Below are 144179 nucleotides of genomic sequence, written 5' to 3' on the forward strand. Positions count from 1 at the left end.
TACATGTAAATGCGCAAAAAAACTACCAAATTACATTCTATTGAATTTTGAATAGGTATTGTTAGTGTTCGACCACTATCAGCGAAAGGTTTAAAACGAAGATAATAATTCAGAATCTGAGTTACAAAAGGGCTCTTATTGGATATTATTCGGAAAACATCCTTGACGGCTAGTTGAAGCCGAATGAGGCAGCAACAGCTGTCCTCCGAACTGTACTCGATAATTTCAATTAATTATTTCCGCAACTTACATAGAGAACATTTTATTGAGCAGCTTTTAAACTGTATTGCACTTTAGTAAATTTCAGTTTTTTTAAATTTAAACTTAAGCATAATATTTTATCTTCATTTCAATTCTTGTTCAGTGAAATTAAAAACAATATGTAATTTCGTTCGACTAGTTAATATTTGATGTTGTTTTCAAACTAGTGATAACAGAATTTTTATTAGGAAATTATTGAAATGGGCTGTTTTAAACAATTCTTCATTGTTTTAATACCACTGCTATCTTTCTTATTTGTTTTGTAGTAAATTTGTTTCATTTAATTGTCGCAAATGCATTAAGCAAGTTATGTAATTAATTTCTTTTACTAATATTTTAAGCTAGACAATCTTTGCTCAAAGATATGATATGAGGCAGAAGTGTTTTGTATGAAGTTCAGTGAGTCGTTTAATCAAAGAACGTAATCGGCCATTCGGCGATAAACTTTCAAGCTGTGTGAGGTGTGTGCGTGTGCTGTCTGTGGCCTAGATAGGAATGTTAATGTGTATAAATTATTTTACATATTTGTTGTGATTACCATTTTTATACGCATTTTATGCGATATGCTAACATAACTTATGAAGCAAGTATTTGAACTTTTTAATTAACGTGACGTATGCTCTGCATTTTGTTGTGTACTTGTTTAAAGGGTCCGAAGTCTGGCCCAGTTTTCGTATGGTAACAATTCACTAAACACTGTCCAGTCTTTGTTCGCATTTTAAATTATTAAGAATGCCAAGAGGAACAAGTGAGCATTTAAAATTCTACGAGCTGTGTTGCCTGTTTTGTTGTCCTCCATGTCCAACACATATTGCTGCAAAATTAGCTTTCGTACCTCCGGAACCTACATATTCATTAAGACCGGATGAATCTGGATCTAATTATTCTCTTTATCTAAACAGTCGTGCCGAGTGGCAGTTTAGTGATGACGAGCTCAAGCTTATGGAAGTGTTTTACACTAGGACTTCTAAAGGCAACCAGATTGCATGTATGTTTGCAAAATGTTCACCAATCGCAAAACATACTATACTCTTTAGCCACGGGAATGCCGTCGATTTAGGCCACATGAGCAGCTTCTATGTTGGCCTAGGATCCCGTATTAACTGCAATATTTTCAGTTACGATTATTCTGGATATGGACAGAGTGAGGGTAAGCCATCGGAAAAAAATTTGTATGCTGATGTGGATGCAGCCTGGCATGCATTACAAACACGTTACGGTATAAGACCAGAAAATATAGTTTTGTATGGGCAAAGTATCGGTACTGTACCAACGATTGACCTGGCATCTAAGTACGAAGTTGGGGGTGTTATTCTTCATTCTCCTTTAACATCAGGAATGAGGGTTGCCTTTCCAAATACTAAACGTACCTGGTTTTTTGATTCCTTTCCTAGGTAAGATTGCAAATGCTTAAAATTTACGTTATCGTTTCCTCAGTGTGCATTCAGTATCAAATAATGAATATGGTAGTTTGAGAATTTTGTCATATTCTTATATTGAAAATATCCAATATGTTATGCATCTAATATATTATACTGATAATGAAGTAAATTCAAAATCATCTGACATTTAGTTTTTACGTACAACAGTTGTTCCATGACATCTATTAAACTAATTTGCATAGATTAACTATGAAATATTAGTATATACATATTAGTTGTGGTATGGTTGGTTCTCTTAGAATTATTCCAGTTGTTAAATTTAATGTGAATAATTAATATTTGATCTTATTCTATGAATTTTTCAAAAGGTAGTTATGTTTAAATTTCAGTCATATTTAGGCAGGGCTAGTTTTGGAGCCCATCAACACCTGCAGTCATGGAGCCGTTGTAATGCGTAAATATATATAAAAACAGGGTAAACTTCTCACTGAAACAATATTTTTATACTTAAATTTTTGAAATCTTATATGTACTAAATTGAAATAATAGGATTACTGATAATAAATTATGAGACATTCTGATCATGCCTTAATATAATTTTAAATTGGTATTCACTCGAGGGTCCTGAAATTCCTTAAAATTGTCCTGTAGTTAGGTCTATGTGATAAAATCATTGTACAAATCAGTATTTTGTGAAATGAGTAAATGTCTTAAGTTTACAGTTATAAATGCAATTTTCATCAATTTTTAGACTTTTGATTGACATGCATATTAAAAATTAATTATATTTTGAATTGTGAAGCCTTTAATTTTAAATTATAGGTATATATTATTTGACATATGTATTATTCATAGTTTATGTTCCAAATCGTGATGCTCTTAGAAAGTGTGAACTAATGTTGATTTCTGGAATTGATATATTTTCCATTCCATGACATAAATTTTTCTAGCAAAAGTTGTTGAATACAAAAGTTGTTGTTTATAGAAACTTCATTATTTGTTCAGAAAGCACAGGACTCTAGTCCAGGCACCCATTGAAACGAACGTGTCGTTCACGGATGATAAATGCAACTGAGAAGCATGTGGATAGTTGAAACACACTTTAGAAAATTTGGTTAGTTGAACCTTTTGCCTAAACATTCACATGATTGTAAAAATATCAGTCCTACACCTTGACCGAAAATGTCCAGAATTATATCAGAAGACTCTTCATATGTGGTGGCCTGCATTGTATGTAGGTGTATTTCTCTATTCTAAAAATATTATAAATCTGCGATTTCATAATGGTGGCCTTTGGCTACAGGCAACCCGTGAAGGAATTTTACACAGCCTATGAAAACATTTCCTTAAATAAATTTACATTGTTATGACAATTTAAAGACAAATTCAAGTCCAGTTTTGCATTACTCTCATTAACATTGAATACAAACGATAGTAACACACAGAAAATCTACTAATAGGACCAATTAATTTACAGTGGAAATAATGCCTTACAGTGGATATACAGTACAAAGTCTTTAATCCGGACTCGTCGGGACTTCTGCGATTCCGGATTAGGGTTTTTTACGGATTATAGATCATCAATTTAAATCTGGTAAAATGGCATGCAGAAATCATAAAATTAAAAATACGAAACCGTAATTTAGGAAATAAAGAGTAATTATGATCTAAAGGGTATCAAAATTTACAAAAAAAAGCTTAATATTTATTTGTTTACTTTATTAAACATTTCTTTCAATGTAAGTTGTTTAAGTTGCTTCGTTTTATGTGCTAATACGTTCTCTTTAATTCTATAAACAGACATAATTTCTTGTTCAGTTACAAAGTTCCGCTGTTCAAGTCCTGTAATTGCTGTGCCGAGAATACTGACTAACTTGTCAATAAAATTTTTTTCGTTTTCACTAACCTCTCTGTCACTTCATGCCTTTATCCATTTTTTGCAGCAATTCCACTTTTTGTTTGGTGGATATCGAAACATGGTTTTGCTTTGTAGATCCTTTGGCAGCTTCAGAATCGGAAATTCTTTTTGACGTAATCGAAAGTTCAAGCTTACTTTTTATAAAATTGCTCTAACAGTCTGCAAAAAATAATAAGCCAGATCCAATTAGAAGATTAAAGAACAACGTAATCTGCAACATTAACTGAAATAGATAATTAGATAATTTTAGCCTAGCTTATACCGTCCGTTATACATTAAATGCACATACGTAAACATATTATGCACATGCGTAAAGGTATTGTGTGCATATGTAAATGCAGAAAGTTTGTAGCTTTGAGGTCCGGAAGGAAATAAGAACTCGTTCTAGAGGACCATCGTAGGCTTGGTAAAGGAAGCGACAAATCTGTTGGTTGCTTTTTGCAGTGATTGGTACGCTGGGGTTCTCACTGATCACCACTACTAGGCTGATTGTGGGAATTTAGATCCTCTTACGAGAGTACCTCTGACAGCCATGATCCTGTCTAAACTCTGGATTTTAATTCTGAGACATTGCTGCTGATATTTTTTTGAATGCCAGAAGTGCCAGGTGAATATGGAATTGATGGTTCTATGAGGTCCATATTGAATTCCAAGCTGGATTTCAGCAACACTGGTCCACTAAATGTCCAAAAGGACTGCAAGATCATACAGCCGTGTCACATACCTTGATGCAGGAACTTGGCTCATGTGTAGGACGGCAAATGTCCTTACGGACACTGTGATGACATCCGCAGCACCATGGATTGCTGTCAGTATGGTGACCATTGTGGCAGCTTCACTTGATGTTGTAACAGAGGTAGCCCTACAGTAGTAAGACTAGTGATGACACTGGACACGGGAGTGGTGCTACATTGTCTTTTCACAAATCCCAGTTCTGCATATATCATCTTGATGAACATATATAAAGGCACTGAGATGAAAAGAGTGAACAGAGTTTGCGTCATGTGGGCCCAGCATCTGATCTGCTTTTATGGGGTGACATTTGTTACACTCTTGATTGCATAGTGATAATGTGGATTGCCACACTTATGTTTTTGATGTTTTAAGGCTTGTGACTGTATCCTATCTTCGAGGTGTGTTAATATCCATTTTGTTTTTATAATAGGGAAAAAAGGATTATAAGGAAATTTAAGATAATTTTGGGGCTTTTTAATATTTATGATTCTATTCCCATATTATTTTACTTTGAATTTTCATGATATATAGGGTGTTTCAGCAAATTGGTTACGCACTTTAAAGAAAGGCAGAGTGCCTAGACGATGCAAAAACACATAAGAATGCATGGTCAGAAATGCTTTCCTGGGAGAGTAATGACGACATAAACAGTAAGGAAATAATATTTATTATGCTTAGTGCAGCAGAAACCACGAAATAAGAACAAAAACAAACGATCGTCATCAAAGAAGGTGTTTGAAATTACGATCCAGTGATGTAGGAATCGTGCATCTTGTAACTTCCATGCGAGATGCGGATTTTCCAAGCACTGAAGATGTGAGGCTTGTATCACGGCCTGGGTTCATAGTTTCAGACACCTTCTTTAATGATGATCGTTGTCTGTTTTAATTCTTATTTGTTGGTTTCTGTTTTACTAAATGTAATAAAACATGTCTTGTCACATTGTTGGTGTCCTTCTTTTTTTTTTTTTTTTTGTTTTTTGTCGTTACTACTGTGCCATGAAAGCGTTTCTGACCATACACTGCTATGTGATTTTCCATCATCTAGGTGTACTCAATCTCTCCTGAAAGTTTGTTACTGATTTGCTGAAACACCGTATCACCTCATACCTTAACAACCATGAGGTGGGTTCGTCGATTTCTCATATACTCGTCGTAGTAGGAAAATAATCATCTTCTGTACTGAAATTTTATCCAGTAATTTATTACGCATAATGGTACACAATACACAATAAAACGAATACACTATTATCCATTCAGAAACCTATTTACAATATAAAGTGCACAAAACATGTTTAAGTTATCTCTTTCCACACAGCATGGCTGACGGTCCAACCGCCAAAAGTTCCAAGTCCCGTATTCACCCCACCAGCCTGCCTCAACCGGTTTTTCTGGGGTAGCTACGTCACTTTCCTTAACAGTCTTTCACCATCGCGGATAAAAAGTTCTGGTAAAGTCTTTCGCCAGGGGAAGGAATTTTGCATACCGTGTATATTCATTTTGTTAATTCATGCTGTTCGTATTGTGTCTAATCTGCATACATAAAGGAATAAGCTGTTTCTTTATAATCAGAATTAAGCTTAGGTTGTACAATTTTAAGAATAAGCAGTCAGAAAAGTTTTGCTACTTTTCTGTTAATGGGATGCCACTTAAGGCCAGTCGTAAACATGGCCAGAAAATCTAAGCAGGATCAGAAGTAATCTCCGAGTATATCAGGTGATTTGTATTCATAGCCAAAGGGAAATATTTTGTGGGTCAACTCCTCAGACCGCCCCTTCTTAGTGTATTGCTTCTCAAAATTTGGGCTCAAATTTAAGCTAGGTTTGATAGGTTCAGCAATAACCCAGTCACCTGTGATAGTACAGAGATGTCGGCGTAGCTTTTATCTGTTCTTATAGATAGCCACCCAGCTATTTTTAGTGATTAGTGACGTTGTTTGGTGCACCGATGATGACGATGTTTGGTCACTCAAAATTCAGTGCTTAAATTGCACCGGAGCCAGGCTCCCATACTTGTCAGATTTTAAGATAAATTACAATTGTAGCCGGAGCATACTGGAGCCCTAAATATGATGAGCTTCATTACTTCTTTTTAAAAAACTAAACCACAATAAAAGGAAAAATCTTTAGAATTCGCAACGTTTTATTTTAACAATAAGACATTGAAATATTTTGTTTCCCTAAGATACAAACTCATGAGAACATAAGACATTCAGGATAAGTTCCCTCACTCACATGTGGAAATCTCCGTTTAAGAAGCACAATAAATTTACGAGAGCTTGTTTAGAAACGCATAAATTTCTTGTTATGCCATCGTATCGAGTGTTTTGTTATCGATGGTTACATTTAGTTATCCTCACAGGAAGGGAAATTTATGTTCTTAACTGTATGTTAAGTGACAGCGAGCATAATAGAGTGAAATGCTGAGATTAACTGCTCAAGCACATTCTATTCTATTGTGTTCCCACAGTATCCACTAATGGGGCTGTAACCAAACATGGGGGGTGGAAAGTGTCACCAGTAACTTTACATTCGTTCTTAGGAGTCAGATCTAGGAAAGGTTCCACCTAAATGAACGAGAACTAGCACAATAGAAATTAATTCTGCATTACAGAAACTTTTGTATTTAATAAACTGTATACCTGTTTCTAGTACTGAGTGCGAAAGAGAATTTTCCACAATGAACTTAATTTGCAAGCTGTGACACACATCTCTATGTTAAAACTCTTTCTATTTTAATGTTCATTAGACTTGTCAGCTCTTCACTCAAAAACTTTCAGCCAGTAACTTATGTACACGTTTGTTAATTTGCAACAAGTCATCATAGTGCAGTGAGCAGTCGGTCAAAACAGAGAAAAGAACAAATAAAAGATCGGGATTTGACTGCATTGTGGAAAATATTTCAGTGACCTTCTTCATAAACGGTTAGCACGAATGTGATTGATAAACAGTATTAGAAAAATGAATTTCCAGCAATTTAAAACTTATTAACAACTTATAACATCAAACTAGTTTACTTGAAAAATCTGAATTCTGACTCTATTAAAAATTTGTTTTTAATACTATTATCTGTTGTTAACTGATATAAAATAGCTCTGTTTGCATGTTGTGTTTATGTTTCATATTTCTAGAATTTATTATTAACAGTTCAGGAAAAATTGCTGAGTTTGTAATATGTGTGAAGAAATACGTTGCATTAATATTCACATAATGTATATAAAAATTTATTGCTTTTTGTATTTCTGTGTTTTAACTAATTTCTATAATACATGTGAGTATAATTTCTCATACATTTTCCAAACACTTCGAAAAATATGAAACTAAAGAATGTCATTTATGTTAATTTATTTCAACAGTTACACACACGATGTCATTTAACCTTATGATTTATGCGCTGGAAAGAAGAGCAGTTTAAGCATTTTTCCTATACAGTGGAATATAAGAATTGTTCCGATAAAGTTCCGATATGCACAAATTCAAAATTCAAGTTGTTTTTCTAGAAGTAATTATTGTCTGATATATTTTCTAACAAATGATGCAAGTGTTAAATTTTCGAATTTTTTCCCCCGTTAAAAATAGTTTTAAATAATAATTTCATTGAATAACAATTTCATTGATGATATTGAACATCAGCAATTTAAAACTTACAATTTATTTTAACAAACTTGGAATCAATTTATCAGAAAAATGAATTTTTATATTTTGATAATTTGGTAGTTTCTTCCATGTATTTTTATTTTGTTTTTATATGTGTTATATTTATGTATCATTTTTCTGGTATTCATAATTAAAAGTTTAGAAGCTTAAGTACTTTTGCTTGGCTAAGAAACTAGTACAGAGCATTAAAATTAAAACTCGCATTGTGCATAAAATTTTGTAATTTTTTAAATTTCTGCGTATTTTAAACCTTTTAAGCGATGTGAAAAACAGAACTGCAGTACCATAAGTAACATTAAATCAATAATCATAAAATTGAAGTCAACAAAACTTAAAACTCCAAATTAACCGAGATATATTTTTACGAATCCTAGTGTGAAGATATATGCATTTTTGTGCTTGATATACAGTCTAGCTATTAAATTATATGAAAAACCTGCCTCGGACAATTTCTTTTCTAGTAAATTAAAAATCTAATTGGGACTTATTTATGTGAAATATATTAGTTTAAATGTCATCGAAATAAAATTTCTTAAAGAACTTCCAAGAGAATTTCGTGCAAAAATAAGATAAATATTTAAGCATTATTTTATCTTTAGCAACAGTTTTTAATAAAAAGCTTAAATTTCAGGTTGGTTTGGTTTATGTGATTACGGCAAAGCTTTGAGAGCTCTCTGCCTAAGGGGAGGGATGCCTTCGTGGAGGACTAAAAGAAACTGGTTTTTAAACACATGTAACATATGGGGAAACTACGAAAATGCCCATACAGCTAGCCTGTTTGTGGGATTCGAACCTCTTATCGAACTACCAGTATTCAGTGATTTTACCGCTCAGCCGCTGGTGGGCTGTGCTTAAATTTCAGGAATACATATTAATTTTCAGTATTTTTTCCGTAATTTGGAGCATAAGCTTTGAAAATAATTATATAAGAATTTAATGGTCTTTAATACAAATTAAACTTTTTTGCATAAAATTTAATGCTCAGAATATAGCTGGTGTGAAGGTAAATAAAAGTTAAAATTTTGTTTAAAAATGCAACTTAGTTCTTGTGTTTCTGTAGGCTATAAATATTTTTATTCAGATGTGAAGATCAATATTCATTAACTGAATTAAAAGCATGTACCACAATTAGGGAAAAAGCGAAATTTGTTATTTTCAGTATTTACTCATCTTTTATCCTTCGTAACCTACCGTATTATTAATTTTCTTATATCACATTTGTTTCACTACTTATTTAAATTTTATAATATATTTATTACTTATTTAATTAATTATTTATCTACTTATAATTTATTTAATAGCAATTAATAATGTTCTTTATATTTTATTTAACTTCAATTTCTAGTAATTTAGTGTTTTAATTATTATAATTTTTGTTCATACCAATTTTTATGCATTTTTACGATTTAACGTAGGACTCCGGCACTTCTGAATTTAAAAGTTAAGCCTCTCTCAAAAGACATGCAAAGCTGATAGCCTCCTCGAGCAGTTTGTGATAAAAGACCCTCAGACTGCCCCTGGGATATTCTCTTTCAAAACTGGGGCAGATACTTCACATCTAGCTGGCTTTGGCAGTACCTCAGTCCCATTTGGTGCTACAGAGGTGCTGGCCTAGCTTCAATCTGTGTAATTTTTGTTATGCATACAGCTTGGTAACTCACCTGCATCAAAAATACATAAACACAATATCACAACAGGTACCACATATGGCAAATGGTGCCTGTTAATAGAAAAGTAATAAAATGGGTACTTTTATTTTATGAGCTTTTGATTGTTGTCATGTTTAATTTTTACTTAAAGAAACCCAAACATTTTGATATTAATTGAAAACTTTTTATTTTAGCATAGAAAAAGTACCGAAAGTGACTTCTCCAGTTTTAGTCATTCATGGTACCAATGATGAAATCATCGATTTCTCACATGGTCAGGCTATTTATGAGCGCTGTCCTAGAGCTGTCGAACCATTGTGGGTGGAGGGTGCTGGCCACAATGACATTGAACTGTATGGACAATATGTCGAGAGACTTCGTAAATTCATCAATGAGGAACTTTCCAACTAGGACTGCATTAAATACTGTTATCTCCCAGCTGTCATCAGTATCACGAACAGCATATCAGGTTATCATGACAAAGTATGTACTGTTAAACGGAGATAAAAAAAAAGAGATATAGTCTTTTTTAATGTACATTTATTTTTCATTTTCTCTGTAAAACAGTACAAAGTCTGATGAAAATTTGAGCTGTGATTGTTTTATTCTGGTGTATTAAACACTTATATCAACTGTAATTAAGTTATGTGTAGCAAATGTGTTTTAAACAAGTTGTTGCACAATGGAGTAATTCTTGTATTTATCAATAGAAAATATAATATTGTAAAATCAAATAATTTTTATAGCTCATATTAATGAGTTATAATTTTTTAAGTAGTTTAATATTAATTTTTTTGTCTGTAATACATGATAGACATTATGGCAGAAAGATATTTTAAGCCTGTGAAGTCAGAAAAGATGTTAACCTTTAAACATGTGAACAAAATAATAAGCAATTAAACTGATTTTCAAATATTAATCACAATTAGTGGCCAAAATAACAAATAAATAAAAATGCTCTAGTGTTTAGAAGGCATATTTTAATTTATACCTTTTTGTAATTTTAATTGATGCATTTTTTAATCATTCGTTCTTATAACATTAATTTATATTCATTTATTTAAATGTGCTTGTAGGGGAAGAAATTGAATTTAGATGAATTAGGTTTTCAAACTTTTTCACGCTGGTTCCATAAGTTTATTTTGTACTTCTTGAATCCCATTTAATACAGTGTTACTGGGGGGGGGGGAGATTTTAATGTCATATTATTATTTAACTATTTTGATGATGGTATTAAAGTTGTTTAACTGAGAATATCTATTTGTACATCAACATAACATATTGAAATCAGAATATTTACAGCACTTCTTAAAATCATGATGTTTAAATTTAAAATTAACATGTAGTTACCACTATAGTCTTGTGGATTACCATTATTATGTTAATTTATAATGCTAAATAAATAAAATTTTCTTTCCTCCTAAAAAAAGTTTAAAAGGTTAATCTGTTCTGTCTATTTAATTTGATGGACTTAATGAAGCAGTGACAGTTTGTCATGGTCTGGGTTGAAGTTACTGAGTAACAGATTTAAATGGCCTTAAGAGTATTAAAAGAAATTTGAGAAACTCCAGTTGTTTCAACTTACTTGAAGTAATCAGATTTATAAAAAGACACATTTGGGTATAATAAAATCTGCTATTATTTTAGATTACAGTTTTGTCCATTGGTATGATAAAACAAGCATATTTGTTTACAAATTTGCTGCTTCTGACTTAATGTTGATAGTTTTTTTCCTCACTAGGGGTTGCTGCCTGTTGCAGAAGTTTATTGATTGTGTTTTATTTTTCTTATGAATATTTTCACATAAAATTTGACTTAAGTTTTGCTAACATGTAATTTGTAACATAGTATTGCTATTTTTTCTCCTTCTTCTGTAAGATAGTCAGTCGTATGGTGTGTATATTCTCTTTTTTTTTTTTCATAGTTCACTTAGCCTCTAAAGATTAGCCCATCATTGCATCATAGCTTGACTATACGGAAAGCTTGGGAAATGTCAAATTCTGCATGTGTAAAAATTCTGGATACTTAACCATATAAAAAATTTAATTCACTTTAGAAAAGTCAAATGAGTAGGAAAAATTATAAAAGTCAATCATCGTTTTTACATCAAATGATCTACTTGAATATGAAAAGTATATAAGATTTAGTTAGGATGGAATTTCAGACATAAAAAGCTGATGTATTTTGCAGGTTTTAAACATAAAAGTGAAACACCTAACCCATTTATGAAATCCTGCCAAACATGAAAGTTGACAGAGATTTTCTGGCAGAAGTTTAAATAAACAGATTATTATTTAGTAAGTTAATAAATGTACACAAATTATAGACATAAAACAGAAAAAACTTAAATCGCGTATCGTAATTTTCCACGTTATGTTGCTACTTTTTATCCACTTTCATAGTTTTGCATCATGGCCTTCTTTTTTATGCCTAGAAACTTTGAAAATGCTCCGCAATGCTTTTTTTAAAATGCGAGAAAAAATTGAGCTTATATCCCTCCTTAGAAAAATGAAACATGTGTCATGATATTATATTTATCCATTATTGGTGCTAAAATTTGGTGACAATGTGTTCATGTTAGTAGTATTGTAAGCTCTCTAGTGACATTACAAATTTCCCAATTACTAAATTTTTAGGCTGAAATTTTTTTTTAAATTCTAAAATATTGTAGTTGCTTGAGCTTTCTGGTTAGTTAAATGCCAGGTAGTCATGCTTTTACTTTACTTCATATATTAGAAACCACTTATTTAAACAGATTAAATCTAATTGCTGTATAAATGAATCGCCAGATTCAGAAGTGTATCAATCCAAAATAGTCTGAAAGAAGTTCAGGTTCAATTGCTGATGCTTAAAAATCAAACATGCTGATTGTTTTTTAAAAGACAAAGTTGAGTTTTAGAAAAAAATCTTATATTCTGTCTAAATGTATGAAAACTAATAACGGCTGGCAGGAAAACAGTGAGAAACCTGTATATCAAACTTAAGTGCACATTATCTAATAGTTTATTTTAGTGCATAAATAACTTTCTGCCTATTATGAGGGGAGAACTGAATCTTTTTTGTTGTATAAAAATGAATGACATCTCTAAATCTTTGGCAGTTTTATTGATAATATTCTTTCAAATATTTAAAGCAATTGCTAAGATTTAACACATTTTTTATACATTAAAAAAATATACTTTTTTAGATGTTCCTATATTTTGAATTATTAGTTCCTATATTGGTAATTATATATGCCATGTAATATGATTTACTTATTTCTCTAATTAGGTTGTGAATGTTTATTAAAATATATTTAAGTAATATTTTAATGTTTTATGCTGAAGAATAAGTGTAATGGAGAATTAAATTACTATAGATTAAGTTATTGTAATTTTTATCAAATTCTAGATGATTGCAAAGTACTTAAATAGGCTGCAGAATGAAATTGTATCTATCATTATTTGCAATAACATAATGAGCTTCAGTATTGTATACATCATGCCATTTTTAATGAAGTATTCTTTATATATTTAAAAGTTCTTATGAAGCATGAGAATTTATTTCTCAGCATAATAGTATGATTTTTTTAAAAATTTTAGTATGAAATATTTTATGTTTTATCACATACTTTTCATTTATATTACAAAATCACTGTCAAATATAATAAATTCATTTCTTTGAAATGAGTCATGATTGAAATGAATTCATGATTGGAATTTAATATCAATGATTTAAAAAACACAACAATGGCTAATTAATTGTGGTTGAAAAATCAAATTAGTTCAAACAAGATATAATTTATTCCCTATTTTTTATTATGTTTGTAATTGATTTTGCCTTTTTCTAATAAATATCGTTGCGATTTCGGAACCTTAAATTACAAAACATTTGCATACCAAAGTGATATTTTGTACTGATAAGCAGTTGGAAATGTACTTATTTTTTAGAGAATTCTGCTTATTAATCAATGAAAGATGGATTTTGTTTCTTATTGTGCAAGAATCTGAAAAAAATAATTTGAATGTTAATGAATTTTTCTGCATTATTTTATCAGGAGCTAAGATGATATAAACATTTAAATAAACGTTTTTACAAACTATTTAATTGAGATAAGCATTATCATTTATATGTATACTGATGTAGTTAGAATTGCATTTCATGAGTTGTCATTTTGAACTTGTAGATGTAACATCCACTTCTTTATTTATAATTACTTCCCACAGCTTTACAGTATAAAACTTAGACCTGTGTTGTAATTGAATACGTTCTTGTTGATCATGTATTATCTATTAATGATCTTCAAATATTATTTAACAAGGTGTGAGAATTCTATAAAAATTACTGGTGCTTACTTATTATCCTGTCAACCGTGAAAATTGGCTACCATCAAACCATGACAGCTAGCGAAGATTCCAGGAAAGTTAGACGAGTTACTTTTGAAAATTCCTCAGCCACACTTCTGTCCTCAACTGTTACAGTTCTACATTTGTCAGGCTCTGTATAATCTGCCACTGAACCACTGCTGCAGAAGTGTTTGATCATTTTCATTTTTGCACTTTGGAAAAAGGCTTTCATGGGTTTCTACTATTTTACTGGAAGTGGTGTTAAGAATGTGATGAATACAAATTTCTGCAGGTGATTGTTCCAATATATTGCCTTTTTTATACAGCAGTTATGTTTCACATTCAATAGGTTGTGAATGTTAATTATCTCCATCTGTAAATGAACCTAAGTGCAACACAAATGGGATTCTACAGCCCTCGATCTAACTTTTTTGTACTAAATGAAAAAAAAAAAAAAAAAATTGCTGCAGTGATAAGTAATTTATATCCTTGCTCATAAAAAAGAAAGATGGCTACTTATCAAGAATCAACCAACTGATTCAGTTAAGTTCAGATGCTGATGTCACGCTTATCCATAATTGGCACTAAATCCTACTGCTTGGTGAAATTTTCTTGAGTGATGGATAATACGTAACTGTCATGACTTTTTTATTTGATATGTTATGAAAATTCCATAAAAATTATTTCTGCCATTTTTAAATATAAATAGAAATACTGCTGTTCTGTATATGTATTGGAATGGGAGAGTACTATATTTATGTAATTTATTATTTGTACATGTTTGAATTATTTGCTGAAGATTATTTTTTAGTTTTGATTTTTAATTTTAATTTCATTCATAAATGCAATTTTTGTATATAAATATATGTATATGAGTACGTGAGAAATCCTAATGATGCTTTGAATTCTTTAGTGTATGTAGTTGTCAATTAAATTTTTATAATTTTCTGATGGGGCGAAATAAGGTAATTATGAATAAGAATTATTTTGCCAAACTGAATATGCATGAAAAGGCTAATTAATGAATACAAATTATTGCAGAACGTGAATGTGCATGAGCATTTTTTATTTCAATTTATTTTTAGCGTGCTTAAATATTCTGTATCATTATTTACCTGCATTTTCAGTTTCTTATTTTTGACTTTGTTTTTAAAAGTTATGCTTTTGAAGATTTTAAAATGAAATGCCCTTGGCTCCAAAATGTATACTGATTACAAATGCACTTAATTTTCTTCAAATATTATTAAAGGAGTTAATACTGTAATAATTACATGGTTACTTCAAGGAGTTAATACTGTAATAATTACATGGTTACTTCATGTCATAAATAAGGAGATATTTTTTGAGAAAAAGTTATGTATACAATTTGTCATCTTATGCTAATTTTATTCAAAATTTAAATTGCTGGAACTTAATAAACTTTAATTCTCTTTTTCTTAGTCTAAAGCATCTTTGAGAATTATGAATTTTTTTTTTCTTCTAAATTTTCTGTTTTCAGTTTTCAGTTCTAGTATAAGTATTTGATCAAGGAGATCAGAAAAATTTTTATCTTCATAAAGTTGAATTATTAATTTTTCTAAAATGGGAGTGGCATTAGTTAATTTCTAATGCAATGATTGCAGAATACGTTACATTAGAAATTAAATTAATACCACTATTTAGTTAATTAGAAATATTAGTCAATTTCTGATAATTAACTGCTTGAGTTATGTGGAATAAGACCAGTTCCAATATTTTATGTATTTCAAATTATGAGAAATGTGTAAAGGAATTATATAAAGTGTACGTAAATGTTAGCTTTACAAACTTCACATTAAGAAATATGTCATTGATTTTATGTAAATGCTGAATTGCTTATGTTAGTTTATGACCAATGAAAACACAAAAGGAATTTTGTAGACATTTAAAGAGAAAATTCTGAGAAAATTTTATTTTAAATTGTAAAGTATTATGAACATAATTGTAGCCTTTTTGTTTTGTTAATGCCCTTGAATTTCTAATTCTAGTATCATATTGAGATAAGTGCTATTTACTGGTGATCTGTAGACCTAGAGAAATTGCGATATGAATATATTGATATATTACATTTTTTATTGTAAATACTAATTATTCTATTTTTAAATTTCTAACTGCTTCCTATTTGTCTATATTTTAAAAGCAGGATTGCAGTAGATTATCATATCTTTTAGAGTAGGTGCCGCTTAATGTGATCACGTTTGTCCATGGCTATTTTGATAACAATAACCAAATGATAGCATTAGAGAATGAGAAAGAATATCCTTAGCAACAAAAGAATTTCATTTAATTCAAGAACAAGAAACACATAAATAAGTACTTTCACAGAATTTTAACTGGTAATTCTGCAGAATTTTTTTGTTCCTGAAGAAAAGAGACTTGTGTCTGATCACCTTTCAAAACTGATAAGAGTTATTCAAAATCTAAGACAAACTAAGGCTGTTTTTTTGCCTAATTTTCTAAGCCAAACTAAGACTGCTGTTATGCCTAATTTTAAATAATTTACTAAAATAATAATAAAAAAAAATGTTGTATGGCGATATAATCCCATACTTGGCGATATTTTTCTTACATTTTTTTTTTTTTTTTATAATCTTTTTTGACTTTACTTTGTGACTTTACCTCAGTAAACATACTGTCTCCAATAGTATTAACCGAACTGTTGATCATAATAAGCGATGTAGTATTTATTTTTCTTGCTTTTGTATACAAACAGGCAGAATTTCGGCCATTCGATAACAATATCCTAATAACATTAACCGCGACTACATTAAGCAGCGTCTACTGTATGTTTTTGTAAAACTAATGATTGCAGGGGAAAGAAAAATGCTTTTATGCATAAATGTTTTTGCTTTAAAAAGGGAAGAGTTGTTTAAAAGTACTGTTTTTGTATTCAATTTAAGTGATGTAATAGCAAATATGAATAGAAGTGATACTTCCGTAAATGGCCTTCTTTTTTACGATGGAAACTAGAGTCAACAGTGTTTAATAATGGAGGCTTTGGGTGTATCTAAATTTAGAGTTAATGGTACTTACGTATTATTCCATTGGCTGTGAAAGTTGGTGGAAATCTCGCCAAAGTTGCACCAGCCTTTCATGCGGAATTTTGAGCCGGACTTCTATTTGCAAGTCTTAACAATAAAACGTCGTCAGTCTACCTGTACAATCCACGAAGTAGCCCCTACTCTAGAAGTATTTGACCCACTTCGTAAAAAAACTTTTCGTTGATGTCTATTTTCTTAGGGCGTCCGATTTTAACTCAAGCTGTGTTTAGAAATGCTGTAAATATAAACTACATGCAAGTGATTATCGTCCTTATCTGTCTGTACCTTCAACAGATTTTAATTCCTTTAGCTAGCTGTAAATGAACTGGAATTTGGTGATTTTACAATTATGTCTCATTTCAGGTTTTCGCAGTTGAGGCTTTTTTAAAAATCGTGCTATTTCAGCCTCTCTTGATAGGATAGGTAAGAACTATTCCCATTTCACCTTTTAATTCAATGTCGGTGTAAAATCCGAAAGCGTGATAACGTGACTGTATGTTTACGCTTTATACGTATTTCACATTCATATGAAAGCATGATTGTAACATAACTTTGCAATGATGTTTCATTGTATCTTAATTATGTTTCAGCCTTTAAATTTAGTTTAGGCAGGGCTAGATAAACTTTTAGTAACAGTGGTGATTACAGCTAATACATAAAACAAGATGTTCTTAAAAGTTGATGACATTTTAGTATTATTATTATCTTAAAATAGGATCATGTCGACTACTGGTTGGACGAATCGAAGAATAATCGCGGCTACCATATTTGAGACTTGAAACTGAAACATTGAAAGAGAAAAATGGCAAAAATTTGAGGATTTGGCTGCTATATTAAAAATAAAAAAAATTCTGTAAAAGTCGTCAATAATACTGCTATCATAGTTTTAAATCAAATAAATTTCTTATTTTACTGATTTTTAAGAATGTGACTTTCGTCATAAAATATTAAGCCATATGTAGAAAAAGTATGTTTTTTACAATCATTTGTGATCAGAGTTACTGCATTTTATTAAAGCAAAGAATATGTCCTCTTTTCCGGCTGAAATAATAATTCCTTATGCACATTAAGAAGCCATGTTTTTTCAGTTTTCTTTGTTTTGCTCACAATTTATTCCGCAATAACTTAAAATGCGCGAATTGTCCCCCCTCCTCGAACGTCTTTGCATCAGCTATAATGAAAGGTTAAAAATAGGAAGAGATATGAATTTTGATTTTCTCATCCAGAACAACTGCACAAATGGAAACAGGCTGAAATAGCATGATTTTTGTTGCCACCTCCGGAAAACCCATGGTTTTTTTTTTTTTTTTTTTTTTTTGTTCAAATTGCAAGAAAAATACAACAATGACATTTAATTTGTAGCTTTGTTCATTAAAACAAAAGATGGCTTATCGAGGTTGCATCAAACGAAAGCGCAGATGTTCTGAGTGTGTTGTGACATTACGCTTATCCATAACTGGTACTAAATTGCATTGCTTGGCGATAGTTTCACTGTCAACGGGTAATACGTAAGTACGGAGTTATTTCCTCCATATATTACCTATTTTAAGTCTCATAAAATGAGAAATGTTCTTCCTTTATATAATTGTAAAAAGGATAACTGTGTGTTGTAATTTAATGTGGATAAAATTTTAATAGCTTGTGTGTTATATATTGATTTTGGAAAAAAAACAAATTCTAGTGGTATTATGAGTGTGTTTTGTACCAGCTGAAATAGATGTCTTCTTTAATTTTATTTTGTTTTTGAAGCAAAATTTTTTGTGGGATCAAATGAAAATATTTGCTTTTGTAGATTTTTTTTAAGCAAGGTATTTTACTGCATAAATTTTGTGTCTTTATTATATTTCTTTTTTTGTACTTAAATTGTGGTGATATTTATTCATATGATTTGCATTTTGGATTTCATTAAAATCATTAGGAAACGTAGTATTTTAATGCTTTTTTAAGATTTAGAACTATTGAGGTAGTTTATTTTGTACAAATAATTTTAATTTTTAAGTACATTTCATTCCTTAGTTTTATTATTCCTCTTATTATTAAGGAAAATAAATTCAAACTTAATGCATAATTGTAAGCTAATCTTACATTTTAATTTTGGAGTGAAATAAGTGGCAGTCAAATGAGTTTTATTTTATTCAATTTTTCTGCCATCTGTTGGTAGCCATTGGCAGAATCTTCTTAACGCATGGGTCCGCTAGACATTTGCCTGGGGCTCTAATGCGGTAAGACTGCATTTGCCACTGGGTACCCACAGAGTTCAATTGGAATTTCTAGATCAGTGATTCCCAACATTTTTCTTGCATCCACCCCTCTTAAAGGAATGGCTTTTTATATCAACCACTTCACATTTCTCTCTGTTGATATACAGTATACAATATAATCATAATGCAAATAACTATACATAAATAATTGAAGATAAGAATTAGATTAAGAATATGAATAAAAGTTTTGTAAAAATGGTTTATTAGATTTTTATTTAATTATTTTTTCTATCTTTATTAATTTTATAGCTATAAACAAGTTTCAGAAGCAAAATCATACATTCTAATTGCAGAAGAACTCGATTTTAAGGAATGCGATAGTGGCCCTTTGATGTATTGATGCAATTTTAAAAGTATTTGCCATAAAATTGCTCTTATTTCTTAAATTGCCTCGTTGAACAATTTTTATTCAATCTGTTTCTTGTTTTCTTCAAGAATTATTGACTTCACTAAAGCGTGCTTCAACTAAATAAGAAAAGACAAAAGTCAATAATATTTGGTAACAACTTTTATTATGAGATATTTCACTCGAATGACTTTTAAATTTCAAAACTTAGCATACACGTGTGTTTTGAAAAAGACTTGAGCTCGAACATCCTCTTTCAGTACAATCACATCTTCTTGCATTATAACATCAATAGAAAATTCAGCAGTTCTGTGAGCCATGCTGGCACATTTAAATTTTCGGTGTCGTAGAAGAGAACATTGAGATCTTTCAAATTTTGCATGCTGTTTCTGATATAAAAATATATCTTCTGAAGTTTTGTGGTCTTTCTTTCTTTCTTCTTTTTAGCCCAAGGGGCATTAGCCCAGAAAGGCTATTAATTTATGTTTTGCATTTTGCGTTGATTCACTATAAAAGGTGAATCACTTCTTAAATTGTTGCCACCAAATATTAAAGAAATTAAATAATGAAAAATCTGCATAAATGTAGGCATGTTTCTCGTATTGTGATAAAACAATGGTACCTAGAGCCATCAAGTTTTGAATAATGTATGTCACCACCCAAATATGGGAATCTGGAACCTGGAATTTCTTTTGTTATCTATTTCTTATTTTGTAAAGCATTTTTGAGTTTTTGATTAAGAAACTCAACGATTTCAAAGCGAGCAATGGCAACATTGTACGGGGGGGGGACATTTTTATTTCCAGCACGCAAGATTTGTGTATTGGAAATTCTAAAGATATGCTCTTTTAAATATTTTGTGATATTGCTGTTGAATTGAATTTTATGGTTTAAGTGCAAAGAACATGATATTTAATAAAGAAAGTTAACACAAAACGTGAAAAATGCGCCTTTGGACGTAATATAAAGTTTGAAAGCTTTCAGATTTTTTTGGTTGTTGTTATTGTGGTTTCTCGTATTCCTGAGTTTTACTTTTTTAAATTGTACTCTTCACAAGATTTATATATTTTTAAAAAGAACTATCACTTTTAAAAATAAATTTAGTTTTTTTGTGTATTTCCTCTTATATTTATTTTATATGATTTCTTCTTTGTTATATGATAAAGCTCGGTGGTCTTCAAACTTCGTCGACTCGTGGAACTCTTGGTGCTTTTTATGGGGAAGCCCACACCACTCTTAGAAAAATACTCTTTAAAAGAATGTTCAAAATAGATCAATATGTTGTAGGGTCCTTATGTAAAGACTATTTAAGAAAAGTACTTTTTATCATAAAATTAATATAATTTATTCCTTAACCGTTTGATCTTGGCGAAGCACTATCACGCTTCACTTCTCGTATGCCAAAAATACGGCACAGCGCGATGGCGCTTCTCTTGTTTTGTATTGAGAATGCGAAGACGCTGCTGTTGGTTAGTATACTTTACGCAATTATTGAGAGCAGTTGTAGTGATATCAGTAGCAGTTGTTTTATAGGAATTGGAAATTGTTTTAATTTTTTATTAAGTGTTATACCGATAATTACGAAATAACCCATGTCAAGTTGTGATTCATTTGAAAGTGACTATGTTATGAGAAGTGATAATGAAGAGTATAGTAATGACCGTGAAAGTGATAGTGGAAGTGACATCATCATTCGTTCTAAGAGATTACGAGTTATTAGCGATAGCAGTGATGATGATGAAGTAACTGCAAGTACCTTCGATGACGATATTATTGATGAGTATGTGAAACCAACTGAATATTTCAATAATTTTTTCAATTTTCAATAATTTTTTTCAAGTGAACTAACCAACAGCAGCATCTTCGCATTCTCGATACAAAACAAGAGACGTGCTGTCGCGCTGCGCCGTATTTTTGGCATGCGACAAGTGAAGCGCGCACCGGACTTAAACAGTTAATAGCCTTAACTCGTGCTCCAAGTCTTACCTGTCCGTGCATTATATTTAGTGACTGCGGTGTGCTTGCATCTTCTTTTACACAAACTATGGAAGTCTACCTCTATTGATGTTATCTGCAGTCGCATTTCGAATTCTGCATTTAATTTGTTTCTATAATTTGCCTTTATTGCCTATATACGTTGCTCTGAATGGCATTAAAATGTTTATAGCTGTGTGAGAAACTGCTGGGTATTCTACAAGAATCTGCGACCAAGAATGTCACTGCTGACTCTCCTGTTATGGGTAATGCCAGCTCACATTCCTAAACTTCTGATTAATTTTTAAAGGTAACTAAATGTCTCTTTGTATTTTTTAGCTAATAAGCATTTAGTCTACTAGTTTTGCTTTTTTTGTAATTTTCTTTTTTTTAGTTTGACTCTGAGAACACTGAGGTTTGATTCGTGGAACCCGGGGACGCATTTTGAAAACCATTAATATAGCTTTATATCAATAAACAATTAATTATCAGTTTTACAATATTAATATTTCTTCTTTTGTACTCAATGGGATCTTCATCATTGCTTGTGCATATATACCTATCGAACCTTTTATCATCCTTAACCCCTTTTAAAATTTCATTGACCCTCAAGAAGGTCAACACCGTCTGTGTTGGGAACCCCTGGTCTAGATTAACAGCAGTGTAAAACTTTTTAAGCAAAACTCAGTAAGATAATAACTAAATTTCATTTACTGTTTAGTATTTTATAAAATTTAGAAATTGTTTTAAACACGTTAGCCATACTTCAGTTTTAAAGCTACAGTATAAATTTATTTAAGTTAGTAGGTGCTGAAGGAGGGAAACCTTCATATCATGATTTAGGTCTTGTTTCTTATTATACAATGCACTGGTTCCTAATACTGTTAAGAACTTCTTGCTGTCCTATAGAACTTTAAGGATTCAAAAATGTATTGAATAAAATTGATCATTTGTTAAAAAAATATGTAAATGTTGATTTTTGAGGTATTTCTTGACAAATATTTTGAAAATTCTGACAGGTGGAATCGATTTGCTTATACTTTAAGCACAAGAAGAAGCTTGTGTTTGGTGTAGATTTAAAAATGTTTATTGATTTCAATGGCAAACAAGCACAAGTCCATCTTCATCAGACGCAAAAAAATTCTGCAAAGATGATTTTCGATGCTTGCGTATTTATTCAGTAGCTCTACTACATCTGTAGTACTTTTCTGTAACCTCGGTATCTCTGCTTTGGGCCTTGTGAGGGTTTTTTTTTATGAAGTACATCTCAGAACACGCAACCTCAGATCGAGAACTATTTAAGGACATTATCCTCCTGTTATTCGCTTACAGCGGCCAAGCGGTAAAGTCGCTGAACACTGGTAGCTCGGTTCGAGGTTCGAATCCTGCGAATCGTCTGGCTGCATGGGCGTTTTCGTAGTTTTCCCCATGTGTAACGTGTACACGAGCCAGTTTCCCTTAGAAAGTCCTCCATGAAGGCATCCCTCCCCTTAGGCAGATAGCCCTAGTGTGCTTTGCCATAATTAAATTCACCACACAACACCATACCACCAAAATTCGAAAAATATATTTATTTAAATTTACGAGTATTAGTGCTTTTTTGTAAATTAAACAAAAAAAGGATAGAAAATATTGATACATGCTAAAACTAGAATAAAAATAGTTTTTTATATTCATACACTGAAACTAAATCCTTAACAGTTAAATAAAAGGCTGACGGCATTCCTTCCCTGAAACTATAAAATCGCTGAACCCCCCTCTCCTGGGGCTGAGAAATCTTGGTTTAAAGTTTAACTTAAAAGTGAGATTTTTAATGCCAAATAAGGAGTATAGTAAATATTCAATCACAGTCACTCTGCGCAAAGTTCAATAGTAAATAACAGTAATTCCTGTAAAAGCTGAATGTGCAGTGCAATAAAATAGAATAGTGTATACAATGCCGAGAAAAATTTGAAAATGCACTATTTTTCAGAGATTATTTCGCTTAGTTATCTATGATCTTGTAATTAAGTTACCAGTCAGGAGGTGGATGCATGGTACTCCGATTCAAAGTACCATGCGTCCATCTTCTAGAAATATATGTACAGAAGAAAAATAGCCCTGGCAGGATAATGCAAAGAAGGGAAGAGCCACGGCCATATTCACACCCAAAAGAAGGGTAGAGCAAAGCGAAATCATGCGTAGTGCTATCTGTCTAAGGAAACAGTAAAGAAACATGGAAAATTAAGATATTTAAATTTAAAAAAACATTAGGAGAACTGGATTGGAATTAGTGTCATTGACTTAGATTGAAATTAATATCATTAATTAAAAAACGAAGATAAATGTTTGTGTTTTTATTTTTGGTATGAAATATGGTCGTAGCTCCTTTCTTTGCAGAATTCTTTCGCTGCTGACAAATAGGGAACTGTGCCTATCCGTCCTCGAAACCTATAGAAACTCATTTTAATTTACGCCAAACACAAGCTTAGTCTGTTGCTTAATTTTAAGTTTTACTTTGGTGTATTCTTGATGACTTTTTTTTTTTTTTTTTTGTTTGTTTGTTTGTTTGTTCAGTTGTTACAAATTAACTTTGTTTCTGGTTTATTAATTTCTTTTTACAGAGTAATAATAACTATTAGAATAGCTTATTTTGTGTGAAAAAAATTAAGGTATTTTGTGAAAAATTGAGCTTTTATTGTGGTATAACAGTAATTCGTCTTTCATAGGGTTTACATTCTATATAATTCATTATTATACAAATGCTTGGTTTTTTTTAATCAAATTTTTTATTTTTTTTTGGTGCTTAGTTTATTTCTTTTATTTATGCAATTTTAAAATTTGCAAAATTCCTTTACTCTCAAAGGAACTAATTTATGTAGTCATTATTGAATTATGCATTCAATAATGTCTGTTTTTTGCTTAAAAATGTTATGCAGACTTCTTTTGAAATTACCTTAAAAATACTTTAAAAAATATATTCTATTCTAAATACTTTAAAATGATATCATAGTTTTTAAGGAACGTACGAGGAGCCAGTTAACATCATTCTCAGGTACATTAAGTGGATTTTTATTAATGAGGAACATGGATTAAAATCTTCTGACTATTAGCATTCTTTTTAAACTAAATTGAAGTTTTTTCTTCTTTTCTTGGATAGATAAACATATTCTTTTTTGAAAATTATTTGTTTTGGATGGCATTACGAGCTTAAATGCTAAAAATATGGCAATCATTTTACAATAATTAGAAACTGTTTCTAGTGTTGAAACTATTTTAGTATCATAATTTTTTGTTTTTATGTCTTTCAGCAAATGTTTGTATTTTGAGTTATATGTAATTGAAAAAACAAGCAGTTATTCCTAGTGAAATCTGAGTATTTTGTAATACGATGCCCTTGTTCCATTTCATTTTATTGTGTATATATTTTGTTTTCCGAAGTGATGAATGGAAAATTATAGATGATAATTATTTTACTATGGAAAAAATATAATTTATTTAAGAAGTGCGTTGAATACTTCTTTTTAAAAATATCCTCTTATAATATATCGAAATTTTGTTTTAAAAAATAAATAACCTTATCAGGACTGGTATTCATTCCTCTTTACTTGCCTTGGAAACATGAACTGTCCTGACTCGAAACAGGGAGCTTACTAAAGCTATGTTCAATAAATTGTGAAGTAGACAATACACACAGGAAGGGTATACGAAACCCTTTATTTTTCTATCTTTACAGAGATTTCCGGACTTCGGAATACAGAGACCAACCACTTGTGGTCTGAACGTAAGAATATAAAAATATTAACTAAAACTCTAACTAAACTAACTTTGGATTAATATACAAGTGCCTACTTTAAGACTGGCCGTTAATTAACAAAAAGCCGTATGTAGTACAGAGAGCTGCTAAAACTGCGATACGTTTAAAATTATCAAGAGGATTAAACCTCTGGCCTTGAAGGCAACCAGCAAACGAGTAAAACTACTATGGCAAGCGGCCTGCTTCTAATAACTCCTTCCTCTCTCTTGCTTAGCAAAAAGCCACAACTTAAGTACTTGGCGTTAGCAAGACAAATTTGCATAAATAAGTTAAAGCTTTTAATTCTGTCCGGAAGTAGAAAATAAGAAGTGATATAGTAAAGATTTAAAATAAAATAAACGTTAGTAAAACTTAGGATCCTTACATACTTCCCGCCAGAGTTAATTAGTTTGAAACTGAGGTTTAAAACGACCTTGTTGAAAACTTTTAGCTCTAGAATCTAACGCGAGGCCAATCTTTTACAAACATTTCTCACTAGAAACTAGAAATTAAAAAAGTCGTTTTTACATTATCAACTCCATGGACAAGATTTTTCATCTGTACTGCATCTAAACAGGAGTTTCTTAGTTGAAATCTGGTTCCTTCCAGAGATCTAGAAAGAAAACTAGTTTAATGAAATGTTACACAATTAAATGGCAAGTAATATGAATAATATTTCTCTTTTAACATTCTTATTTCATTCATGACGTTATTTAATTATCTCCCCGTGCTCTCTGACATGTGTTGTAAAGGAAAACACCAAACACGAGCGTGTCTATGTACAAGTGTTCAACACTACCGCCTGCAATCAAAACACTAACGTGTTAAAATTCAACATAACAAGACCTCAGAACACACCTTATACAGTAGACGCTCGTTTTTACGAACTCGTAGGGACTACGAAAACAGTTCGTTAAATCGAGAGTTCGTAATTTAGAAAGGCATCGGAAATTGTTAGTATTTCACATTTTAATGTTTTCGAGACAGGTTAGCGATACTATTCCATGCTTTTATTTATGTATTAGGAATTATTTTTAATAGTATTACTACTTAATAAATGATATCCATTCTATTAAACAAACAAGAAATATAAAATATTTGTAAAACGTACCTTTATTAAGTCATTGAGCAACAAAATAATCACTTATCTTTGTCTGTTTTAAAACAACAAATTGTACAATGCAAGACTCCATCTTCTCTATATTTGTTAGCATTTCACAATTATCACTGGCCTCAAAAAATCATCTAAGTTCTGACAAGTATTCAGCAGCTTGTTTTAAAGTCGGTCTTGGTGTTACTTCATTTTCTTCTTCTGGATCTGAAAGTCTCTCATTCTCGTTGATTATGCTACTAATAATATCGTGATCCGATATTTCCTCCGTGCAGATGACATTAGAATCCACATTTAAAAAAATCCTCGAATGAAAGTTCTGGCAACTGTGGATTTCTACGGCGAAGTTCATGCATGAGAACCTCATCTTCGTCGTGAGATCTATTGTTACGGATTTCTTCAGTTACGTCTGTTTCTTTAATAAAACCTGCATCTCGAAAGGCTTTAGAAATTGTTTCATCTAAAACATCATTCCATGCACTGATTAATAAATGCATTGCACCAAGAATATCAATCTGATAAGGTTGTTCCCTTTCCAAGCCAAGGATTACTCTTTGCAAGAGCACTGTCTTATATTTTCGTTTGAAACTATTGATTATCCCCTGATCCATTGGCTGTAAAACTGCAGTTGCATTTGGTGGGAGATATTCCACACGGATTGCCTGAAGCCCAGTGACTTCCATGTGTGCAGTACAGTTGTCCACAATTAGGAGAACTTTGCGCTTCTCTGCTGAAAAACGGTTATCTAAATCTCTCAACCATTTTTCGTAGATGTTGCCAGTCATCCAGGCCTTATTATTAGCATAATATGCAGCAGGAATCTTCTGAACATTTTGGAAACACCTTGGTTTCAGATATTTTCCAATAAAGAGCAGAGGCAATTTTTGTGACCCAGTCATGTTGGCTGCAATCAAAACTGTAAGTCTCTCTTTAGCTTTATTACCTCCAACACATTTATCTCCTTTGTAAGCTAATGTTCTTTCTGGCAAAATCTTAAAAAACAAAGCCGTTTCGTCCGCATTAAAAACGTCATCTGCAGCGTATTCAGAAAGAAACAATTTCAACTTTTCTTCTTTCCATTCATTTGCTGATGACGTGTCTACTGCTGCACTTTCACCACACACTTTCCGGAAACTCAAACCATTCCGAAATTTAAATTTCTGTAACCAACCATCCAATGCTGTAAAATCTTTGATGTTTAATTTGGAAGCAATCCATCAATTGGAATGTTTAAGCTTCTCATCTTTCGAACCAAACAAGCAAATCCCTTTCCAAATTTGGGTGTTTTGATTCTCGAAAATATTTTCGAGAGGAGGGTCCACATTCATCGTTTCCGTTTTTAGCTCCAAAGATCTTCTCTCTTGCCTTTAAAATCGTCGAAAAACTATTTTTAGGAATTCCATATTTCTGAGCAATTTGTGTCTTGCTTAATATTTTTTCGTCAACTTCTTTTAAAATCTTCTTTATTTCAACCGCTAAACAAATTCGTTTCTTCATTTGCGATATAGCTCGAAGAATCTTACTTAACAAAAACTGGCCCAATCTCCCTCTCGACTAACGAGACTTCACTGATTGAGTTGTCCAGATCAAATGACTATGACATTACAAAAAGCAACAACTCTCTTTTAGAAGCAACCCAAACCCCTTTAACACGAATGGTCTCACCCCCACCCAACAACATCAGGCCGATGCTCTTCTGAGAGCCTCCCACAACAAACAACAATAAATTTGTCCTAATTCCCCCTCTTCTCCGCTCCCTCCTTCCTTACTGTACTTCTTCGAATGTTTCGTACTTGCTGCCTCAAAATTGTTGGAGATTTTATTTGACCTTCACACTTCGTCCCAATGAAACACGCAGAAGTATGAAAACTGAGTTCGCAAAAAAGAGATTTTCCTGATTTGTAGTTCGTAAATAAGAGCGCAAAATTACATTACATCTATGGGAGTGTATTCGGGACCATTCGCTAGTTCGTCAAATCGAGAGTGTTCGTAAAAAAGAGGTTCGTAAAAACGAACGTCTGTATTCATCTCTAAACCCTGAGGTACTATTCTGAAAAGTGGTTAACTCTGAAGTGTAGCGTCAGAGAGCCTAACTACATTCAACCTTTAACACATATTCACAATAATTTGTTCTTTTTACAGTCACACGAATAAGTTAAAGCTTTTAATTCTGGCCGAAAGTTGAAAATAAGAAGTGATAGTAAAGATTTAAAATAAAATAAACGTTAGTAAAACTTAGGATCCTTACAACCTTTCATTATATTGCATTGGTATTTTATTGAAAAATGTTCATAGTATACGTATTTCTTCTGATATAAGTTTTAAAAATATTTTTTTGGAAAGCTAATTTATGGTAGCATCCTGTAATCTATGATTTATTATGAAAGCAGGTGCATATAATTGCAGTGCATGATTTTTTTTTTAATTTGGTTAATAATATTGAGCATTGTCTCTTTACAGAGCATAAAAAAATATATATTCCAAATTTTATCTTCTGTTTTTCTACTCGAACTGATAGTATTGCAAAAAACTATGGGTACCACTCCTAGACGGTAGATAGGATCTTAGAAAATACCGCGTTGTGTGAAAGAGTGTAGTACGAAACCAAAAACCGATACAAAATAGAGGGATGCGTGCCGAAACCTTTTTAAAAGAAAATAATTTTTTAATGATTCTTACTTTTGCTTTGTTTAATTTTAGACTTTTTGCAACGTCAAATGCTTTTTCTCGTTCTAACACTTTCATATTTTATATTTTCATCTGTGAAGAAATACATTTTCTTTTAAAAGTTGTCTTTTTACTTTCCAAATATAGTTTGGAACCAAAATATAATTTCGCAATAATTAGTCTTAAAGGCGACAAAGCTAATTTGTAACACATATCCAAAAACATTTTTTTTTCAAAAACGCTTTTTCGAAACTCACAGTTTCGAATTTATGCAATCTACCAACTGCATACTTGAAGCCAAGATAAGATACTGTATAAATGATGAAGCCAGGTCTTAAATTTCTAAAATTAGAAGTGCCGAGCCCTATGGAAGACCGTCAGCATAGAGGAACAAGAGTAAATAAATAAATAAAATGACTATTAAACTCATTAATGATTTTAAAATTAAGTAGTTAATTAATTAAAATCAATTAATTAGTGCTTACAAATTGTTATTTAATGAATATTTATTATATAATTAATTAATTATAATTTAATTGATAATTATTAGATAATTATTGTTTATTGAAATAAATAAAGATTGAAGTAATTAAATAATTAAAATTGATTAAAAGAGATAAATTGAACTTTAATAAGCGATTTTTAATATAATTTTATTGTTAAAATAAAATTTTCGAGATAAAATTTCTATGTAAATTGTTATTCAATTGCATTAAAGAAGTGCCGCAGCCTTCTTATACAGGCCTGCGTTGCGTTCCGGCTAGAATTATGATTTATTACAAAAACTAAGAAGCACCGGAGCCAAGATCCGGTGGGCTCCGGCCCAGTTTAAGCTCTGATCGTAGGGGGAGGAGTTCTTTTATCATCACAAAAATTAAATATACTTAAAGTATAGCTGATGAAAATTCCAGGGCGAAAGAGAATGAGGGTATGAGTGGGTGGAAACAAAAAATGAGGGAAATCTTGGTGAGAGAGAACGTTCTCTTTGACCGCGGCTCTCTGCTGATATAATTATAGCCATCAAGCAGATATGTGTCAGGGGTAAAATGAGTTCTGAATCTGACTCCTAATGATGAATATAAAGTTGCTGGTTACGCTTTCCCCCCCATTAATGGATACTGTGAGAAGACGATGTATAGGACGTGCTTGAGCAGTTTATCTCAGTGAACACTCTTATTGTACTCGCTGTCACTCAACGCACATTTAAGAACAAAATTTTCTTTCCTGCGAAGATAACTAACTAAGCATCGATAACAATACATTAGATACGATGGCATTGGCAAAATATTACGCGTTCCTAAACAAACTCCCCCAAATTTATTGCCCTTCTTAAAGGGAAAGGTTTCCGCATATGAGTGAAGGGACTTTACTTGAACGTCTCATGTTCTCATGAGTTCGTATTTCTAGAGAAATAGAGTATTGCAAAGTCTGCTTATTGTTAAACTAAAACGGTAGGAATTCTAAATTTCCCCCCCTCTAAATTGTGGTTCAGTTTTATAAAAAGTACCGGAGCTCATCTTATTTAGGACTCTGGTGCGCTCCGGCTAGAATCGTAATTTATCATAAAAATTGAGAAGTACCGGACCTGGACTCTTCTGGGCTCCGGCGCAATTTAAGCACTGGATGAAGCACGGCCTCACTTTCTAAAGAATTTGGATGCGCGAGAAAGAATGCGGGTATTCCCAGAATTTTATTTTTTGTATATAAATAAATAGGTTGTTATTGTGTACTACATATTTATGGCATATTACATAACTTAATTTTGTAACTTTTTCCAATAAAAATCGTGTGAAATATGTACATACATAAAATGTTATAGGAGGTTTTATGCACGTTCATTAATGTACTAGAATGGTACCATGTTGTTGTGCTGTACAGAGTTTCCTTAATTTTCTTTTCATGTAAGAATCAAACCGTGTTATAAGAGGGGTACCTGTACTGTAAATCTTGCATTTATAAGTATCTGGCGCTATTTGGGTAGGTGAATAATCTTGTTTATAAACTACATGATTTTGAGTCCCCCTATAATTTCATTAAAATTTTATTGCTGTCTGCATTTTTTCAACAGCAGAAAATTACACGAACAAAAACTTGGTGTTGTCCTCATAATTTTATAGAAGAATGGTTGCCATAGCCTCAAGCAGGTCGAACCTCTACTTTCCACCCCAAATTTGAGGGGAAACACCCCCGGAGTCCCACTCTTTCCCCTACCACCGAACCAGATGAGAAAACTTTCAGCTCGCCATATATTTCGAGTGCCCCATGCCGTAAAGACAGTATACATTTACAGACATCCATGCCTTCTCCGGGATTCGTACCCGGGCCCTTCGCTACCGCAGTAAGCTTCCCTAACCACTATACTGTCCGGGCGGCAACAAACAAAAATTGGTCTCTCCATCTAAAGCTAATATTTCTATTGTTGCACAGAAACAACAATTACGCCATGAACGTATCTAAAGCAATTTTATCTTTATTTTTACCACTGACATGCACTAATAATATACTATTAAAAGAGTTTCCCAATATAAGCGTCGTATTCAATTTTGCCAATAAAATAATTTAGTTCTAGGAATTGGAATATTTCGACGATTGATTTAAAAGGTGGATATTGGTAGATAGAGATGCACCTGAGGACCTATAAAAGACGGCATATACTATTCGACAAGGACTTTGGCAGTTCAATTTAATGCCGTTTGGATTATGTAATGCGGCGGCAACATTCGAACTCCTCATGGAGACCATGCTGAGAGGTTTTTCCTACGAAGCCTGCCTGATATATCTAGACGACATTATCAAGAGCATTTAGAAAAATCTTAGAAAGGTGCTTTAGAAACTGAAAGAAATCAACCTAAAGTCCCGCCAAATGTAAACTATTCCGACAGAAAGTGACTTACCTCGGACATGTCATCTCTGCCGAAGGTATGCATATGGATTCAGAAAAAGTAACCGCAGTTCAAGATTCGAAACTCCCCGAAAATGTCCATCAGCTGAAATATTTCCTTATGCTTTGCATCTACTGCATGAGATTTGTGAAGGACCTTTCTTTCTTCGCAAGCAAAAATTCTTGTGAGAATGATGCATTTAACGAACTGATCGAAACTTTATCTTCGACAATCCTGCCGTATCCTCACCTTCTCAAACCTTTATTCTTGACACAGATGCAAGTAATGAGATTGTTTTTTTCCAGAAAACAAGCGGTTAAGAATATGAACGGTTGGACTCTAGACGAATAGAAAACCGCAACTTGGTCAGATGAGTCATGATTTCAGTTGCTAAGAGCTGACAGGCATATTCACAAAGCCTACAGACTATTTCTTCTACAGTCTGCTCTCATTGGATGAAACATCTGCTTGGCAGTCATATTTGGAATGGCGAGTTATAGCCTTGTAGGTGTAGTAATTAACGCCAAACAATCTTTGTGGGCTTTCAGTACAGCGAAGAGAAACATTGTTTATTTCATTCGATAACTTTTTGTTTTATGAATGAAAGCTAAGGGGAATTGTGTGAAATAGATTTTAAATAACCCACTGATCTTATTAATAGTTTATTTGTATTTGAATTTAATCTATTAAAAGTATGATAATTGTTTTGCAAGAAAAAGTGTTTACATGGAAATGGCATATGTACATTTTCGTCATTTCTGTTAGAAAGAGTCTGTTGTATAAATTTTCCATAGAGCATTGATTTATACAAATAAAGGAATATTAAAAAATTAACCAAATGAAAACATTCAATAAAGATTTAAGGCCGTCGGTTACCTATTCGTTTTATCCAAATTATGAGTAAGTATAATTAAAATTATATTTTATTCCATTATGCGCTATTTCTATTGAAACGCTTTTCGGGATCTTGGATCGTAATCTTGCTACTGGTACCTACTACAAAAAGTAGAAACCAGTAAGTAAAAATAAGAAAAATTAGCATTAATATAAGTAGAGGGAAAAAAAAAAAGGTGTTAAATTTTGAACACCGCAACCCGAAGGCGAAAAGACAAATAATGGCAAAGTCATTCAATAAAGTTAGGATAAAAATGAACCCCCGCAAGGCAAAGTTAATAATAGTCACGAGCGGAGATAGAACCGGCGATCTAGAAGTCCGAGAATGTCTTCTGTGCTCGTTACCGCTGAGCTGCGGCTCATCCGATGGCTTTCGCATACTTTTCGGTACACCATGCTGATACAAATGGCGATGAAGCAATAGTCGCCAAGCACAAGATTCTGTAATCCTACGTTTCCTGTTTTAACCAATCGGAGCAAACAGTAAAAGAAACGGTCTGTAGGCTTTGTGAATATGCAGCTGACAGTATGGTTCGAGTGAAGAGTACACCCCACGAAGCCATAGACCCAAGTTGTCAACAAGGAACCGTGCAAGCTGGTGGTGGCTGCATAATGATATGGGCTATTTTTTAAGACATGGCCTGAGTACTCTGGTCCAACTGAACCGATCATTCAGTTACTTGGAGACCTTTTGCAGCCATTCATGGACTTCATGTACCCAAACAGCGATGGAAATTTTATGGATGACAATGCGCCATGTCACCGAGCCACAACTTTTCGCGATTGATTTGAAGAACATTCTGGATTTTCATTCTCCAGCGAATGATATGGCCACCTAGATCACCCGACATAAATTCCATCGAAAATTTATGGGACATAACTGAGAGGTCAGTTTGTACACAAAATCCTGCATCGGCAATATTTATTCAATTATGGCCGTTTTTAGAGGCAACATGGTTCACTATTCCAACGACTTTGTTGAGTCCATGCCATGTCGAGCTGCTGCACTTCGCTGGGCAAAAGGGGATTCGACACGATATTAGTAGGTATCTCATGACTTTGTCACCTCAGTGTAGTTTCAATACAATTTGTAATTCACATATTAAATTTAATATCTGTTTTGGTAGAACAAAAATAATACATAAACATAATAAGTATTCTATACTTTTTATATTTATATACATAATGAGATAATCATAGTAAGTACTGAAAATAACTTCACAATGTTATAATGATTTGTAATAATAATACTAAAGAGGTGTCCATTGGGTTATTACAGTTTAATGTATCATATAATCCTTATTTAATAATTAATTTTGTATTTTGGAATGTTTTTCTTTTGATGTGTTGGTAATGTTTGCCTTCTTACGATAAAAAAATATCTTCTCAATAAAGTCGCAATTTGCGCTCAATAAGTAACGTTTACCTTTTAATCTGTAAAAGAACTCTAAATTACGCCAAGCTGGTTTCAATAATACATAACTATCGAATATACGTGGTATATTCCAGTCCTCTCCTGTTTCCATATTTGAGGAATATTTCCAGAAATATCCGTGGGATATTCTTTATATGTTTTAGAAATTCTTCAGAAATTTAAGCTCTAAATGGAAAGCAAATGTGTTATTTTATCAGTACCTGAAATTTTTCTATGGCTCGTATGTAAGAAATCACCATAGCCCAATCATTTTCAAGGCTTGGCGTGCCTTTTAAGAGTACACAAGATTACATTAAAGAATATCTTAGTGAAATATACCTGAAATATTAGTAGTGTATACTTTTCAGTAAATCAAAGCAATATTCCAAACCGGAATATGCTTGGAATATTTTGGGAATATTGTTGGAATACCATAAAGTACGCGTGTGGGTTGTTGCTGAAATATTGCAAATCGATTGCGAATGTTGTGAGATGTTTTGGAATGAAAATGGAATATCTCTGAGATATTCCATGTTGTGTGAGGCAGAAATTTAAAAGGGTATTTACGAGTATTATCCCGTCATGAAAATAATTAGAAAAGAATGGTGGACTGAAGGCTTAGTCGAAGAGAACTATGAAAGCCTGTTCTCAAAAAAGAAAATGTTAACCGCGTTTTGCCGCCTCAATGGATTTTCGGCGGTATTTAGTCGGGAAACTAAAAAAAATTTCTTTGTTACTGCGCCTGAAAGAAAAAGCCATCACTTTGTTAAATGTATTCAAAGAAATGCGAAAAAGGAACTACTAATTTATTTCGACTCCTGGGCCGCTTATTAAACAGGAGAATTCCAAAAAGCCAGGTTCGAGCTTGTCAAAGTGTGCTACAAAGTCAATTTTATGGGTCCATATTCCGGAGTTTATGAATGAAAATGAAATGGGGTATTTTGCTTCAAATTGGGGAAGTCATACTTAGCGAGCGTCAGAAAGATGTAGCTCAACTTTATCAAACATTTTCCTCCGGAAATAAAGAAAAACTAATTGTATCAAAATACCGCCACAATTACCCGATCCTTCTCTGTGAATACGTAAGTACAGTTTGAATCATTGAATGTCTTTGCAGAATTACTGTATACAATTTTTTTGTTGCTTCATGTGATGGAAAAATTACGATCATTCATTAAATAAAACTCTACCGAATCATGCTATGTGATAAGAAAAAATACTCTTCATAAAATTAATAAAAGCATAAATTTATTTACTGCAGGTTTGTTACGGTTTTACATACCGCTATCTTACGAGAGAAGAATTAGAACACATTGTTGCCAATACGCTGCAGCTAAGAATTCACATTAAAAGCTGTTGCTCTTCAATAGCCGACACTTTAAATTCATTGAATAATGGAAAAGAAATTGTTTTGTGGCATTGTACAGTCTTGGTCCGATAATACGGTATCACCAAAAACTTAAGTATGCGGGTTTATCGAACTTCAGTTATCGACTGCAACTGTTGCTTCCTATTCTGCTAATCTCAGTAAAAAGCAGTATACAATGATACTTCTTGTGCAATTTTTGATGAAAAGTCAAAGCGATAACTTCCTTCTTTCTTTAGAGAAAATTTCACTTTCCTTTTGCTCTAAGATAAGACAAATGCATTCTCTAAAGCAACAGAAAGTTGTTCTTAAGTAACAAAGTCATGCATTAATCTCCCTTTCATGTATTAGTTATTTTTTATTTGAAAGATAAAATTGAACTATGAACTATACTGGAAGTTCTAAAGGAAGTCGTAGGTTTCCTTTAGTCGTAGGTTCTAAAGGTTGTCGTAGCTAAAGGAAGGTGAAGGCGGCGGTATTTTTCTCGTAAAACATCGATTTAAACTGAATAGTCATGTGCATCATGAAGGCAGGTGAAGAATAATGAAATTCTGAATTGTCATATGGGATTAAATTGTAAAAAAAAGTAGTTCTTTCTCTAGAGGACATATTTATAGAAATCATCACAAAATTTCGACAGTTACATAATCTTTTTATACTATTTTTTATTCCGCAGAAACTTTCGAATGAAAATTACAAATATTAAAAAAACTATGATCAAGGAGACATTAATAATGAAGAATTCTTCAATAAGAGACAAGTATTTGAAAATTTTAGTTGCCTTATTGTTACATAAAGGCGAAACTGGAACGTGTAAGGGCCGCTTTTTAAATTTTTGCAGTTTATTCTAATAAGCTCTTTTGACCACGTCTAGCATAAGGATGGCAATACTTAACTTATCACGGAGAGCAGCACCAATAAATTCCGAAATTCTGATGAGCTGGTGGGTTGTAGAAAGTCCTTTTCTAAATTCTTACTGTTCTTTATGGAGAAGGCTGAGATGAGGTTGAAGGCCTGTTGTAAATAAGTTTTTCTAATATTTTTCCAGTGAAGAGAGCAGACTTATAGGCCGGTAGCTTCAAAGTTCCTTTGCTGTTTTTTCTGGCTTTTAGATTAGAAAAATGTTAGCATGTTTCCATTTCACAGGAAAGTATTCATTCGTTAAGCAATCATTATAGATGTCTGTTAGCTTGCAAATTAGGTTGTGCTGCAAATTCCTGAGAAATTTGTTTGAAATGAGATCATTTCCTGGTGCTTTTTTGGTGTTAAGTCTTTTGATAATATCGGTTACCTCTCTCGGGGTAGCCAGGTTAATTGCCTTTCTTGGGATTGGAGAATTAATCCATTCCTGAACAGAATTTTCTATACGTACTTCCGAGTCCTTGTCCGTGGGAAAATTGTTCGGGGTAAATTGGTGGGTCAGGTGATTTGCGAATGTCTCCACTTTCTCCTGATTCGTGAATGCATATCCGTTTGAAGTTCTGACTGGATGAGAGGTGATCGTGGTGCTTTTTTGTCTACGGAGAAAATTCCAGAAGGAACCTTCCTCCAAGTTTAAGTTGTCTATTTTTGCGTTTCAGTTTTCAGTTCTGTGTTCCTGGATAAGGCTTTTGATTCTTCTTGCAAGCCTGTTAATCTCGGTTTTGGTATCAGGATCACTACTACTATTGAATGATTTTCGTAGTCTGTTTCTTTGGGTAATAACATTCCGTATATAAAGAGGAAATTGTCCATGGGTATAGGAGCTATTAGACGGTACGGCAGCTTGTCGCATGTAATCTTGAATTTTGGTACCTCTTAAACCTCGGCCCTCCCCAGTCTTAAATAGTTTCTCGTCGGCCGGTGAGAACTCTCTAGTGCTCTCTCTCTCTGTAATCTCTATTTTTTTAAATTACTGGAAGGCATATACGGTTACATATAAGTTACATATAAGGGCCAGATACGGTTACATTTACTTGTAAGGATCAATTAAGTATCATTTACGGTTATAAGACCGGGTCAAAATGTCGCCAAATTTGGCGACAAAAATTAATTGCGAAAACCATCGCTATCTTGGTGATATCTTGTCAATTTAGCGAGAGGGCCATACGCGCCCAGCGTGCAGACCACCACACCACGAAGGCTTGCCAAGAAGGCGTGAGAAATGCCTTATGCATTTTCATTTAAAACAAGAAAGAAATATTGTCTACCAAAATATTTCAACAAAAGTTTGGAGTCTCCGAATTATTATGCGAGTTATTTATTAATGCTTTTTGAATAAATTATTTTATTACAAGGAATATTTTGATGATATTTATTTTGCAAAATACAAAGCTTAAGATACAGAAAAAATAATAAATTAGGAAAAAAATCCAGTCTATACTTCAATAGTTAGTCCATGCAAAAAAATTTCATAAATACCTGAGTCCGATAATAAACTAAGAGTCACTGTAACTGCACGAAAAGTCGCTATATTTAAAACAATCAATAGAATTTCTAAAGAATGACTCGTAAAATATATGTTTCTCATTACATGTGAAGCTAATAGGGATAGGGCTATTCGGTCAATAAATTGATATTATCATGAATTATGTAATCGATTTCGATAGAGAACTGGAAATCGATGAATTTTATCATGTAGTTTTCCTTCTTATGAACATTGTTAATAATACATATATTTCATGCTTTCGAAACACTAAGAAGTTGAGAAGAAAGAGGTCGAAGAAAAAAACAAATAATAAATCAGAAAAATATATAAAGTGTACATAAAAATAAACCTAATATGTATAGTATAATACAGCAGTAAAGAAAATTAAATACAAAGTATTAATTTAATTAAATACAAAGTATTTAATTTTAGGAACTTATTTACCATGTTATGGTAGGGATACCTGTGGTGGGATGTTTAGAAAAATTCCTCCACTACTGAAGACGAATATGTTAAAGGGAAAAGGAGCATATCAACTTTAAAGAGACATGAACTATCTGAACTTTAAACGCGCTGCTGTTAGATCTGTAGAACTACATTATTTTGTCTAAGTATCTTGCGAAATATATATGAATTTAAAAATAATTTTTCAAGATATATCTCACGAAAATGCAAATTAGGCTAATAATTTTAATTAAAGTTATTAAGACTTGAGAAGTGTAAATTAGGGTACGATCGCTGTTGATAAAATGCAAAAATATAAATTTCATTTTCTTTTTATATTTCTTTGGAATATTGATATAAGATTTAAATTACATCTCATTCCATCGTATAATAAAATACGTTGCATTCATAACAAATATATGAGCCCTGCATTAAAAGTTTTGGACGCATAAATCTGTGAAATGATAAAAGGCAAAATTGTTGGTACTCACGCATTAACGCAAGCATCTTTGCGCAATTTGGCGGTTTTTTTAAAGATGAAAAGGTAAAAGTTACTTATTGAGTACAAGTTTATGGTTTTTGCGAATTTTTTAAAAAAGCTTTCTCAAACTATTGATATATATCGTAAGTTGGCAAACATTATCAACATGTGAAAAGAAAAACAATTTAAAATGCAGATTTTAATTACTATATAAGGATTACGGGATACATTAAAAAGTAAAACACATTCTTTTCCCCAAGTACACATTGATCTGTTTCCGCTCAAAAAACATCACAGAATGGTAGAGACTCGGCTTTAAGCTTCGGTTACGCGGGCTATCTACCAAACATCTCCTCATTGCTCCATTTGGAGATTTTGCAGCAAAATTGTGTATTCCTGCAGAAATTTTACTGCCGTTTCTTTTACATATAACAAATTCTACAAGCGCATATTTTAAATTAAGGCAAAAAAATATCATTATTTGTCTATAACAAAAGTTAGAACTTGAAATACGACAAAAAGAACGCATACGGAAATGGTGACATTGCTTGACTGAAAGATTGTTATGAAAATGGTTGTCTGAAGAATGGTTATGCAAATGGTTGCCAAAGAAATCTAGCGACTTCTACTAACGTGGCTGCGATAGCACGCAAACACCTTAATTTTTAAGGAGTAGATTTTCTCATTTTAATTTTCTCAAATGAAAATAAGTTGTGTATGCTTAACACAGTGATAGGAATATTAGTGGGAATTGATAAGTTTTGAAAGGTTTTCTACGCCCACGGGGTTGTCATTTGTTGTTATACATTCAAACGTAAGTATATCAAGTAAGAATAAGTAAAAAAATTTGTTATGTAAAATTTAATGAAATGATTAGTAGTAGTACAATGGAAACACAGGTGTCAATACATTTTCTAAAAGAAACAAGCTCGTTAACGTTTTCAAAGAATCGCGTTTATTTTATAAATTAATATTTGATACTTCATTACGTCACTAGGCGAAGCGTCACAGGTGGTATTACATTAAAAAAGAAAACAATATTGACATACTTTGGTAACAATTGGGAAGTGGACGCCCAATGTGTCTTGAATTAAGGATTTTATTGAATTCAGCACATCATCTTTCAATAAAAATTCTTACAGGATAAGAATTAATTAAATTTGTATTTAAATTCAATTTATTCTTTTGAAACTAATATTGTAGATTAGTTCGAAAATTAAATCTTTTATATGTTTGCACATATTTTAATTATTTTAACTTTAAATTTGCTTTTCACGTATATACATGTTTGTTAAAATTTAAATATACAGATTAAATATTTTAATTGCTTCTGAAAAGATAAAATTTAGCTAATCATCTGGTGTTTAAGAATGAAGTTAAAGCAAATTTTATTTCCATCATCGAAGGAAAGTTACCCTAAAAGTCAGTTACAAATCAGCGTATCATATTATTATAAATATTAGGCTAACTCCTCCTCATTTTCAAACCAAAATTGAATTAACCGGCTATCAGAAAAAATACTTGGTCGACTTTGCCACGTATAGGTGATATATATAGGTGATATAAATAGGTGATATTTTTTCTTTGTTCGGGAGGGACTACATAGAAGAAAACAACAACAACAAAAACAAATCTCCAACAAGACTATCTAAAAAGAAAAAGAAAAGTAAATTAAATTTCTCCGAATATAGTTATAAACAGAAGGATCTTTTCTTCCGCCGGTCCCTCATTATAGCTGCTTCCATCATCGTCGTTTTCTTCCTATCACTCAGCAGTCAAATCAAGTCCTATTTAAGTCCTATTTAAAAAAAACCACGCTCAATAGCCTTTTTCAAGAATGGCAGAAAAGATGGGAAAGGGAAAGCACAGGGACGTGACTTTTGGAAAGAACAAGTTCTTTCCAAAAGTCACGTGCTCAGTTAATACGCACAGCGGAGCACAAACTCAATTCTACACTGGCCATGGTCCCTTCCCACATTACCTTAAGAGATTCGGCATACGAGCATCAGATTTGTGTGAATGTGGTGCGGTAGGTGATGCAGATCACTTCCTCTTCAACTGCCCACAAACCGATAAACTGCATTTAAAAATGCCAAGCAGTGAATACTGACCGCAATGGGCGGAGAATACCCGCGGCAACAAGCAGACGAAAACTAAAATAGAGGAGGTAATCAAGCTTTGCTCAGCAAGATACTGAGAAATTCTCCCCCTCTCTTGAGAATTGTATCTTCGCAGCATAATTTTAATAGCAATTCAAAATACTACAACAACTGAATATCAACACTAGGAAAATAGCTCACCCCGTAGAATAATAACAGGACTGTAAGACTGTAAGAGCAAAACTATAATGTAAGCATATTACTATCCAGTTTATATGTACTTGATAAAAATAATATTGTAAAGCAGTTTAAATGATATTGAAAATCCAGTCAATGTGTAAATGAATTACAAGTTTAATTTTGATTATCTCAGTAAAAGTATTGTAAATATGAATTCATATAATGTCTAAATGTACACATAGCTGTCATGATTTTATGTATCTATCACATGTAACTTGTACAAGACAATGATTGTAATCAACATATCTATGCTTATACACAGGCCTTGTATGCCCATGTAATATTTATATGTATATTTTTACACGGAGGAAATTTTCCCTTCTGCCAGGATGACTACTAACACTGTAAGACTTTTACAACAAAGTCAGGTCAGTGGTTATCTCAGGCGGTGCTCAGTCAAATCAAGTCCTCTTGCTTCAGTTTCTCGGAGACGACTGACTATTCAGTGGCGAAGGACTCACCTCTTCATTTTCTGGCAAACCTCAAGTTGTCGCTATCTTCTTCCATAGAAAATAATGGGTTTTAGCAAGAACTCTAAATCATGCTTCCAATTTGAGCAAAAATTACTTCTTTTCTTTTCCTGAACCTCCCAGTCCTTGGAAAAGGTCAAATAGCGACGAATACTCCTCACACCACGTAGGCTTCAGAAGTTTCCAGGGTAAACACATCCCTCTCTCCAGCTTCGGAAAGTTCCCAGAACTGTAGACAGTTTCTTTTGTAGAAATGAATTCTATCAGGCTATCATCGGTTTTGTACGTATTTAATCCGTTACGAACCCGTACACTCATACATACCGTACAGCATATTTAATCCTGTACATGAAGAGTCCAAAGATGAAATTTAGCAGTGTAAAGCCTAGAAATGCGAGTAGAGTAGAAATGCGAGCTGATGTTATTAATTGGAAAGAAAGGGAGTTTTGTTTTAATCGCGGATTAAGGACTGTTGTGCTAGCTTTCAAGAACATAAATATGGATCTGATAGTTGTAAGTCATATATTGTGCAACCCGTGCGTTCTTCATATGCAGCTGCTTACGTGTTATCGCAAACACCTTGGTAGAAATCACCAAATTTTCTGATATATACTGCTGGCCATTAAAATTGCAGCAACAAAGTATAAAAAAGATATTTAATGTACGTATTCAATATGGGATGAAGATAAAATAATTCAATTTTTAAGCAGTTTGGGGTTTTCAAGAGGGCGAAATTAGTAGAAACAGCTGCCACCCCTGGTAACTAAAACGGCCCTTACCCGCCAAGGCATGGTGTCGAACTGGGCTTGGATGACAGAAACGGGTAACTCATTCCATGCAGTTAATACTGTTGATGAAGCCTACTTCATCAACCGTATTAGCTGAAGAAAGGTGGCGGGCCAGTCTCTCAGCAATTCATGACCAGATGTTTTCAAAGGGTGACAGATCTGGTGACCGTGCAGAGCTGGGCAGCAATCTAATATCCTGTGTACCGAGGAAAATCAGAACAAGACGTGCAACATATGATCTTGCATTATCTTGTTGAAAGATTGAGTTTAGCAGGCCTCTAGAGCTAAGATGTCAGAAATGTACCAATTTGCGTTCAAATTACGGTCTGTCCGAACTAGAAATGCGCTTGTCGTGTACCCAATGGCTGCCCAAATCCTCACAACAGATCTAGCGCCGCTGTGCCGATATCGAATGCAAGCAAGCGACGTGCGGTCTCCTCGGAGCCTCCAGACACGTATACGGCCATCAGAGTACTGCACGCACAACCGATACTCGTCTGAAAAAAACATTGTGCCACTCCTGTATCCAGATGTGTTCGTTCGGCACACCAGAGTCACCGTCTCTCTCTCTATGCTGAACTGTCAAAGGAAGATGAAGTAATGGTCACCATGCTGATAGTCCACGCTGCTGCAAACGTCGAGGCGCCGTACGAGCGGATACTGGGCGTGCTGTGAACATGCCTAATTCCTGACTAATGGTCCGTGATGTGGTCGTACGGTTTTGCAGGGCTGACATCCCATTATGTCGGTCCTCTTTGGCGTTATTCATGGGAGGGAGTTGAGATGCTGCATGCCGTTCAGTATGACCCACAGCAACCCACTGAATCCATATTGGCATGACAGTGGTTGGATGTCGATCAGTGCGACTGGCGATATCACAGAACAATAATATACACTCTCGATAGGCAACAATCCTGCCTCTATCGAATTCTGACACTTGCTGTTAAGCATTTCTTCTTATTATTCAAGGCATAACATGATATTCTGAGCAAACTCCGGCCTTACTAATAGCTTTCCGAATAAAGAATCCACTACACAATAATATAATGCAGTGCTTCAGATGTTGTTTCTTCCTCCTGCGTCGTCTAAAATGCTCTGAAATACTAATCATTTGCATATCCCAACCTCTTCTTCCTTTCATATGATTTTGACGTTCCTCAGGTCATTCCTTCCTGGTGCTGAAATTTTAATGGCCAGCAGTGTATATCTGTATTATCCTGTTTATAAACAGAAGGATTCTATATCTTCTGGCGAAAAAATGTGACAAGCAGATTTCGTAATGGAGTGTGTGGGCGGAAATGTTGCATTTTAATTCTGGAACTTTAAAGGAGATAAGTAAATACGAAAGACAGATAAGTTCAAAAGAAACAAACGTTTTTGTTGTTTGATTTATTTGCTCATGACGAAGCATACGAGGGCTATCTGCGCAAAGGAAGAGATGCCTTCGAGGAGGACTTTTAAGAGAAATTGGTCCGTATCCGTGACACAAAATTTTTCATAATTTAGTTTTTTATAACAGGTGATTGAAAGTGTGGCCACGAGCATTAGTACAAAAATTGACGGAAGGCTATTTGTTACATTTTTTTTTCAAAACAGCCGTTGGGTTTAGATGCTTAGGCCTAGTTCCTAAGATTTTTAAATATTCTGTACGCAACTTTCACCAAATTTTCACCAACTTTCACCAAATTTTCACCAACTTTCACCAAATTTTCACCAACTATCAATTTTTTTATTTAACAGACACCATTGAAGAATGTCTCCACTATAATCTGGTAAATGTACACCAAAATTGGACAATTTATAACTGGTAACAGTAGAAGATTTTGAAGCACCTTGATTTATTTGAAAACTAGCAACTTCAGAAGTTTTATTTCCTGCTTATTATTTTCATAACATCGCTTGTTGCGTTCTTTCCTATATACAACGAAACGTTCTTTATTATTTTCTTTAAATAAATCCTTCTTTAATTTTTATTTTAGTCTCTTGCGCTGCATTTGTCGTATATTTTTTTCCGGCATTTTAAATTTATTTTCGTACAAACAAAATTAGTACGTCGTTCCCACAACTGCTCGCCGTCGACTCCAACACAGAACTGAACAGCGTTATGACCTAACTCGTGAGCACGTACTTGCGACGTCATAAAAATAGTGTGCATTTTTGGCTAACTCAGACTCTACTGTAACTTAACCATAATTATAATTTTCCGATTTCTTTTTGCGTATTTTGTAATGGTCTCCTTTAACTATCAAATAAGCCATAAACGAAAACTATAGCTTTTGGAGTTATTGAGATATCACATAAGCTTTCTACTAAGACATGTTTTGCGTTTTAAAACTTTTTTGCTCCTGAGATTGAGGAGAGTAGTCCACTCTCGTACAGCTTGCAATTAATATGCTCGAATGTTTATACATTCAGCAGCTGTCTTCTCGGAAATCTTTTTTCTGCACATTCTTTGGACAACTGCTTGTTTTTCGTTCGTAGGTCCATAGATAAAATTCACATCAATGAGCTCCACTTTCGTGCAGCAATACGTGCTGCTCAAAATTCGCGCAGGAAATGCAATTTACGCCAACAGACCGCTTTCTCTTGCCATTCTCAACAGCGCTTCATTTTACATATTCCATTAAAAATACGGTGTTTGATCTCTCTATCTGCCTTAACATTTATGCCAAATCTCTTATTAGAAAAGGCTATGAGAAAAATATGTGCGTGCCATGAACTCAGTCACTTGAACATTGCTTCCGATTACGGAGTGTTTAACTGTTCCCATATTTTTTTATATCCGCTATATTCTTCATATATGGAACGTAAATTGATGAAGATATCTGGATTTGCTTCGAGTATCTTCACCTGTAAAAAAAATGCTACTGCTGGAGTTGTAAAAATGGTTCGATATTTTTAGCTAATTTTTTTTTTATTTCCTGGAATGTTAATTCAGACAGTATTACGAAGTATTATCATACAAAAATATTAAACTCAGTATTCGAAGACACTGCAAGGTATCAAAGTATTTAGTTTAAATATTTAGTCTTTGGTTTAAAACTGTGAATGGCAACGGTTTGTAAAGCAATTTAAAATGAAATTCTAAGTTTTAAAACTTTTATTTTGAAAAGCAGGTAAAGTGTTATTTTTTTATATTTAAATTTGTGAATTTGAAGTTTTCAGTAATGAATTCAATAGGGGGTTATAAACATTACTATGTACAGTTGCGCCCCTCCAACCTGCACGCAACCAAGTGGTGACAGCTGAAACTGGAAATTAGACAGAGTCCTGCGAAGGGTTTAAGTCCCTTTTTATTCAACTTTAAAAATTACAAATGCGTGCTCTTGACGCTCACAAACTATGCCGACCCGGCGGTTAAAATAAAAAATAAGAACATGAAAAGAAATAATAACAAGAGACTAACTACGAGGCTCTCTAAAAGTAACTAACCTTACCGCATTTTACAATACCGCTGCTAATTCAGCAAACTTTGAATATCACGTTGAACGATTAACAATTGGCCGACACAAGCACATAGGCCGAAACGCGTGGTTCTTCAATTTCTGGCTAACTACCTCCGCGCTCGCGAAGTAAGAACAGCACATCTCGAACTCGTTTCCTTTCTATTTAACTCAGAATACTTCCGCTGATAATTTGAATCCTTGCGCGTTCTACTAAAATTTACATAATCTGGCATTGGCAGTTCCAGGGAAAAGTAAGGCTTGACAGGAAAGATAGTTTAAACTTAAAATAAATGTTAGTTAAAATAAATATAAACCCTACAACTATTATGATATATTTCATAATTTGCATTTTGGGAACAGTTATGTTAGTTTTAAAATATTTTTAGATGAATGAGATGAAAGTCATATTTAAGTTTATTGCTTCTTTATTATTTCCAGCGGTAGCAGTGACATCAGCATCTTGATTGTTATGATTCAGAAAGGCGAAGAGAAAAAAAATCACAAAAAAAGAGAAGGTAGAGAAAAAGAGAAGGTGCCTGGTTGCACTCAACTGATCAATGCTTACGTTTAACAAGTAATGCTTTTGAAAGAAAGAGTAATCAGAAACAATCTGAGAGAAATCATTGAATAGTCAAAAATTTTAGTTTTTTTAGTTCGCTAAAAGAGTTTATTTGATATTAAAAAAAATATTCGAGACAGATCATATAGGACTGAAAACAAGGGTTGAACATTGTACCGAACATATACATTTTGCTGGGTCATTTTATTTTAAAACATTATTCGATTTATTATAGTATCGAGGTGTTAGTAGTATGTTAACATCGTGTTTACCACAAATTTGATTTATTTTATTTCTGAATATTATTTCGTTTTTGATTGAGAGGGACTATAATATAAAAAATTAAATAATTTTCAAGCATCAATTTCTATAAAAATATGAAAAATATGAAAACGAACCTAAATAATTAGTTAAAGAAGCATAATTAACGCTTTTGAAAATGTCATGGAATTCTAACTAACTACCGTTAATTTTAAATTAAAGCGTATTTAGGTACATCCGTAATTTGCTAAACCGAAAAATATATTGTATGGCTCAAAACATCACGTTTCGTTAAATTGAAAACGGAATTTCAGGCTCATCCGTAGAACGTTATCTATTTCCTGTAACGTCTGTCAGTTCCTACTTCCTTTTTAGTAATCCTTGTTTTAAATAACTAATGTTGTAACATAAAGGAGAGTTTTAGGAAATGTTTTAAGCATTTTCAAGACATACATTAAAAAATGAGCTAAGAAAATTTTGGATATATTCTGGTTCGCTTTTAACAGGTGAGTTAATGTCTTTACTCTCTTAATTGTGTATAAGTACTGTATACTCTCGATTATCGGAGCTATTGCTGGGGGCAGGTCATGGATAATTAAAAAAAAAGGATAAAAATAACTGTCAACTTTCATGCGTATAATATATGTTTATTTCTTAAAAAAATCCTTATTCCTCTTTATTCTTTTATTCTTTCTTCTTCAGTGTTAATTTGCTTATTCATATTTTAGTTAATTTTTGAAATCAATTTTGAAAAGAATAAGAAGAAAATATGCTCGAAAATACGAACGGCGAAAAAAAAATCCCAGTGATTAACTGAAACGATGAACAGAGAGAATTGTAAGACGTAATGATTAAAACTAAAGACGCTATTCAGCGATTTTTAGAGCATGCTGGGGCTTGAGTGTGTTTGTTTTTTACACACTCTTACGCTTGAGTATGCGTACGTGAGTACCGCCAAGCACGTATATTTTGCATGCTGGATAATCTGCAGCCGGTTAATCGAGAGTACTCTATAATTAAACAAAAATGTTCATTCTTTCGTTATCTGATTATTATAATACATCAGGCACCGCTTAATGGGATCATATATGTTCACTGCTATTTTACAACATTCATCGAATGGTAACATTAAACTATGAGTAAATATATTTTTCAAAATAGCAATGGAATTTATCTAATTTAGTATAAATATAGGCAGAAATATATAAATACTTATTTTCATAACATTTTGCAAGGGTTATGCAAAAGTTCATTTATTGACTGTGGGTAATGTGACTCGGAATATTTATAACCGTTGTTGTATCCCTAATGTTAATACTCGGAGGGCGTTTCTTATATCAGCATTTATAGGGAATTCACTGATTTCATCATTAAGTTCTTAAAAATTTTTATCACATGTGTTCGGATTTCTCTCAGAAAGCCACGTCAGATTTCTTCTGTCACCTTTTTCTGTCTGAGGAAGAGACACCTGTATTTGATCTTTCTCGAAATCAACAGAATTATTAAAAAATCTGCACAAACTAAACAAAAAGTTGATTTTCTGGAGCCGAATTTTAAATAGTTGACTAAAATAAAAATCAAGCAGTTTGTTGATCTTTATCCCTTATTTGTTGACAATTTTCAATCACATGGTAATTTAAAAAAATTTGTTTTGATCTTTTTTGAAAAATTTATTTTGTTTAGAAAATTTATTCTATGGAATTTTGATAGCATTAACGGAATTATTGATTACAATAAGCAATACATTTTTCACGTTTTCGTATACAAAGACTTTGAGTGATAACAATATTTGATAACAATAATTTGATAACAATAACCGAATGATAACCGCGATCACATTAAGGGGCGTTTGTCGTAAATTGTCTTTTTGTATATTTGAAGAAAAGGAGCTTAATAACTTACAAGAAATTATTTTTACATTAAGTAATTTTATATAAGTAATAGACTATTGATAATTTTAAGGAAGCTCTAATAATTTTAAACTAGTTTTTTCACGAATTTAATATATAAAGTAAAATTTTAGAACTTTACCATGTTTAAATATTGATTAATTTAAATTAAATACTGATATTGCTCATGTACTGGCATTGTTTATTTAGTTAAATATCGAATATTTTTTCTTACACACACAACTCTTGTAATATAAAATAATTAACATCCACTTATGGGCCAAAATGCGTTAGGAGTTACGTTTTTGATTGCATTCCAATGCTTGAAATTTTGAAACCAAAAAAGATCGAATTCATGGAATTCGCTCTGTAATAGAAAATAAGTAGAAAATTCGATGAATGTTTTGTTTTTAATTGCTAATTAGTCATGTAATTTTTTTTAATTTCGAATTAAGCTATAGAAAAATTATAAAGCAATATTATAAGCAAATAAATTTGCGCGAATAATTCAAATTTATATTTTTATTGCGATATTAATTAATTAATATTTAAAAATGTTCTTCGATAAATTGCAGCTGCAGTTTGTTAGCACATTTGTCTGCAGGAAAAGGATGCATTGTTAATATGAACAAAACCTCTATCCAGATTAAAAAAAATATTAAATGAATTATATTAAGAAATTTATTAAATTTAAAATTAGACAGTCTTAGTTTGACGCAAAATTTGAATAAAACCAATTAAAAAATTATTTTGACTGCTATCAGGCACATGCTCCTCTCCCTTAGCAACAAAAAATACTTTTTTGCTGATTTTCCTTTTCGTGTCTTATAGCTCTTGAAACAGATATTTTTCTTTTTGTTTCCAAATTCCACGAAAACCTAAGCTTATATTTTTGTTTAATTTTTAATATTACATTTACTGTGTTTCTCTTTCATTTGGAAGCATTAATTATTTAACAATAATATACAAGCATTTAATTTATAATTCATTCATATTTTAGATTTTAAATGCGGTTAAAAATGATTTTAAAGTACAGAATTATACCTTCTCCTTTCTTGTATCCTATGAAGAGAAATAGTGATTTCTGTAGTTATATTTCCGAAAAAAAAAAAAAAAAAAAAGGAAAAACATTGCTTTTCATTCATACAACTGAAGAAGAAGGTTCTGTAATGAAACCTCCGAAACTAATATTGCAAATACATAAAAATTATCCTCGGTTTCTGTTATTTGATTTTAAAAAAAAATGATTTCCACTTAAACCGTAAAGATTATTACAAAGATCGATGCATTTTAAGTGATAATTATTATTATTTTTTTTATTATTATTATCATTATTTTAGCCGGTTTCGAAACTCGTTGTTTAATTTTTCATTCAAGTGTGTTAACATCTGCAAAACTTAAGATATTTATCTTTAAGTTTTAATACACAAATTCGGCCATTAGAAAGCAATATATTATCACCGCTTCAAACAGAATTTCCACACACCGACGTGTTGATATTTAGCAAAGTATATTTAATTTTCAAATGGAATCTTTCTGTTACTGAGAAGCAAACCAAGTGATTGAAAAGCAATAAACGTATTTCTTAAAAATAATTTAATCTGACTGATTTAAATAAAAATACATTTAAATCATGAGATGTCTAATTAGAAATATTAAATATTTTTCTGAAATGAAACTAGCTGGTCTGCTTAAAATAATTATATACTTTTTCCTTGCTTATAATAATTCCTTAAGGCAATTGGCCGCTCGAGCGGCTAGTTTTCAAAGAAATAATCTAAGAAATATAAAAAAACGCATGGCAACATCCCTAATACTTTATGGGAAATTCTAACGATATATTCTTCTTGAATATTTTGTTGTTTTGTTCTTGAAGTTATGTTATAAGTGAAACGAAAGCGATGCTTAAAGCTTCGAAGATAAAAAAATTGTGTTAGCAGGCGTGCGTCCAAGAGCGGATTGATAAACTGCGATGCTCACCGAGAGCATCAAAACTTTAACAAATTCTCTGGTGCGACATTTAAAATCTGAATCAGTTCAGATTTTCTTTCTTTCTTTTTTCATTATTATTTTTCGTAATTTACTGCCAGCAAGTCAAAACTTCCTCGAAACACATAAAACAATCAACGCTTCGCCCGCAAACGTGTACACCTAACCTCATAAATACTCATTGAGATAAACTGTAATATGCGGGTAATGGAAGCAAGAACGCTTCGACTCTAGTGAAATTTTTACGCTAAAAGTAGGTCAAGGTATTCCACTCCGCCCTTCGATCAATGTTTTAGTAATGGACTTGACAAGTATGAGTTTCCTGAATGGAATTAGTTTCTGGTAGCTAGGCTGTGGCCTGTTCCTGAAAAGATTTTATTGAACCATGTGTGACCGAATGATTTTAGATGACAATGGGATATTGGTTTGTACACACTGCGGTCAAGGAAGTCAGGTCAATTGTGCAAAATATTTTATTTAACATTATATTATTATAATACAGAGGAGTTCACATTACACATATGATGTTTATACGTTTTTAAAACGATATAGATAAAGAATTTTAAAAAGCAAATATTTTGGAATAAAAAATTTTTGGCAACCGCTTTTTTATCTCAAATGAGAAATACCGCCAGCTACGTTTAATTTTATTCTCCATTCAAAATGTCGCATGTAAACAAGCTGTGGAATGAAGGATAAGTTTTTGTGCTTTCCGAAAATAAATATTTTGGAATAAAAAATTTTTGGCAACCGCTTTTTTTATCTCAAATGAGAAATACCGCCAGCTACGTTTAATTTTATTCTCCATTCAAAATGTCGCATGTAAACAAGCTGTGGAATGAAGGATAAGTTTTTGTGCTTTCCGAAAATAAATATTTTGGAATAAAAAATTTTTGGCAACCGCTTTTTTATCTCAAATGAGAAATACCGCCAGCTACGTTTAATTTTATTCTCCATTCAAAATGTCGCATGTAAACAAGCTGTGGAATGAAGGATAAGTTTTTGTGCTTTCCGAAAATAAATATTTTGGAATAAAAAATTTTTGGCAACCGCTTTTTTATCTCAAATGAGAAATACCGCCAGCTACGTTTAATTTTATTCTCCATTCAAAATGTCGCATGTATGCAAGCTGTGGAATGAAGGATAAGTTTTTGTGCTTTCCGAAAATAAATATTCTTACTTCATAAATTAAAAACGTCGTGAAATGTATGTACAGAAAATATTTTATTTAAGTGACTATATTGTTTAAAATTATGATTAGAGTTACAAAATTATATTATTTTACTAATGTTGACTAAATTAACTCATATTATACCCAATTAATAGCTAATAATATTATACTACACTATGCGCTGCTTAATGTAACACGCTCTGTAATGTCCCGCTTAATGTAATACGTCATATGACCTCTATGAAGTAGACGAGAGCCAGTTTACCTTACAAAGTCCTCCACGAATGCATCTCTCCCCTTAGGTAGATGGTACTCGTGCGCTTTTCCATTATCAGATAAACCAAACCAAACTAAACTGCTTAATGTGATGATGTTTGTCCACGGCTATTTTGATAACATTAAACAATGAGAAAAGATTTCGAAATATAAATGCAATTTAACTAATTTTTATATAAATATAACTAAAAACATATAACAGTACTTTAATTAGGTACTTTTCAATTAGTACTTTCACAGTACTTTAATTAGGGAAAGGCAAAGGTTTGTTTATTAACTGTTCATAATGTCTTTAAAGCAAAAGTTCATTTATGAATGGTTCATAACTTTTCTGGAAATCATTTGACTCCTGAAGAAGCGAGACTTGTGTCTTATCACCCTGAAAATTGATAGAGTTATTGGAAATCTCAAACTAAGACGATATTTAATAAATTTAACTGAATTGTGATCACAATTAGTGAAGTATTTTGCATGTTTTCCTATAAAAAGGGGCAGGACTTCGATAATTTGATAACTATATTCGAATGATGACATTAACGGTGATCATATTAAGCGGCTCCTACTGTAATAACTAACTATTAATATTATAATTAATAACCAACTAATATTGGCTAATGCAGTTTTATTAATATTATCTAATTCAGTTTTATTAATATTGTCTAGTTCAGTTTTATTAATATTGTCTATAATTCAGTTTTATTAATATTGTCTAATTATTATACTACTTTACTAGTACTGGCTTATTATTAAAATTGTTAATATAAATGGCCATATTAACTAAAATATATTATTTAAATGACTATATTTAAATGTTTGTGACTTTATTTGTTTAAATTTATTTATTATAATTTAATTTGATTATTGACTTTGTTAGGTTTATTTCAATTTAATTTGAAAATATGTTATTTAAATGGCATTATTTTTTAATTGCATTATATCTAGCTTTATTTGATATAGTATTTATATATATATATATATATTATTTCGAGTAAATTATAGATAAATATTACTTTGAGTTATATATTATTTCGAGTAAATGGAAAAAATAAAAATTATATTTTCTTCATGCCTTCATCTTGGCATGGTATAATGAACGGTTGTAAATGCAGAGTATATTTCCGGTATGGAGGCACTTAAAATATTGTCGAGCCGAGAGATTTGTTGAACTGCATGCCAGCGTAATACAAGAACCGACCTATTACAGCGAAGGAAAACGACCTAAAATTCACTCTATGATTTCGCCCAGTCGGCTGCGCATTCACCTTCTACCTTCAGGAAAATAGCTTCCCTAAATATTAAAAATGCATTCATCCATATACTGATTCTTTCCCTCTCGCTAACAAAGACGAACCTTCGCATAGCATTTGCGAAGGTCACGCCGGATCTTTCCGTTATAACTGTTGAACTTTATGCCAATCTAACACCAGAACACATCCATCACGGCAAAGCAAACGGGACCCGACATTCGATCTACGATTTAAATGAGTCTTGCATATTCACTTTCTCTAATTATTTACGGATGATCCGAGGCCTAAGGAGTAGCAGAGTCAGCAATAAGAACGGGCTATCAACTTACAGGGAAGTAAAAATGAAGATATCTTATTAGATATTGTAACATCAATAACTCTTTATATTCTTATTAGAATGTGCGTTTGTTTTAAAAAATAATATTATGTTAATTACTTGTAGTTTATCCATGACTACTTTTCCTTTGTTATATTCCTACTGTAATACCGTCCTTCGGGTATTTAATTTACAGAAATATTTTAGTTTTCTAATAGTTATTTTTAATTTTGAAACCCTTTCCTTTAAATTTTTGTTTTCCACCTACTACAACTCCCAGGATGAGATTTCAGTATCGCGTTTTATGTAAATGAAGCAGAACCGGTATTTATTTAATGGGAAGATCAGTCACTTCCAGAGAAGAGGTCAGAAGTTCTGAGCAGAGCGTGTTCTGCCTTCGGACCGCGTCGTTTCTTTAAGCCTATTTTATTACGTACGGCCGTAGACTTAGGTGCCTGTTAACATTCGCGGGTAAGGTTTAATTAAGGGCCAACTTGATTAGTTGTCTTTGTGCTTCTTAGGCTAAAGTTTAGCTAGATAGAATTTGTTTAACTTCTTATTTCCTATTCTTAAGCCCAGGTGAAGGCTTTCCTGTAAGCCCGAGAAGGGGCCGTCTATGAGTGTTTCTTTGAGTGCATAAAAGTGTATTTTAACCCTTCTTTGGACTTATATATTATAGTTGTAGAAAAGACGAGGGAATAGTTGCTAGACACTTCCATAAACGTTCTAGTAACCAAGGACACGTAAATTTACTAGAACTTTATAAGTTACTCACATAACTTCCCCTCTCAATTTTCGTAAGATAAAATAGTAAAAAAGGGGGGTTACACGAGGAAATATGGTAATTAAATTTGGAACTGGAATTAAATTATGAAGAAAAATTAATCTAATATAGGATTACTGTTTTAAAATTCATCAACAGGATTGGAATTCAAGTGTTTTAATTCTAGTAATTCTGAATATTAGAGCCAAGATGGAAGACTGGTTTGAACCGGATCAAAGCTGCGGAGGTGTTTAGAAACTTCCTTTTCTGATTTATTGACTGATCTGATCAGCGACTGAATGAAAAGATTAAAAGAAACAAAGGAGATTCAGAGCTGGAGCCATACAAGTAGCAACCCCATTCGTATGGCTTCATTAGTCTGAGAAATCTTTGCATTTTCTTAGGAATTTAATTTTCTATTTATATACTGAATATTTTTGATTTTGAAACCAGATCTGTTAATAGTTTTATTAATTGAACTTGTGTCTGTGAATAAATGTATTTCTGTTCATTAATTGAGTGGTCTCAAACTGAAATTGCGTGCATGCCGAATGCTCCGTCTAAAATAAGAATCTTGGATTTTTTAACAAAGAGAAAAATATTATTAAAGCAATAAAAATATTTTGAATAATTTCACTTCCTAAATAGTTTTCAAAAGACACATTAAGAATATTAATATTATGGCAAAGGAAAAAAGAAAGTAAATTTATATTAATTTTTTAGCTGAAATCTACACTCATGTCCATGTCACGCGGAAATCGAACTCTAAAATAAATATATCACCTGTAAAATCACTACACACATCTTCAAGAATCATATGAAAATTTCAGGAAGTAACCAGATGACACCGATGGTACGTCACAATGACGAAAGTGTTAGAGAGTGATATATAAGGAATACAGGCAAAGAAGTAAAATTGTTCGTAGGCGATTTATAAGCATTTCAGTGCAATAACCGAATAGTTATGATACAAAGGAAGCATTTGGATGATTTTTTACGTGGTAGAATTATCGGCCGCCTGGAAGGTGGGCGTACCCAACTGGAAGTATCATACGAACTTGGAATTGCCCAGAGCGTCATCTCCAGGCTTTGGCAACGATTCCAAGATGATGGTAATGTGAATAGACGTTACAGCACAGGTCGCCCCAGAGTTACAACGCCGAATGAGGACCGGTATTTGGCAGTTACTGCCAAAAGAAACCGGCGGAGCACAGCCTCAGACCTGTCTCGTCAGCTCTCTTCAGCCACTGGTACGACAATTTCAAGGCAGACCGTTTACAGACGCTTAGGGCAGATTGGTCTATATGCTCGTAGACCTGTCAGATGCGTTCCACTTACTGAAACTCACTGTCGCCTGCGGTTAGCCTGGAGTAGAGAGCATGCATTGTGGTCACCGCAACAATAGGCTTGTGTGATGTTTTCCGACGAGTCCAGGGTTAGCTTGCAGTCTGATTCTCGCCGGACTTTCCTATGGAGAGCTCCAGGTACCCGTTACCACCAAGAAAACATCATTTAACGACACCGTTACGGTGTTGCAGGAGTACTCATTTGGGGTGGAATTATTCTGGGTTCCAGAACTGACCTGAATGTTCAAATTGGAACCATGACAAACCAAATCTATCGGGACGTCATTTTGGAACAACATGTACGTTTGTTTCGGGGCGCCATGGGCGCACAATTTGTGTTTATGGATGACAGCGCCCGTCCTCACCGTGCAAACATCGTAAGCGAATGCCTTCAATCGGAGGATATCACCCGTATGGACTGGCCAGCATTCTCACCGGACTTGAATCCAGTAGAGCACATGTGGGACATGCTTGGCCGACGAGTTGCAGCCCGTCAACCTCTTCCTACATGTCTACCGGAACTTCGGAGAGCATTGCTTTTTGAGTGGTGTAATATCCCCCAAGATCAGATCGATAATTTGATACTCAGCATACCTAGGCGTTGAACGGACTGTATTGCATCGTCTGGGAGACATACAATGTATTAACAATCATACCAACCGTGTAATATTGGTTTTTTGTAAATAGGTTTTTTTTTTGTAATTTGTTCCTGGGAGAAAAAATCGCTAATTTTTTTAATAATATCAAACATATAACATCTTTTTTTGCTCTTTACCTTTTGTTTAATAAATAAGCTTTACAAATAAGTCAAATTTGTTTTGCTTCTAACTTTTCCTTTGCCTGATTTTGCATTATCCTTAATTTATGGACATGAGTGTATTTGACATTTTTGTTCGTCAGATTTGTAATTCAAATATTGATAGCTACATACTAAATTATTAATTTAGATTAAACTAACACGCCGAACAAAGATTAATTTAGAAGTAAAACAAACAAAATTAGCGTTATATTTGAAAATTTTCCAGGACCATTATCCTGGTAATTATTCCAGTCGATGGTTTTACGGAAACATTAACCTCAGCTGACAAAATACAAAAAGTAATTTTTGCTCTTTCGCAGGTGAGGATGACAGTTTGGCAAAACCATCAAAACTAGTCCTGGAAAATTGGCAAATATAACTCTGATTTTTGTTGTTTGACTTCTAAACTAAATTATTAGACTGGCATTTTTTCATATAATTCTAATATGTTTAATCAGTCATTAAATAACTTACCTTAATTTTAAAAAGATGCACAAATTATGAAAATTTTTTAAGTTCTTAGGGAAAATTTACAAAGCGGAACAAAACTTAAAAAAAAAATAATAATGACAACCGATTCTCTTATTTTTGTTCGCTTCATAAATGAAAATACATATGTTTACATGTAAATAATTATAAACGTCTTTATTTTTTACTAAAGCTTAACATTTGATGGCGTTTCTATTCCGATAAAGTATGTATCCTTGGAGGTAAATTACTAGAAATTAACTTCATCGCGGATTGCAAATGCCTCATTGGCCAATCGTGTTCTTTTCTGATTAATTTTCACCTATGAAAAATAAAACTTAAGATATACTACATGCATTCCGTTCAGAAAAAGGATTATTTTTAGTGAAAAAATTTGTAACTGAGCTTATTTATTTTTTGACAAGTGCAAATAAAAGTTAATCAAATCTGTACTTTTAAATCTTTGAAAAAGATTTATTTACCACTGTAAATTCATTAGTTCTATTTATATATTATTTGATTCATTATTCATGTTTGTTTTTAATGGAAAAGGACATAATGTAAACTGGGACTCCAAATAATTAAAATCTTGAAATATTCGCAACACCTTATGTTAAACAAATACATATTTGAAATAACTTCACAAGCAGCAAGTCTGAGACCATGGTATTGATAGGAAAAGGAACTAATAAAGATTATATTACGAATGTAAAAATTTGTTTATTAACTCTATATAATGCCTTTAACGCTGCAGCAGATTTATGCACTGTTCATAATAACTTTCTTGAAATTAATTGGCAGACGCTACACTCCTAATCTTAATATTTAAAATGCATCCATCCTTCACTACAACAGAAATGGTATGAAGCTCATAGCTTCAGGTGTAAAATTTAAAAATCTGATGTGAGCACCACCTGACTTCCTTGTACGGATGTGAGCAATTGTGATCTGATGTGAGCACCACATGACATCCTTGTACGGATGTGAGCAATTGTAATCTGATGTGAGCACCACATTATTTCCTATTAAATTATACACATTTTTAGCTGCACTTCATTTAAATTTATTTTCTGGAATTATTCTAACTTAATTAAAAGATCACTCAAGGCAAGTTGAAAATGACATCAAAAGCTGCGAATTTTAAAATTAAATATCCCGTTCTATTTGTGTCCAGCGAGAGTCAAATTTATTATAATTTTATTTTTCATAACGAGTATAAAATTTTCCCAAACATAAATTCAGGAACCGGAAGACAACATTAAAAGCCATGTTTTGTTATTTGTACAAAATTAATCAGTTTTAAAAATTTGATGCTGCCAAAATATGAATATTTTTGTCATTTAAAACATTTCTGTATTGGAAGTATATGCCTACGACCAACGACAGCAAAATAAAGGCTGGGTAAAGGAGTTGGTTTTATTTTTTGGTTTATTTAGTTATGGTGTAAGGTATTTCTCCCGCTTTCCCAGAGTGCCTTCGTGGTGTAGCGGTTCAGCACGCTGGGCCGGTATCCAGAGGTCCGTGGTTCGATTCCCGGAGAAGGCGTTTGCTAATTTTTCATTTCTCTGGCTTCGAAAAAAATCCTAATGTCTCTACAGTGGCGCCCGAACTAAAAGGGTTGTGGATGATGCCTCTCCACACCCAGAATTTGACGACTGGGTTTCCTAAAAACCCCAGTCGCCCTTTAAAAGGAGGAGTATGTAAGGTATTTCACCCGCTTTCCTAGCGTGCCTTCGTGGTGTAGTGGTTCTGCACCCTGGGCCGGTATCCAGAAATCTGTGGTTCGATTCCCGGTGAAGGCGTTTGCTAATTTTTCATTTCTCTGGCTTCGGGGGAAAAAATCCTAATGTCTCTACAATGGAAAAGCACTCGAGGACTATATGCTTAAGGCGAGAGGTGCCCTCGTGGAGGACTTTCTAAGGGAAACTGGCTCGTATACCGTTGTACATGGAAAAAGCCTCGAAAATGCCCATACAGCCAGCCCGTTCGCTGAGATTCGAACCCTAAATCGAATTACCGGTGTTTAGACATTTGTATATGTGTATATCACAACAAGCAATGCTTATATCATTACGGCTTAATATAACATAATTTTCTAAACCTTCTAGGCGAATTATGCTGAATGTCTATCAGTTTAAGGATTTGTAAATTTTGTAATTATTTTTATAATTATTGTGCATGATGTAAAATACTATTTTCTTCTGGCTATTTTTGCTTTTCCTAATAAAATGGTGCGATTTCAATTTCTAAGTCTTCTTTGCAGCCCGATGTATGTGAAGATTGTCTACTTCTCTTTGTGCATTTCACACCATTAGCCAGAAAGAAATTAATTTCTATTGCTTGATAAAGTTTTAAAGCCAATTTTAATTAAAGTAGACAATTCTCTCGCCAACTTTATGGTAACCGGTACCCAAATTAATTTTCCCGAACATCCAACTCGTCTACTGACACGCTCTCTTCTTAAATTCTCCTTTTATATTTCACTGCCATTTTGCTCTTCGATTCAGTTTAGCAAACATTTAGTTAACTTTAATTCATTTCTGAGCATTTTAATGTATAATAATTACGAAGATTTTAAAAGTTTCATATATTTTTACCAGTTTATTTTAGTATACTAAGAATATTTAATATTTATTCTTATTTCTTACATTTTACACAATTTTAGTTCCTTTTATGTGTACGTAATTTTTGCACCGCTTGTTATGAAAAGTGCAAAAGTGTCAGGAGATGGTCTTTTTATGCAGTGTGTTAGGAGTGTCAGGAGATGGTCTTTTTATGCAGTGTGTTAGGAGTGTCAGGAGATGTAAGTAAGGAGATGTATGTAAGATGTAAGATGATAGTTCCAGGAGATGGTAAATTTATATTAAAATTTAATATTAGTAATACAGTAAACTTTGATCTTAATTTTTGTAATCCTTACAGAATAAAATCGAATTACCTTAATTTTTTTTTCCGAATGTAATTAACGAAAACTTGTGAAAACATTTCATTCAAATTAAAGTGTTCTGAGCAAATTATTCTGGTAAAAGTTTACATCCAATCATGTCAAAGTAGTAGTACTACCACCACCTCTTTTGAACAAAGCCATTATTTACGAGCGTTAAATTTACGAGTGTTAGAGAAAAAAAAACTCAATCAGGATGCTGGGAGCTGGCTATTTGGAACTATTAAATTCAGAAATTATCCTGAAACTCAATCAGGATAATTTCTGAATTTAATAGTTCCAAATAGTTTGCTTCTTTGCGTACCACCTATTTTTCTGTTGCGTACAACCGGAGAACCCCTGCTCCATGGTTTTTAATGATATTCTGTATTTTACAATATTTAATGAAGATGTTTTGAGGTTTTATGTATTTTTGTTTTGCCGCCAAGGGAGAACTGAATTAATTAAATGAGAAACATATCTCTAATGAAATTCGAGGAAATAAGTTTAAATGAAATGCAGCAAAACATGTGTATAATATAATAGGCCATACAAGGATGCCATACAAGGAAGTCAGATTATTTTTTAAGGATCAAGGGGTAAAATCTGCGGAATTAGATTTAGCTCATGAAGAAGATGTGTGCTTGATAATCCTTAAAATCGATAGAGTTATTCAAAATCTAAGCTAAAATTGGGTTCCTTTTTTGCCTAATTGTAAATATTTGACTAAAATAAAAAGAAAGCTGTTTGGCGACATTCTTACATTTTTATAATCTGTTTTGACTCAATTTAAAAAGTTACGGAAGTAATACTTTGATAATATTAAACTAGTCATTGATCACAATAAGACTCGTATTTGCCATTTTTACTTCCTTGTACGAAGTAAAAAGGAAGCATTGTAATCGCGAAAAGTTTCAGGCAGCATATTTCAACGAAAATATCCATTTTGACCGCTATCGAATGCAATTTAACGATGTTTTTGCGTGATATCTGTACGTAAGGACAGAATAAAAGACTCGTTTCCTCCAAAAAAATGGTAAAACTGCTTTAAAATTAATTCTGAAGAGAATTTTTCGTGGCGTCTGTACGAACGTATGTACGTACGTGCGTGCGTACGTACGTATCTCGCATAACTCAAAAACGAGTAGCCTCAGAACGTTGAAATTTCGTATATAGGACTGCTATAACATATAGATGTGCACCTCGTATTTTCGTTGCAATCGGCTGCACCAAACGTATATAAATACTATATTTATATATATATCCACTGTGTTACTCGGCACAGTGATCTCAGTTTCTTTACTCTTATATGTTTGTAAATTGTACATTTTTTGCTTTAAAAATGATGGAATTATGTTGTTCTTATCTTCCGGTTAAGGTTTTTATGCCTTTCGTAATTCTGGAAGCAATATTTGTACAATTATCAACAATTTAAAAGCTGTTTAAGTGCGGTTAAGTTTTAAATAACATGGCGGACATATTTGTTTACATTTGAAACAGCAGAATTGTAGATTTGTTGCCAATCTAGAGAGACTAAGCTTTGCAACAACAAAAATAACGCCTTCATTTATTATTGCGAATTAAATCATGCTTAATCCTTTCTGGAATTTTTTTTAGGAAATAAGTGTTTAAGATTTACTTAATTTTTAATAATTAATAATTTAATTTTTAATAATTAGTAATTTAATTTTTAATAATTAGTAATTTTCCATACAGATATTTTGAGCTTTTATGTATTTTTGTCTTGTCGCGAAGTGAAAACTGAATTAATTGAATAAGAAATACTCAATCGTCTGTGAAAAACTGTTTCTTTTTTGTTTGGTTTGCTTAATTTCTTTTTTACATCGTTCTAGCTTTATTATAGTATTTGAAAGAACATGTGGCAACGATTAGATAATTCTTGAAATGATATACATTTTGTGCATTCTGAGTTATAATATGAATGAAATATAATAGTGTTAAATGAACCTAGTGCCAGAGTGTCTCTATGTTAAACAAATAGAGTGAATTTTAAAGAATGCCTTTATTCTATTGTGGTTTATGCGCTGTCGGCGAAGTAGATTTAATTTAATCCAATAAGTTTAAAAGAAATGCAAGGAACAAATGCGTATAATTTAATATTCCGTACAAGGAAGTCATGTGGTGTACACATTAGATTTTTCCGTATAAAGAAAATCGCCGGAAGAAAACTTCGGAACTGGACTTTGGAATTTGATAACAGTACCCGGAATGATAACATTAATAGCTATCATATTAATCGGCATCTTCTATACTTATTGATTTGAACAACAGTTTTTTATTTTAATTTATCTGAGCAAAATGCTATGAATCTAGACTTCGGTTTCGCTTGTATTCACAGGCAACAATACAATTAATATATTTTCGAATAAAGCAAGCAAATTTTGAGAAGTTTAAAAAATTAGCGTCATGGTTAAATAAAGAGAAATAAGCAAAGAAATTTTAAGAATAATTTAGTTTTTTGTGATGTTATTAGTGCAAAACTGTTAGTAGTGTTGAAAGATGGTTTTGCGTGGTTTCACGTTTTATTCGTGTGGTATACTATTCGGTAAAATATAAGATATTTATCTTTGTGCAGTTGTTTTCTCCTCTTGTGTTATCATTGGTCTTTTACAATGCTATTTTTGCAAATGTTTTCTTCCAGCGATTTTCTTTATACGTATATCGTTCTAGCGCCATTTATGATTTTTAAATGCCCTGATCAATTTCTAAAGCGAAAATTGGGTATTGCTACTCGAAACGTTTTCGCTGTCGCCGTAACCGTGAGAGCTCTATTGTTTTAAATCCTCACCATTTCGAGCACATCCTTTCAAGTAACAATATCTGAAATTTCATTTTGATTGATTGAGCGGATAGGCCGTGATATGGCTTCATACATTGTTTCTTTATGATCACTCTGTACTTGTAATTTCATCATACAAATTAAGGCATACAGCATCTGTGTTTCATGTACTCAGAATGAGTACTGTATTAATATGAACCACTTTGGACTGGTATGACGTTTTAAAATGTAGAAATTGGTATCTATCTATACATAACATTCCACATTGTAACTTAGGTAATTCAACATTTCGTAAAATACGTATAGGATTTAATTATTAATATATAATAAAATATTTTAGTGCAATTAAATGATCAGCAAGGGCATCAGTACATAATATGTTGATCTCTTTAATCTCAACGAACTGGTTTTATTCAAAGGTTACTAAGATAATTTGTCTTTTTTTTAGCCCAAGAGGACTGTTACTCTGGAAATGCTATTTTGCCTTGAATCACTATAAACGTGTCATTTCACTTTTCATTTGAATCTGTTGCCATTCGCCAAAATTTAAGATATTTATCTTCCAAATTCAATCTGTCGTGGATTAACAATCTAAGCTATCTGAAAACAATAGTTGCAGTTAAGAACATTCATTTCTTACTATGAATCGGATTGATATAAATAATAAAAATTTGATGTGGACATCACATGACTTCCTTGTACGGCCTATTAAATTATACACACTTTTGGATGTATTTCGTTTAAACTTATTTCTCGAATTTCATTAGAGATATACTTCTCATTCAATTAATTCAGTTCTCACTTCACAGCAAGGCAAAGATCCATAAAAAATCAAAACATATTCATTAAAGCTTTTTAAAAATGTAGAAAAACAAAAACACCAAATACGATTAAAAAAGTTAAAAATTTATTTTCAATTAAAATTAGACTTCCTGCTCAATTCGGCCAGCGTAAGAAAGAAAAATTTTTTGGTGCACAAAACTGAAAGTTTACTTTTGGATCCACTCGGCAAAAAGTTGCTGAAGGTGCAAAAACTGACTGAATTTACTATTTTGCTAAGTTTCAAATGTAAACAAATATGATTGCTTTATTAGGCTTAGTCGCACTTAAGCAATTTTTGAATTGTTGATAATTCTATAACTATTGCATATACTTAGTTCCCGTTAATGCATATTCATGTGCAGGTCGCATTGGAATTGCATTTTAAGCTAAAGCTGAGCTTTGAACCAGGCAGTTATATATTTTAATCGATGGAGTTGTTCATGCGAGTTTTCTAGATTGTTCGGATATGTGTATTAGACACTTTGACTATTGTTGAGATATTTTAGAGTATTGTGATTACTCATATAATTTCGTTGACGTGCTGTACTCATTTAAATGGAAACTGAGAGTGATCTGAAATGCTTTGATTATTTTGCTGCGACCCCTTTTAGCTAGAATTTCGAACAATAATCATTGATGGCTTTCCTTTCCATACTGATTTGGTCTGATCATTCTGTGTTACATAGTTCTAGACCTTGTTTAATTATATTTTGTTAAACGATTTTTAGCATTTTTAAAGAAAGAGACTTGCTGTAGAACACTGTGTTGTGAGCAGATAAGGGCAGACGTGTTCGGGTCCGCGCAAATCTGCTGGAATATCAACGCAAGGACAAAATTCTGGACCGGATCGTCACTTGTGATGTAAAGTGGATTTAGTAACAAAACAGGCCGAAAAGGAGGTTGGTCTGCATTTGGTGATGCCGTCAGCAGCGTCGCGAAGCGCAGTTTGACTAACAAAAGGATCATGCTTTGTATCTGGTGGTATTATTCACAAAGAGCATATGGAAAAAGATAATACCATCGACAGTAAAGTGTACAGCGAGATGCTAGTTCCTTTTGATGCTGCTATCAAGGAAAAACGTCGAATTGAGTTCTGGCGCAAAAAGGTAATGTTCCATAAAGATAATGCAAGACCACGTGTCTGCATTCACTGGCTGAACTCTGTATGGACTCGAATGGGATCTTTTGCCACAGCCGCCATGTTGCCCCGAGATCACTCCTTCGGACTTCTGCCTTTTTTCACACCTGCAGCTATATCTTTCTGGTGCTAGCTTCCATTTTTCACAGGACATCCGAAATTTAAAAACTGCGAAAATGCTGGCTGAAAATCATATATTGGGTTGGCGATTACTACCTGCACTAAAGATACTGCTTTAAATTTTTTTCTAACTTTATTAAGAACGTTTTTGGCGAAAAACTTTCGTTACAACCAGATATATAGTTAAATTTAGGCATTTATTTATATTATAATTTATAATATTAAACTTCTAACAAACGGAAAATTCATTAAAGAACAATAGAACCGTATAAATATACGGAAACAGGACAGCACTACGCGAAGGGGAATGGCCAAGCAGAGAACTGAACTGAATGCGTATATATCAACACATCCATATACACTGGTGTGCAAAAATTAAGGACGAAGTCGAAAAATTAGCATATCAGCTGAACGAAGAGGCAGAGCGGACAGAAAGACCAATCAGGAGATTAAGTAAGGTGATGTACGGTAGCACATGCGCAGATATGCAGGTAGACGTAATGGAGGAGTGTCTGAGTAGTATAAAGCATGTTGTCGGTGTAAGATCAGTATTTCTGGCAAAGAGATTGCACGCCGTATAGCAGTTAAAATCACACCGAGTTGCTGCCTCAGCGAGAAATAGCGAATAATCAATCTGTTAGACGACATCTGGATGCTTTTACCCGAGGTCGAATCATTGGGAAGTTGGAGGAAGGCCGCAGTGTGACAAGTGTGGCTGCAGAGTCCGGAATTGCTCACAGCATCGTTTCACGACTTTGGAGACAATTTCAAACTACAGGAACAGCTATCCGGGGGTTTAGTAGTGGTCGCCCACGAGGAACCACGCCCGCAGATGACCGGTATATATCCTTACAGGCCAGAAGAAACAGGCGGCAGACAGCGGGAGAAATCGCTAGACACACGACACCAGGCGACTGGACGACCGATATCGCGTTTTACCGTGGCCAGAAGACTGCACGGTGGTGGTCTGTTTGCACGACGCCCTGTACGGTGTGTACCTCTAACGCCTGCCCATCGGAGAAGGCGTTCTCTGTGGTTCCGCGAACACCGGAATTGGAGAGACAATGAATGGGGACGAGTACTCTTTACAGATGAGAGCAGATTCATTGTAAACAGTAAACATTGAGTAGCGATTCTCATCGCATACTCATCTGGAGAGAGCGGGGAAGCCGCAATCATCCCTCGAACATCATTGAAAGGGACAGGTATGGAGGTGGCGGTGTTCTCGTTTGGGGAGGCATCATGCTTGGTAGTCGTATAGACCTTCACATCTTCGACGCAGGTTCAGTCAACGGGACCCGTTATTGTAACGAGATTCTTCTTCCATATGTGCGTCTTTTTAGAGGCGCTATGGGTCCGCAGTTCCTTTTCATGGATGACAATGCACCATATCATCGCACAGTAGCTGCCGAACAGCTCTTAGAGAGTGAAGATATTGAACGTATGGATTGGCCGGCACGATCTCCGGATCTCAATCCCATCGAGCACGTATGGGATTTTCTAGGCATACGCTTGGCAGCTCGTACCTTACCACCAGTAACGATTCCGGAGCTTCGATTGGCGCTGCAAGACGAATGGGCAGCAATGCCTCAACTACTCATTGACACCCTCATTCTCAGCATGGGCAGACGCTGTGAAACCTGCCTAGCAGTCAGGGGAGATCATATCCCCTATTAAAGACCGGATGTTTCTTGCTTTACACCCATCACAGGGATGTTTCGGCCTTCAGTCGCATTGCGCTCCATGCTACTTTTTCAATAAAGCTTCTTTTTATCCCTCTGATTTCTCTTTTAGTAAGTGTTGCTTACATTACTCATGTCCTTACGTATTGGGGATCTTACGGTATTAAATGTGTTGATTTGGAAAGCTTTTATACAAAGTTATATTGAAAAAACCGTCTCGTCCTAATTTTTGCACACCAGTGTATGTCTCGATCTTCCTTGATTATTACCAAACAAAAACATCCACCACCCACCGCGAAATCTTAAATCGTCCACTACTAGGCGGGAGGGACCAGGTCCATTATCCTTTGTATAAGTATTAACTATAGGAAATAGTAGCAAAAGTTTTTATAGTGCTTTTGTTTTCTTTATACTGGTTAATAAGTTAGTAATAGCTTCCCACGAACTGCTACCGTAAGCTGTAATCAATATCAATAGTTTACTCGATTACTTCTGGACAAGCAAGATTTTGCATTAGAACAAGTAGCAATTGTAGCATATCGATGTGTAGTAAATAAAACATAGAGTATTATTTTTAGTATTTACGTTTTATTCCCTACACACAGCGAATTAATTTAATTTTTCTTCTGTATATAATTTGGTCAATAACTTGCCTCAAGACATGAACTCGTATGAAAATGGAACTAATCAAAATCGTGCTTCGAGTTAAAATTTTATCAGTCACAAATATTTGAAAAAAAATCTGTTGTAGAATTTTATTATTAATTCTGTATAGAGAGGAGGTTTTAGACTCGTAAAACTACAATTCAAAGAAATAAATTCAGGGCGTTTGATTGAATCGATTCTTCCGATCCCACGTTCGATACTTTTTGCTTTTTGCTCTAACTTCGCTAACAGGTTCCAATCCATTGCTCGCAGGATTCTGGCAGACTTCGCTCGATCATAGCTAACCGCTCTTCATTTATCCGTCATTCTGGTCCTTTTCTAGCAAGGTTATTGTTAGTGAATGGTGAATTATAAAAAATCTGATGTGTACACCACATGACTTCCTTGTACGGAATATTAAATTATACACATTTTTTCTTGCATTTCATTTAAACTTATTGGACTGAAATTAAATCTACTTCGCCGACAGCGCATAAACGACAATAGAATAAATGCATTCTTCAAAATTCACTCTAGTATTTGTTTACCATAGCGACACTCTGGCGCTAGATTCACTTAAATTATGTTTCGTTCATATTATAACTCAGAATGCACAAAATTTACATCATTTAAAGAATAGAATTATCTAATAGTTACCACATGTTCTATTCAAATACTATAATAAAGCTAGAACGCTGTATAAAAGAAATCAAGCAAAAAAAAAAAAAAAAAGAAACAATTTTTCACAGACGATTGAGTTTTCTCATTCAATTAATTCAGTTCTCACTTCGCGAGAAGGCAAAAATACATAAAAACTCAAAATATCTATATTAAAAATTACGAAGTAAATCTTAAACACATATTTCCTCGAAAAAATTCCAGAAAGGATTCAGCATGATTTAATTCGCAATAATAAATGAAGGCGTTATCTTTGTTGTTGCGAAGCTACGTTTCTCTAGATTGGCAACAAATCCACTAGTCTGCTGTTTCAAATGTAAACAAACAATGGCCGCCATCAAGAAAATGATTAGGCTTAGCAGCACTTAAACAACTTTAAAATTGTTGATAATTCTAAAAATATTGCATAGAGATTTACTAAAGGCATAAAAACCTTAACCGGAAGATAAAAACAACAAAATTCAATCATTTTTAAAGCAAAAAATGTACAATTTACAAACATATAAGCGTAAAGAAACTGAGATCACTGAGCCGGGTAACAGAGTGGATATATATATAAATATATTTATATACGTTTGGTGCGGCCGATTGCAAGCAAAATACGAGGTGCACATTTACATTTTATAGCAGTCCTATATACAAAATTTCAACTTTCTGAGGTTACTCGTTTTTGAGTTATGCGAGATACGTACGTACGTACGTTCGTACAGACGCCACGAAAAATTCTCTTCAGAATTCATTTTAAAGCAGTTTTATAATTTTTTTGGAGAAAAGGAGTCTTTTATTCTGTCCTTACGCACAGATATCACGCAAAAGCATCGTTAAATTGCATTCGATAGCGGTCAAAATGGATATTTTCGTTGAAATATCCTGCCCGAAACTTTTCGCGATTACACTACTTCCTTTTTACTTCGTATAAGGAAGTAAAAAGGACCGATTTATTCAAGGAAACAAACTTTTCTGATGCGATCTCATCAAAGTGCGTTTTCGCTTATCTCTAATGTGGATGAGGTAAAAGAAAATGCTTTACTTTATTTTAATAATATTCCATATCAAGAGTTTCTGAGTCTGTTTCCATGATTTCAACAGAAAGAGTAACGTTAGGAAAAGTGTATCCATGCTGCTGGAAAATTCTTTGCAAAGGACAAAATGATATAATGGCTTAAAATAACTATGGTACATATGATATAATGGCTTAAAATAACTATGGTACATATGATATAATGGCTTAAAATAACTATGGTTATTTATGGATACCCCAGTCTTATGATAAAAACAAAAACACTTTCTACTTGTTAGAATAAATTAGTATCACTTTTGCGTAATGAAACTCGGCAAGGTCAAAAACGAGTGAGCGCCAAACGATATATTGGCGATAGAGGGCTCTACCTAGGTTTTTAGATGCAGGAGTCTTAAAAAGATTTTGTGCTTGCGTTGTGTTTCTGCTTCATTCTTTTTCAGCCATGTTAACTTTATTGTATGGAAGATACACCGAATAGTATTGCTTAATATTAGGCAATACTATTAGGCTATCTAGGTCTTAACGTTTAGGCTAGCTTCAGGCTTACCTTTATAGGCAAGCCTAAAGCTGTTTAAAACTTATAAATGAATCTCTTATAAGTTATTTTTTTCCCAACACTTCGATTTAAATGTTTGTAAAGACTGTTAACTTTGATTTTGGTTTTATTTGTGTTCTATTTGAGCTAAGAAAATTCTCTTAAATTGTTAAATAAAGATATCATAGCTATTCTATCTTATAATTCTTTAATAAAACTGTGCTAAGTAGAGGATAGTGTACTCAAACGTCTTAACTGTGTAAAGTGCACGACCTATCAATACTTTGCTTGTGCGAAGTAAAGGAAGTATCGTAATCGCGAAAAATTGCTGGTATCATATTTCAAAGGAAATATCCTTTTTTTACCGTTCTCGAATCCGTTTTGACTATTTTGTGCTTGACGCCTGTACGTACGGTTAGAAAAAAGAAATTTAAAATGGATTCTAAATGGATTTTTCACAACATCTGTACGTAACGTACTTACGTATCTCGTATAACTCGAAGACAATTAGCTGTAGAACGTTAAAATTTTGTATATGGGTCTGCTATAACATCTAGTTGTGCATCTCCCATTTTTACTTTTTATCCCTTTTATATATATGTATAATACTTTTTCCTAACTTAAAAGTCCTTACCTGGCTTTTATTTTCGCAATTGTTGGTTGTATTCATATAAATTGTTGGTTGTAGTCACTTAAAGAAGCAGTTTAATTGACGAAAATATTAAAATTTTGGATTTTTAAATGTCAAATTTAAGAAAAAATTTAATTTTAATAAAAGAACAAAATCTAACTTTTAATACGGTCTCCCGCTTCCTATAATAATATTTTTGAAATATTTATATTCGTAATGAAAATAAAAATAGACGAAGTTTGATACGCGTAAGACAAAAAACTGATCGGGATGTTTAATTTCAAGATTTGCAGTTTTTGAAGTCATTATCAACTTACTTCGAGGGATCGGTTGTTTAAGTTAAAATAATTTGAGGAAATAATTTAAAATGAAGTGGAGTAAAAAATGCTTATATTTATATACGTTAGTATAGAAAGTAGTATATAATACAAAGTAGTCATATTGTGTCCACATAATATTTTTATAATTTAACCAACAGTATGATTTTTTATGATAAATTTGAGTATTCCTACTGTGATTCAGAAAAGAATACTTCTTTGCAGAAGGAAGACAGCCTAAAAACATGGGAAGTGGTCTTTTTCAAGCTCTTCGGGAACCTGGTCGTCCCACTTACTACGAAGAGAACAGATGGCCTGTAACGGCAGATACGGTGGTGTATGGCATTATTTATGGCTTCTTGGCAATTGCCTTCTCCATGTATGTGGCTATCATTGGCATTCGAGGAGTTGAAGTAAGTAACAAACACGAACTCATAACGTGTATTATGCAAGTTTCAGCTTTCAGTTTGTTAATATTGAAAAAATATATCGCATTTCCTCGAGGCTTTTCCCCTCTAGCTTTTTTGTGCTATGCTCTGAAATTTTTTTAAATATTCGCCTAATTTCCCCCTTTCTTTACTGCAAATACTTTATATCTCTGAGGGTAAGTTTATTTGCAAATTGTATTTCCTTTACTGTTTTTATTTTTATCCAGCATATTTAATTTGTGTTTGCATTTTTGTATTAGTATTTCATCCTTTTTTCTTTTCCTTTGCATTTATTAAATCAAACGTATTTCATGCAGATCCTTCATTAAGCTACCCGGACGTGTTAGATGTTTTCACATTTAAGTAACTTTCCAAACATATGATTTCACTTCACTTCTACTATTTACGTTCTATCTCACTATAGCTTAATCTACTGCTGATGTGTTCCATCTGCCACCCAGACGGAAAGTGGTTAGGGGAGCCTACTGCGGTATCGAAGGATCCGGGTTCGCAACCCGGAGAACGCATGGATGTTTTAAATGTACAATATCTTTGCGGCATGGGGGCACTCTAAATATAGAGCGTGCCGAAAGTCCTCTCGTGTGGATTTTTGGTAAGGAAGAGGGGCGGGAGCCCCTCGGACACCTCTCCTCCGGTTCCTGTCCCTCAAAATTAGGGTGGAAATAGAATTTCAACCTCCTTGAGTCTCTGGCAACCATTATTCCATGAAGTTCATAGGTAAAACAACATGTGTTCCATTTTTTCGAAATTCGAATCTTTTTTTGTCCCTCCTTCTGTTAAGGAATATTCTTTGCTATCGCCAAGAGATGGCGTTAGAAGTCCATCTATTGGCTTACTTGACGCTTCCCATTCTGAACACGTGACTTGAAATTTCATTCTTGTTGAAGGTACAATTTCGATGCACTACGCATTAGAATTCGATTTAGATTCTTTGATGGAACTATTCAGTTCTTGCTTTTTGAGCCTTAATATTCGATTCAGGCATTTTAGCCTACATTGTATATATGTAAATATTAAGTTTAATTAAAATTTATGTAAATCCCTCCAGGCCATGCATCACATTTTGGATTATGAGTGATTCGAATTTGATCTAGAATAACTTTCGTTTCACCTTCTTATTCGTTTCTCCGATTCTTCTCTTTGGAACTGTGGATCAAGACTCATTCATGTGGTTTGTTCCTGCGGCCTTACAAGGTAACTGAGCCGGAGACATCGCGAAGTTAGTTTATTATCGTCATATATCGACTCCATTATCCATAAGATATGGCAATGTTAATATTACTATGGGTTCTTATTCAAATGTAGGTTTCTTTTAGAGAAATAATACTTTGATAGTTATCAGTCTTGACTACTTTCCATGAATACTCGTACATTCCATTTATTATGTTCTTACTTCTTCGGAAATTAAATGACTCGCATAATTTTCCACGCTCGATTTTTGGGTGATAAAATTAATTAAAAAAGGAAAATATGGTAGTAGCAATCAAAAATTAATTTAGCTTATAAATTCTGAGTTTTAGTTACAGGTGAAAACAACGCAAAGGAAAATATCGTCGTGCAATGCATTGTAGGAGGAGGAGAAAAAGAAAAAGAAACCACCATAGTTCTGAAACATCGTAGTATAAAACAAGGTCATGAAAAATATAGTTAAAAAACTTAAGTTTTAAAACATGGTCGTGCAAAATATTGCAATGAAAAATAAAGCACCTACAAATCATCGCATGATGGTAACATAGCGGACATGTGTTTGTAAACGTTAAAAAGTGTGGTCTTTATTAACGCGCCAATGAGAGACAATTTTTTTACGGATGATAAGGGAAAAATCACTTATGGAAATTTTTGCGCATTCTTTTAAAACGTTAGCCAAACTATCTATCTCTATTTTTCGTGAGTCCGTAAACATTTTCAACACGCCAAAAGAAAACATGTTTTAGCAAATTAAAATTCATATTTTAATTCTTACATAAATATAAAAAACAGTTATAGTTTTCTCGAAATGCTTCGGTAATTTTTTGCCCTGTGTTTCGTGTACATAGCTATTTATTTTCGCTTAAAAAAACATCAGAGAACTATACAACCTCGACATCGCTATCAGTTATCTGTCAAATGTCTCTTACTGTTATTCGTTTTAGTAATTTAAGTGCAAAATACTGTTGTCGGGCAGAAATTTTACCTCAGTTTTCTACCATTGTCGACAAATTCCACAAATGAATATTTTAAAATTGAGTTTAAGGGGAAAATATTGTGACTGGTCTATGAAAACCATTCGAACTTGGAACATAACGAAATTAAGGCTTACGAAAATGGCGGCGCTGCTTGACGGAAGGATTGTTTTGATCATGGTTGCCTGATGAATATTTCTTTGCATGGCTGCCAGAGTTTTTCACATTCTGACACATATTCCATATATTTAAGGACTTCTATTAAGGTTATTAAATACATGTTCGCGTAATTATTTGTGAACGCTAAAAGGAATGAAAAATATTTTCACATCTCTATTTCATATTTTTGAATTCATAAATTTTCACTGAAAAAGGAGATTGAAAATGAGTAGTAAAACTGAAAATAAGTAGAAAATTAATACTACATATAACTGCTAATAGAACTAGAACTTCTATAATAAACCAATAAAAGTCCTTATTTAATTAATGTCTCTTATAAAGTTCGATTAGCATTAATATCTTTTATGAAGTTGACTGGTAGTGCGAACATGCATTTAAAGTGTTTAAAATCAGAAAACACATGTCTGCAATGTTATCCTGCAGTACGTCATGATATACACCATGATTTGTATATTCTTTTTTTTTTTTTTTCTTATAACGTGCTCCGCCCTTAGGCACTACACGGAAAAGGAGGAATGCCTCAAGGAGGTCTTTTTAAGAGAAACTGGATCGTATCCACGTTACACATGGGGAAAACCACGAAAACGCCCCTGCAGCCAGCACGTTCGCCAAGACTCGAACCCCAAACCAAACTACCAGTGTTCAGCGGCCTTTACCGCTGGGCACGCTGGTGGGCCAAGACTTTGGTATTGCGATTTTTTTTTCATACTCTTTTTTTGTACTACCATTTGCTTTGTTTCTCCGCGATGTTTTCGGCGGACAGTACCAAGAGCTTTCATATCCTTTGTTTAATGGAAGAAGGATTACTCGTTTCAAGACTAACAAACCCAGAATTTTAAGATGCCGCATTAAATGTGTAAAAATTCTAAAATTATAACTTCTGTGGTACAAAATTCATTTAACATCACACATCAAGTAAAATTAAAACTCAATTTCTAAGCCATTCCTGGTGGGTTGCAATTGAAAATTACGTAACAAGTTAAAACTAGGACTTGTCATATAAAGTGATTATAAATACGATTGACAGATAACTAATGCTATAGTTAATTACAAAACAATGTTCTAAGTTAAAAAAGTAATCACTCAGTTGGCCTGCCTCAAAGCTACGGAACGGTCGATATTTAGCAACGTCAGACTGCTGCTGACCTGCTTCTAATCGACCTGTGGCGAACATTGCCTCGAAGACGTTTTTAATTTTTCTATCTCGAAATTGTTTAATTTACCGTCATTCACTGAATACCGATTTCCTCCTAAACAGCCGGTTTTACAGTATTGTTAAGAAATGTCCAGGCGCAGTAAGATAGCTTCCCAGCAAGGCAGGTTTAGGATTGCCATAAAATGACAAAAGAATGTAGGGTTGCCACATTTGGCGAAAAATCGCCCATTTGGCGACATTTGGCGATAAAACTGGCGATATGCCATAGACGGATGGAGAACCTTCTGGAGCGAATTTTTACTGGTTTAGCCCAGAATGTTCTCGAATACAAGCCAAAAGCTATATAAACGTTGCTGGTGGGCGGAGTCAGTGAGAGTTTGTCTGTGCGGAGTTAGAGAGTCCATCGAGTTGACAGTCGGTCAATGCCGAGTAGGTCGCCATCGTCGAGAGAGTGTGTTGAGCTCCGGAAACGATTGAACCTAGGAGTCGGGAGCTGTACTGTAGGGTATCGTCGAATGCCTTGCGAGTTGTAGCGTGGAGAATCTCGAGAATACGTGGAGTTCCAAGAACGACCGAGCAGAGTCGGGAACTGAACTCTGATGCTTAGCAGTGAAGCTGTCTTCACCGTGATAACCTGATAACCTGAAAGATGTGTCGCTGATTGTTTCAGCGAGTTTATAGTAGATCTTTGACGACTGCAAACGTGATATTGGAGCTGCCTTGAATAATACTGTCCAATAATGTGTGTTTTGGATACTTCATCAAGTGTCGTCGTTATTCACTCCAAATTCGCACGAACTCGTACGAACGCAAGTGAAATAAAGGAAGGAAAAAAAACGCAACAACTGGTGTCAGAAGTGGGATTTGCGAGTGAATGCCAGTGATCCGTCTGCGAAGGAAAGGCATGGCGGAGGAAACGAAGACTTTGGCGGACATTTTAGCCGAGATCAAAGCCGAACTGAAAAAGATGAAAGCCGGACAGGAAGAGATGAAAGCTGAAATGAAAGCCGGACAGGAAGCAGGAGGAGATAAAGTCTGAGATCAAAGCCGGACTGAAGCAGATGAAAGCTACACTGGAAGAGAAGAACGCCGGACGAGAAGAAATAAATGGCGGCCAAAAAAAGGTGCGAAAGCAATTCCCACAGATGAAAGTGGTGCTTACTGTAGAAAGCAGAGCCATAAAAAAAGATGTGGAAATGACAGAAGTGGCGTCTGAAGAATCTAAGGATGGAGAAATGAATGGAGAAGCTCATGAAGTGTCTCAGGAAGATCAAGAAATGAAGGATGAAACATCTAACGGGATTAAAGAAAAAGAACGAAAACATGAAGAAATAAAAGACGGGAAGCTAGATTTTGTTTCTCACGTGCCTGAAGTAGATAGAGATAGAAGAAAGTGAAAATGCGACTGTCAAATAAACTGCTAGTGAAGTTACGAAGTTGCAGGCAGGAAGTGCTGAACCATCTGAAAGTGCATATGATGCAGAGATGGGAGAAGCTGATGCACAGCTTAAGCAGTGTGCCCTATATTGAAAGAAAATTCACCCACTTTACAATTTCTACAACTTCTTTACATTATAACTTCTTAGTTTATTAAAAGACACCTTAATCTGGTTTATTTCGAAGCATAAGAAAAGACTGTTACTGCTAGGAATCCATAATAATGTGACTATTCAATAGAAGTGTGATCAATATTTTTGTCAGCAGTTCTTCAGCTTTTATTTTATCAGTCGATTATGTTTAAAAAAACTTGGTGACTAATGCGCGGATGGGCTTGAATTAAAACCCCGGATAAAATATAGAAATTTCATTGTGTCTTTGCGGAACACAGGAACTTGCAATTTGAATCTTGTTTATAGTAAATAGACCCGAGACCTTAGGGTTGCAGCCCCCGAATTGCTTTTTATAAGAATGAGAAAAAATTTAAGCAGACTACCTCACGTGCTTTGCCTTAATTAAAATAATGCTATTGCCTAATAAAAAATGCTATAGCTATTGATTTATTTGTTACACTAAAAAGGCTAATTGGTCTTGAAACACCATTTTACGTTGTTTAACTTTTCATTGATGTTTGTAGCAAAAAATAAGATAAAAAAGTAAGATATTATTCTTTCATAGTTAATGTGTTTGTTATTACTTAACAAGCTAAACTGCTCAAAAAGCAACATATACAGTTCTTAAAAATATTATTATTTTTTTTTACTTTTTAATCTGATGGATTTAAATAAAAATGCATTGGTTCATGATATATCTAATTAAAAATCATTGAATATTTTTATAGAATTATATTACATACTTTTTCGATCTTTAAAGGTACAGAAGATATATATATAACATCCCCATGTTAATCAAAATGCATATTCATTTAGTATCCTATAAAACGTTTCGCTATTCCATCTTGCTTATCTCTATCGATAAGCTCTGTACTCTTTTAAGTGATCGTTAAAATTTGAATCCTTTCAAATTTTATTTTTGCAAATGTTTTTGACATTTATCTGATGAGGTAATACTGACACTAAGTTTTTGGCCTGGTAACTTTGGTAAGATGTATTTTAATATTTTGTATTCAGTTAATAAATATTTCTTATATATCTTTATTAATACGAAAATTTTCCATACTTTCAGAGAGTATATGTATTTACCAGGGTTACAATAAGTCTCTTCATTGGTGCTGTCATATTAGGTAATGCGTAACTTTCTAAATCATTAGTGTTGCATTCGTTTAATAAAAATGCAATTGCTATTATTATATACTATATATATATACGCATGTGTAATGTAATAGATTGGCGATAGTTTATTGAGTTATAATAAATAGGAGATTATATATATATATATATATATGTAAGATTAAAAATATGTCAATCAAAGTAATAACTTAAATTAGTAGTTGCCCTTAATGCTTGATTTTAATTTGTGTGATTCCCCTCAATATTCTAAAAACAGTAATGATTTTTTTCTAAATTGTGCCACTGAAAAACTAACTTGCGTTATGCCATTTGCACTACGTGGAGCTCTTGGCCAATCATCGTTCAAAATTAAAACAGAGGATTCTAATTCTTATATATAGATCTTGCTGAAATTCGCACTCATATTTCCTACTCGCTCTTGCCAGGTTAGCTCATATCTCGCCTCTTTGCTATATCTTCTACTGTTTAAACATGTAATATGTGTATATAGAATTGCTGGGTGCTTGTCCCATCCATAGTGATGTGAAAACTAGAAAATGTAACATAAGAAATTATTAATCAAGCAATAAAATTATGTAACTTTGTAATCTACTAAAAATTGAACGTCTGAAAGTGTTTTCTTTTGCATAAAACATGTAATTAAAAAAATTCTAACTTTATTTTCGTTTAGTCCCTTAACTCTCCATTTTAATTTGCTATTTCCCTTTTATCTTTTAATAATATATTTCTTGGTAATAAATCGCTCTAATGTGAGTCATTCATTAATCTCTGTGTTACCCACCTTTTCTCGCAGGTCCCCTTTTTCACAGTTCTCAACTACCTGTCCCCTTTTTTCCACCAGCTTTAGCACCTACAGATTTTTTCCTTATAGATGTTTAAATAAATGTTAGAATTTTTAAAGTTTGCTCTACTATAGGAAACGGTACATACATATATTATTAAAGCTAATTTGATGTAAATCTTTTATTCTGAATTACATTCGACTGAATTGCAAAAGCTTTGGAAAAACTCACTTCAAGAAAAAAGGGTGGGATCTGAAAATCAAGATAATGCTCCTTAAAAAATTCACTTATGAATAAACGATATAGCTATTGATTTTTCCCCTGCTGAAAGTTAAATTATGCAACAGCTTATTGGACAGTGACACACTTCTAAAGGAAGATAATAATTCTTTCAGATTGCCCGGATTAGGGAAAAAGTAAGTCTGAAAGGCAGCTTTACAGGATACGTATTTTATATAATTAATAAATTAATTTCGACATAAATGGGTGATTTATTTTAGGTAGATAAGTATCGTAACTCATTATATAAGTATTGTTTTATTTTTCAACAAGGACGTCAATCTCAGAATGCGAATTTTTAAATATATTATTCTATTAAAATAACACTTATTTTAAATATATCATATATTTTATCAATTTAAATATCATCATTTTTAAATTAAAAGTACTTCTTCCGTTATGCGGCCCCGAAGCAATTTTATGCGAACCGCGACGGCGTTTTGTTGCAAATACGGTGCTTATAATTTTAAAGACATAAAGATATGGACTAAGGTTATGTGCGGGACCTGCTATTGCAGGGAAAAAAGGATAAAGTAAAGAGGTTGAGGCTTTGTCATCGTATGCTTCCATGTAAGCGGCGATGTACTTGTGGCCACGTTGAGTGGACTAATGTGGGAGAGTGTTTCATGTCGGCACACTCAGTAAATTTTCGTTGCCATCCCGCCACTGGTGGTTCCACAATATTCCGAAATTAATCTACAATATTCTTAAAATTAATTAATAAATTAAAAATTAATTCTACAATATTCTGAAATTAATGTCTTAAAGGCGGTACAGCTGCTGATCTGGTGGTAAATAAATATTCTGAAATTTTCGATTCTCCAGTTAAATTTATTTAGAAGTTATTTACCGGTTAATTGAACGTATCGGAATTATCTGAAATAAATATCATTCTAAAATTTAATATTTATCTGTCAATGCGTTTGAATTACAAAGTATAACCAACAGAAAATTTTTTTAGGTACCAACTTCTATGCTTTAGAGAGAAAGTAAATATAAGTTTGATTTCTTTTCCACTGTGTTATTATTGCTAATGTATGTTTTGATAAATATTTATATTTTAAATATTTTTTGATTATTTACTTTTGACTTAAAATGTTTGTACATTTTGTTAAAAAATTGTTCTGGGCCGTCAGCTGCTTTTAAATGAAGCATTCAGCCGGCATGCAGTTTGAGCTTGAGACCATTGCGTTATTTGATTTGCATCCTGGTGGGAGCCGACGAAAGTAGAAGTGAATAAAGTTAGTCATACGTAAAATCTTACATACCTTACATCTTAATCTTACAATTTTAGCCATATCTGTGTTTAATACGATTTGCGTTTTCGTTGGAGTTTAGCATTTTGAGCGCGCTAAAGAGAATCGAGATGAAAGATACATTTTAATGCGGATCTTCAGATAATTAAAATTTTTTTTTCTAACTTTTTAACTTGAAGGCCAAACGCATAATCTGCAAACAGCTGACGCGCCAGCAATGTTTTTTAATGAAATGAAATTTTTTTATCAACAGAATAAAAATATTTTAACTACATTTTAAATATGGCTTAATAAGTAAATTTATCAAAATTTACATAAACAATAATAATAGCAAAGTGAAAGAAAAAATTAATATTTATATTGATTTTCTATTTGGAATCTAAAGTTTGGTACTTGCAAGACATTTCCGTTGGCTACAACTTTGCAAATGAAACATATTGACAGCTAAATATTAAAATTTATTAAAAAGAAACAAATTAGGAAAACTTTCCAAATGGGACAATACCGCAGGTAAAAAGTGACAAAATATTTTCTTACCCTTATATGCTAAATATTATATTATATCCTCTTTCTATGATAGCTTCGATGAATAAATAAAAATGCGTATGTTTGTATGTGAATTATTGTAAACTTTATTTCTTACAGCAGCTTGACACTGGATGACTTTTCCATTCTTATAAGTCTGCCCTCCTGAAGAAAAAAATTACTAGAAATCATCTTTATCACAGATTGTAATTGCTTATCGGCTATTCGGGTTCTTTTCTTATGAATTTTTGTATGCGAAGAAACGGTGTTCACACAGAAATATATTCATATAGTGTTTGGTCTTGTTGTAAAATTTCGTAGTTTAACGTCAGTGTTTGAGATATATGAGTAAATACTAATCAAATTTTTATTTCCAATTATACATTTTTTGGTGTGTTACTTACATATGTTTTTAACGGTATTGGTAATAATGTAAAATCAGACTTTAAATACCTGAAGTCGTCAAATATTTGCAACACCGTATTTAAAATAAATACATAACTGAGAGGCTTTCACGTGCCGTATAAAAAATTGCTTTAGGGACCCATGGATACCGCGGGCCGCCATTTGAGAGCAATAACTTGTAGAATCCCCCCACTGAAGACTTTCAGCTTAATTGCTATTTAGTTATGAATCAGAAAATTTGTCACTTTCTATGTAAGTAAGTTATGATTAATAATTCCTTAATCAGTTGTAAAACTGAATGTACATTTCAAGAATCATCTGAGAAATGTTTCTTTACAGTTTGTAATTTCGGTTACGGCTGGGAATATGGATCTGTCGAGGCCCTAACACCTTACAAGTCTTTCGTAAAACAACAAGTCAAAGCTAACATTGGTTTGAAAGTTGGTTTAAGAGGCATCAATGTTACATTAAAAGGTGAGTTTTCGCTTATACATGTTTGATTCTAGATGTTCAATATTATGGGGGCAATATGTACACCGCTGACCATTAAAATTGCTATACTAGGAAAGAAATTAAACAACACAATTATTACACATACATGTATAATAGGAAGAAGATATGATTAAAGTAGTTTGGGGTTCACGATGTGCAGAATTCAGTACACTGAGCTGCCACTGCAACAATAATGTTTGGGTATCGACATGAATTGAACTTAGATAACAAAAACGGGCATTTTTTTCATGCGGTTTCAGCTTTATACCAGAGTTTATCAATTTTAGTGGCTATCGGGGTTTTATTCTTAGCCCAATCTTTTGAAGGGGTTAGTTACCCATTTCCCACGGCAACTGAAATCAGTGTGACCTTCGAGAACACTGAACTCTTTCTAATTCAAATCGTTGAAAGTAAATACCAACAGAAAAGTAGTTCAAAGGCATGAGTTGCTGCTAAAATTCACTAGGTTTTAACACTACAGAGGCTGTTGACACATTTTTTAGACGATGTATATTGTATTCACAAAACTAAATTACATAAAATTCTTGTGTTTTAAATGTTCTATTTGACATCCCTTATTCTGAACTATCTTTCGACACCGCAATTTTCAGAATAATAATGCCTTTTGAAGTGGCAGAAGAGATATTTTATCCCATTCCTCCCGAACAGCTTTCCAGAGTCCTGTTAGGGTTTGGGGACAACGTTTGGATAATGCAGTTTTTAAAAGTCCGAAATCACAAAAATCCATAGGTGACACATCGGGAGATTTAGTAGGGATATCAGGGAAGGATATGGCCTTGATACCAGTTTTTTGTTCCATTTCTTTTAGGAAATTTACAGTGGATTTTGATGTGTGACTGCTAGCTTTGTCCTGATTGAGTCTCACAGATGATGGCACTGTGAGTAAAGTGATGGTATTTTATTCAGAAAAACTGGCGATGAAACATGTTCCTGATAGTATTTGGAGTTAATCTTGACATTTTTTTGCACTCTATTTATTTTTAACTTGCCATTATAAGAAAAACCAGCAACAATCCTGAATCCCTTAGAAAACCTTCCTTTCGATTCTTTGAAAACCATGTACTTAAATTTTTTTTCTCCCCTTTTATGATAATAAATGGCTCTTTTTTTGTTACAGTCATTTAAATACACCCATGCTCCATCTATTGTGACAATTGTTTTCCATTTTTCTTTGGGTAAGTGTTTCTCATATAGAAATCTGCAGCATGTCCTGCGTTGAGCGATAGTCTTTGGAAGAAGACGCTGCACATTGAGCTTTTTCGCTTTCTTAAAATTTAAATCAACTTTTATCATTTTGTTTACAGTGGACACCGAACATTTTAATGATTTTTCAACTGTCCTTTGACTAGGGAGATTTTCTTTTAACATTAAACAACGTACCTTTGCAATAGTCGAAGATGTCCGTTTTTGCCTTGGATACTTGTTTGGAATTTTTGTCCCACTTGAGGCTCCAATCTGACGTTTGTTTCCTTTCTTATTGATGATATTACCTATTGATGCTTTAGATATCACAAAACCATGACTTTCACATCGTTTTTGGATAACGGAGTATGCATATTTCTCTTCGGAAAGAGCGCAAATGTAGCCTTCGAACCACTGCTTTGTTAAATTCGCCATTTTGAATAAAAACAAAACTTTCAAGCCACAGACGATAATTTTAACTTTTAAAAACATAATACAATTGCAATTACTTCTTTTGCAGCAAACGAAATTTTATTACCGCTTACTAAAATCGTCTAAAAAATGTGCGAACAGCCTCTGTCTTGCTTAACCTTCTGGTTTGAGCGAATACATGTGGCGTAAATCAAAGGGAAGATAGGACAGTGTTTAAATAAAGTTTAACTATGAGTGAAACTTCATATAATTGTCTCAAATTATACGGACGAAATATAAACTACTGATAAATAACTATAGATTAATTTATTGTTTGTGCCATTTTATTTTTCAGTGAACTAGCACATGTATTTAAAGAAATTTCTGCATTTATCAAACTGCAGTACCGAAGTTAAAAAGCAAAATACATTTGGTAAGCTATGAGCTTTATATGAAGATTTCATATCTTCGTATAAATTTATGTGCTATAATTAAATTAAAAAAATATCTTTGCAGTTTCTATAATTCAGTTTTCTGAATTTCGAATCGCAGTCATATTGCTTTAAAAAATGCAAAATGAATTTATTGATTATTTAAAAGGAATGTTTGCGACGGAATCCCATGTATTAGAGGATTATTTTTCGATAGTAGAAATTATACCAACTTATTTTTTCTGTCGGAGGTTACCATTCCTAAAATTCATAGCATGGTTGTTTTGGAAGTAGCAGCATAAGTTAAAGCCATGTATGCGAATTTTATGCATACTGAATGTAATCATGTATTTTGAAATCTATTATTTTAAGGACAGTTCAAGATTTCTCTCCAAAAATGTCATATTGAAGGTAAAAATTCAATTTTTACTTTAACACAATAATAATAGAAGTGTGAACTTTCTATAAATAAAACATTTTAACAATGTTATGAGTTTAAGAAAAATAGTAGGTTAATAATAATAAAGAAAATTTTTTCGTTTTTTGGAGTCGAAAAAGTCTTACTGTCCTTAAAAGTGCGTTTCTGTACCATTATGGATCCAAAATACCATTATTACGTTAACTTTTTTTTTTTTTTTTTTAAATTAATTGTCTTTACAAGATTTAAAAATTTAGGATGAAAGCATTTTCAATGAGAAATATATTTAATAATCATTTTATCATCACTGTAATGTACCATTTGTGTAGCATTTACGTACTTTCTCTTATATATTTCATTCCCATTTCACTCTAGGTATCCCTAAATTGCAAATCAACGAGACAATCAATTACAATGAACGATTCTCTTGGGAATGGGGTCAAGGAAAGCCTGGCTTTGGAGATGAAGGTAAGCAGTAAAAACATACCAGATTAACTTAGAAATAGATTAGATGAGAAAAATCCTTCTTAGTGAGCAAAACATTTGCATCAAAAGATGGTTTCAAAAGATAAAAATTACTTATATATATATATATGTCAACGCACATCACAAATTCATGCAATATCCTTTCAATTACTTTGTAGAGATATTAGGTTAATTGGAAGCAGGAGCCATGAAAAATTAGCAACGCTTTGGCCAGGAATCGAACCCCAAACCTCTGGAATACGCGCTCAGCGTGCAGACCACCACACCACGAAGGCATGCTAGGGAGGTGGGAAAAATACCTTATAACTTATGATGCAAAATTCAGGGTGCTATATTGTACATACAATCATTAACAGACCGTGCTTTTGATAGAAAATTTTCATTGAAATAGAATTTCATTGAAAGAGTTATTGTAATAGCTTTTGGAAAGTTTAGAATGGTGAAGATGTCTTAATACGATCCAATGGCTGCAGATGGTTTTGGGTAAAGAAATTTTAATTTATACAAAGTGGCGTTTTGGACGTCGAACTTATAACCGATGGAAACTCCTTGATGGCTAGACATTAGCCACTATGGTGCAGTTGGATACGTAATTGGATAACATATAACATTGACCAACCCCATATCTTCGAGAGTACTGCACGGAAGGTATTGTAATATATCCTGAATGTTATCCCTGCCAAATTATCTGTTTTAGAAAGTTGTTACATTTTGACAAGCCTATACAATATGACGAATTGTGGCTGGATTGACGAAACAAATTTATTTCATATTGATAGAATTAGTACTATGATGTACTACAATGAAGGAATAATACTAGAAATATGAGCGATTCAAAATCCACATATGCCTTTTTATCTTCAAGGAAATTGAGTACACATTTATTACCACACCTTTCTTTCTGAAGGAAGTGGACGTAAAGAAAGCCATCTCTTCTTGATGTGAATATTTTTTTAAATTCCCATTAAAACCAGAACTGTCTCAGCGACAGTGTCTGGATACCGCAATTTTCACATGGTATTTTGTATATCAAAGTACCAATGAAGCGGATTTTGAAAAGGAATGGATATTCAGCTGTCATTTTCCTATAATACGGCAAGCAGTTTCATCGGAAGTCAAGTTTTATTACGTGTTCCACCACATCCTTCAGAACACTATACGGACTGACTCTTCGCCTCCGTATAAGGCGGGAGATGAGTTTTATCATGTCAAAAACTCCTTCAAAAGAAGAATAAAAATCACTCGCTTCCCACGAAGCTCCTGGGTTCCCAAGCCAAAGGCAACAGATACTTAAAATTGAACTTTCTCTTATGCACCCATTACTGAACCGATTTCCCAGGGTTACCATTTTCAAAGGCATGGAGACCAAATAGGATGAGGTGCTTATTGAAACCGTAACTGGCCATCACGCTCCCTACTCAGATGGCATACGCCTTATCCTCCGGGACAGCCTAATCTGTCCCGGATGGTAGTAGGAACCGGCTCGTGTATCTTATGTCCCCATGTATTGTTAGAGTAAAATGCTATGCCTCTAAATTCGAAACAAACTTACGATTTTTGGTTTTGGTGATATCTAAAACACTTACCTTTAATGGGAATTTTGAAAAAGCGAACGCTGGCAACACGCACTGTGTATGCCACAATATGTACAGAAGCTTTTAAACCTGTTGCGTGTTAGCAACATATTATTATAAATTTATTATGCTGTTCTCGAATATTCATGCAAATTTCCAAATTAGTGTGCTCCTGATAATCGAATAATGCTTTAAATTAAAATAACCAACTAGTCCTGTCCAACGTTTAACTTTTGTTTCCTTTCCCAATGGTCCATTTCGAGTTTCGAATAATTCTTTTTTGATGTAATTAATATTCATGTTAACTCGTTTATCGAACATAGGAAACTAAAGTTTTTTGAGTGCTCAATGATCTCTCTCAGATTGTTTTTGACTACTCTCATTTTTTATTCTCTCCTCTTTTTTTCCTTCGCCTTTTTGAATCATATTTACCAAGATGATGATACCATTTTCTAATGCTGGGAAGTAGAATGTAAAGTAACAATAAGTTAAAAGTAAAGTAAACAATAGCTAAAGCAGGCAACTAGGGCCCCAAAGCTTATTCACCTCATAATATTTTTAAATTAACATCAAAACCTATCTCAAAATGCAAATAATAAAATTAGACCTTAATAATAAGGTTCCACTAATACAATCATCTTATTGATTCTATAATTCTAATCTTAAAATTTGTAATTTTAAATGTATAAAAATAACATCTACCTGTTTTCCAAAACAAAATTTAGAATTCTTTTTAAAATTGTTTACAAATCGTTGTTATCCATAGCTTCAAAGAAGAGAATAATTAAATGAAACCTTTTCATACATTACGATGTTTTCAAATACTGAGTCAGTGTTGTGTATCAATAGTTCATATAGTTTTGCGAATAAATATGCCCAAAGAAAAAACAATAACCAAAATTTGAAATTTGTTTTTACTGTTACAATAATAGTAATAGTAATAGTTTTCACAGGTGAAGATATCCGGAGCAAATCATCATCATCCGGATTCATTCATCAATTTACTTTCCAAATATAAGTAGTATAGCGAATGCAAAAAGTATGGTAACAATTAACACTCTTTACACATGAACAGTGATCAGCTGATTTCGTTCACAGCATACACTCATTTTCTCCATACTATCCTTCTCTAATAATAAGTAAGATAATATTAGTTCTACAAAGTTCATTCACTCTTAAACCCACCGTGCTAGCCTAACGCAAATTTTGACATTGGCCTTTCCCAGTATATCTCAACAGATTCAGACTTAGGGATACTCTCTTCTGCAAGTGAGAAGAGGATGCTGACACGGACCATTATTACTTTCATTGCGTTAATACAAGAATCTTGCACTTAAAGAAAGCAGCGACTGTGCTTGGGCAACATGGACCTCCAATATACTCAAAAACAGAATAGTCTCTGGTAAAATACAGAAAATCTGAAGAAACTGTATAAGCAGAAATCACCGTGAATAACATTACGTTTGAAATAATCAGAATTTAAAGCTGATAACCAGGATAATTCTTAGAGTCTGGAGTTATCAAGCTAAATAATCCCCTAAGTACCTGGTCAGTGTACCTTAGAATAGTAAGGCTTGTATTCTTTCAGAAAAACAAAGTAGTCTCTGGTAAAATACAGAAAATCTGAAGACACTGCATAAGCAGAAATCACTGTGAATAACATTATGTTTGAAATAATCAGAATTTAAAGCTGATAACCAGGATAATTCTTAGAGTCTGGAATTATCAAGCTAAATAATCCCCTAAGTACCTGGTTAGTGTACCTTAGAATAGTAAGGCTTGTATTCTTTCAGAAAAACAAAGTAGTCTCTGGTAAAATACAGAAAATCTGAAGACACTGCATAAGCAGAAATCACCGTGAATAACATTACGTTTGAAATAATCAGAATTTAAAGCTGATAACCAGGATAATTCTTAGAGTCTGGAATTATCAAGCTAAATAATCCCCTAAGTACCTGGTTAGTGTACCTTAGAATAGTAAGGCTTGTATTCTTTCAGAAAAACAATGTAGTCTCTGGTAAAATACAGAAAATTTGAAGACACTGCATAAGCAGAAATCACCGTGAATAACATTATGTTTGAAATAATCAGAAGTTAAAGCTGATAACCAGAATAATTCTTAGAGTCTGCAGTTATCAAGCTAAATAATCCCCTAAGTACCTGGTCAGTAAGCCTTAGAATACTAAGGCTTGTATTCTTTCATCAAAAAGTGTTTAAATCTGAGCATTTATTTGGCGGGACTCAGAACGTGTATTAATATGAACTAACTATGGGAAAGAAAGACTTTGTAAAATACAGAAACTGCTAGTGATACATAATATTCAACATTGTAACTTAGTAGATTTTCTCGCTGTGACGGTGTATAATTCCATGTGATTCAGCTCCGTTTTCGGAAGCCATCTTAATGGTGAAGTCACTCATTCACTCGCTCTTAAACCATAACTACTTGGGCCGCATGTTGTAAAAATTTAGATTACCTTTGTCGTTTGTGTTACAAAAGATCCACGTCCCTTAGAAATGTGCTACTGTTGCAAAAAATTGTGTTGGAAACTATTCATTCAAAGTAACTAGTCAACACTTTCTTTTAAAGAATTTAAGATGCCTAAGAAAAAACAAATAGTGAGTATACAACTCAATTACTTTTTGCAATATAAAAGGAACTTTTTGCTGTTTTGTAAAGCAAGTATAAGGGAGGCTCTCAGATATGCATTTATTATTGCAATTTGTTTCGCCACTAGTTTAAAATGAAAAACAAATGACAGGAAATTTAAGTCAGACTTTCTGCTGTCATTTGATATAGGAATTTTTTATCTTAGATAGAAATAAAAGGCAGTTTATTCACTTTCCTTCAGGAAATTGATAAATTTTTTTTAGTACCAGCTTTAATGAGTTGCTTGATAAACGATTGTGGACCATTTTTTCCCTTCTGTCACATATTGAATGTTAATTTTAAAGTTTGAGTTTTGAAACAGGAAACTTGATATGCTTAATTTTGAAGGGGGAAAGATTTATGACTGTTTTAAAAATAATATTTTGGCTTTAGATTGTGACTGTGTCTTTAGAAAATGAAATGGATAAACAGTAAATTATGCTTTAAAACTAACATTTTGCCCATGGATTTAAACTATGCTTTCAGGAAACTAAAAATTTCAAATCATCTTACGGGATTAAGTATAAAAATGAGAAAAAAAAATTTTACTCAAAAGAAGTAATGATTATAATTATTTTGATAAAGAAAAATATTCCGTCCTATTCCATCAAATTAGAAGAATTATAAAAAAAAATTCTTTACTCATTTAAAGAGATGAAATAATTGCTTTGCTTTTAAGACAGATTCATGTGACGTGCCCATGGAACTGACAAGGGAACTGAATTTGGGAGCTACGTGGCCGGCTCAGTTCAAATCAGATATGCCTCAGTATACTGCTCTTCCTGATTTCGGAAAATAAAAAATGGCTAAAAAATCTGATGTGGGCATCACGTTACGTCCTTGTACGTTCATTAAAATATACATACTTTTTGCCTCACTTCATTTAAACTTATTTCCTCGAATTAATCTAACTTGATTAAGCGATTCCTCAAGGTAAGCTGATGTAATAATAAGCATCTAACATTGCAAGTTTTGAAATTAAATATCCCGTTCATTTTTTGTCGTACTTTTTACGTATTTTTTGTCGTATTTTTTGTACGTTCATTTTTTGTCGTGTCAAACGTTTTGTACTAATATATTTTCATAGCAAGTATGAAACTTTCCCAAACATACGTATGGGGACAGGGAGACCGCATTAAAAGTTAAATTTTGTTATTCCCCCCCCCCCAATTTTGTTTTAAATTTGTAATTGCGACAACTTGAATATCTTCGTTCTATAAAACATTTCTATATCTGGAAGTATGTGTCTACAACCCCCGACTGCGAAAATAAAGGCCAGGTACAGACTTTTAACCAGGTAAGGGGGACTGGATAAATTTATATCTATACACGAAAAAATCCAGTTTGAATCTATTTTACAATCCGTCTTGAATAAAGAGTTCTTTGTTCTGTCTGCAAAAAAAATAGTCAAACATTTCCGTTGAAATCTGAAACTCGAAATATTTCACGATTACAATGCTTCCTTTACTTTGTACAGGGAAGTAGAAAACGGGAAATGCGCTAGGAAATACGGTAGTAAAATTTTTCGTATTTTCTGTCAGTCTCTAAATCAAACTTCATTTAAAAGTCGACTAATAGTTATTTAAATATAGATATATAATATTTTATTTTAAACACAGCGGGGAGGTTGCAAAAGGAATATCGTGCTGCGCAGAGGAAAGGTCTGCCATACCCGATCTTATGGACTGTAGAATACTTCACTATAGATGAAGGAAATTTTCGTCATGGGCGATATTACCGAACTGCTGGTTGGTACTGTCACATTGCATTATGGTGAGTATTTACTTCCATTTCTCAAATAATTACATTTTTTTTGTTCTGTTGTTAGTATTGCCAAACGTAATTATTGGTGAAGCCAGTGGTCTGAAACTCAAATTGCATGCGAGATGAATGTTCCATCTAAAAACAGCTGACGGGACAGAGCTTTCTTTGAACCACATTCTGGCTAAATCACTTTTCATATTGTTGCCACCAAATGTTCCAAGGCCATGGCTGTAAACGGTTAATCAGGCTAAAAGATGGCAACTGAAATCAATGCGTGTGTCCGAGTCTGCAAGATGGAGTTCTTGGAAAGCTTGGATCTTGTATGGATACCAGTCTACAATGGATAGCAGAAGCTTCCGTACTGTCTACCCAGACAGGGGGTACTGTTACTATGGGGCTTTGAGCTTGCTGGAAGGAACGAGGTTCGTGTGACGATTATCTGTGACGTCAGAGCTTCTTCTAGCTTCAGTGTCCTGGCTTTCTTCTAGTAGGAAGTACTGACCCAGACGAAGACAAATCACGTGACACCGCTAAAGCACTTGTCGAAGAATACTGGGAGCCAGAACACGGACTACTTTCACAGTTTCATTTGAAAGCTGTTTCCCCTCAGCACGCATAACTCCCCAGTCATTTCAAATTTACGAGTCATCTTTTTCAAAACCTGCCTCGAAACAGGTCCTTCTCGTAAGCCTCTCAATAGTCAAAATTATCGCAGTGCAATTGAAAAATCACCACCGTTCTGATAAAACGGCTTGATCAGTAAAGCACGATCTTGCTTTTCTAAAGGCTTGTTGCAGAATGATTTCACAACTCGACTTCCAACTGTCGCTGAGGTCTGTGATTAGCATGCATTTTTGCAGTCTGTGTTCCGGCTATTATAAATTAATGTGCCTCTAAGGGCGCACTGGCTTTTTAAAGGGCTTCAGATTTGCGTAATGTTCTTTTTACATCGCCATCTGTCGGTCGAAATATGAACTATTAATCTGTATTACAGATTTCTTTTCCCCACGGTCCATATAACGTACATACCAAGTTTCAAAGAACTACATCTAAACCGGAACGTTCTCTACGCGGGTTTTAATAATATAGCATTAATTATAGCCACCTTTGTATATATGTATGTTCCTCATATTGTGGGAAAAGGACGGCACCTACAGCCATCCAATTTCGAATACACGTAGTCCTAGACCAGAGTTTCGGCATACTTGAAATCCACATTGGGAATTTCGAATTTGTTGATTTATTTCATATTTTATATAGTTTTAATAAATTTTTGATTAGCTAATCCAAAGCTTTGTAAGTGAGCAGTGCGAGAACCGTTGTATATAAAACATTTTTCCTTCCTACGCGTCAGATTGTTGAAATTCAGAAAAATGTAAGATTCTTATCTTTCAAATTTAATCTGGAAGGTTACTGACGTAAAAACTGATGGATTTAAAAGCAATAAACACAGTTCTTAAGAATATTTTTTCTGTTTTTTTTAATATGATTAATTTGGATAAAAATGCATTTAAATCATGAAACGTCTAATTACAAACATTAAATCATTCTATGTTACGACACCAGCTGGATTTATTGAGAACATTATGTAGTTTTCTTTCTTACGATAACTCTTTCAGACGAATGACCGCGCGAGCGGCTATTTTTAAAGAAATAATCTACCGAATATAAAAGTAAAAGAAATATACGGCAACCCCTAACACTTTATTACAGTAATTTAAAGATATGTTGTTTTTAAATATTTTATGACTTTGCTGTTGAATTTTATGTTGCGAAAATGCAAAGAATAAAGCTAAAAAGATAAACAAAATTGTGTCAGCAGGAGTGTGTCCAAGAGCACATTGGCAACCTGCGATGCTCAGCTAGAGGGGGAAAAAACCCTTAACAAAAGTATTTGTGCCACATTAAAATCCGGATCCTTTCAGATTTTACTACATTGTAATGTTTTAACTAAGCATAAAACGTAAACTTATTCGTTGTTTTTACAGGATGGCTTTTCCATTATGGCTCCTTACAAATATTTTATTCTTCATGGTTATTCGTTACGGAGCCTACTTCTTAAGTTTGACCGGAGGATGCTTACTACTGGCCAATATCTTATTCGCTTCCATCCGAAATGCGGTACCTGTTGAGATAAGATTTGATTCTAAACCTCTTGTTCTTCATTACGGATGGTGCTTCTGGTTGGTTCTTTTCACAGGTAAGTGGACACGTGTCGACTACAACTAATGATTTTATAAGATTTTATATTAGATAGACAGTTACTGTACTGCTGGAAGGAACAGGGTTCGTGTGACGACTATCTGTGACGTCAGAGCCTCTTCTAGCTTCAGTGTCCTGGCTTCTCACGTATATTCCCTTTTTTTTTTAACTAATTTTAATTGTCCAAAAACCGAGAGGGAGAGGTTATATGAGTCATTTCATTTCCGAAGAGCAAGGCTTCGGCAAGAGATAATCAATGAAAAGTAGTCAAGGATAAACTATCGGTAAATATCAGAATATTATGTCTTCAAAAGAAACTTAATTCAGTAAAAATACACAATAATATAACATTAAAATATCTAATAACACACATTCATTTCTAGTTTTCTGTAACGTGAATTATGCCCACTCTGAATATTGTCTCTGCTACTCCTTAGGATCACTATCGGCCAAATGGTAAAGTCGCTGAACGTTGTTAGTTCGGTCTGGGGTTCGTAATTCGGTGAACGAGCTGGCTGCATGAGAGGTTTCGTGGTTTTTGCGATAGGTAGCGTGGATACGAGCCAATTTCAAAGCAAATCCTCCATGAAGGCATCTCTTTCCTTAGGCAGATAGCCCTCGATTACTTTGCTATCATCAGATAAGCCAAAACCTGCTACTCCTTAGGCCACAAACCATTCAAAAATATTTAGAGAAGGTGAATTTGCAACCGTTGTGGCGAAATTGTAGAATGAATCTGTGTTTGCTTCGATGCGATCAGTCGGTTCTTGTATTATGCTAATATAATGCTCAACGGTTAGAAAGGAAAGGGTAAGTGTGACCATGAATGTTAGTTTACGATTATTTGTCTTTGTTAGTAAAGTGAAAGCAATCACTACGTGGACGAATCCATTTTAAAATTTAGGAACCTCTTTCTCTGAGCGCACTCAAGAAAATGACGCAAATATTTAAAAAAGGGTTTTTGAGCCTGGCGTTAAAGAGCTAGGAAGAAAATACTCGAGAGGGAAGATACAAACGAATTATTAATTAACGTGAAACTTTACTAATCGTTATTGTTTTTATACTTATGTAAGATCAACCTGCCATATTTTAATAAATGTAAATCATTGAATTTAATCTCCTGCAAAGTCAATCAAATCTGTTGTCTAAGCTCATGTTAATCCAAATTATCAAACATGCAGTTTACTAATATGAGATCCTTTGTCATCGATGAGACATAGTAAATTTCTATGAAACAGCTGGTAGATAACGAAACCTTATTATACTTCTAACATTCCGGCTATGGCCTTCTTTTTAAATCACTAATACAGCATTTCAGGAGTTATCCCACGCATGTGCTATATCATTCTGAAGTTTTAGTTATTTGGATGGCATAAACGGCTTTGCATTTCCGGTAAGTTCCAGTTCATTCGTTTGCTTCTTTCATGATGCTGCAGTTTTATATACAGGAGTGTGAAAAAACATAAACAATCAATTCATTTTCCAAAATAAAATATTGGCATGACATTGTAGAAAAGTGCTTTATTTGATCAGTAAAACAAAAGGCAAGCTCAGTAGAAAGATGATGCGTATGCAAATATCAGTAGCAATACATCAAACGATACGTCATAGCACGCAAAACGCGAGAAATCTACGCGGGCAGTGCAAGGCAACTTAAAAGAAAGGAAAGCTCATTTCGAGGCATGTTTTTACAAGTGAAATAGTGCATGCAGCGTGACTATTCCGGAATTGGCCCTGACGTCTGAGAAAATTCGCAAATAGTATTCTCCAGATTAATTCGCCAAATATCGGTATTTATACCAAATCTGCGGTATAATTACAGCTAGTCGGTGATTGGTTAATTTGATGTTGCTACATAACATAGAAGATTCTCGAATTTGGGAGAATACATGAATTTAGGGGAGATCACCAAATCTTGAATGTTAATTTTGAGGTCGCCAATTACTTTTAAAGTAGCTATCTTATTTTGTTATATCTTACATATCCCCCCTTCAAAATAAAGGTCGGGAGAGCTGGGTGGCAGAAAAGCAATAGTGAATTAGAGAAGCAAGAGAAAGTTTATTATATGAGGATAGACATGAGGAAGCATCAAAGACATAGGATGCAGGTTTTCCTATGCCCCGGTCATGATTCATGACTTTTGTCATATACAGATTATTAATTACTAAACATACAATTTACACTTACAACAACATAGTAATTTCTAAATGAACTATATATTAAGACAAATATAATTTTAAAAGTCATTAAAAAAGTGTCCAATGTCTTTTTGAATGTCCAATGAAAATTTTGAAAAATCTGTTGACTAAAATAATTCTATCAGGTAAATGTTTAAATACTTTCGTAAGGTAAAAGTTCACTATTTGGCATAAATAGAGCTAGTATGTGATTGGTTAATTTGACGTTGTTACATAGAAGATTCTCGAATTTCTTTACGGCCTTAGCTATTTTTTTACCTCTCCTTTTATTTTCTTTCTATATATACTATATATACTAATATTTTTAAACTATATGTATAGATATTCAAACATTATTTAAAATTTTTTCACAGTTTCCATTAATCAGAAGACAAACAAGAACTGAAATTATACATAAGGGAATAATACAAAAATTATTTTAGCTTAAATCAAATTTAAGAAGCATTTAATATAACTACAACAGGAATTAAGGTAATAAGCTGAAATTTGGAAGAGATAGTCTTCGTTCGAAGAGATAGTCTTCTAAAATCCGTTCGTTTTACATTGTTATTAAAGTTGTAGGGATTTATATTTATTTTAACTAACAAGTTAAATTTAAGTTTTTTCCTATAAGCCTTCATTCCCCTAATTGACAGTGCCAAAATATTTAATTTGGTAGCGCGCGTGAGAAAATGCAAATTCTACCTTGAGAAAAAAACGTGCAAGTATCGAGTTTTAGAAGGAAAGTTAGAGAGTTAGGCTATTGCCATCACCTTTGTAGCGTGAGCTTCTGATTTCGCAGTTATTGTTGGTTTACGTAGCATAACAGCATTTACTTTGTTGACACTAGTTTCGACGCGGTTTTAAGTAGCAAGAGTTTTCTGAGCCCTGTAGCTTAATTTCTACTACTTGTGAATATCTTCGAATTTTTAGTTTAGTTCTGTTATTGCCCGAATTAAGCGTAGTGTGTTAGTGTCAAATTGACGCATTGTAGATTTTAAAGAATTTAATAAAGGGGTACTTTTAACCCTTCTCCTCTATAGTTCCTACACGTACTTACTACACATACAGTTGTTACTTAGAAGATAAGCAAGCGGTTTTCACAAAGTAAATTAAGTTTTTTTTTTCATTGGAAATTCGGTATTCAATTTTTAATACGAATCTAAATGCACTTTTCATTTGTAAAGTTTTTAATATCTTTAAGTTAAGAACAGGAAAGTAAAATTTCAACTAATTGATGGAGCTAAATCATTTTCTCACCCGCACTACCAAATTAAATATTCTGGCACTGTCAATTAGGGGAATTAAGGCTTATAGGAAAAAACTTAAATTTAACTTGTTAGTTAAAATAAATATAAATCCCTACAACTTTAATAACAATGTTGTAGAGTTGCGCGCCTCCAACCTGCACGCAACCAAGAGGTGACTGTTGAAACTGGAATTTAGACAGAGTCTTGCTAAGGGTTTAAGTCCCTTTTTATTCAACTTAAGAAATTACAATTGCGTGCTCTTGACGCTCACAAACTACGCCGACCCGGCGGTAAAATAAAAATAAGAACATGAAAAGAAATAATAACAAGACTCTAACTACGAGGCTCTCTAAACGTAACTAATCTCACCGCGTTTTACAATACCGCTGCTAATTCAGCAAACTTTGAATACCACGTTGAACGATTAACAATTCTCCGAGGCAAGCACACAGGCCAAAACGCGGGGTTCTTCAAATTCTGGCTAACTACCTCCGCGCTCGTGAAGTAATAACAGCACACCTCGAACTCGTTTCCATTCTATTTAACTCAGAATACTTCCGCTGATAATTTGAATCCTTGCGCGTTCTACTAAAATTTACATACTCTGGCATTGGCAGTTCCAGGGGAAAGTAAAGCTTGACAGGAAAGATAGTTTAAACTTAAAATAAATGTTAGTTAAAATAAATATAAACCCTACAATGTAAAACGAACGGATTTTAGAAGACTATCTCTTCGAACGAAGACTATCTCTTTGAACGAAGACTATCTCTTCCAAATTTCAGCTTATTACCTTAATTCCTATTGTAGTTATATTAAATGCTTCTTAAATTTGATTTTGAAGCTAAAATAATTTTTGTATTATTCCCTTATGTATAATTTCAGTTCTTGTTTGTCTTCTGATTAATGGAAACTGTGAATACCTTTATTTATTTACAGGATTACTTTGCGAGGTATTGGTGGTAATCATCATCTTCATGGATTTGAGATTCCCAGAAGAAATAGCTGTGTTTTTTGGCACTAATATCCTTCAGGATTATGAAGACTACTACGTAGGTAATAATTCATCTTATGTTTCAAACCTGTGCAACTGCTGCCATGAAATTTAAATAAATTTAAATATTAAACGTAAACTTTCAGGACTTATTATGACGCTTCGATCGATAAATGAAGATCGAACATAAGGTGAAAATGAAATATGAAAACCTTTTTCAGGTTATAAAACCATCGAATTTTTAGTGTATACGCCAAATTTCATATTTAAAGTTTGTCATGAAATACCGAAAATGATGGAATGGAAAATGGTGCAATTACTCTGTATATATTGTTTTACATAAATAAAGGAAATTAAGGATATAAATTAAGAATTAAGAACTGCATAATTTAATAAAAAAGTGAAACTACACATTTCATAATAACTTATTTTCAGACCCAGCACAGCTTGGTCTAATACCTCCAGAAGTGGTAGCTGGTACATCGAGTCAGATTGACGGTGCTTCTCAGAAGAGATCCTCTCAGGTGAGCATCAAGATTCTGTTGTGTAGGGAATTTGTCTGATAGCGTTTTAAAAACTAGGTGAATGATTTTCTGATTTATGGAAATCTTAATTTTATTTGATTCTGAATTATTTATCTTAATGCTTTAATTTTGATGAAAAACAGATGCTTCTGGGAATATTATTTAGTTTAAAAGAATATTATTTATTTTTTCTTTTATTTGCAATTTTTGTACAAGCTTTGATTCAGTGTGAAAAGAAGCAGGGAAAGGGAGGCAATTTTTTGCTAAGTCATGATTTCGCGCGCTTTGTCCTTTAAAATGTTCTAGAAGGAATTTCATTGTGTAGTTGACCTTAAGAGAGGAAGTACGTGACAGAAAGGTCAAAGGTTGCTACTTGACTTTCAATGTAAATCTTTCAGGTTTTTGGCGATTGAGGGTCCGGTTGTTGGTTAAGTGAAGAAGGGCGCGCATGCGCGATCACCCTTATTTCCGCATTCAGGGGTTGAAAACGCAAATTTTGCCAAAATTAAGGGGGCGATAAGTGAAGCCATAGTGGGAGCCCGCGTTTGTGAAGGAGACGAAGAAAATTTGAGTTGGATTACTTACTGGCTGGCTGAACTTACTTTAGGACGTTACTCTTGGAACTTGCTTGAAAGCGATAGAAAAGATGTAATTTACGAAGAGAGATGTTTCCCGGCGGGGAGCGGCAAATATGCTCCCCGGCCGCGTTTTGGTTAAGAGGCGAGACTTGCGGATTGGCTTGCTGAACTTACTTTTGGAGGTTACTCTTGAAACTTGCTTGAAAAAGATGTAATTTACGAAGAGAGATGCTTCCCTGCCGCGTTCTGGTAAAAAGGCGAAATTGAACCGGGCGAGTGACTTAAGACTTTCAAGACCAGGCGGATAGCCGTGCTGGTCAGTAGTGCTCCTGTTTCTGTTTTCCCGAGCTAAAATAGTTTCGTCATTATGAAAACCAGTTACCTGCGTGTTGACTTAAGACTTTGAAGACCAGGCGGATAGCCGTGCTGGGCAGCAGTGCACCTGTTTTCTGTTTTCCAGAATTAAAGTAGCTTCGTCGTTATGGAAACCAGTTACCTGCGTGTGTGTTTCGCCAATAGTGCTAGGACAGGACGATGTCTTCTGAAACTTCCATTTGTGACCGTAAAAATGAGCCCCGCCGACGTCAACGCTTATTAGGATACGAGTCCTCCACTTCAAGACCAGATAAGTCAATTTTTTTTTGTGTTTGAACTTCAAGTAAGGTTTCAACGATTTTCCTTGGAATGTAAATAACAACGTTGAATCTTAATTTAATTCACAGGCTTTCAATTGTTTCCCTTTCCCCTTCTAAATTACCAAGACAAACCTTAAGGTTTTTATATGAATTTAATCTGGAAAAAAAAAAAAAAGTAAATGACAAATTGAAGAATTCCCCTTAGACTCTCTGATGAGGTTAAGATTTTATTTTTTGTGATGAATATGAATAAACTGATATTTAATCTGGAAACCTATTACAGTATGTTTCTTTATATATTTAATATGTTTTTCCTATATATCTTGTACATGTTTTTCGTATGTTTACGATCCTCTCACGGCGCGGTCCCGGGATGCATTTTTTCACAACGCAAATGCATTAAAATTCACTATACGATCACTAAAAGTTTGGTAATTAGCAAAAATTCTTAAGAGTTTAGTTTCCTCCCTAAGAGGAAGAAGAAACCTCTCACGGCAAGTAGTTTCTTATTTAACAATGGTGAAGTAAAGTTTATAACAATTCATACATAATATATTCTGTATTGCATCTTCAGGAAAAAATATATGAATTAAAAAAATGGTACTTATGTATTATCCTGTCGACCATAGAAGTTGACTACCATCGAAATAAAAGTTGGGGTATATCCCGCCAAAGTTGGATTAATTGTTCCTGTTGAAATTTCAAGGAACTGACGCCTCTTTATTTATTAAACCAGGGTGAAGAGTATTGTCTCTCTATTGGAAGAAGTACCATCGCCATTATGTTTAGTTGCTAGCGATTGCTGTAGCAACAGGGGTGGTATATTTGAAGTAGGGGTCTTATTGTTATTTGGTTTTGGTGAATAGTGGCCGTGGGAAAGAAAATTCGTCATTAAGTGCACCAAATTGAAGTAAATTCGTCATTAAGTGCACCAAACTGAAAAGCTATTCTACAAGAAACGTATAAGAAAAATCTGATATGTACATCACATGACTTCTTGTACGGAATATTAAATTATACGCATTTTTTTCTTGCATTTCATTTAAACTTATTGGATTGAATTAAATCTACTACTATGAATTAAATCTACAAAGAGGCGTTAATAAATAAAGAGGCGTCAGTCGATAGCGCATAAACCACAACAGAATAAATGTACTCTTTAAAATTAACTATATTTGTTTACCATAGTGACACTCTGGAGCTAGGTTCACTTAACAGCGTTACATTTCGTCCATATTATAACTCAGAATGCATAAAATCTATATCATTTGAAGAATTATCTAATCGTTCTCACATGTTCTATTCAAATACTATAATAAATTTAGAATGATGTATAAAAGAAATTAAGCAAATAAAACAAAAAAGAAATAGTTTTCCACAGACGATTCAGTATTTCTCATTCAATTAATTCAGTTCTCACTTCGCGACAAGGCAAAAATACATAAAAACTCAAAATATCTGTATTAAAAATTACGAAGTAAATCTTAAACATTCATTTCCTCGAAAAAATTTCAGAAAGGATTAAGCATGATTTAATTCGCAATAATAAATGAAGGCATTATCTTTGTTGTTGCGAAGCTTAGTCTCTCTAGATTGGCAAGAAATCTACTATTCTGCTGTTTCAAATGTAAACAAACATGTCCGCCATGTTATTTAAATATTAGGCTTAACCGCATTTAAACAACATTTAAATTGTTGATAATTGTACAAATACTGCTTGCAGATTTCCTAAAGCATAAAAACCTTAACCGGAAGATATGAACAACACAATTCAATCATTTTCAAGGCAAAAAATGCAAAATTTACAAACATGTAAGAGTAAAGAAACTCAGATCATTGAGCCGGGTAACAGAGTGGATATAACGTTTGGTGAGGCCGATTGCAACCAAAATACGAGGTGCACATCTACATGTTATAGCAGTCCTATATACAAAATTTCAACGTTCTGAGGCTACGCGTTTTTGAGTTATGCGAGATAATTACGTACGTACGTACGTACAGACACCACGAAAAATTCTCTTCAGAATCCATTTTAAACGAATTTTAGAATTTGTTTTGGGGAAAAGAGTATTTTATTCTATCTTTACGTACAGATATCACGGAAATACATCGTTAAATTGCATTGGAAAGAGGTCAAAATGGGATATTTTCGTTGAAATGTGCCGCCTAAAACTTTTCGCGGTTACAGTACTTCCTTTTTACTTTGTACAAGGAAGTAAAAATGAGTTAGAGTTCGTTTCTACGGCTATCTAGACAGATGCAAACTATCTGTCAAGAGCTGTTATTGTGATAGATAGAGCACAGCATGGTAGGATGTGCGAGATAATACTTAAATCTTTTGTTAAATATAAATAACTGTTTAAAAATTCCACGCACGATATTGGTTCGTGTGCGAAACACATTTCCCACGAAAGCCTCTTTAATTCTAAGGATTCCGTGAGTCGACACAGTTCGAAGATCACTGATGTACGTACGGAAAGGACAAGAGAGTTTACTCCTGTTTTTTATTCACACGTTAGAATGAAAACTGCTGCCGTGCTATACGAGGGTTTTTACAGTTTTCTTATTTTATAAGAACGAAACCGTTTCATAAGAGAGATACCTGTATCTGCCTGGCTAACTGTCACCTGTAAAATCACAAATAATGAACATGTAATAGTTACCCCAAAATAACTATTTTTTAATATTTTACTGCCTTTTAGGAAGTGTACACGCTTCGCAAACGGACCATGTCAACCCGATTCCAGAGATCATCACAAAGACATCCGAATCCTATGCCTCGGCAAAGAATTGCCAAAGGTCAAACGAAACGGGCATCAGAATTACCTGTGTATGAAAATCTCAGTCTTATGCGGTAAGATAAATCTATATTAATAGAGAATTACAGCATTTGTATACGCAGAGTTAATTGCTCGAAGTTTTACCATACTTTGGCTCAGATTTATACTCTGACAATCTCAGCTCTAGAAACGTAAGCTACACGGATCGGTTCCGACTGCCCAAAACGGTTGGCCATGTTGTCCCGAAAGATTGTGGTGTATGCCATCCGAGTGGGCAGAGCAATGGACACTGACAGTTTCAATGTGTTTCTCTCATTTCGTGCCCTTGGAAATGATTGCCCTGGAAAGCCCGTTTCAGCGATTGGTGCATTACCAGGGAGTTCAATTTTTAAAATGTCCGGCAATCTGTGGATTGGGAACATAGAGGCGATGCGAAGAACGAATGATTTTATTGCTGCTGTCATCGGAGCTTCTGACATGAAAAGCCACTTCGCGCCTAGTACGGACGCAAGGTGGTTTGTCCATGTAGTGCCCCAGTCGATGAGAGGAAACCCGTAATAAAATGCGACTTACTTCTCTGATGAAAATAAAAAAAAAAAAAAAAAACTGATAATTTTAATTTCAGTTAAGTTAGTGATCAAAAGAAGTAATTAAAGTAAAGAACTGCTTTCTTTTATATATATACAGTAGGAGAAATTTTACATAAATAAATGCATAGATGCTAATTTCTCAGATTCATACCAGTTATTAAAAATTAATTAAAAGCGAGAAGATCATGGAAACAAGCCAAAACAATATCGCGAGCTTTATTTTCTCAGTCTACAGCACCCCTCGTTTTCGAACATTTTGCATAATAATAGTTTTATCAGTTCTACGGAAGTAAAACGCAATAATAATAATAATAATAATAATAATAATAATAATAATAATAATAATAAACACTTTTCCGTATTTGCGTAACACTTGCGTGTTATCGCAAAAACTTTAGTGGAAATTCCGAAATTTTCGTAATGTGGCAATCATGCGCATAACCATTCTTTAGGCAACCATGTTCAAAACAGTCCTTCAATTAAGCAGCGTCGCCATTTTCGTGTGAGTTCCTTTTGTTATTTTCCAAGTTCCAAAAGGTTCTTATAAACAAATCGTGATATTTTTTGCTTTAAACCTAATTTTAAAATTTGTGCTTGTGGAATTTTATCAGCAGTAGAAGAAACTGCTATCAAATGCTACAGGAATTCTACTGTAAATTTTCTACAGGAACACACAATTTTACCGCAAAATTTCTAAAGGAGAGACAAACTAAAGGAGGAGAGATGCTTTTAGTACATAACCGTTTTAGTTGAGGTTTGCGCGATGCCGAGTCTCTACAATTATCAGATGCTCTTTTAAACGAAAACATCATTATGTACTTGGGAAGAAGAATGCCGCTTAAAAATTACAGAAAGATTTGGAGACAAATGTAAGTGCTTTATTTTTTAATGTGTCACGTAATCCTTATTTAATAATTAAAATATTAGTTTAAAGTTGCTAAAGTATATTTTCTTTTCATATGTTGATACAGTTTGCCAACTTCAGATAATATGCGCCAATGTTTTCGTTTTAATACACAAATACATTTCAGAAAAATGCTTCTGTCCTAGAACACCTTTGAACGGCACTTTTCTGTCTGCATCATTGGGGATAAAGTAATATTTAGTTATGTGGTTTCGCATACATATTCTCATTTTATGATGTGGAAAGAAAGTGTGCCCTAAGCTTTGTTTCGCTAATTCAGCCAACCAGTAGAAGCCTGTTCTTAATTCTTGTAGGAAAGCGTATTTGGGAAAAAATTATCTGTAGCATTTCGCATTTGTAAGTCTGATATCAACATAATGCTTGGTTGCATTGTGTTAGCCTATTCTCCTTATAGTTTCAGGGTCGCTGCCTGTAGTGCAACATACGCAGCACTTTTTGTGATAAGGTGATTAAATGACCGATGGGGTTCATCTATTCGACAAGAAATGGTTGAAGCACGTATCCGGCTTTCATCGGTAGCCTAATGAATCAATTTCCGGGCATTGGAGGGGGTCTGAAATTGGCTGCTTCCGCTTGTAGAGCTGATTTTGTGACAAAAATTTTTGTTTTGCATAAAGACTTAAAATGAAAAAAATTGTCATAAAACATTTATTTTATTACAGCCAGTGAATGTATTTGATTAACGTTTCTTCCTATTTTAATTATATATTGTTTATTATTAGTCTTATAATGTATTATTTTTATGTTTATTTTATTGCTTATTTAGTCATTTATTATTATTGTTATTACCGTATTTCCTCCCGTAATTTTCGCCTTAGCTTTTTAGAGCCAGGTTCTGAAAATTTTAAACATATGCGCCCAAGTTTTCGCTTTCTCAAGGCGTTCAGAGAATGAACTCCCCTAAATTTTAAAATGGATTTGCCCGCTTGGTAATTGTTTTCGTCTTGCTAATAAAGAAAATCTCTGACAAACTCTCAGTGAAATTCACCAAGAATTCACCCTTCTAACGTCGAAGGAGTAGTAGAAACAGGCGTAACAACGGATAAGAATTAAGTCACAGGAAAGCAGATACATTACACAGGAAATTCAGATATCTTATTAGATATTGTAACGTTAATATTACAGTGTGTTGTTACTGGAGTGCCGTTTTCTTTCGAACGAATAATATTTTCATAGTTACCTATAGTTATACATTACTACTTTTCATGTGTTAGGTTCGCATTGTAACGGCGTCCTTTGAAAATTAAATTATTCGTATAATTTTCCCCTCTCGATTTTTGAACCAAAAAATTAGTTGAAAATGGGGAAAAGTACGCAAGGAAATACTGTGTGTTGTTATTATTTTGCTGAAATTCAAGCTAAGAGCTATTTCCGCTAATTTTTAAATTAAAATACATTCAATGTATATAGCTGAAAACATTCGTTTCTTTTGAGATAATTAGCAGTAATATAAAACTGAGCAAAAAAATTTAAAAAAAATTCGATTGCAGCAAATTAGGATATGTAAAAAATAATAGTTTATTTTGTCTTCTTGCATATGGCCTAATTAGAATTATTTTAAATAGGATTTCTGACAAATTATAAAAAGAGATGCTTTTTTTATTATTTCGATAAACGGGAGAAATACAATAATGACGCAATATTTATTTCATATTTGAAATTGTACTTTTGGAAGGCGATCCTAAATTAGTGATGCCTGCAAATTTTTTATTAGGCAGTTCTTTGCCGTGAGTAGCAATTTAAATCTTACGTATTACAGTTTTAGTTTGGAATAGCAGAACATTTACCATAAGCAGAGTCCGGATTTTGATGACCTAAAAATTCATTCAAAATGCATTTAAAAAGGGCCGGAATATGCACTTAAAATGGGAAAAATTCCTCTAAAAAATAAAAATAGTCCCATCTAAAATAAAAAAAAAGTCTACATAAATAAGAGAGTATCTGTGTGTTTGGTCTCTAATAACAATTCGCAGTTTTATTCTGATCTTGATGAAATTTGGCACACTTCACATTCAAAATAAAAGAAAGGTAAATGTTTTTATAAGAATTCACACCAAGGACTCCTTATCAGGGTGTCAGAACGGTGAAGGCGCCCGAACTTGAAAGTGGTTAATGACTCTGCCTGCCGTTCTAAAGAGAGCAGGTTCGAAACCCGAAGAAGGCATGGGTGTAAATTGTCTGTCCCTTCAGAGGAGATAACGGTGGCCGTCTATTAGGTTGTAGAGACATTACGTTTTTGGAAGCAGGAGGCATGAAAAATGAGCAATGCCCTCGCGGGAATCGAACCTTGGACCTCTCGAATACGCGTCGAGAGTGCTGACCACTACACTACGAAGGCATGCTAAGAAGGCGGGGAGAAATACCTTCTAATGTGTTCCATAATAAAATGACCACCATGTCTGGCTTGAGAAGTGGCTAAAGCTTAAAAATGTGGCCACCACAAAAATATCAGAACGATGCACTCACGCCATAACCCATCTTAAGTTCACGTTCAAGTCACCGTAAAAACACCTTTAAAGTTCAAGTCACACTTTTAAAAAGGTTACAAAAAAAAAAAAAAAAAAAAATACTCAAAAGATGGTAAAAAAAGCTATGTCATCAAAATCCGGGTCTTGATCATAATTAAAGATTTGAAGTGATAGTTGAGCAAAATTTAGAAAATAATAATGGAAGAAACGAAACGTTTTAAGGAATGTGTATGAAGGGTAACTACATTAAAAAAAAAAAGAAAGCAAAAAATCGAACTCATGACTTAAAAAAAAGCGTTTACACATAGTAATAACAAACCAGCATAATCATAATGCTTTTTGTTTTGTTTTTGTTTTGTTTTTTTGCTTAATTTTACCGCTTTTGCTGCCATATTTAATTTTATTTATATATTCTAATTATGACAGGAGAAATTTTGCCGATTTGCACAATGCCTATTCCTATAAAACTTTTGAAAATTCGAAAGAACAAGAGGTAACGATACATTTTATTTGTAATTATGCCACACTTCACTTTAAAAGTAATCCCTTTTTCGATAGCGGCCAAAGTCGTTTTTAATACATATGTTATAAACAATGTTTTTGCATTATTCATGAATGTAAACTGAAAGGACAATATTTTATACTATTAAGCTCCCAGTTCTCTCTACTGAATCAAATAAACGAAAGCGTGAAACTCTCTATAATATGAATTGCATGGGAATGAGAATGGGGGAATTAACAAGGAAAGAATAAATCCAACTTTATAATTCTGCATGCGTTTTTGAGAGTTAATATTAAACAAACATTAAACGAAATTAAATAATGAATAAATATAATTAAATAAAGATTAGATGAAGATGGATGCAATTAATTTATTGTTTTATTTTACAACATAGCTCAATCTCTGCGCAACAGTCAGAAGTTTACGCCCAGAGGGGGCGTAATATAGAATTAAAATTTCGTGTTAATTCTATATTATCGAAAACCTATTTATTAAATATTATTACCCTTATTTATTAAATATCATGTTCTTCGTATTTAAACCGCATAAAATTCAATTCAACAGTAATATAACAAAATATTTAAAAACAGACATATCTCTAAACAAACATATCTCTAGAATTTCTGATACACAGCCTCGAGCGCTAGAGATTAATTTTTTTTTTAATACAGTGTTGCCATTACTCGCTTTCAAATCGTTGAGTTTGTTGAACAAAAATTAGTTAAAGTTTTAGGAAATATGAAATAGATAATAAATGAAATTTGAAATTCAAAATTCGGGCTTCCAGATCCCCATGATCGGATGGAGGATTACGTAATTCAAAATTTGATACCTCTAAGTACCGTCGTTTTTTTCACAATGGGAGAAATATACATACATTCATGCAGATTCTTCATTATTTAATTTCTCAAAATATAATACAGAGCGAAAATATTTGGTGGCAACATTTTGAAAAGTGATTCAGACTAGAGTGATTCAACGCAAAATGCCGTTTCGAGATTTTTACTGCATTTTATGTAATGATTTCTCCTTTCAGTTTATTACGTAAATATTTACTAAATGTTATTGATTTGTTTAATTAAAAGTTCTTGTATATTTGGCGACAAATAATATTGCTTAAATTACATTAAGGAGGGCCCACCAGCGGCCGAGCGGTAAAATCGCTGAACACTGGTAGTTCGGTCCGAGATTCGAATCCCGCGAACGGGCTGGCTGCATGGGCGTTTTCGTGGTTTTCCCCATGTGTAACATGTATACGAGCCAGTTCCCCTTAGAAAGTCCTCCACGAAGGCATCCCTCCCCTTAGGCAGATAGCCCTAGTGTGCTTTGCCGTATTCTCAATACACCACCACACCATTAAGGAGGCGTCATGTTTTAACTATTCCAGTAATTTATTTTGACATGTCACCAAGAAAATTTTCTCTAACTTTTCCTAATAATTACCATATTCCCTCGTGTACATTTCCCTTCGCGTATTTTTCCCTCTGGCTTTATCTTTTTAGCTCAAAGTTCTGAAAATTTAAAAAATGTTCGCGTAATGTTCTTTTTCCTAATGCATTCAAAGAACGAGCTTCCCTAAATTTTAAAATGGATTCATTCACCTAGTAATTGTTCTCGTCTCTGTAAACTACCCGCGAAGGTAACGCCGGACCTTTCCCTTCTAACTGTGTAACATCATATCAGCCTAATACTAGAACCGACCCATCACAGCGAAGTAAAAACCAACTAACATTTATTCTACGATTTCGTTAAGTCGGCTGCCTATTTACGTTCTCTGATTATTCATAGACGATTAAAGACCTAAGGAGTAGCAAAGGCAACACTAAGAACGGCTGAGATTGATAGAACTGAAGCTATCTTATTAAATACTGTAATGTAAATATTACTAGGTATTTTTATTTTAATGTGGGATTCTTTTGAAGAAATCATACTGTGATAGTTACCTGTAATTTATCCATGAGCACTATTCATTTGTTATGATTTTGCTATAACCGCTTCTTTCGAAAAGTAAATTAATCGATTTTCGGACAATAAAAGCAGTAAAAGGATATAGGAAAATACGTGAGGAAATACGGTATTATATTTTAGGAAAGTTCTTGGACACTAAACTACATTCGCATTTTTAAGCTATTATTTAGACGTAATATATTAAAAACGAGTTTGGCTGTTCAAAAGTGTTTATGTTTTACTAATATTATCTTCTACTTTTATTGCTTGTAATGAATATTTTTAGCACAAAATGTTGACTAATTCCATAAATTTAGGACAAAAATTATGCATAATTTTTTAGTAAAATTGTGAGGACGAATCTAATTAGCTGATACAATAATATTTGTTTCACCTTCATGGATGTTTTCGATTTCTCCTGTTACCACGTTTTAGAAGTCGAAACTCAAAGAATGCAGACAAGAATCTAAAACCGAATTAAATTGCTTATTAAAATTATGTCTTTTACTGTAACTAAATTCTATCCTCTTAACGCAATCAGTCCAGTTAATCTCGGATACAACAATCTAAATTATTTGCTCTCCCTCCGAATAAATACATTTAAGAATTTTTTATTCAGATATGAATATAACAGAATATATCCGCTGCAATTTTGTGTTAAGATAAAGGAGATTAAAAGAGATTGAGTTAAAAAAGCATTTTCTGATAAAGAAGGAAATTAAAAGAGTTTCGCTTAAAGAAAAGAATAAGAAAAGACCATTTTCTGAATTTCTGTTGGTGCATTAAGGGATAAACAAAACGTAACTTTTCGTTTACTTATAGTATATCAGAAATTAAAATGTTTAAATCCTTTAACACAGAAGATAGTTTTTATTTCCGCACAAATCTGAATCCAGTTACATAAGCTTCTGGTCCGAGAGCTCACTATTACAAAAATCGCTCATCAAACCCCGATTGTTACCCAAATCCTGGAGTTAAACAGGTTTACAGTGGACTACTCTCTCTCTAAACTACGAATTCGTTCGTTATTTAATACTTAAACTAATTGGCATTCTGGTGATGGATGATGGAAGGAACAGGAAAGAATTAAAATAAAAAGGCTAATCTTTGGAATATGGTAACAGGTAGTTTGGCGACATTTTGGTAAGGCGATAAAGGTTACTAGCTAGGACTTTAGCAGTGTACAAGGATAAAGTCAAGAGTGTGCGCAATGCCATATTTGTGCAATTCTGGGATTTTTTTTTTTTTTAGTGAAAATAGGTCGACGTGTACATGGATACCGTGTATATGCAATTCTTAAAAACGCGGCAAGCAGTTTGCGATTCTGCACTTTCTCCCAATTTCGCACCTAATCTTCGTCCTGATTAAGCACTTTAGTTCCATAAAAGTTCTAGCATAAGCGTAATTCGGCTAGCAGATTGTTGGAAAAATATGTTGAGTAAAAAAAAAAAAAAAAAAAAAAAAACATGCCTTTACTTCGTGAAAACAAAATGGCGTCCAAACAAAAACTAGCAGTTGCTGTAGCAGAGTTGGTGTCGCCAAATTTTCGCCAAAAAATCGCCAAGTTACCATAATCCAAAGATTAACCAATAAAAAAGTAATATAAAGTGTTAGATCAAATAAATCTTACAAAATATGATTAGTTATTCTATATTTTTCAGCTTTGATCCTATAGGTGAAGAAGAGGAGCCTAAGACTGGATCATTCGAAAGGATTCTTCTCAGAGATATCAAAAGTTTGAACGAGAGGCCCGAAACTTAATCTCATCCTGTAAAACTTTTATAAAAGCAGATTATTAGTGGATTATAATTCAGTACATGAGTCGTTTGTGTCACAATCAACTGGTCTATCATCTCGTTTCTCTAAAGTGTTCACTTTTAGAATAGCGAGTTTATGATATCAGTAGTATTTTTCAGTAAAATCCAATTGTTTAAATGGAAACTTTAATTGCAATTTAAACACAACTGCACAACTGCCGCTTGTTTAGATTGTCAGCGTAGAAATTTGGTTAATGGGTTTTGCTGGAATTTTATTATGAGGGTAGGAATTTAATTAGTGTATTTTGTTGCAGTTTTTTTAAAGGACAATAAAATATTTCTATGCATTTTTATGCGATTTGTTTAGAAGCATAGAATTTTTTTAATTTCAATTTTTAAAATTATTCCAGTTTAAAACAATTACAAAAAAATTCTTTACAATTCAAGTAGATATTTAAATTGAAACTTTAATTGCAGTTTGTGTAGATATAGATATATTGTCGATATAGAAATTTAGTTAATGCATTTTGACGCAGTTTTTTTAATGACAATAAACTATCCCTATGTATTTTGATGCAATTTGTTTAGAATACCAGTGTAGTATTGCAACTGATTTAGATTGTCAATGTAGAAATTTAGCTAATGCATTCTGATGCAATTTTCTTGGTGACAATAAACTATTCCTGTGCATTTTGAAACAATTTTTTTAATAAAAATAAACTACCCCTACGGATTTTGATGCTATTTGCTTAGATTCTCAAAGTTAAAATTTTTTAATTTAAAGACCACAACAAACATGTATGTAAGAGAACAATAATTGAAGAACAACTTTAAGTACTATTTATGATATTCTTTGAATTATTTTTCAGTGTACATAAATCTAGACATTACAAGCATATGAATATGTAGCACATTAAAAAGTTAATATTTGTTTAATTAAATATTATTTATATACTCATTTTCTTTTCTTCTCTGCTCACAGAAATAAATTAACATCATCAAAGTGATTTGCGAACTCTGCAACAAAATCATTCATTTCAATTAATAACTAACTCATCATTCATATCAAAGCGTACTAGCGGCCTAGCAGAAAAAGTTGCTGAAACTGGTAATTTGACCTGAATTCGATTTCAGGCGAATGAGCTGGCCGCATGGGTGTTTTTGTAGTTTTCTCCATATGTAACATAGGTACGAGGCAGTCTCCCTTGAAATGTTCTCCAGGAAGACATCCCTCAACTTAGGTAAATAGGTTAGGTTTAGGTTTTTTTCGTGACGTCAGTACGTACATATCCCCCTTTTTTCTGAAATTGTCCACAACAAACGTGCGTGTATGTGTCTGTATATATATATATATATATATATATATGTATGTATATATAAATATTCATTTGTCTTACCCGGCTTGGTGAGTTCCTTTTTTTGTTGTTGTTGTTCTTATATGTTAGTAAATTGTGCATTTTGTGTTTTAAGAGTGATTGAATTATGTTTGTCTGATGTTCTGGTTGAGATTTTTATGTGGTTAGTTAATCTGCATGCAATGGTTGTAGAATTATCAACAATTTAAAGGTGGCGCTGGGCCTACCGTGGCGGCTATTTGTTTATATTTGAAACGTTTAGTAGTACAGTGAACTAAATAAGTGTTGCACTACTTTCAGCGTCTTTTTGCCTAGTGGGACCAAAATTAACTGTTGGCCGAATTGCTTGTTTTTGCGCAGAAACTCTAGCTTTAATTGCTTTTTTAAAACCATTTTTAGCTGTATTTGGTGTTTTAGTTTTTTTTTCTGTATTTTAGAAATTTTAATGAAGATGTTTTGAATTTTTATGTATTTTTGCCTTGCCACGAAATGAGAACTGATTGTTGAATGAAAAATACATCTCTAATGAAATTCGAGAAAATAAGTTAAAATGAAGTGCAGCAAAAAATGTGTATAATATAATAGGACGTGTAAAGAAGTCGTGTATTGTACCGATAAGATTTTTTGTTATAGTTAGTCGAATACAGCAGAGCATGTAAGGGTTCTGTATCCAAATCATGCAAGTTGCCTTCGGAAAGACTCTTTTAGGAAAATTACAAAATGTTATTCACGTTACGTGAAATGTTATTCATGTGCTTTTATTCAAGTTAACATCCGAAGGAACATGGATCAAAGTAGACGATCCTATCCATATCAGGCCAGTGATCTCAAACTGAAATTGCTTGCGAGCCGAAAGCATGACCTGGAAATAGCTGACAGAGCAGAATATTTTTTTAAACAAAATGAGAATTTTTTCTCAATAAAATGAAAAATATTTCAATTAAATTTAAATCTGAATTACTAAATATTTATCCAAACACACGTAAACGATATTAATAATGTAGCAAAGAAAGAAATTCAAATTTATATTTATTTTCTATTTAAAATTTAAAGTTGGTACCCATAAAGAGATTTACGTGAATAAAATCTTGTAATATAAATATATTCATAGTAAAATATTAAATCCTTAATCTGAGTTTTTTTTACAAATAATTCTAACGTATTTATCAATTATTATTTAGCTTAACTTAAAGTAATTAAATTTTCTTATATAACTTAAAGTAATAAAATTTTCTAAATTTTAGAACGAAATTTCCAGATGAGACAAGGTTTGAGACGAAAAAATAACAACCTAGTCTGTTTCTAAGGGAAACTGGATATATTGATGTGACACGTGGAAAAACCATGAGAGCGCTATGCAGCCAGCTTGTCTGCCAGGAATTGGCTTGTGGTCGATAGTGTTCAATAATTTTACCAATCGGCCACTGGTTGCGGCCACTGGATAATTTGAAATTTTTGGTAAGTTGAACTAAATAACTCACACAGGGGAATTCAAGTTTAATTGGTTATGGCACTGCACACGATGGGCATTTGCCTATGACACGATGTTTTCGTGGAGGACTTTTAAGGGGAACTTACATTACACAAGAAAAACAAACCACGAAAACGACCGTGCAGCCGACTAAGAATCTGTGATTAAAATTAAGGCTAACTTTTCTTAATCAGTTGAATTTCTTTATCTTGAAATATTTGATACGTAGACTATTTTTCGATTTATTATTATTATTATATTTCATTTTTTGATAAGTATAAGTCAAACATTATTCAATGCATGATATACACAAAACTCCTCAGTTATTTCTCTCAGCAAACAGCTGTATGCTTGTTTTTCTGACATATTCTTAAAAACTTTATTTTAAAACGAGTTTTAGATAAAGTAGAAGTTGTTTTAAAAACATGCAAGCCATATTTTTTTTCTTTCAATAGAACAAAACCGAGCTGTTTAATATTTCACATCTTTATTTAATGCTGTAAACCAGAGGTTTCTAACTCGAATTTCATGCGGGCCAAATAAATGATCTAAAAACAGGCCAGAATTTTTTTAACAAAATAAAAACTTTATTAACAATGTATAAATATATGTATGTTGTTAATAAAGTTGATATATATATATATATATATATAAACGTGAAAGCTTTAGGATTTCATATTACACCCAAAGATACCTTTTTTTAACGTTTTGTGTGTTACCTTTATTTATTAAATATAATGTCTTTCGCACTTAAATCACTAAAAATTCAATTCTAAAACAATATCACAAAATATTTGAAAATAGCATATCTTTAGAATTTCCCATACAAAGTCTAGTGCTCTGGAGATAATTTTTTCCCACCCTACAGTGTTGCCATTGCTAGCTTTGAAATCGTTGAGTTTATTAATCAAAAATGCGTTAAAGACTTACAAAATATCAAATAGATAATAAAACAAATTCAAAATTTGTGCTTCCAGATGCCCATATTCGAGTGGATGATTACGTTATTCAGAATTTTATGTATCTATGTACCATCATTTTATACGGCGCGAGAAATATTCATTCATGCAGATTCTTCATTATTTAATTTCTTTAAATGCAATGCAGGGCTCTAATATTTGGTGGCAACAATTTGAAAAGTGAAACGCCATTTACAGTGAACCCACGCAAAATACCAAAGCGAAATTAATAGTCCTACTGCGCAAATTGCGCTTTTGTGCTAATAATAAATATTTCACTGAATTTTAAATTTACATAATATTTATCAAAGCATACATAAATAATAATAACTATAATACAAATTTATATATATATATTTTATCTAAGATCTTTGCAGAAGTTAGGTACTTGCAAGAAATGTTTTGGCTGCACTTTGCAATTCAAATATATTGACAGGTTTTCAGACTAGCGTTTATTTCAAATAATTCTAATATGTCGATTAATCATTAAATAATTTACTTTGAATTAAACTGAAAATAAACAAATTATGAAAACTTTCTAAGTTTACGGAGAAAACTTTTCAAGCGGGGCAAACTTGAGAACAGATAAGAACAGCCTAGTCTCTTTCTCTTATGCATAAATTTTTCTTTGGCATATAAGTAAAAATACATATATTTGTTTGTAAACAATTTTTAAACAATTTTTAAATCTCTTATTTTCATTGGACAACCGAGTTCTTTCGTATATATATATATATATATATATATATATATAGATAGATAGATAGATAAAGGTTGTTTGTATATAAACGCATACACCCCCCGCCGAAAAAAAATTAAATAAAAAATTCTTAATGTAAAAGTTCGTAACTGAGTTTATTTAATTTTTAACAAGTAAGAATAAAATTTAATCAGTTCTGTAGCTTCAGATTCTTTTGTTTTTAACGGTTGCGAAAATAATGTAAATTCGAACTTCAAATAATTAAAATTTTGAAATCTTTTAATACAGTATTTGCAACAACAAACTGCAAAGCAACCAACATGCTTTCTTTAAACAATTAAAAGATAGGACCACCATTGCTTTTAATGAACAATTTGCCTTAAAAAGATTTTACTAATATTTCTGCTATTAAAAAAGTCAGTATATAGAGATTACTAAGTAAGATATAAAGAAAAGAAGCCTGAAAAGTTTCAGATTTAAACGATCACTCCAAAGGATTTTTTAAGGGTTTTTTCGCTGTCTCAGAGCTTGAAGTTCACTAGTCTGGCTGTTGCATTCACTCCTGCTAAACCATCAATTTTTGTCTTTTTAGCTTTATTATTGAGCATCGTTTCCTTTGCACTTTCCCCATATACAATTCAACAGAAAAATTACAAAAAATTTAAAAGCATTTATAAATTATGAACATAGAACTACTTTTAGAATTAATGATTTTTAGATAATTTAATTTTAATGATTTTTTGATATCTACTTTTAGAATTTTTAGAAATAATGATGGAGTGTTAAGTGCTGCCATACATTTTTCTATTTATTTTCAGTCTTTTCTCATTTCATCATATCAGCTTTCAGTTTTCTTAGTAAGATTGCTTGCAAAACTTTTTTTTTTTTTTTTTGTCTTTTATTATTAACGTTTGTGTGTGAACTCTTTTTATTAAATATCATGTTCTTTGCACATATGCCACATAAAATTGAAGAGCAAAAACCACAAAATATTTAAAAACAGCATATTTTAAGAATTTTCGATTGGCAATCTCGCGCACTATAGATAAAAATGTTTTATTCCGCACAGTGTTGGGCTCTTTCAAATCGTTGAGCTTGTTAATAAAAAATTAATTAAAGCTTTATAAAATATGAAATTTTATTTCGAAATTTGGACTTGGAGGTACACATTTCGGGTCTGCTAACGCCCTCTTGGGCTAAAAATACTTTGTAAAGTTTCATCATTTTCGAGGCCTACATCGCCTTATTCTTCATCATACGCATATAACATACCGTTCCTCCATTAATTTTATTGATGACTTATTTTTCTAACCTTAGTACGCAATTAATGAGTTGAAATTCTCGATATGAAATGCATTTTGTCATTTTTGCTGCATTCCGATAATTTTCATGATTCGTGTACCTAATAATATCTATCATAATTTATTAATACGTATATATGTCTAAGTATGGTGTTTACAAAAAATATCGCTGCTTCCAACGTTCAAGTATCCTAGAACTGCTTCCTATCAAGGTTCTTGAATATACTAAGGTTAGGCCAGGAACGGAAAAAGCGTGCCATTGGTTGCTGGTAGTGACGTCACCCGGGAGACAAGACGCATCGGCCGACGCGTCTGCTACATGATTTTGGTAATGGAAAAAATGTAAACTAAAGCAAAATGATCATTTTATATGTGGTAGATACACCGGAAATACCGGGTATATACTTTCCGATTAAGTATTTTGTTAAAGAAAATGTTTATTTTATGCACAGAATTCGTACGAATGCTGAAAATAATTGTAAACATTAAATTCTTTTCGTAAAGGAAATGAAAAACGTTATTTAAGTTAATTAAGGGAAATAAATATTGTAAAACAAGGTATTTTTCAATATATTTTCGTAGTATTGTTTGCACTAAATAAATCTTGTTGAACAGAACGCATGATGGCATAACTGCTAAGACCATGGCAAAAACATAATCAAAAAGTATTATTCTATTTATTTTCATTGCTCATGCACTTTTTTTAATACAAATGAACTTTGACATTCCATGAGAAATATATGATCGTGATTTTCAGTTTAAATTACTAATCTCAAGCAAAAATATATATAAAGAGATTTGACTTAACAAATTCATATTTAAATACCATAAAATTCTACAAATGTCTTAATATCCGTCATTATACTTTTAAATAGCATACTTATCACATTCTTTTTAAAGTGAAAATGCACTTCATACTGATTCACTTCAGATTTTAGCAGAAGTGCGAATATTTTCAGTATAATCTAAAAGTACTCTTATAATCCCTTCACTCCCAAGATTTCTATATAACATTTATCCTGACGTGATTATTTGCTACAGTAAATAATCTTCGATATTGGCATCCTGTTCTTCCTTCCATACATTAAAAATGGAACAATTAAAATACATTTTCTTACACATATACGCACAATAATAATAATAATAATAAACTTGCCCTACATCTTAGTTTCGGCCCACCAGCGGCCAAGCGGTAAAGTCGCTGAACACTGGTAGTTCGGTTCGAATCCCGCGAACGGGCTGGCTGCATGGGTGTTTTCGTGGTTTTCCTCATGTGTAACGTGTATACGAGCCAGTTTCCCTGAGAAAGTCCTCCACGAAGGCATCACAACGCAGATAGCCCTAGTGGGCTTTGCCATAATTAAATACACCACCACATCTTAATTTCAATTCAGCCTGTACATAAATTAAATATTTTTAATTACTAATGTATTTTTATCAGGTTGTTTCTTAAAATACTTTTGTTATACTCGAAATATGCGTTCAATATTGAAGTATTTTTCTTTCTCTTATAATTAAAAACAAGTTATATGGAATCAAAATTAAAACATATGCAGCAGTTAAATAACACTGTACAGAATATCTTACTTACTCTTTCGCTATTTGTATTGTAGCATTATACACAGAGTTCTTTTCCTTCAGGTTCAAGCATGTGTAAGTTATATCAATTAAATTACATCACACATACCTGTATGCATCAGTTAAACAACACTGAAGGAAATATGTCACTCACTCATTCGATGTTTGCATCATAGTGTGGTCGAGAAATTGTTCTTTCCTCACGGTGAGGCATGTATCAGTTTACTTAGTTCGCAAAGCTTAACCCAGACGCTGCTTCAATACATAGAATTACGTTTGGGATGTAAAGAAAGTAACCAAAACATGTGAATGAAGTTGGATACGCGAATTTATTAACTAATCATTCAGGTACTCAGTATTGGTAAACATGACACTGAGTTTAAATATCTCACTACGATGTAAGTCTCATACACAAAATGAAAATTATGATAAAAAATGATTTAAAATGAGAAATTTTTCAATTTAAATGTAAAATAGGAGTAAAATGAAAAATAAATGTAAAATTACATCACAGTTATGTATGAAAACTACATAACTTCATTAAAAAAATAGTTATTTTATCTGGTTGTAAAGAATGTTTTCCGCCAAAAAACGTATTAACGTGTATAATTCTGACACAACGCTATAGCACAATTTGCCACTTCCGCCTAGGTATAATAGCAAATTAACAACACAAATCAAATCAAACTGTTAATGCAACGAAAGTAAACAAACGCCAAGAACTAACGCTGTCACCCACATGACGTCATGCGTATGTGGCTTAACTTTCTCCCTGCACTGCGCATCGCTCTTGGGCCCCCCCCCCTGGCTTCCTATATATTTGGTAACTTGAAACTTCTATACCAAAACATTTGTTTCCAACACTCAACTTGTGGCGCCATCTAACGGAAGCTATGCAATTAAGAAATATTGCCGTAAAACTAAATCTTCAATTAGATTCTTCCCTCGCATTTCTGTAAGTTTTTTTATGGATTGCTTTTCTATGTGTCAGTTTTTTAATGGGTGATATTCTGTTTATATATAACATAAATAATTGCTATTAGTCCAAAGGGACAATTTGCCCAGAAGGACCATTCATTTCGCTTTGGCATTTTGCATTGAAATGTCAGTTCACTTTTCAAATTGTTGCCACCAAATTTTAGAGCCCTGTTTTATATTTAAAGACATTAAATAATGAAGAATCTGCATAAATGTATGTATCTTTCCCGCATTGTGATAAGGCAACGGTACTCTGAGCCATCAAATTTTGAATAACGTACGTTCCACATGAATATGAGTATGTGGAAGCCCAAACTTGGAATTTGTTTTATGATCGATTTCATATTTTGTAAAACTTTAACGAATTTTTGATTAACCAACTCAACGATTTGAAAGCGAGCAATAGCAACATTGTACAGCAAAAACATTTTTATCTCCAGCGCGTGAGGTTTGTATCGGAAAATCTGAAGATATACTCATTTTAAAATTATTTAGCTATATTGCTCTTGAACGGAGTTTTATGGTTTAAGTGCGAAGAACATGATATTTAGTAAATACAGGTAACACAGAAAATGTTAAAAAAACGCCCCTTTGGGCGTAATGTAAAATCTAAAAGCTTTCAAATTTATATATATATATATATATATATATATAATTATTTTAAATTAGTCCTTTGAATTATACTGGAATTAAGTTAACAAGGAATGAAACTTATACTTTGAAAAACGTAAAGATAACAGAATTAACCATAACATATTAAATTAAATTGTAAAAAAATTCTTGATTTTAGAGTTTCATATACTATAATTCCATGGCCGGTGCTCAGAGCGGGTTTTCAGTACTGCACTGAGCGGCAAAATATATAACGCCCGACCCTGCTTATTTTCTCGCATACTTTCCTAACTTAATATTCTAGGTTCTGAAAAATTTAAAAATGTTAGCATAACTTTCCTTTCCTCTACTGTAGACAGTTTTATCCTCAGAGGTTTAGTTTATTCGTAACTTGTATTCCATTGACTACTTTTATTCAGAGTATTCAATTTGGACTCCCATTTTTGTTATTACCATTTCATCCATTTTGGTTTTCCTTCCATTTATTACTGGAAACTTATTTTATGCAGATTCTTCGTTAAGCTACACGGATGCGGCACGTGTTCTGACACTTAAGAAAATTTTCAAGCATGTGATTTCATCTTGCTTCTTTTATTTATGTTTCAGCTCACTGTAGCCTTATCTACTGCTGCTGTGTTCGATCTTTCGAAATCCGGGTATGTTGTCCAATCTCTTTCTCGTTCGTTCCTCCGATGTTTCTCTTGGGAACTACAGTCGTGGTGCCCCTAGTGCTTTACATCGACTTAGTATCCGTGTATCAATATCATATGTAGCCGCCCAGACGGTAGAGGAGCCTACTGCGATACCGGATACCATATGTAGCCGCCCAGACGGTAGAGGAGCCTACTGCGATACCGATGGGCCAGGGTTCGAAACGCAGAGAAAGCATAGATGCAAAATTGTCTTCCTCTTCACACAAGGTAACGGTGGCAGCCTATTAGGTGCCTCTACAATAAAATGGCCATCACTTCTGCCCACTTAGGAGTGGACTGTATCGTTATAGGCAAATGCCTGCTGTTGCAATGTAATGTGAATGAACTCGATACACGTCTTCGGTTTAAACACAAAACTTATATTAAATAATTGCACAATACAAGTATAAACAAGAAAATGACATATGAAACTTATAAATACGAGAATAGAACAAAAATAATGAAAAATAGACAGCATTCCAGCTTCCTTGCGAATGTGTTCGTCTGAGTCCAACTGTTCAACTGGATTCAATAATCTTTGGCATAGTTCTAAATGCGAAAAAGTCAGGTTGAGTTGTTGTTCCGCTGCACCAGAACACCTGCCATTAGGGGAAAAATATCCGTCACGTATTGTAATGTTTATATACCTACGTATTCTTTTTAGAAGTAGGTTTCTTTAAAAGAAATACTGTGATAGTTACCAGCAGTTTGTCTATGAATACTTTTCATTCGTTATGTTCTTACTGTAACTGAGTCCGTCGGAAATTAAATTACTTGCATAATTTGTAATATAAGATTTAATTTAGGAAAGAACGCCGCTAAAGCCAGTATCTTCTGTAAAATTAACTTAATTATAATGACAATCAAGAAATATTCAGACTTAGAACAAATAATGTAACTTTTCTTGTTTTGAACAAAAATTAGATATTGGAACCAATAAAATTAAAATGCAGTATTTTTGCAAATATGTACATATATTCTGTGTTTTTTACTTTCTTTTGCGAAGTACAGGAAGTATTGTAAGTACGAAAAATTCCGGGTACCATATTTCAACGAAAATATCCATTTTCACCGCTATCGAATGCAACTTAACGATGTTTTTGTGTGACATCTAAGGACAGAATAAAGGCCTCTTTTTTCCCGAACGAACTATGAAATTGATTTAAAATGGATTCAGAAGAGAATTTTTCGTGGAGTCTGTACGTATGTACGTATGTATGTATCTCGCATAACTTAAAAACGAGTAACATCAGAACGTTAAAATTTTGTATGACACCACTACTACCTGTACCGCCATTAGGGGCTTAACAGGGCTTAGTGGAGTTATTTAGTTAAACAAATGTTGAAGTCTGAAACAAAGCCTAAATCAGGCTCGTTAGCATCAGAATAACAGCCAGCTTTCACAGCGGTTTTTAATAACTAGATACGAATACTGTTCTTCGGAAAGAGCACAAACAGTCTTCCATCCATTGTTTCTACAAAAGCGCCATTTTGCATGAAAACAAAATTATAAAGTAGCAGATGGTAATTTATACTCTCAGAATTGTTACAGTTAAAAAAAGAATTTTTAAACTGACGACAGTTTTTTATAACAACAAAGCAAAATTGTCTAAAAAATGTACGAACAGCCCCTGTATTGATTCAGCAATAACAGAAATGCTAAGCAAATAAACTTACAAACATTTTTATTTACGCATCGTCGTCCTATTTGATGCATGTCCTTATTTTTATAACTAAGAGAAAATAATCTACTTCTTTTCAGATTAAAATAACGAAATTATGACATATTTTTAAAAAATTGATCTCATTTATGGAATATGTATTACAAATTGTATTGAAGAGAATTTTTATTTTTTCATATTTTAAACTTACATATTTCACGTGCTCTTGTCTAGACGCTCAATTAAATCCGCTCTCTAGAATAAAGATTTCATTTTTGACAAATCTGTGTTGCACTTTCGTACGACAGCGCTTTCCGAAAACGAATAAGAACGAAGATCAGTTATTTTACTTCCTTGTACGAAGTAAAAATAAAGTATTGTAATCGCGGAAAGTTTCAGGCATAATATTTCAAAGAAAATACCGATTTTTAACGCTATCAAATGCAATTTAACGATGCTTTTGCGTGACATCTATACGTGAAGACAGAATAAAGGTACTGCCTATCTCCAAATGGATTACAAAATTGATTTAAAATAGATTCAGAAGAGATTTTTTCTTGACGTTTGTACGTACATATATATCTCGCATAACTCAAAAACGAGTAGCCTCAGAACGCTGAAATTTTATATATAGGACTGCAGTAACATGTAGTTATGCATCTGCCGTTTTGGTTGTAATCGGCCGCAGCAAAAGTTTATAAATTATGTTTATGTATATATATATAAATATACACTGGTGTGCAAAAATTAAGGACGAAGTCGAAAAATTAGCATATCAGCTGAACGTAGAGGCAGAGCGGACAGAAAGACCAATCAGGAGATTAAGTAAGGTGATGTACGGTAGCACATGCGCAGATATGCAGGTAGACGTAATGGGGGAGTGTCTGAGTAGTATAAAGCATGTTGTCTTTGTAAGATCAGTATTTCTGGCAAAGAGATTGCACGCCGTATAGCAGTTAAAATCACACCGAGTTGCTGCCTCAGCGAGAAATGGCGAATAATCAATCTGTTAGAGGACATCTGGATGCTTTTACCCGAGGTCGAATCATTGGGAAGTTGGAGGAAGGCCGCAGTGTGACAAGTGTGGCTGCAGAATTCGGAATTGCTCATAGCATCGTTTCACGACTTTGGAGACAATTTCAAACTACAGGAACAGCTATCCGGGGGTTTAGTAGTGGTCGTCCACGAGGAACCACACCCACAGATGACCGGTATATTGCCTTACAGGCCAGAAGAAACAGGCGGCAGACAGCGGGAGAAATCACTAGAGACACGACACAGGCGACTGGACGACCGATATCGAGGTTTTACCGTGGCCAGAAGACAGCACGGTGGTGGTCTGTTTGCACGACGCCCTGTACGATGTGTACCTCTAACGCCTGCCCATCGGAGAAGGCGTTCTCTGTGGTGCCGGGAACACCGGAATTGGAGAGACAATGAATGGGGACGAGTACTCTTTACAGATGAGAGCAGATTCAGTCTGAGTAGCGATTCTCATCGCATACTCCTCTGGAGAGAGCAGGGAAGCCGCAATCATCCCTCGAACATCATTGAAAGAGATAGGTATGGAGATGGCGGTGTTCTCGTTTGGGGAGGCATCATGCTTGGTAGTCGTACAGACCTTCACATCTTCGACGCAGGTTCAGTCAACGGGACCTGTTATTGTAACGAGATTCTTCTTCCATATGTGCGTCTTTTTAGAGGCGCTATGGGTCCGCAGTTCCTTTTCATGGACGACAATGCACCATGTCATCGCACAGTAGCTGCCGAATAGCTCTTAGAGAGTGAGGATATTAAACGTATGGATTGGCCGGCACGATCTCCGGATCTCAATCCCATCGAGCATGTATGGGATTTTCTAGGCAAACGCTTGGCAGCTCGTACCTTACCACCAGTAACGATTCCGGAGCTTCGATTGGCGCTGCAAGACGAATGGGCAGCAATGCCTTAACAACTCAACCCTCATTCTCAGCATGGGCAGACGCTGTGAAACCTGCCTAGCAGTCAGGGGAGATCATATCCCCTATTAAAGACCGGATGTTTCTTGCTGGACACCCATCGCAGGGATGTTTCGGCCTTCAGTCGCATTGCGCTCTATGTTACTTTTTCAATAAAGCTTCTTTTTATCCCTCTGATTTCTCTTTTAGTAAGTGTTGCTTACATTACTCATGTCCTTACGTATTGGGGATCTTACGGTATTAAATGTGTTGATTTGGAAAGCTTTTGTACAAAGTTATGTTGAAAAAACCGTCTCGTCCTTAATTTTTGCACACCAGTGTATATATTACCCATACATATAATACCACTGATAACAGGCCCACCAGCGGCCGAGCGGTAAAGTCCCTGAACACTGGTAGTTCGGTCCGAGGTTCGAATCCCGCGAACGGGCTGGTTGCATGGGCGTTGGTCCTCCACGAAAGCATCCCTCCTCTTAGGCAGATATCCCTCGAGGCTTTTACATAATCACAATCATACACCACTGATAACAGAACAGTACCAGCTTCCATATTGGCACATAACTAATTCGTAATACTATTTGCATTAAATAAACGAGAAAAATATTCGAGCTTTAACGAATTTTTGAACGGCTATCAGATCATGATTTTAAATTAATAACACTTAATATTAATAACGTATTTTTAGACTTCTAAAACTTATTAGGTACTTGCATACAAATTTCAGCATAAAAAATTTAACAAAATTTTAAATTAAAGACAATAGTAGATAACTAAAGGTCATCATTGGATGACATTTAAAGGGATAATATCAACCTTAAAACATTCCAATTTATAGATTGGCTGACTCCTCATGAAAATTGAATATTACATCAAAATATGTAAATTCTGAAATTAAATATATTGTTCAATTCTTTTCGTAGAGGAGTTTTTTTTTTTTTTTTTTTTTTTTTGTGATTTATTGTTTACAACGGCTACAAAACATTTAAATGAAAAAAAACTGAATGACCAGGATAAAGAGTTAGATTTCGTATTTTGTGCAAAATTAATTTTTTAAATGTAAAATTACAAAAGCGTGAACTTTTGTGTAATTTAAAACATTTTTGTATTCAACGTTCAAAACTTGCGGAAATAAAGGCCGCGTAAAGATTTTTATGACAAGGTGTGTGTACAATATAGAAGTAAAGCGAATCACCGTTCGTTCGAGTCTCATTTATATATCGTTTATATTTTATTTATACATAATTTTACTTCTGTCCTAATTTATTTCACGTTTCATTTGCACGACGCATAACGAAGATTATACGTCAAACTTCCCCCTCCAACCAATATTTTATCAATACAGTGTACAAAAATTAACTTTAAAATGTAAATTAATTATTCGAGATAATGCCGGGGAAGTAGGCTACGGATAATTGAAAAGCACGGATAATTCAAACTGTCAGTGTTTATAAATATTGTATGTGTTTATTTCTTTAAAAAGTCACTAATTTTACTTTGTTTTTTCAAAAGGTTTAAAATATTTGTCGAATTTCATTGCACATTTTTTGAAGAGATATGTTTTTGTTTAACGTTATCAGGAACAGTTTACCTTCCAATTTTACGTTTTTCGGCGAGCATTAATTGTCGATTCGAACAGTTTGCCATGTTCAAATCTTTATTAATGTAAGATTTTGTTTAAATGTTAAATCAACGTTCTTGCGCTTAGTACATGTAGAGCGTTTTTTATTAATTTGTATAATTCTAAAATTATAAATAATTTTTAAAAGAATAATAGAAAAACACAAAATTACGACAGAAACAAATACAAAAATTTCAATGATCAAGCAGCGATTTTTCGTGTGCTCGGACTTGCCCTTGTTTGTTTTTGTTTATACACTCTGGCGTATAGCGTTCAGTGTGCGAGAGAGGGCACACGGATAATCACAACCGGATAATTGTTACACGGATAATCTGCAACCGGATAAAGGAGAGTACGTTATATTTCTTTCCGCAGCTGAAATCTTTTCTTCAAAATTCACCCCTTTCTTCCTGAAAATTCTTTTTCAATGTCAAATTTTGGGATATAGGATGAAGGAAGGACGTGAGATATCTCAGACTGGATAAAGATTCAAGCCAGACTGGTGGATGGAAGGGGGTGGCTGGCTTTAAGGAGATAGAATCGATAATGGAATCTGCTGAGCAGGGAGATATGCTGATGGGAGATACTTCCTTCTGCTGTCAGTTTCAAAACATTTCATCAACATTTGACATTTGCATTCTTAGTTCTTGACTTACGGCTTAAAAATAGACAAAATACTTAAAAAGAACTAAAATAGCTGTGTTAAAATTTTCCTCTGTTAATTACAGTAGGCATCGCTTAATCTGATTAAGTTTGTCGAAGGCTATTTTGATAACATTAGCCGGACGATAACATTAAACGATACGAAAAAAATGCACCTCAAAACAGCCATGATATTTAATTAATTTAATATAATTTAAAAAATTTAAATAGGTACTTTCACAAAATTTTAATTAGGAAATTCTAAAATTTTGTTAATGAAGTTTTCGTAATAGCTTTGATGTAAAAGTTCATTGCACATTTATGAACGATTCATAACGATTATGGTAATGATTTGACTGAAGCCGTACCCTAATCTCGATACCAGGACGGCATCCCTCATTCGAAGAGAACATGCTAACATAACATTTAAAATTGGAAAACTTTGGTTGGCGTAGATGTTTTTAGGGAATGTTTTCGTTTCAAGACAAAACATTTTGCAGACATGGAATTTTGCTCCTGAAAAAGAGATACCCGTGTATGATTCCTCAAAATCGACAGAACTATTGACAAGCTGCTTCAAACTAAGGTTGCATTTTTACCTAATTGTATGTAATCTACTAAAATGGAAACCGATATGTTCATCGACTTAATCCCTTACTTGGCGACATTTCTCTGTAACATGGAACATGGCGAATCTTGTAATGCATTTTAAACTTATTTGGGGACTTTACTTAAGTTTAAAAAAATTATACCACAATAATTTGATCATATTAACTGAGATGTTGATCCCAATATTTTTCATGTTTTCGTATAGAAACGGGCAGAACTTCTCCAATTTGATTACAATATCCCCAAAATAACATTAACCGTGACCACATTAAACGCCGTCAACTGTATTCCTGGATAATAGTGTTGTTAATTCATTAATTCAAGTTAAACAACATTCCCATTGAATTAAAAGTTCGGTCATTTGCATTTTTAAAATAAGCATTTTATAGCTTGGTTTCTTATAATTTTTGAGAAAGCGTATTTTAAATTTATAAAATACACAGAGACTGTTTACATATTTTTAGAATGATTTCGATAATGAATTAAGAAAAAGCAACTATATTGGAATAAACATTTCTCGCAACAGCTTATTATTTGAAATAAGAAATATTGTTTGCTACATTTGAAGTTCTTAATCTTTCAAAATGTCGCATGTAAACAAGCTGTGGATCGAAGGATATGTTTTTGCGCTTTCCGAAGAGACATATTCCTATTTCATAATCCCAAAACGTCATGACATGCATGGTATGGAAATTTCTAAGGACAAAATAAGCGACATGAGTAATTGGAAGGGAAAAACTGTCAGTCACTGCTTCTATATAGAAAGGAGATTTCAAACGTATATCCGAAAAAGTTGCGTACTGTTTCTGATGTTTCTAAAGTTAAATCGTTGGTAACAATAGAAAACCCACTGATGCAGAAATCATTTGCAGTCTTTAAATACATCTGAAGTAAAAATAAATAAAATATTAAGTCATAATTTTCGATTTGAAAAAGGTAAAAGAACATAATTCTTAATCACAATTCTTAAAAATTGAAAAACATCAGCTAAAAAACATAATTCATCAGCTTTTGACGACGCATGTAGCTCAACGCAGAGCAATTTATAGAACTTTGAACTATTTATTAGAAAACTATTTAGCAGGAGATAACGAAAATATCAAAAACGTAGGAAAAAAAAAAACCGTAGAAAACAGATTCCTTCAATGCAACGAATGTTTCAGTAAAAGGTTTGTGATTGTCTCATGATTCTCTTGCACAGGGAAATTAGAAACAAGAAGAGTGGTAAAAAAAAATTAAAATCAGCTCAAGGTACTATCAAGATAAAATTTTATGTCTAATACCTACAGAATAAATTCCATTTCTTTAACCCAGTGACTTCCAAAGAGTGAAACGTTATCAAGACAAAAGAATTAGTCATGCTTCGAAACGTACCCTTGCGTTCGTTGTGAAAAATGAAGACTGATACAGGTATTGCATACACAGGATGTCCCACAAAAAGTTCTCTACAAAAAACCCGAACTCTGCACAGATTCTTCGTTGGAAGTACAAAAACAAACACTGCTCAAAGAACTGTACCTGTACGATCCATACTTTATGAGGAAATTACGTCCGAAAAATCACTTTATTTGACTCATCTATAGCAGTATTTATAAAGGCAGATGTTCAAAGTGTCCACCTTGTATATCGAGGCAGGTTTGAGTGCTAGGGAATGGATGACTGCATACATCACAGCAGCGTGGTGTCCACCGAAGCACAAGCAGCATGCAGACAAGGAACTAAGTTCGTTGTCCGTTTGCATAATCACTGCGTCTGGATACACCAATTCCTTGAGATGTCCCCATAGGGAAAAATCCAACGGTATGAGATCTGGCCATCAGGCGGCCATAGAACCGGAACCCCACGTCCGATCCAGCTCTCGGGGGGTGCCATATCCAGTTTATCAAGTACAGGAGCACAGAAATGTGCCGGAGCCCCATCACACTGGAACCAAAGACCGTGTATTGCCGCTAAGGGTATGTCATCGAGGAACTCGGTTAGGACATTACGGAGAAATACCAAATAGGACTGTCCTGAGGGCCGTTCAAGCAGCGATCCCCGAGTATGCCGGCCCACAGATTAACAAACCAGCGTTTCTGGTGTTTCTGCTCCTGATTTGCGCAGCGAACGTTCTGAATAATTTCCACTGAAAAGATATGCAATTACAGCTGTTTATGTGTCCAATACGGTGTTTTTTCGTTGCACCAGCTGTGAGGTATTTTTCTCGTAAATTATGAATCGTACAGATACAGTTCTTTGGCCATTTTTACTTCCTTGTACGAAGTAAAAAGGAAGTATTTATTGTAATTGCAAAAAATTTCGAGTATCATATTTCAACGAAAATATCCATATTGACTGCTATCGAATGCAATTTAACGATGGTTTTGCGTGACATCTGTACGTAAGGACAGAATAAAGGACTAATTTCCCCCAAAAAAATATAAAACTGATTTAAATGAACTCTGAAGAGATTTTTTTAATGGCGTCTGAGCGTACGTACATAAGTACATAGGTATCTCGCATAACTCAAAAACCAGTAGCCTTAGAGCATTGTAAATTTGTATATAGGACTGCTCTATAACATGCAATATGCATCTCCCATTTTGGTTGCAATCGGCCGCACCAAAAGTATGTAAATATATATACTATATATACATATAAAAGATTTGACTCCTGCCTGCTCAACAATTATTCACTAATGCAAAATAATTTAGTCTGAGAAATTTTTTAAGATTAATTAATTAATTTAGATACTTGCAGTTAATTTACGTATACTCTTAGAATTTAAATGATATTGTAAATTAGTTCGCGGCAATAATTAATCATTTATTTATATGTATCTCTGTTACTCGGCTGATCTGTTACTCAGCTCATTTTCTTTATTCTTACATGTTTGTAAATTGTGCATTTTTTGCCTTAAAAGTGATTAAATTATGTTGTTCTTATTTTCCGGTTAAGATTTTTATACCTTTAGTTAACCTGCATGCAATAACTGTGGAATTATTGCATGCAGATTAAACAATTTAAAAGTTTTTAAAGTGCGGCTAAGCATAATTTTTGTTTACCATAGCAGCCATATTTGTTTACATTTGAAACTTAGCAGAATAGTAGATTTGTTGAAAATTTAGAGAAACTAAGCTTCGCAACAGCAAAGTAACGTCTTCTTTTATTATTGCGAATTAAATCATGCTTAATTCAACCTGGAATTTATCATTTAAGTTATTAGCTTGCGTTTGCTTAGAAACTGTAAATTTAATTGTAAACTTTTTAATTGTTTTAACTGTACTTGGTGTTTTGAAAATATTTTAAATTTTTATGTATTTTTGCCTTGCCGCGAGTGAGAACTGAATTAATTAGTAGTGCATGAGTATTAGATAAGCGGTGCTGAATCGGCCGTGAAAAACTGTTTCTTTTTTATTTTCTTTTATACATCGTTTTAGATTGTTATAGTATTTGAATGGAACATGTGATAATTCTTCAGATGATATAATTTTTGCGCATTCTGAATTATAAAATGAATCAGATGTAACGCAGCTAAGTGAACCTAGCCCCAGAGTGTCGCTATGGTAAATAAATATAGTGAACTTTAAAGATTACATTTATTCTATTGTGGTTTATGCGCTATCGACGAAGTATATTTAATTAAAATTTTGTTAAGTGTTAATTCAATATGTTTAAATGAAATGCAGGAAAATTGCGTATAATTTAATATTCCGTACAGGGAAGTTATGTGGGGTACACATCAGCCATGTTTGTTTACGTTTGAAACTTAGCAGAATAGTGGATTTGTCTGCAATCTAGAGAAACTAAGCCTCGCAACAATAAAGTAACGTGACATGCTCTTTTATTATTACGAATTAAATTACGTTTAATGGAATTATCATTTAAGATATTAAATTATCCCATATATTGACTCAGCATAAATCTCGCAACAAATTAAATCAGTTTCTACATCTTCATTGTCTCTTGCCGAGTGAGACCAAAGTGAAATTTCAGTTTTGTGCACAGAAAAATCTGTCATTTTGCCCGCTGGCTAAGTTGCTTATTTTTGCGCAGAAACTGTAATTTTAATTTACATTTTTTAAAGATTTTTTTAAAACTGTATTTGGTCTTTTATGTTTTTCTATACCTTTTAATTTTTAATGAAGATATTTTGAGTTTTATTATTTTTTGCCCTGCCGCGAAGTGAGAATTACTTAAATGAGAAATATTTCTGTAATTAAAATTCGAGGAAATAAGTGTTTCATATTAGAAAAAAATATTGTCGCCAGTCTATTTCGGACAGAGCAGAATGTTTACGATTACTTCATTAGGTAAGCAGCGCTGAATCATCTTGGAAAAACTGTTTATTTTTTGTTTCTTTAATTTCTTTTATACATCGTTTTAGATTTATTATAGTATTTGAATAGAACATGTGGCAACGATTAAATAATTCATCAGATGATATAATTTTTTTCCGCATTCTGAGTTATAAAATGAGTGAGATATAACGCTGTTAAGTAAATCTAGCCCCAGACTATCGCTATGGTAAATAAATACAGTGAATTTTGAAAAGCGTATTTATTCTATAGTGGTTTATGCGCTATCGACGAAGAAGATTTAATTCAATTCAATAAGTTTAAATGAAGTGCAGGAAAAAAAGCGTCTAATTTAATTTTCTGTATAAGCAAGTCATGTGGTGTACTCATCAGATCTAGGACAGATTTAGAAAGGGCAGAGTGCCCTCTATTATCCGGGCTAATGTCGGGTAAGCACGGATAGTTGAAAAAATCTATTAACCAAATTATTAACTTGCATGCATATTGTATGGGCTTATTTTAAAAAAAAATCAGCCATTTTACTTTTATTGTTATTTATTGTTGCTTGTGAGAACGTTTAAATATTTGTCGAAATTAATTTCATACTTATGAAGTAGTGTTTTTATCATTGTATTTGAATCCCTTTTGTTCAACGAAATACAAAAGTTTCAATAGAAGTCATTGCTGCCTCGGTATTAGCATAATGTGTCGATTAATGTGAGCTTTTGCTTTAATGTTCAAGGAACTTTCTTACGCTTGGAATTTTAGAGTTTTTTTTATTCATTTTTTAGCTCTCACATTTTAAATCGATTTTTAAAAGAATAAGAAGAAAATGTGTACTAAAATAAGTACGAAGAAGAAAATTCCCAGTGATCAACCAAAACGATGCGTTTTACTTCGCGCTTGCTAAACGAATTGTACTAGGCAGTTGCTAAAACTAAACATCAAGATCCTGCTCGAGATTTTTAAATTTGCCGCATAAGAAAGTGGCACGGGTGGATCATTCTTTTCAGTATGAAACGGTAACTGTTTTTAAGCTTGTTTTCGAAAAAGCATAAACATTTTATGAATCTCTATTTTTCAGAATTCTGTTGCCCTCAAAAGTTATTAAATCTCAAGACTGTCCTCACTATAATCAACTATCGAGCTTACAGTCTTATAATACTCAGTTTTTATACTCATCATTAAATATTTTCATAGATATTTTCATCGGTAAGATTAGAAAAATTTAAAAATTTAAAGCATCTAGCATTATAATATAAAAACAGTCTGGTTTGAACATTTAAGGTTTCAACACTTCTGTTTTAAGTGCAGGAGTTTCAAATTTTTTTTTTTATCTGATTTTTATTTTTCGAACTTCAGTCTAAGTCCCAGTTACATATTTTCAATGTTTCAAAACTGAGTATTGTTGCAAGAGTTACCTTTCCAGTTGGTATTATTACTAACACATTATTTCTTTAAAGATTTTATGACCATTTTAATTTTATGTCTTATCGATAAAATTAGAAGTTGAAAGGGATATTTATTGCCTTAATAATATGTATTTCGATTTAAGAAATTAGGAAATGTAACATCAAAAGCTTAAAAAGACATTGCATTCTTATTTTGGAATATATACGTATAATCCACTACCTGAAACAACTAAGTAACAATAGACGTACTTGTTTAAAAATTACCTCTTCAATTTAAAGATAAAGAAGCATGAAATCATATATTTCAAAAGGAGCTATTTAAAAGGCCAATGCCAAGTATCAAGGGGGGAAAATTGCTATAATGTGATTTCACCATAAGTTAAGCCAGTTGGAGATGTCTATATTTATTTAACCACGAAATTCTATTAAATATAGCGGTTTATTAAGGACAAATATATTGCTTTCGCGAAATGAAGGAAAGCCTTATTGTCCTTCGCCGCTTTTCTTAATATGTCCTCCGTCTTAGCGAAAACAAATAATCCAATAAAGCGTCTCCTACATTTTGTTAAATGAAACTGTGCTAGTTTATATTAACTGTGGCAGTCGGTGAAAAATTTTTTGACAGTAGAAAATGAAACTAACTACTAAGAATGTGAATGTTGAAATGAATTTGAAAGTGAAAGGAAGTTAAGATTTTGTGTTTAGCATGTTTCTTACCGTACAAGATATTTCAAATTTAATTTTGAGTTTTAGATTACGAGATATTTACCACCGCCGCTATTTTTACTGAATGAGTTTTCAAATGTCAAGTCTAGATGTAAAATGCATTTATTAAAAAGAAAGCAGAAGAATATGACTGAAAAAGCAAACTTGTTTTCGTACTTTCAATTTAATGCACATCGTGTGTATTATTTTAAATCACTTAGGTTGATAAACATGTAAATTAAATATCGAAAGAGAAATTAAAAATTTTATGCTTTACCGAATGGCAACACATTTCTTTTAAATCGTGGGTTTGTTGATGAAATTCGAAAGGCAAATTTTTTAAGCTTTGAAGAGTCGAAATACATTTCTTTTAAATCGGCAGGTTGTCTAGCGAGTAATAAATTTGAAGGATTCGAATTTCTAAAAGCGAGTAAATAAATTTCAAACATAAATGTTTTACGCTTTGTCGTGGATGGGACTTTGCTTTTAAATCGTGGACTTTGTTTCAGAAAATTTCATTAGATTGGCTCAAAACTTAAAATAGATAGACGTAAGATTCGAAATTCAAAATACGTTGTTTCAACCCGAGTATTTCAGGTGTTATATGGAGCTAAAATTTTGATACCTCTAGATGATTTCGTTTTCCGACAATTCTAAAAACAAACATACATATCTACCTACGTACATACATACGTACGTACATGCAATGCATAGAGGTAGAGGTACAAGTGGATGGGACACTAAAATTTCACTGTTGGCCCAAGGCGTTGGCTTCTGGACTACCTTTGCAAATAGATGCAATTACCTCCACAACTTCATTAAGAGAAACTGAATAATTAAGAGATGAGCATAGCTAATGTAATGGAACAAGGACCGTTAGGGGTTTAAATGCCAGAAATGAAAAAGAAGTCCACTCAAGGGACGAAAACTTCCTTCATCTTTCAACTTCGCTTAAGAAGGGGTCAAAGACCTCTGAGTGATAAGAAAGAGAAAGAGGTATCACTGTTGGTTGTGCAGGTAATATAGTCTCATCCTCACTAAACTGTATAGTTCCGCCCCATGTTTGCGGGAGAACACTCTGTGGGCGTGGTCTCCCAACCCTCTTGACCTCAAAGAGTATGTATTGTACATAGACTTCAAATTTATTACTTTGCTTGACCTAACGCTAACCTCTCGAGAGAACATTCCCTCATTTCAACTTTCGCTTTCATTTTACTTGTACGCTGTTATAAACTGTTATAAGATGTTATTCCTGTTTGTGTTATTAGTTGTATTTTAATATTTGGAACAAGCCTGTAGTTTTCTGTGCTCTGATGCTTTCCTTACTTCCGCCTGCCAATCGTTAAATCTTCCAATCATGTGTACCATTTGATCCATCTCATCGCTCCCACTTCTCCATCGATGCTTTTTATACAAGCTTCGACACTGATGGACGTGCTTCATTTTTATAGCCTTTGTTACGAAATTTTTGCCATCTTTTTTTTTTATCTTGTTAGCCTAGGATAGGGCTCTGGCCCAGGAACTCGTGTTTCGTGGCCTGCGGCCACCTAAGAAAAGAACTTTCGCTCGCCGTGTATTTTGAGTAATTCTTGCTGCACAGACACGACAGGATTACATCCCCGCCTTCTTCGGGATTCGAACCCAGGTACACCGGTATGGCTGTCAGCGTCTTTAACCACTATATCGACTGGACGGTAGAGACAGATAAATTCTTCATTATTTAATAGCAGGTATGTAAAAATTTATGCTGCTGTTTGCTGAGTTATACAAATATAGCAAAGCACACGAGTGCTATCTGTTTGAGAGAAATGAAGCCTTCGTGGAGTACTTTCTAAGCGAAAGTAGCTTGTATGCACGTTATACATGGGAATATCCACAAAAACCAATCATGAAGTCAGCCTGTTCAAACTTTGATCGAAAAGTCATAATAGTTGTCATAATCATTCGGTTTCTGGTGGAGCATATTGCTGTTGTAAATCGAGTTGACGATTCCATTCTAACTGGTAAAGTTGACCCCACCTGGTCTAAAGCAGAGCTCTTCAAAGTTATACTTGAGGGTACGTCAAAGAAGTAGACTCACAGACACTTGCAATTCACATGATCATAAATCATGTCAGTGTGAATTTGGTCGCTGCACGTGGCTTAACTATCATAAGTGCACCGGCTTTAAAGCGCATAATATTAGAGCATAAATTAACGTTGCATAATATTAGCGGCCTTAAAGCGCAACTTATATTAGAAAAGACAAACGTGTGAGAAATTGATGCAACAATGTGTTCAGCTGAAACATTGCATACAATTGTATTGTTTTTGATTCAAGAGTTTCTTTATTTTGTAAATTTTACTGCTCATAGTTGAGCAGAGTTATGTTTTCATTGACCTACCTTCGTATAATCTTTATTTATGTTACATTAATTTTTATTTAATAAAATTAAATTTCGTTAAATTCTATCGCCAAATCTCAAAATGTTTATACAACTTTAAAGTTGGATTTGTTTCCTACTCGTTAATTCTCCTATTCTCATTCTCATGCAGTTCATACCATGAAGAGTTTCACACGTTAGCTTATTCAATCCGTTAGAGAATTGAGCCCCACTAGCATATAATAATAGCTCAGAATATTGTGTGTGATAAAAAAGTGTGATAAAAAAGTTTGGATATCGCTGGTGGAGAGTAAGAATATTTGGAATTTAGGTATATATATATATATATATATATATATATAAGGAAATAAGAAAATGTCATTTACTTTCTGAAACAGCGGGAAGCCTATACGAAATTGTCCATTAATGTCAGTGATAATATTATATAGATTTTTGCTGTGTTTTTAGTCCTAAGAAGTTGAATTATATTAGTCCAGAAATGTAAGGTGGAAAGTTAACTGCGTGATATCAGATCTTTTTTATTACATTTTCCCCCGGCTCCTGTTCTCGGGTCGTATTAAGAGGACGACAAGAAGATGAAAATCTCATTACGGTTAATGGAAATTGACCGGAAGCGGTCAGCGGCCGAAGTTCCATCACGTTTCCATTCCAGAAGGGTAATTTAATAGATAAGAATTGTTGTTCTTATTTTTTTCTTTCTGAGGGTGAGGAATTTCGAAGAAAGAAAAGATGATTCTTCTTGCTCTGATTAAACTTTTTCTCACACGATTTTAAGAGGATAAATTAAACTATGTGAAAGTAAGAATAATATTACTAACTCATTTAGGAATGAAACTTTCTCAAATAAGTTTTAGTTAATTTTCTGAATATCTAAGCAAACAATTTAGGAAATTACATTTTCCGTAGATTAAGAAACTGTATTATTGGAGAGTCATTAGGTTAATTGGAAGCAGACAAGATGAAAAATAGCAAACGCCTTCGCCGGGAATTGAACCACGGACCTCTGGAATACCGGCCCAACGTCCTACCGTTACACCACAAAGGCACACTAGAAAGCAGGAGAAATACCTTATATTATTACTAGCTGAAGTACCCTCGTTTCCCGGGTTTCACGCAGAGTGAAGAGGTTTCATTTAGAGGAAAGGGTGGCAGTTTTTTCGAAATATAAAGTAGAGAGTTATTTTCTTCTTATTTTAGTTCAAGGTAAATTGTGCGAAATTTTACCAAGCTCATAGAAAACTGTAGAACTAACTCAGAGCCAACTAACGGTTTTAGTAATAACGATAGCATAAGCTAGGTAGAAATTTTGCTTCCCACCCCTCGGGGCCAGTCCCAGAATCGGCCGCTCTGCTTGATACTCAAACAAATAACAACAAAAAATGTCGAAAAGACCTGGCATGAAGGTATCTTAATATCACCCAGAGTTTTAATTTAATTCCTTACACGCCTTTTTGACACTTTTTCAAGATAACTTTAAAATTCCAACAATTTAAAATTATTTTATTATTTTGCTTGGTTCTTTTTTTGTTCAGAATTCCAAATAACGACATTGTGGACTACTAGATTACTCGAGCTGTTGTTATGTAGATAGTAGGAAAATATTTCTTAAATTCCTATTATATATTTATAGTTCTTAAACTATTTTTATTTAGAAACCTCTTCTCACAACTAGCAACGCTTACGGCAATGGAGAGAACAATTCGCAGTAGTATTACGATATTTGGTAATTTGCTCTGGAAACTGTATTTTAGAATAAACTGCAAAGGGAGAGCTTGATTTCCCTACCAGTTATGAAAATAAAACTCTAAAGTACTCTTTCCCTGATGAGGAATGTCACCATGATTATAACTTAGTTCGTATTCGTAATTTCCATTCAAAAGTTTCAACCGAATAGAAAGTACAACCAAAGTATATAACCATTGGAACCACGCAGGGATTTCTTTGATGATTACTTCCAAGGGTTATGGTCGTAAAATTGTGTGTAGGAGGATGACTTTGGAATTTTTACACTTGAAAATTTCTGCCACCTCCTGAGCTCTGAGATTTCAGATTACACGTATCTTGAAAGAAATACAGTTATAACGTGAGAGGTTGATTTTGGAACTGTAATCAAGAAAATACTATTTATTCGCGACGTTTTGAGAAACTTTAAAATTTAAAGCCGAAATCCGTAACGCTTGACGAAAAGTAAAAATTCTTTTGCTTCCCAGTTTAATTCTGTTTGGCAATTTAGACTCTAGTAATTGTCCTTCACCTGTCTCAACGATCCATCTAATTAACCTCTAAAAAATTATGTTATATCTAAAAAATGCCGTTTCCGTCCGGAGGGGAAACCGCCCTCTCTAGCAAATTAGAAACAAAATTAGAAACAAATTAAAAACAAATTTAGAAACAAAAAGAACAATGGTCTTATACTATTTACAATTACATACACGACGTACTATGGCCGTAGTAAAGAGCTAACCTGCCGCAATGAACGATTTTAGGCTTAGAATTCGATGACTTACGGATCCGAATCACTATGTTGTTCGGCCTGTTTAGGACTGTGTACGTACCACGACAAGGTGACTGTAGTTTTGGACAGAGTCCTCTCTGTCGAGTCGGATTCCACAACCACACCTTGTCTCCTTCGTTGAAAATCCATGTCCAGTAGCTCTGGTGTCGTATGGGTCTTCATTTTCTCCGTCGCCAAATTGACTCGCTGTCGTGCAAAGTTGTGCATCACTTCAAACCGGGCCTGGAGTTCTTGGATGTATTCCTTACAAGATAAAGGCGCATCCGGAGGGCGACTAAACAAAAGATCACAAGGAAGATGAAGGTCATAACAGAAGAGCATCGTGATGGGAAACAGCCGGTAGTCTTGAGTTTTCCTCTTCGAACCTACTAATATGATTTCGGCGGCATTTTAAGCAGTGTCTTTCAGACAAGGCGTCGGTGTTTTCAGATAAGGATCCCTTCTTGATGATGGAGAGTTATGTCCTCTGATGTTAAAAGCACTTTGTTGCTTTTGAAGTCTAAAGAAAAATTATATTTCCTTAAAAAGGTGCAGTCCGAGTATGCAAGGATCTGTAATCTTTGCTACATATGCCGTGTGATGGTAGGCGGCACTTCCAAACGTGATGTTCCCTTTTAACTTCCCATCTATGTCCATTTTGTCACCAGACGCAATATGGAGGGTAACACAGAAGGGCGTCCTAATGAGTTTATCTTTAAATTGTTCAACGAAATCTTTCTGAATAATGGTAACGTTAGCTCCTGTGTTAGTGACCGTATTGCAAGGAACTTCATCGATATGTCCATTGATGGATAGTTCGTTAATGTTGCCACTCACTGCAGAAATCTTGATGTATTCCAAACGGGTTTTTTCACTATCGTTTAATCTCGCTTTACGATATGGTGATTAATTTGTTTCCTGCGTCATTGCTGCGGAATGATCTTATTTTCCGTACCCTGGGGTGTTCTGCAGTTCTTTCGTACGTTGCCTTCAGTTTTGCAGTTCCAGCACTTTGGTTTCTTACCTCTCCTTTTCCGTCCCATGCCATTTAATTGCTTGTTTTAATCGTCTGTCTTATTTTCCGTGCTCTAAGGTGTTCTGAAGTTCCTCCGTAAGTGGCCTTCAACACCGCAGTTTCAGCACTTTAGGATTGGTTTCTTTTCATTCCTGTTTCGTCTCAAGGCATTGACCTTGTATGGTAAAATTCTCTGTTTCATTTTCCGTGACCTGGGATGTTCTGCAGTTCCGTCGTATGTGGACTTCGGTACTACATTTCCAACACTTTAGAGCCAGTTTGTTCTCACTCTTACACCGTATCAAAGCATTGACTTGTCTGGATAAATCATCTAAACGAGCCACCACTTGATCCACTGGCTCCTAGACATGCGCAGCTCTGACTGGTTGGCAGTCTCTACGAGTTGCTTGCTGGACTGTATCGACTTTCATCGCGTACAACAGAGCACTTTTTACGTCCTTGACAGCGAGGTGGGACAGCCTGTCAACATCTGTGGCGAACTGCTGGTGTGTTTCCGTTGGCTTCTGTTGGCGTGATTTTAATTGAAGCCTGCTGTAGTCTTTTAAACACTTCTTCCCAAATCGCAGCTCCAACGCCCTGGACAGTGCTCCGAAATCTAGCCTTTTGTTTTCGTAAAGAGTTTGTAGGATATCCGCTGCGTCTGCTCTCAGAGAAGCGGCGAGATGCAGGCCTTAGCTTGGGGAACCCATCCATTTGCTTCCGCCACTATAGAAAACTGTGTCTTATATAATTGCCAGGAGATCTTCCTATCATAAGTGGCTAGCTTCAGAGAGGGACAAGCAGGCATAGGTCAAAGTTTGAAACCATTAAGATTGCAGCCTTCGCTAGGATCTTCTTAAAGTATCAACTTCTTTCGCAACTCTGAAACCCTGTCATCAATTTGTTATTCGATTTGGTCTTGGACGGCAAAAACCCTTTCTTTGATTCGTTGTTCCACAATGGAAACTCTCTCTTTTATTTGTTCTTTGACAGAAGAAACTGTGTAATCTATTTGTTCCTCCACGGCCGAAACTCTCTCTTACATTTGTTATTTGACAGAAGAAACTTTTTCTTCAGTTTGTCCAACTATATTTTCAACCTTGTCTATTCTGTCTTCCATAGCCTCAAATGTATTTTCTATTATGCAGGTAGTTGCTTTTTTCATCTGCTCTTGTCCTGCTTCAATCTTTTCTTGACCAGCACTCATCATTGCTTTAACGGAATCTTTTATTTCTTCTTCAACGGATCTTGGCCATCTATCTTGGCCAGCTCTCACATCTTCTTTGAACACAGCAAAGGGTGCCAGTAATTGCTTTAAACTTTCTTCCATTGCTCTTGTTATTGGCATTCAAATCCCACTTCTGTTGCCAAAAAGTATTGCGTGCGTACGGGTTCTTAATAAACTGAATGCACAAGTCGATAAAAAGATAATAAAATTAATCTTTATCACAAGAAATAAAACAAAATACTGAAATATTTCCTCAGAGATATTCTTACAATATCACAATACATCACAATAGTTATATTTTGAACTACTAAAACGTCAAATACAACGCAATCCAACGTGCAGAGAAAGCTAATCCAATCTGACCTCGAATTCGCTAAGATCAATAACAACACTAAGTAAACAGCTAATAAACAACTGAACTGAGATGTTTTTCTCCGGCTTTTATAAGCTTTTTAATCATGCCCAAGAACATTCTGGTATTTTCTCGAGGTTTCTGGAACGCAAAAGATTACATTTACGAGGTATCTATTTATTAAATGTTAAATGCGCGTGCTCCTGTATTTTTACTTTTTCGGCGCAGCTTTCTTTTAAAAATCGTCACGCGCTTCATTGCACGGGGAAATGAAACAATTTTAATAACAATTCTATTATAAATATCAAACTTAATACAAAATCCGTAAAAATATTAAATTATTCGGACCATTTTCCTTTGAAGCTGTTTCAAGAGAAATTTCTCATGAAACATTTTAATAAGGAAGAATAATTGATGGTAAAATTAAAAAGCTTTCGGATTTTGCATTACGCCCAAAGGGACGTTTTTGTAACCATTAGTGTGTTACTTTTATTTATTAAATATCATGTTCTCTGTACCTAAACCATAAAATTCAATTCAACAGCAATATCGCAAAATAATTTTAAAGTAAGCATATCTTTAGAATTTCCGATACAGTCTCGGGCGCTGGAGATAAAAATATTTTTTTTTCGTACAATTTTGCCATTGCTCGCTTTGATGAGTTTGCTAATCAAAATTTTGCTGAAGTGTTACAAAATATGAAATCGATAATAAAATAAATTTCAAATTCCAAATTAGGGCTTCCACATGCCCATATTCTATGGAAGATTACGTTATTCAAATTTTAATGGCTCTGGGTACCATTGTCTTATCAAAATGCGAGAAACATACATGCATTCATGCAGATTCTTCATTATTTAATTTCTTTAAATAAAATGCAGCGATCTAACATTTGGGGGCGAAAATTTAAAAAGTGAACCGATGTTTAAAGTTTTCAACGTAGAATGCCAAAACGAAATTAATAGCCCTTCTGGGCTAATAAATAATACAGCAAAGCAAAGCAGAAGACTGAGCGTGCATAATCAGTTTTAATTAAAGAAAATTTATTAGTTTTAAAATTATTTAAGGCTTTTAAACTAATTAAAAATTTGGAATTCTAAAACGCTAGAATTTATAATCATGGGCATTTCCTTTCAACTAAGATACATAAATCTTTTAACGGGACACGTACACCTTAAAACTCATACGATCTTCGAATATGTGACTGTTGCAAGAATTGGGATAACTTATTTATTTTAAAAGCAATTACTTCCAACCTTTTACAGCTGACTACATAATATGGCTGCTTTCTGAAATAGTAATCAAAACTTTTGTGTTGCCACAAATATTTTTATAATTTAATCCGCTTTATGACAAAAGTTTTCGTCATGTTTCCACCTTGCACGCACCGTTTAAAACATTATGTTGCATAATTTAATTCCATATTTAATATATAGCTTTTTTTAACTTTTGGAAACTACCGTGAACCAAAAATTCTAAGAATTTCATGTTAAATCTTTATTTTATTTGGAGTTGGGTTTATAAAATATATTTTATTAAAAAAATCTGTAATGTTTTCGTGCATAAAATGTTTTAATATTAAATTATTCATCAGATTTTTGGTTCCGTTAGAAACTAATCCCCATGTAAAGAATTCCATCTAATTTCAAGTATGTACTCGTATCATGAGACATTTTTAAAATATCTTGCGCGCAAGATGGAAACATGACAAAACATTTTGTCCCAAAGCGGATTAAATTACAAAAATAATTGGGGCAACACAAACTTTCTGGTTACTAGTTCCCAAAGCAGCTATGTTATGCAGTCAGCTGTAAAAAGTTGGAAGTAATTGATTTTAAAATAAATAAAATATCCCAATTCTTGCAACAGTCACATATTCGAAGATCATAAGGGGTTTAAGGTGCATGTGCCCCCTTAAACACCCTTTCTTTCCAACATACATATACAAAAGGAAAGGTTTTGAACCGTTTCGAAAAATTCGAAATTGAATCAGGCAAAGAATTCGAATAAATTTACAGTATTAATTATTATGATAAAATTATTATTGTAACATTAATTATGGTAAAAAATATTAATTTATGCTAAAAATAATTTGTGTTGTTATATTTCTTACTACAATAGAGTTTAAGACACAATAACACGCCGAATAAATACTAATTCAGAAGTCAAACAACAAAAATCAGCGTTAATTGACAAAATTTTCACAGGACTAGTTTCGATGGTTTTACCGAACCATCATCTTCAGCTGCAAAACCGCAAATGAAAAAGATAGGAAATAATGTTTAGATAAGATAAGAAAGCCTGGACAAGAATAAGCAAGTGGCGCCATCTGTTGGCGAAACCAGAACTAAAACATAATTTCTCTAAAAGCCGAAGGCAGATTTGGATTGGAATTAGGATCGTTAACTAGAACAGAAAGATTTTTATGAATGTGAAATGCCTCTAGAAAATCCACTTCTCCAATGGAAGATGTTTTTTGAATAATTTTGGCGGCAGAAAAATTGAAAGTGTGATTTTCGGACCAACAATGTTGAGCAACAGAAGACTTCTGTGTTTCCTTTTTTCTAACATATGCCTCATGTTCTTTGACGCGAAATTTTAAGGCTCTCTTAGTTTGGCCAATGTAAATTAAACCGCACTGGCAAGGAATCCTATAAATACCCCAGCAATTCATATCCGGAATGGGGTCCTTGAGTACAGAAGTTGGAATTTTATTGATGGGAGAGTAAACAACCCGAAAGTTAAATTTCTGCAAAATATGTGCAACTTTATAGCTAATTGATGGAAAGAAGGGAATGACAACAGAATTTTTATAATCTCCTAAAATAAGAGTGTGGCTTTTAGTGTGTTGAGATGAGAATTTTTTAACTGCTTGATTAATAATGTTGGGTGAAAAGCCCCTGTCAATAGCTATTGCTTTTAAATAATTTAGTTCTTCATCAAGGGCTAGTTTGGAGGAGCAAACTTGAAGAGCACGGAAAACATAGGAATAAAATGAAGCTAACTTTTGTTTAGTCGGATGACATGATTTAAAGTGTGGTGGAAGGCAAACCGATGAAGGTTTACGGTAAACTGTAGTACTGAAGTTGGATGTGTTACGTGTGACCAGAATGTCGAGAAACGGAAGAGAATTGCAAGTCTCAAGTTCAAAAGTGAACTGAATAGCAGGATCAATAGAATTCATTGTTGAAAGAACTCTATTTAAATCATCTTTATTACCTTCAAACAGGGTAAAAGTATCGTCTACGTAGCGGAACCATGCCGGGAAGTTTAAAGTTTCAAACAATTTCGATTCATAATAATGCATGTAGATATCAGCCAGGATGGGACTGAGGGGGCTTCCAATGGCTAATCCCTCAGTTTGCTTGTAATATTTATTTTGGAAAACAAAATGTGTTTGTTTCAAACAAAGTTGAGTGAGAGAAATTAGCTCATCAATTTCGATGCAAGAGAAATGAAATTCGCGAAGTCTGGTTTCTAGACATCTTAATGCACCCTCCACTGGGACATTGGTGAATAATGATTTTACATCAAAAGAAACCATGAGTAAATTACGAGGAGAAATTTTTTTAACCTTTTTTACAAACTCTATTGAATTTTTTATGGTGTAAATGTTATTGTCTAATAGAGTGGAAAATCTAGAAACTAAATATTTAGCTAATGGATACGAGGCAGTACCTAAATTTGATACAATAGGGCGGAAAGGAATACCACTTTTATGAATTTTGGGAAGAGCATATAATCTGGCACAATTCGCAACAGATGGGATAAGCGAATGTCTTAAGTTGCTTGAAATGATTTGCGAAGATTTGATCGCAGTTTTTATTTTGGATAAGTCCGAAGGCGAAGGATCTTTAGGGATCGGATTATATGGTCCTTCGTTTAAGAGTTTAGTGACACCATCTATGTAAGTGTTCTTATCCATGACGACTATCTGGCCACCTTTGTCGGCCTTTGAAATGACAATATCCGGGTTAGAATGAATCTCGCGCATTGTAGCTCTTTCTCTCGCAGTTAGATTTGGTTTCAAAGGTTTATTATTGAATTTCACATTATGAGCGATAAGATGCCTAATCATTTCTTTCTGTGAATCTGAAACTTTACTGAACTTGGAAGCTTTTTCGATAGGAGCCAAAATCTTTGGAATCGAGGGTTTACAGGTTTATGAGAAGTTAAAATTATATTTTAGAATTCTCTCTTGTTCTTCTGAAAGACTAACATTAGAAATATTAACTATTGGTTTGATGTTTACAATGGGAAGATTTTTTGAACTACTTGAACTGGAAGACTGTAAAAGTTTTTCGAATTTAACTGCAAGGGTGTTTTTATGACGGTTAACTGCATTCTCCGTTCTAGACCAAGACTTTTGTTCAAGGGCAGTGAATTTTGGATATATTTTAGCGAGTTCCAGATGAAGCTTATAGAGTTCATGTTCAATTTTGGACAATTGTTGACGTGTATCCCTTATCACGGACCGAAGTAAGGCAAGTTTGCAATTTAACAGAATTCTTGAAACGCGACTCGAAGGTTTTTGATTAGATTTGATTTGAATAAAATTGGGGATCAATTTTTTACATTTACATTTAAGTAAAAAGTCAAGATGATTCAGGAATTTTTGCCGTTTCAGGCGTAATTTAGTGAAACGATTAACGGATGAAGGCATGATAAACAATGCAGAAAATCAAACTAAATTAACTGAGCAATAATAAAGTACACACAAAACAGCAGAAAAATCCCTCACTGAAATGAATAGAAAACAAAACGTTTGTAAGCAAAATGCATGAAATCAGACAAGCAAAGCACAATATCCAAATGTACAAAACATAAACATAACTTGAAAATTGCAAAAATGTACTCACCGAAACTCCTATAATCACAAAATGGCGGCCACACCACGTGCAAAAAAGAAAGCAAAATGTAAGCCTGTTTGGGGCTTCTATAATTAAGACACAATAACACGCCGAATAAATACTAATTCAGAAGTCAAACAACAAAAATCAGCGTTAATTTACAAAATTTTCACAGGACTAGTTTCGATGGTTTTACCGAACCATCATCTTCAGCTGCAAAACCGCAAATGAACAAGATAGGAAATAA

At 33.4% G+C, this 144179-nt stretch overlaps 2 protein-coding genes across 3 annotated transcripts; both read left to right on the plus strand.

Moving 5' to 3' along the window:
• Positions 1 to 697: 697 nt before the first annotated feature.
• LOC118181890 (alpha/beta hydrolase domain-containing protein 17B-like) lies at positions 698 to 25131 on the plus strand. The gene is made up of 2 exons (XM_035351122.2): positions 698 to 1655; positions 9795 to 25131. Exons 1-2 carry the CDS (start codon positions 994 to 996, stop codon positions 10009 to 10011), a joined length of 879 nt encoding a protein of 292 aa, XP_035207013.1. The 5' UTR covers positions 698 to 993; the 3' UTR covers positions 10012 to 25131.
• A 22111-nt stretch (positions 25132 to 47242) lies between these two features.
• LOC118181889 (dual oxidase maturation factor 1-like) lies at positions 47243 to 109810 on the plus strand. Of its 2 annotated transcripts, XM_035351121.2 has the most exons (12): positions 47243 to 47375; positions 70671 to 70858; positions 77015 to 77072; positions 80666 to 80800; positions 83657 to 83749; positions 89611 to 89764; positions 91744 to 91955; positions 96321 to 96437; positions 96811 to 96899; positions 100815 to 100966; positions 105302 to 105368; positions 108986 to 109810. In XM_035351121.2, the coding sequence occupies exons 2-12, from the start codon at positions 70691 to 70693 to the stop codon at positions 108989 to 108991; spliced, it is 1251 nt and encodes a 416-aa protein (XP_035207012.1). In that variant the 5' UTR covers positions 47243 to 47375; positions 70671 to 70690; the 3' UTR covers positions 108992 to 109810. The 2 variants fall into 2 exon arrangements, with proteins under 2 accessions (XP_035207012.1, XP_035207011.1); XM_035351120.2 differs by lacking the exon at positions 105302 to 105368.
• Positions 109811 to 144179: the final 34369 nt, after the last annotated feature.

Source organism: Stegodyphus dumicola, chromosome 10, assembly GCF_044657685.1.
Source record: "Stegodyphus dumicola isolate Sdum_Otavi_A_Nest chromosome 10, ASM4465768v1".
Classification (NCBI taxonomy): domain Eukaryota; kingdom Metazoa; phylum Arthropoda; class Arachnida; order Araneae; family Eresidae; genus Stegodyphus; species Stegodyphus dumicola.

What these genes read in the sequence shown, in the direction of transcription:
- LOC118181890 (XM_035351122.2), top strand. Translation starts at nt 994, where the DNA reads ATGCCAAGAGGAACAAGTGAGCATTTAAAATTCTACGAGCTGTGTTGC. An exon ending in TTTTTTGATTCCTTTCCTAG is followed by an intron (nt 1,656 to 9,794) that starts GTAAGATTGCAA and finishes TTTTTATTTTAG; the next exon opens with CATAGAAAAAGTACCGAAAG.
- LOC118181889 (XM_035351120.2), top strand. Translation starts at nt 70,691, where the DNA reads ATGGGAAGTGGTCTTTTTCAAGCTCTTCGGGAACCTGGTCGTCCCACT. An exon ending in CATTGGTGCTGTCATATTAG is followed by an intron (nt 77,073 to 80,665) that starts GTAATGCGTAAC and finishes GTTTCTTTACAG; the next exon opens with TTTGTAATTTCGGTTACGGC. An exon ending in CATCAATGTTACATTAAAAG is followed by an intron (nt 80,801 to 83,656) that starts GTGAGTTTTCGC and finishes ATTTCACTCTAG; the next exon opens with GTATCCCTAAATTGCAAATC.